The following is a 141,582-nucleotide window of genomic DNA, read 5'->3' as shown; positions in this document are numbered from 1 at the left end:
AAGCTTTCCGACGATTTGTGTGCGGCCTTCCTGTGGCCCACGGCCACGGCCGCTACCACCAAGGTAGCGCCGCCCACCACCAGGATCAGCATGGTGGCCAGCAGCGACACGCGACAGGCCGAAGAGGACGGGTGCAGGACCAGGTAGGCTTCAGCCCCTCCCAACTCCCCCAGGTGGTCCTTGCCTAGGGAGGCATAGAGGAAGGCGACGGCCATGATGAGCGAAGCAACGAAAAGGACCACGCAGGCCGCCACGGGCCAGATGCTCTTGACACGGTCGGCGAAGCAGCCGCAGAGGCGTAGGGCGTTCTCGCCGCAAAAGGAGGCGATTCAGGACGGCGATGCCGGCCACGAGGAAGATGTAGATGGCGAAGGTTGCCACCCCGAAGTCCAGCGTGGGATTGACGCGGGTGTAATGGAAGGAGAGCAGGTGCACGACCTCCATCGGCACCCACAGCAGGTCCAAGCCGCAACACAGGAAGAAGAAGACGAGGACGAGGGTGTAGCTGTACTTGCGCACCTGCCGGCTTTGGAGGATTGCGAAGAGTACCGTGATGCTGCCGCCGCCGCCCAGCAGCGTGGACAGGGTCAAGGCTGTCACAGACAGTACCACCGAGTATGCCTCCATCGCCAGGGGCCCGCCGTCCGGGGTGGGAACCATCATGCCCCCTCCTCCGTGGTGCGACGAGTTGCCGCTAGCTGTGTTGATCGCCATGGGGAGGGAGCGGGGGAAGCTTTGCGAGCTTGAACTGCAGAAAGGAGTTTCTGGGTAAGTTTCTAGCAGCGCGCTCACAAGATGCTTTTGGAAAACGCCACAGAGGATGTTGCTGTCGCGCCTCTCTGTGCCCCTAGTGTTCTCATGCTTGAGAGACCGGGCTTGCGAAATTGTTGGCGTGCCGGTGGGAGTTTGACACTTGCCGCGCGGATCGATTTTTGTCTGGCGCGTCTCGTGGGTAAACAGTGTTGAAGAGGACCAGCTACAAACGGTGACCTTACCTCAACTTGTTGCTCTTTGTCATTGCAAGTCTTCAAACTTCACAGAACCATCACTTGACAGCGGCCGACGTTATTATCACGTGACTAGCCGGTGTGACTCCACACGGGGGAGGGCTTGTTTCATTACACATTACAACACGTCACACACTAATGCCCCCGTCACCTCGCGTCACACGCGAGCACTACGTCACGTGTCAAATCCTTAGCAGGAAATCTCGCAGACCGCCACACACTGGGCTTCACATCCAAACAAGTTGCATGGAAAAGGTGGCGGAGCGCTGCTGAAGTGCGCATGCGCGACAGTCTTCGGTCATCGTAGTTGACACGTGACTAAAAATAACAACACATATACTGAGCGAGTCGTATCAGAGGTGCGCCTGATCGCGTCGTGTACTTAACGCTTCTCCTTGTTATTATTTCTTACCTTTTCTGTTAAAGGTGACAAGATTTCCCTCCCCCTCCTCCTCCACGCGAGGGCGTGAGAGAAATCCCGATTCGCTTGATCGTAGGTTGGCTTGCACAGGTCAAAATTTTAAAGACACCCTTTCGCACGGCACGTACATCATAAAACCTGTTAGCCGGCGGTTGGAAGAGGTTTCATCTACCTCTCGCCCGTGCATACGATTGGTCGGGGGATGTGAACGGAGGGGTAGACTGCGTGCTCCAGTCTCTGCCGTGTCTGACTACACCTTCTCACGCACGCACGCAGTCTCCGAGGACGTGCGTAATGCCTACTTCGTTCTCTTGTTCAGTGACAGCGTGTGTTGTAGTACATACGACAGCAGGTGCAGATCTTTCTGAACCATTTATTTATTCCTGTCTACCTCCTTTGCCGTTGGTCTCTCGTGACAATGTTAAAATCCCGTCCGCTGTGTGGGCGCTTTTTGTTTTGTTTTTCGTTGGCCTCGTTAGGCGCAAGGCAGTGGAGGTGACACACTAGCGACAATTAGCTTACTTTCTTATCCACTCGCGCTGCCAGCTTCCTCTGAAACCTCGTTTTACTGCGTTATTACTTTTCTCTGTTTTCTTTCACTCCTCTCTTTCTTTCATGGATACCATTTGACAGATGGTCCCGCGGGCGTTTGCGAACATCTGCTGCCAGGACACGTCGAGTGGAAACGGACGAAGAGGGGGAGGTGGGGTAGACTCCCCCTTACTTCCTTCCAGTAACAGGTTGTGCGCTGTCCCGCTGTTGCAACACAACTCTCGGCCGCGCTTGTCACCATCGGTGTTGCGCAACGGTTTGACTGCTTCTGGAACTCGGTCGCCTCGCAGTATGCTGAAATACTCGTAGACATACTTCATATTCACGACCTTCCACCTTCCTTCGACTTTTGCACGTCCTCTCCGCCATCGTACAGCACGCCGTGTGTATCGCTTTATTTTCGTTCCTTACAGGAACAACCGTACAACACTCGTCTTCACGGTATCTCGTTTGATAAAAAATGACGATAACCTTTAATTTGAAAGAATTTTTTTAAAGTTATGTTGAACATGAAAGAGGGAGGTGAATAAAATTGTGGTGGGTTTTGTTGCTCATCTTATCACTCGCCGTTTGCTGTAATCAGAGTTTTAACACTCTCGAGTCACAGTAGGTGCAGAAGCGTGGTGTGTTCGCAGTGCGAGGAAGGATCGATTGCTTGCAAACACTGTCCGGTGGTTAGTTCTTATCGCAACCGGCAGTGGCCCACTGGGTGATAAAACCTGAACGAGTTAAATGACATTACTGATTATCCAGCTTGTCAAGCTGTGCAGGTCGAGACCAGGTCCCAGCACAATCACTTGTCAACCTCATTTTCGTGTTTCAACTGTAATAGAATGAAACCATATGATGGCTCGAATCAGTTCCGTGTTTCTTTTTACCCAATGCAAGAAACGTTCACTCCCTTATTGCAGAATAACGAAGCACTACGGGCTGTTTACTCTGAGGTTTTGTCCTCCACAGCCGTCAAGATTTGTTTCCCATAGAAACAGTTTCGGCTTCACCTAGTGACAGTCACTCAGCTGACCACTTGGCTCCCCTTCTGTTTTCGTGCGACCAAGAAAACTTGGCGTTGTAATCCACACACAAAAACTTGTCTGGTAGAAGAAAGCAATGAAGATGAAAGTATAAGCCAGTGAACACAGCCAACTTCTCGATGCCAGAGCAGTGCCTAGTGCGTAGAGGAGGTGGTGCTGGTGGTCAGCTTGTCAGGAAAGGTTCCATGGAATGCAGTGCACGTCAAAACCGTGCTGTGACCGCTGCACGAGAATCTGTTCAGAATCAGCACGAGAATCTGGCCGACAACCACCGCGTGACGTGATGAGAAGAGACGTGGCGTCCAGTCTGACTGGAGCCCACAACATGCAGCTTCTCGGCGGAGGGACAGAAGCATGTGGGTGACAGCGCTGACTTGTTGTCTTGCTACTGGAGTCTTTCCCCACAACCCTCTCTCCTTCCGCTTTTCCCGGGTTTTTTTTTTTTCTTCCAGTTCGCTGTTTCCCTAGTTGCGCGCCGTTGCAAGTCGCGTCGCAGTTTCGTAGCTTGTCAGTCGCGTGCCGCAGGCGAACGGCGACTACGCCGACTCCCCTTGGCCACAGCCTACAGCCAGCAAGCTCTTCGCCGCAGCACGGCAACCAACGCTTTTCCGACCAAACGCTTTGGCAGCAGCGGCTCCAGCAGCAGAAGCCGCGGCCGAGAGTTAGCTGAAACGGTCGTCGCTGTCGCAGCAACGCGCGGGCAGAGGGGTGGGGGAGGAGTGGGAACCGCAATCATTTGCCTCGTTTAAGTCTTCTTGCTCCTCTCCCGATTGTAGGGGCAATTCGACGATGGCGCGTTCCCGGTCAAGGTCCTTAGCAGCCCCCCTCCTTTTCTCTCACGAGACACTGTCACGAACTCTCGGAGAAGACTGCTGCGTTCTTCAAGCCACACTTCGCCAACCCAGGCTCTTCTCATGTCACGACGGGCATGTTGAAGACATGAGCGTTACTCTTACCATTTGCTGTTACGCCATCAACTCTTCTTTTTAGCTGTCCGAGGCGAACTATCGTGGCCAATTATTGCGTCATCAAACCGCCTTGCTTACTGCACACATCACGAGAAGCAGTTTGTCTCATTGATTCTTCTTGCTGACCGGCCCTCGAGCGGCATGTCTGGTCACGTAGGCTTTAGAGCTCATCTCCATGCGCTGGTTATGCTGTATCGCATCTCCCCTTCCTTTTTATACTTCTTTTTCCTCTCTGTCATTGCATTCATCGATTTTTCTCCATCTCCTCTAGAAAAGTTCCCTGAGTCAGTTTTGGAAGAAGAGCGCGTTTTTATTAGGTCCGATCTTAATGGTCCGACTGACGAGCGTTGGCCGAGAAAGCACGAGAGTGTATAAGGGCACGAGTCTGCTTGTGGTGGGGATGGGAAGGGGACGCTGAAACCAGCAGCAGCATCAAGCTACGGCCTGCGTTTTGATGCAGTAGTATGCGAACAGAGTACAACTCGAAGAGGTGAATAAAATTAAATACTTTGGCGCCACTCTCTCCGAAGTTGGCAGCTGCACGGTTGAAATCCTTATCATGGCAGCAGCAATGGCCAGGCTGGACAGGATTTGGCGTAGCACCACCATCATGTTTGCTGCCAAATTACAGTGCAGCCTCTTTAATTACCATCCTGCTCTAAGGATTCGAGTTGTGAACTCTGCTGATAAAGGGGGGGAAGGGGATACAAGCATTTAAGACCAAGCGTAAAAGAAGAAGACGGCTTCAGAACATAAGACAGAGAACTTGTACGGAAAACCATCGGAATCCTCCATGTATCAGTTATCGGATTAATGATGATAATTATGAACCCGTTTATTTATTTTGCATACCTATCTTTCCATTTGTTGGGCTGATCAGCTATAGGTCTATCAAATTGCAGAGGCAGTCTCGCGCCAGTATTGGTTCTTGTTGGCTTAGGTGACCATAGCTACCGGTCCAGACAAAAACTGATCACGAGAGGTTTTCCTTTATTTTTCGCTATTCTCTCGACACTGTAGCAGAGCACTTTATTTTCTTGAAAGGAACTTACGCACTTGATCTTTATTAACTTCACATCAGTAGGAACATATGTACTATACCCAGATTTTCTTTATGAGGGATCTTAAAGAATTCAATTTTAGGACGATCCAACCGAGAGTACTTTGTCCGAAATTTACTGGTGTTTGCTTACGACAAAATACTCATTTTAAAGTACCTGTTACGAAACATGAACGGCAAATATACATTCGACAGTGGTCGAACCACTTCTGTACGCGATTTTCCGTTTTAATCTTGTTGCTGTTCATCCACAGTCGACAATGCGCATGAGCATGTATGAATGTGTGTGTGTGTGTCAGTGATAGGAAGAGAAAGAGATGCACTGTCTCCTATTCTTTTGTTGAATATACACAGGTGTACTAAGTCATCTCTTGACATTTGCATTCACCAGCATCAAGAAGCCGTTACTTTCCTTTTTTCGCTAGGAAGTCTTTCCTTTTATAAATCGCATAATTGTAGTTTTATTTTTGGACACTTTCCCCATCTATTTATCGTCGACGCCTGGAAGCACTGCTAAATTTTGATGTCCTTGCTTACCGCCATCTCACTTGTTTTCCAGCTGCTATGCGGTTGCATTGATCGGACGTCCTTTGTATCCTTGTGTGAAGTGCAGTTGTAGGAACACCTCAGTCTAGTTCAGCAACTTTCGTTTCCCATCACTGCTTCGTGGCCTCCAAACATAAAAGGTGCTTTATCGTCCTTTCAATCAACCACTATCCTTTCCCAATAAAAAAAGTTACATACCTTACTGAGGCCATGATGTTTAAAAGACACGTGTTTGTTTATAATCTTGTAGTACGGGACTGGGAGCTCTAAAACAATCTCTTTCTCACTGTTGTTTGTTTGTGTGGTGAGTGTGTATGTGCGTGCGCTGATCATCAATATGTCAAAGATATATGCTAAGAGTCGGGGGACTGGGAATTTTGTAATAATCTTTATACAAGATACGGTCAAAGTAAATAACAGAAAATTCGGAACCCAGTTTTCTGTCATCTAAAAGCGTTTTAATAGCGGGTGTCTGGTGTAAAAACTAGGATTTCGGCATTGACCAGGTGAGCAACACATGGCGAGCAACCACCAGCAATTGAGGACATGATGTTGTGCACATTGTCACCGTCTGTCAGTGAACACAAGAGAATGCCCCCCCCCTGCTCATTGTGACTTGCGTCTGTGTGTGTGTGTGTGTGCATGTGCGCGCGCACGCAAATAATATATAACACTCCAAGGGCCGTAGTAACGAAATGAGGGTCAATCGTTGCCTTCTCCCCTTCGGGCAACACTAGGACATCAGGGGCACGCATCTCGTCTCCATAGTTATAAAGCGATGTCGGAACTCCGCGGCTGTAGATTTACCCCAGAGGCCGTTGCTATAAAACAGGGGCAAGAATCCCCTCACGTTAAAGTAAGCTAAAAGCAATGTCTGCGGGAGTGTAGAAACCGCTGTAGAACTATGGAGGCACTACACTTGTCCATGTTCTCTCCGTGTTGCGCTCGGGATAACGACTTATTCTCATGCCGTTATAGAACCCCTTGGTATCGTAGTTGCTGGGTTGCCAGCAAGAAAACAAGCACAGTCTACTCGTCAAGTACACGGTGTCACTGTTTAGTATGGAGCGTCAGATGCGGGACATCAAGTACACGGTGTCATCACTCACGCTTGGATGGATGGCTGGTCGCTTTGGTTGGCGTATCATTGGTGGATCATGGACGTCAGATTTGTTATAGGCGATTGATGACAAGACGCACTAGAGGGATGGAAACTTCTGACAACAGTCAGTTAATTGCTTATAAAATATTAACAGGGTAGCCATCGAGACCTGGCCCTAGATTTTTTTCTTCGCAACCTTGTTTCATGTTATGATTATTCTTATGTAGCAAATAGTGTGATACTCAAGAAGTTAATTACAGTCAACACAATGGCGCCTGCATGGAGTAGGCATTCCAGTTTACGAAAACAGGCCTTTATAATTTATGCTGCGGGGTGTTTAAAAGCCACGCGTTTCCAGAAACTATTACACCTGCTGTTACAGCAACTATTTTCATTGCTGGAGCAATTATAGCTAATCACGCCGCGCGCTAAATGAATTTCTCATTGACGAGGTGGCGTGCGGTTAAACATCAGTATTAAATTGCTCCATTTTTGCAAACAGGTATTTCCATAATGTGTTAATGGTGCGTTATGAAAGAATTTGACGTTTCCGAAAAAGACAGATGGAGTGAGGGAGGAATGTGTGTTGACTATATATCCGTGCAGTTCACGTTACATGTGAAAGGGGTGTGCGGATACCATCAGCCCACAGGTGCAAACATAGATCGTTATTCATGTGGAACGGTAGGAAGTGCGAGACATGGACAACATACGAGAGACAAAAGAACAAACAAACAACATATGAACGACGGAAGGATAAACAACAGTACCGATGACAAATGAAAGACAAATGTAGAAAATGCAAAGAGTAACCAAGTAACAAGGACTGGGAGCATTATGATTTTGCAAAGGAAGTAGCAATAAGCGGAAAGTGGTAGAAGGGTGTGAAAAGGTACACCACACGATTCCAGATACTTTATTCTTTCAACTCTAGGGTAAAGAAGAAAATATGCATGTGCATGAAACAAAGAATTGAATTAGAAGCAGTCCACCATATATACACTTAGGTGCTCTGCAGTAGATGCCTTCTTCTTACGCTCTGGTCAGTTGACGCCGCACACAACCTTGTTTCTAATAAATCCTTCCCAAGATTTTAATGAATGGCATAGAATAGAACCGTCTTGGAGCCACAAGCTGACGAGTGCCCTAGCCAAAGACTGTTGACAAATGGCTTTAATTAGCTGTCACCTAGAGGTCTAAGAGAGAAGAGAACATAAGGGGGAGGTGAATGAAGCTATGGCGTGGTTGGCTGGAGATGACAGCGCCTCACACTTTCTTTTCCCTACAAAATGTCTCTTTAAACGGGATGTCAGTTTTCTTAAGTTCCAATTTCATTTAAAAGAAAATTGACTGTTCTTCCTCCTCCTCCTCCTCCTTCATATTATTATTAAACATCTTTTACACCTATGTCATAGCTGTGTGGATTTGAAAGGCCAACAGCGGTGAGGCAGCGCTGGACAGACACGGCCAGAGATTCGGCCATATAAGGCGTCCTTTGGTGCTGTCGAGTGGCGGGAACCAGGTTGCTGTTGACTGTTGAATCCCGTGATTCGGTCAAAGTCGGGAACCAGGAAGGGGTATGTGTGAACGTGGACATCGAAAGGTCGCCTCTTGGTGCTGACATCTGTGCACTAACATGATGGTCGATGCTATTCAAGAAGCTGGACTCAGTATTATTTGTTGCGTGTACCATTCTTGATTTTAATCGCTGCTGCTCTCGAACAAGCTGCAGATCCTCTCCTGTAGATAGGAAATCTCGCAAGCAGTGAGTACTGCTCTTCCCAGACCCTCCTGTAGTTCACAAACTCGTCAGAAACAGGTCGTCGATAACGTATGTGCCGTCTTGAGGACATCAGTCATTATCTCAGGCGGCGGGAGCGCACAGCCTCCCTGAGTCGATGGGCCATATGTCCCAAGGGACTGGGTTTGCCGAATTTCTGCCGGTGTCACGATCTGAACCTTCGTCTGTGCGCATGGCACGCGCCGGCCTTCAAGGGTTAGGCATGCGCAGACGATGACGAATCGCTATCTTGATATACGGTGAGATGAGGACTATCTTGAGACGAGGATTCATCCATACGTTAGTAATTGACAGTATCTGTCTAGAATTTAACGATGTGATCCTCTGAGACGACCGTTCGCTCATATGCTAGGAGACACATTGTACGGATGTGACCCTTTGCATTGCGGAAATGACCCGTTGACTCCTGCACATGCGCGCTGTGTGGGGCGAATGGCTGTCGCGGGTGAAGGTTTAGATCAGCGGTTCTCAACCTGTGGGGCGCGACCCTCTGGGGGGTCGCGACGTGCCTACAAGGGGGTCGCGAAGGTGGTCATTTTTTATTAAAGTTTCTTATACTGGTATTAGTGAAATTAGTTTACATTGTGTAACCGAGTGGTTAGGGCGATCAAACTCCAAATCTCTTCTCCCTATTCAAGTACACTGTCTCGGCATGCAGTGACTTCTCACTTCCAAAACTCAAAACACAATCCCCCTCTCAACAATTAAGCCTCCAATCTCCCTCCTCTCACCTTTTGCCCTCTCTCTCCCCCAATCTCTCATCGCTGACTCCCCTCTCCCTCTCCAGCAATGAAAGTTCTGCTGCCATTTTCAACTTCGTATGTGTGTGAGCAAGGATTTTCAGCATTGGCAGCACTGAAGTCTCAATACAGAAATCGTGTGGACGCAGAGGCTGAGCTGCGATTAGCAGTGGGTACGAACACCGCAACTAGGTTTGCTTCTCTATGCAACAGCAAGCAGGCTCAACCTTCTCATTAATCAAAGTGAGTGTCCAATAAAATAATATTTATTAGCACCACAGAATTTGCTTTAGTAAAATTTCATTAACAGTTATACTTCTTGCAGATACGAACTTTGTTCTTCCGTTGTTGAATTGCATTGATTTCCTCGACGCGGCGTTCGAGGTTAGCTAAGGCTCCCCCCCCCGCTCTTCCACCGACCTAGCTGGCTAAGGGGGGTCGCGGACGTACCGGTGTTCGTCAGGGGGGTCGTCACATGTAAAAGGTTGAGAACCGCTGGTTTAGATCGTGGCACCGGCTTTTACCTTATAAACCTCCCAGTCAGGCTCTTTGGGAAACTCTTTTTTAAAGCTGCTCGGCAATTCTAAAATTAGAACATTGCTGGAGGATAATTTACAAGCGTTTATAACCTCGACATAGTCGGTCCGAAGTGAAAAGCTGGAATTACTATGTGTAAGATTTCAGTGCTTGCTCCGACTGCAATATCATCTTGCGTGTGTGTGTGTGCTTGCATTATGCATCTATGGTGTGTGCGCGTTCTTTGTGTGTGTTCGTGGGTGTGCTTGCGTTGTACATGCATAATGTGTGTGTTTGTGTGTGAGTGATATTTCTGTTGGGCATCTTTTCAAACCATTATCGCGAGACGCGTCTGTTTGAGTTGTGTGCTGCAGAGTTTTGTATCAAGTTACTTACTTGTTAAGATAGCGTTAATCTCTGTCATGATCGTGCATGTTTAACGCTTGAAGAATTTTGTAAAAACAACAGCATGTGGGACACGTGTACCTATGGCCGTTGCACTAGTTTTGAAATATCTGGAACCCGTTTACTAACATTTCGAGGTTTTGTTGAGTTTCTGAAGAAAAGACTTTCACTCCTGTTAAGTACAATGGTAAGAAATCGTCGTGTTTTGGACGCAAATGGACACGCGCGCGCGCACACACTCACTCACACACATCACGCACGCACAGTGCGTAACTATACAGGAGCTTTGTACAGAGGCTGACTTGCTGAATATTCCATGGTCTTCAGGCCACGCGATCTGTAAACTGTGACTACCTACCGCCGCCTCCCGTCTTCTGCAGCCCCCTTCCCCATCAATCACATCCTCTCGGTCAACCCAAACCCAGCGAGACCATGCCGCAGATGTTGCAGTGTTGCTTGGATACTTCAGGTCACTTTCCGAGAGCGACGACCTCGTAGCGTAGGCAGCACTTGACGGGTAGTCAGATATGCGGCATGTTCTAGCGAGCTTTGTCGCATTTTATTGATTGTGGTGACCACGCATGTAAGTGTTTAAAAGAAATTTCACGTCATGGGGAAGTTTTAAATACGCATGTGTATATCTACAGCTAACGGTACACAAGCATAATTAGTAAATTTTAAATATATTAATTTTTCTGGAGCCATTGGTGGAGTTGTAAGGCGAGGTCTAGGAGTGGAATGGAATCACTTAGATCCCTAATTTGCATATTGACAGGTAGCTTTCGCCATCATCATAATCGCATAGTCGTCGTCGCCGTTACCACCACCACCACGACATGACTACCACCATCATCGTCATCATTTGGACTTCTGCGCAGAGATCTATCTTGGTCGGGATGCTGCGCGTTATGTTCCCCTTATTATTATTAATTCAAGACTATAGCAGGTCACACGTTTGTTGGAGAAGTGAGGTACTTCTCCAACCGAATCACGTGCTTGCCTGGGGCACGCAGACGGGCTACCCACCCGACAGTCTGGTGTGGGCCACGATGCCTGCTGAGTGAACATCTGGCCGACAATACATGGCAAGGCAAGGACTAATTCTTTCAAATTATTTTTGTCATTTTGCACCACATGGCGGACCACAAACGTGTTATGGGGAAAGTAGACTGAGCGGGGTTGGTGGTGGTGGTGGTGGTGGTGGTGGTGGTGGCAGAAAATGAAAAAAATGAAATTGAAATGAGTAGTTGGGGGTTCTTTTGAGGCTGAGACATATAAGCAGGCTATGTAAACTGTTGTATCGACAGAAGTGGCTAAGGGATTGGAGCCAGGACAAACGTGTAGTCGGAGAAGCCTGCTTGTCACGAGTGCGATCTGCATGTTCATCTCGGCTTTCAAATCTTTACGACTCGCGCAGATTAATGGCTGCCACTTCTGGTTGTCATTGGAAACATGCTGATTGGGAACATCGAGTTTTTACATTATATCTTTTTGGAGTGTTTTTCTTATTACAAATTTGATGACAGCAAAAGTGAAAGCGCCAGTGACTAAGACCACAGCATAATCGCCACCAGGAAACCCCACGCACCCTGGGTAGGTTATCAAAACCCGGCAAGTCGAGGTGTGCTTACCTACGGTGTAGTTAATGGCTATTGAGGCTGGCGTCGTCGTCGGGCTGGCACTGGATCGAAGGGTTAAAAGGCGAGGAGAAAGCGCATTTGCTGCGACAAGCGATAGCCTGCTGTTGTGTTGGTCTAATGCCTTTATCAAGAAATTCTCTCTTTTAACCCAATCACTAGAAGTGCCAACTACTTAGGAAACGCTCTGGAACAACTGTATTGTTATATATATAAGATTGTTATTTGGCAGTTGCAGTTCATAATTCAAAACATTCTCTGCCCTACTCCTTATTCTGCTCACTCGCTGTCACTTCCTCCACCAGTTCCTTTCTCCCTCTCCCTGCTCTCTTCCAAACGCCAATCTCTCGCGCTCTCTCGCACTTTCTCGCACTTGCTCGCACTCTCTCGCACTTGCTAACACTCTCGTTGCGCATGGGGCACCGGAGTGAAAGAATCGATTGCCCGAACAAGACATACGAACCGAAGACACAATGGCGAAGAGTTAACGGCTTTCATAGTAGTGCGCGATAGTGCCTTCAAACTTTGACCTTTCCAGGACTTTCAAAAAGATGTTGCGAGTAGAAAAAAACAAACAAAACAATTAAAAGAAGATTTTAATTTGGGATGCTTTGTCAAATTTTTGTAAAGCGTAGCACGTTTGTTATCTGACGATTGTATGCGCATAGTATAAATGAAGAAAATCGAAGGGTGCTTATCACGAGGGAGCCCCACTTGGGTAGTGACTTGAACACAGCCTCGAGTACCAGACTGGTGGCCCAAGGCGAGACGGCAACTGACGTTTCATTAGTCAGAATCCCGATTTCCTGCGGAATCCTCAGTCTTAATTATTCTTCTCCCCTCCTCCCACATCCATGATGATGAGGATGATAAGTATTTTACCTTTTCGGTATCTACACACACGTTTCAGGATGTTCAAGACCTTTAATGACCCGTTCCACCTTCGACATATCCTCCCTTAATAATAGTTTATATAGTTTAATGAGGGCTAGCAGAAGGGTCCAGCCGCGAGAAATAAAGCAGTTGCCATTGGAAAAAAAAACCAAATCAGACAATATAACCAAGAAGCATGTAAAAGGGGTGTGTGTGTGTGTGTGGAAGTGGCGTTAACCACCTGTTCCTGAGAAGGTATATAGGCTTTCGTGGTCAGGGACCGGCAGCACACACTTCTGCTAGCAGCTATAGTTCATAAGCATTTTAGCTCTGTGCTAGGCCTTAGTTTCTTTCTTTAGTTGGCGCAGCTGTCCACTCGGCCCAAGGACGCTATCCCCAGTGACAAAGACGCCAGCCCGTTGCTGCTATCGATACTTCGAGCAGCGCGAGGACTCGGTCGTCGCCTCGAAAACACGTGCGTCTATCTTGATTTGACATCGCTAGGTGGAAGCACTTTCACAGTCAGTGACTCGTCCAGCCAGGGATGCTGAGTCATAATCTATTACGTGTGAGTCTCAGACAGAAGTTCTGCTTTGCTTATGCCGCACATATACACCGCTTTCATTTCAAAACGGAAATAAGTGTTTAATCTCACTGGCTGCCTCGTCTAGTGGTCTGGAAGACAGACTTTGCAGTAGTAGTATAAATGTTGATTAAGTCTGTTTATCTGTTCGCGGGTAGTCGCCTCATCTAAGGGAGGAAAATGTCAGAAAAAGTTATTTTGGTTTCCATAAATACGGCAGCTATTAGTAGTGATCACACCGTCTGACACCGGTGGCTTTGATGGCGGCATCTGTATGGCCAGGAAAAAAACCCAGCAGTACTGTGTATCCAGTAATGGCGGTCACGAAGTTGCTATTTGGGAGCTGGAGTCAAGGTCACGCTTGCCTTTAATTTCTCATGTAGTGCAGAACAAGCACGTGACACATGCGACCTATGTTCTGTTGATAAGCAGTATTTGCGCGAGACGAGCCGTCTTCTGTGACCTACCGAGTTCGCAAAACGACTGGCGGGAGAGAAAATAGAACATCATTAGCCGACCGATCGTTGGCAACGGTATTCTTGTATTGCAAGTGTTGCATTCTTGTCAGCTTGTAGAAGCGCAAAGTCCTCTTTAGAACATGTCAACTGAAGGCACAATGTGACATAATAGTCTTTAGGTTGGAGAAGCTGTTCGTCTTTGTGGAGGTGAGGAGGTGTTTTCTCGGGGTCGCGGTCAGGCATAGAGGGCGCTTAATTTGCGCGCGTGAGTGTACACAGTGGACGTGCTGATCGAAAGTTCTGAGACAGCATTAACACAAATTTACCGGTGAAGGTCGGCCTGCAGCGTCGTCAACACTTGACGCCCTCCTTGTTTTCAGCTGCCGTCTGGCTTCTGGTGGGGCTGGTCGGATGATGATGACCACGTTTTCCTCGGTTTTCGAAAGGTTCCATTCGAACCATCAGTAGTCATTAAGATCATTCGTTTCACCAATTATAGAGAACAATATCATGTTACTTATGTACTATGCAGAGGTAAGTCGCCTTGGAAATAACATTTTTGTAACCTGCTTACCAGAAGAAAAATTTCTGGAAAACAACTGGCGGTATAACACGGGATGTACCAAACGACACCTTAGAGCTGACCTTTCCGTCCTTTCCGTCCTTTCAGCACTTCTCACATTCTTTCTCCTTCCTCCATTGCATTCGTTCTCTTCTTTCACGTCCTTGACCTTGGAATGGATGAGAATCTATGGAGACTGTCGCCGGAAGTGTTCAGGTGTCGTGTTGTTTACCTAAGCCTACAAGGGGAGTCTGCACTGCGTCGACATGATTTCAAATGGTTTCGTGTGGGTCAGGAAAACGTGATAAGTCAGTATATGTGGAAAAATGATTTGCAATCCTGAAGGAGTCAGTATTTGAAGAAATTCATTAAAAGTAAGGAAAAAGTCAATTTATTTCAGAATGTTATTTTGAAATTTGTCGTGATAGCGCAGTTGCTGGAAACAATGATATAAAGGCTCGTTACACTCTAGTCCACAGTGTCGCTCCTTACTTCCTTCAAAACGTAGACGACAGGTCAAGAATGATCACTTTATTTCCGCTGTTTGACGAAAGCTAGGAAGACAGGAAACTTGTCATTTAACTCAGTTGATAACTGTATTTTTGGACAAATAAACTTTTGCATAGATTACTTCTGAAAGTTCCAAAATGTGCTTGCGGTCTCAGTATAAGGACTGGACGAAGGAAGAAAAAGTCTTTTAAAAAAAGTCAGGTACAGGTCAGGATATAGTCAGTATTTTGATTTTTTCAAAGTAGCATGGGCCTAAACCATTTAGCTTATGCGTAGTAATTGCTAAAAATAATCGATATTTTGTTTTTGATTCTAAAACAGGCTCACGGGTCTTTGGTGATCGATAGCGCTCAGATATGGCCGACATTTTCGAGACCCTGAAATCCAGTTGTTTGCAACAGGCGGCGTCTGTACTTGTTGCCAAATTGTAATTGACTGAATAAAGATTGTGAGAAGTAGGTACCATGTCGGTCGTGTGAAAAGGAGGTGATATTTATTCAAGGATCTTTCAGAGTGCCGGGGCTGTGAAGTAGGATCCTACAGCATACTGTAGTGTGACGGTTTTGGAAGGAGGAATATGCTGGGAAAGAATAAAAGAAGCATAGCTGCTTCTCTGCTGGACAGGAAAAGCTTAATTAGTTCCCGTCCTTCGCTTCTGTGACGGATTCTGTGTCACCGGCCACCGTAATGAGAGGGGTCGAATGTCCCACATTGTCCTAGCACCAGTTTAGTCCCGTCGTTCGTGGCCAAGGCGGGCCAGGCTGGCTCTGCTCGCAATGCGTTCTGTCTGCGAGCCATCGCCGGCTTAAGGATGGTTTTCGAGGGCCAAAATATACCATCTTGGGTCCTGAAGCCTCCATTAAGAATGGTCCTTTGCGGGAATAGACAGGAAAATAGACTATTGAGCCCAGCTGTCGCTGGCAGCCAATCAACGTTTTCGCAGCAACTTGTAGCTTAAGGAGTCTGGGCAAGGAGACGTGACAGGTTTCTGTCTTTCAGTCCCTGTGGTTCTCGCATCCATCAGGAGGATCTCACTTCATCGATGGTGTGGGGAATGTTGGCACGGTAGATGTTGCGCATTACTGATGTTCATTGATTTTCAAACAAAACTGAACGACTGTGGAGGCCTTTTTAGCATTCCTCTTATGTAGAGATCACATAAGGTTACATTAATATTTACAGGCCTTTCCTTTTTTAAAGAGATTGTTTATTATGCTTATGAGACTTATGAGACTTTTCTGAAGAAGCACAGTCATGATTCATTTCAGAAGTCATACTTAAGTGGAACCGTTCGTGACACTGTCAGAAATCGAGATTAATTATGTCCATGACAGCATGCTTCATTCTGAGCGATCACGCAGTGGTTATATAAGTGCAAATATTAAAGCCAGTGATTTTAAAAGCAATAGTCATATCAACATTGATACACATTGAGAGAGTTTTAAACGATACCAGAAAAACACTTCGGTTAGAGCATACCGGTGTTCTGTGGCCATGCGCACAGTACAACGATAGATGGAGAAAAGAATTAGTCAAATAAAATGCTTACGAAATTTAAAAAATTATTCTTTTAAAAAGTTTCTCCCGACAGTATGCAAACCAAAAAGCTTAGCATATTTAAGTAGAACCTCGTCTGGTCTGGTGTCCGGTCACTTAATCGCCAGACACTTCATCCCCGACACTTAATCCCCTAGACTTTTAATCCCCAGACACTTAATCCCCGACACTTAATCCCCAGGCACTTAATCCTTTATAAAGCATTATGTAATGCTTCTGTCAAAGCATTGAATTAGAATACGTCATCCCCACACATTTACTCCTGGCAACATTGTAGAGAGATATGAGTCAATGGATCGTCTTCTGTACCTCCGATCATTAGCTTACTTTCATATTGATTAACAGCAATTACCTCGCGAACACTCAAGAACAATTTTCATATCATATTGTTGAAGAACATTAAATTTACTAACTTATATGAACTTTAACTAATGTTGTAGATGTTCAAATGACGTTGAAGTTAATAGCATGGTTTGAATTTGAATTATTTAAATTTCAATTAAATTTTTCGCTGACTTCATAATTTTTATAGTTAAGGATTTAGTTTAGGGATTAAGTGTCTGGGGATGAAGTGCTTAGGGATTAAAAGTCTAGGGGATTAAGTGACTGGGAACCGTCTGGTCTATGACCTTTGAGCGGTCATCAGACGTTTAGGTCTAAAATTACTGAATTAGTAGACAGTTATTCAGACGATTCTTCTAATATATGCTTCTGTTAAGCAGGGGACAGGAGAAATAAGAGCTGTTTGGCATTTGTCATTAAACTGGGCACGGATTGGACTGTTTTAAAGAGCGAATGGGAGGTGGATTGACGTTGAAGGTTACATCACGACGGACTAGCCGGCCTTGAAAACAGGCGCAGAGAAAGAGCAGTCTGCCGTAGACGATTTCTGAACTCAGGACAACCGACTATCCCTGCATTAGTTACAAAGTACCCTGCCGCCAGAGAGAGATGCCTTTAGGTTGTTAATAGTCCTGTCAACCACGGTGGATCATAGTAAGACCTCGGGGATAGTTGCCACTGATTTCTTTCGTCATTGAATGCTTTCGTTAAATCATCATCATCATCATCATCGTCATCGTCGTCGAACAAGAGAGTTATAGAAAGTCTGTGTGTGGGTGGGGGAGAGAGGGAAGAGGGACAACTAGAGCGCTGAGGGCCAGACCAGCATGACTGCAGCTGCTGCAAAAACTGAAATTGAACGCCTCGAGGCGACGTCATTAGCAGGGCGGGATCCGGGGCGCAGGCGTCAACTGACGGAAGAGACGGTGACAGGGAGCGTTCTTCCTCGAGCCAACTAGACCGTTGTGTAATCAGTTGAGCAATCTATGTCATTGTTTAATCAGTCAAGCCAACTTGACCGTTGTGTAATCAGTCGAGCCAGCTAGGCTGTTGTGCAATCAGTTGAGCCAGCTAGGCTGTTGTGGTATCTGTTTACAGGGCTGGCTGCTTTGCCGTGGTATAGCCAGCCCAGCCAACAAATGTCACATGCAGAGAAAGAATGGCGTGCCCGAGACGAGAGCTGAACCCTTTGACAACCAACCTTCACTGTATTGGTGTGACAGGCGGTACCAGTTGCGCTACCGGGCCTCCCTAGTCCAGTGGCAGCACACTGAAAAACTTCTTCATTCGAGAACAGGATCATTGCACCCGCATTATACACCCACCCCACTCAGGAAGCGCGTGCAGCAGGAGAGAATAGCCTATACCCGCCATACCGATATCACTTCCCAACCTGAAACTAAGGAGTCTACCTGACTGCATCCGCTGTACAACAGTCGTTAAAAGCAAGTGTTTTCCGCTGTCATGATCACTGTGGCACGAGTTCGCATGGCAGGAGTTGATGGAACTCTTTCTTATTGAAGACTCGGAGGTTGCGTTGTCTGTGTTATGTCACCTTACGCCTTAGCTTCCCAAAGGAGCCACTGAAAGACAGTCTTGAGCGTCTGTGCGCTAGCGAGATAGCTGAGTAGAGTGAGCAGGACTCACGAAGCACGCTTTCCTAAGCAGGGTAAATCTACAGATAGCATCTTAATGCCGTATTTGTGGCCTTTCAGTAGGCGTGTCCATATCATTTCACCATCTGCTATTTTATCCTGCATGGGGGCGAGGATGTCGATCACTTTCTCTCATTTATGGTAAATATGGCAGAAATCGTGACTGACCTATTTCAACAACAGTGACAAACTTTTTTTCGCGACCTAATAAGAAAATGAGGCCAGTATGATGGTACAGAACTTTATGTTCTTATTGAATTAGTTATTTGAGAAACCATTAAAAAAATAACAATACCGCAGTCGACATTGTGTCATCCAGGTTTCTGAATGACAGTAACAGTAGTGATTTTGACATATAATATCTGTTTAAGAAGCAAAGAAGTTGGTTAAAGTGAATAATTCTGACTTTCCGCAGTTTGGTGATTGGTTTTGTCATCTCGATGTTTCTCGCTTTGATTATAGGCGGGACTCTCGCGACCTTAACCGAACAGCGCATGCGCAGTTTCGCTTTTGTTTTTTGGTGTGAATTTCCGCTTAGCTGGTCGGTCGTGCAACTTCAACCACTCGTAGCTCCTGAATCGGTAGTTAAGTTGTCTTTCAGGCTACAACAAAGAACAGATTGTTAGAAACCCGCTAGTTTCTTACCCAAGTTATGGCAAGTTTACCATTTGTAATTACAAGTTAGCCCTGAGCTACTACCTACGTAGGCTTAACTGGTCTTTGCGATGTCAAGAGTTTGCATAATGCTTACCTAAGCGGTCGTACCTATAAATCTAGTCGGGGTTCAGGTGCCGCACTCACTGGCTGACACATGTGACAATGGAGTGGGGTGGTGAGAAAAGACACCTACATTAAGAAGGCCGCAATCCATATATAATAAGTTAATTTCTGTTAGATTGGATACACTTTTTTCCCCGTTGTAGTCCACAAAGATCAAATCGCCTTTACCGATATTTCCTCGCCGTTCCATTGTCAGTCACTTTTTCCCCATCTCACACTCCTTTTCCAAACACCGCCTGTTCTCTGCTATGTGAAATATGATGACATCGATGTTGATGAAAGTAGTGGCGCGACATTAATTATACAGTCTCTCATCGCTTTCAAACCTTTACACCAAGAATCGTGTCCCCATCTTGAAACCCCTTCACTTCGAAACAGAACAAAAGTGCAATCTTTCGCTGTTATTCAATCCCGCGTAAAGAAAGTAGACGCAACAGGTTTGCGGGTTCATGGAGGTTGGCAAGAGGCACTTTGGAAAAAATATGTGCATTTTTTTTTTTTAAGGGGGCGTTTATTTTAAATGTTTTGCCGTGTGCCCGAATTTCCGAACAAACGAGTCGAAAATTGAGTTAAGGCAAACGCTTGACACCTTAAACAAAGGATTTTAGCATTAAAGTGCGCGGAAAGTAATATTCTTACCAGCTGTTTTTATTGGTTGTAAAGGTTTGCCTGACAGCAGCTTTTAAGTTCGCAGGAAAGAGTGCGCTCGCGCCTGTGTGTGTATAAAAGAGAGTGCTTCGATTGTTTTTACACACGCAAATCCCTTCTTTTACTGCATTCCTCACCATCTGCACGCAAGCAATTTCACTGTCCGTCTGCTCTCAGGTTTTTGTGAAAATGACTGTTTCTACTGTTTGCTTCGGACTCAGATTGCAGGCAGAATCACAGTACGACCTGATACCCGATTATGTCACCTTTTATGTGTATTTTGTGCAGCATGGAAGTAGCATCGTTTTTTTTTTTTTTTTTAAACTGAAGAAACCGACAAATATTTCAAAGAACGATAATTATGGTTACTTTTTTTAAAAGTTTTTTTTTTTCAAACTGGTGTCCTGTTCGTCTAAAACTGTACAAAATCTCTTTTTACTCCCTATAATATGTCCTGGACGTTATTAGACGATTTTGTCGGATGATTCCATCGTCCAGAATTCGATTTTTTACGAGTTCTTACAAAAGGACTGAGCGGATAGCTTCAAATGTCATGTTTTCAACCAAAGTCATTCCAGTATTACTGCATACCTGCGCTAAACTGTTCCCTTTTTCTCAAAAATAACGCAACTCTGAAAACGTTTAACGGATGAAGAATCGGGCCTTATGGTAAGTGTATTTTCTATATTGTATGTATTTCCATCTTCTTCAATCGGAATTGTGCGACGTTCTAATGGATAAAAACCAAGTCAGAGACTGCATAGCTGTGTTTGTCCTTTCTGTTCGCTGCATCAGTGCAATGTTTTTTATGGTTCGGTAATGGCAGCTGTTGGGATGTGTGGAAAGTGTAGGTGAGGGGGCTAGAGCAGAGGTGGGTGGGGGTGGAGAAAAGGGAAGTGTGATGACGGATAGAGCTGGCATCCCGTTCACTTCGCATGTGGAAATGTTATCAAGAGATAGCAGAGGGCGTGACTTGCCAAGTTATGGTAGTATACACCACGTAGAAAGTGCTCGGCAGCCCTTTACGACCTTGTTATACAGCCATTGTCCGGAAGGCATTTCTCCGAACGCCCCCATCCCGTCTCTTGCAGTTGGGGCAAAACGGTTTTGGCGGCGCCACGGGCAGAACTTAGCGGCAATAACAAGGTCGCCTGTTGCGACTGGTACGAAAACGAGGCATTAAAATGCTGCCTTGCCTTACACGAGAAACAATATTTAAAACTAATGAGAGCGAGGGAAGTTGGTTGATGTAGTAGGAGGGGACACGCTGCTCTCTGCAATCGACTTGCAGCATTCTGAAATTGTTTGTTCGGCGGTTGTTGTTTGTTTCTGTAACCAAAAATATATACTAGAAGACTGCTGGTAGCTGGAATGCATAAGCTTTTGCTTTCTCTGTCTCTCCGCTTTTCCTTTCCTTCCGTCGCTTTTTTTTTCTTCTGGCGGTGCAGTATGTGCCTGCACGTGTTGTTACTGTTGACCAGACAGTAGTATATTTACATACATGCGCACAGAGAAAAGATTTTGCTCTAAAGTGTATTTATCCTCCCTGTTGGTTGCATCAATTAAATGCTTTATGGTTCGGTAATGGTAGCTGTTGGGATGTGTGGAAAGTGCAGGGGAGAGCGCAAAGTGGCTTGGTGTGGGGGTAGGGAGGCGGAAATCATCAAAACTGATTAGAAAAATGCTGCAGGCTTTGGTTTAAAAATACTTTTGGAATTATTAATGTATTTATAGAACCTGGGTATGGAGGCCGTGAAAAGAGGAACGCGAAGACATTACAGATTTTGATAAGTGAGATAACTTTTGCTTCCCTCGTGTAAACAGCTAGAAGAGTTTGTTTCTAGTTTAGCCAGAAACATTGCTTACGAAATAAAAAATGTGAAAGGAAGCTGAAAATAGACCAGCGAGAGTTAAAACGGGTCGCCAAAAGATGTGGAAGTCAGAGATCATGTTAACAAGCATTTGCAGTCTTAAAAACTTTAAAAACTTTTAGTGGTGTTTTTATTTTATTTTATTTTTTTAATGTAGAAAATTTCTTACGAAGGCTCCTGAGGTGTCAGCATGAGTGTTCATGCGAGAAAGTCGCTACCATGACACACCACGTGATTAAGATCCCTGTGCTAAAACTCTATGCGTCTTACGACCTGATCCTGATGTCAACACTTTTTAACAAGTGAATTACTATGAGAAAGAATAGAAACGTTTCATATCTAACTACCACTACCGTCTTGGAGCTTTTGTTGGCAAAGAACAGAAGAAAACTGGTAAGTCACGAATGATTTGTGCGGAAATGGAGAGACCGTTCGAGTCTCTCTCTCTCTTTTTTTTTCTTTTTTTTTTTTTTTTTGAGGCGGTACGATGTAGGCAGATGGCGGCGCGTTAAGGTTTCCGCGAGGTGGGGGTAATGACGGAGAAGGACGGATGTCTGGTTTTATGTGAGGCGGCCTGTTCGGACGCAAGCGGTTAGATCTCGATTTGATAGTTGGCCGAGCTCTTGTGCCCAGCCAGCGCTTCGTTTTTCCCCCTGAAGATTTTGCCTGATGGAAGCTGGTCACGTGATTTGATCTCCCACCCCCTTTATTTTATTTATTTTTTTACACTGCCTCATCTGCATACCTTACATCTCACTGCCTTTCAGCAAGCAGTGAAAGGAATTTTGACGATGATGTTTTTTGTGTGTGTGCGCGCGTGTGTGTAAAACATAAGGGATGTAAGGAGGCTTACATAAATATATATTATAATCATTGAATTTGTAATGCACATTTTCCCGCGTCGGCGCGCTGCACACGAAAGACTATAAATGAATCGACAATCATACAAAGAAACAAACGATATCATGACAAGCATACACGCACACACAATCATGAATGTTTAGTTTACGCGTGATAGAATAATATACATATATTAAGTAATCCAATTAGGATAACTGCTGTTAACACGATAAATGAACGATTGAAGCTATTGACGAAACTCTAGTTCCTTAGGTAGACAATATTTTCTGTTTACCTATGACCACTGTGGATCGCCTCTTGATGTAGGTCCTCATTCGCAGCCCTGTATTATATTGGCTTCGTTTGATTTATATTGGAATATGGTGGAATAAGGCTCTTGACTCTGGTTTGAATGAGACAAAAATGTGTCCGACTCTAGTGGGTAATATGGCTAAATAATGCCTGTGTCAAGGATTAACCCTTTGCTCTCGCTTCATTCCTGTTTCCTGCTTGCGTTGAGCCCACCAGCAGCTTCATGCGCAGTTGAGGGCTGGCCCGATCACAGATCAGGGCAGTTCGCACTGCACAAGCAGGCACGCAACACTGTGCAGCAGGCAGCAACGATGGTTTGTAGGACTAGAATGTTCCTGCACATCTCAGAGCTCTGTATGTGTGGATGCTTGTCCACGGTGAAATACAGACGATGTGTGGCGCGTTGGGTGACACTCTTGTTATGTGTGATCCCCCCGAGACCGGCTTTAGGGCGAGAGGACCTCTCTCCCCTCCCCTCCCTACACCTACTCCACGCCTTCTCCTTAGGGATTCCTTCAAGTTGCGGGAAGCAGTAATGCCCATTAAAGAGATGGACGATAAAATTGACATAAAAAAACTAGCAACGACCGTGACGGTAATAAACACCGCAACAAAAAGGTATTTTTATCCCACACGTTTACACAAGTACACCGAACTTTAAAGAAAAACCACAGTATGCATTTCAAAATAGGCGAGATTCAAGTGGTTCCCACTCTTTACAAGATTCTAAGCAGTTTTATTTTGCCTTTACAATCCTTTTAAGCGTATCTAATATGTAAAAAATAGAGAATCTATGCAGTGCACTGGTAGTGAGAGTGTAGGAGAGGCTTACCTATGGCGTTTGTAATGTCACAAGTGTGTGAAGAGGTAGGAGTGCCGAGAGGCGGGTGGCCGAGTACGAGTATTAGCTAGGTGACGCCAGGCCCCGTATGGTGGCGACCATAGTGAGTCAGACCGTCAGATACTTATACCAAGCACTGTTCTTAGTGGAATCCGATTATTGTGGACGAATTTATGGCTTCGTTTATTGTCTTTGGGGGATGGGGGAAATGAACTGTCCTCCGCAAGAGCTGGAATAAGCACCTGACCAAAAGAGTCGGTAATAGGATCAGACCTTTGGAGCGTTCGAATGCCTGGCGCGATTGGTCCGTAAACGCTCTGTCATCTCTTTATGCCTCTTTTTCCCCCTTCGTCTGTCAGCTTCTTCCTTCTCTCACTATTCTTTGCTATGCGCGCGCGCACCAAGAGCAACTACGGACTTGTTAGGCAACCTCCACTAGCGGACGTGCATCAACTAAACTCGGCTACAAGCAGAAGGCGACATGGTGTGTGTGTGTTCACGCCTGTGCGTCGTTCAAGTTGCTAAAGACCCACGTAAAGCGATTATTGCGCCACCATGAAGGCTCATGTAACAATTGGCTTACGGTTCAGGAAATCAGCTTTAAAATAATAAGGGGGGGGGGGGGATGTATTATTATCACGGATCGCGCCAATTCTATCGAGAGAAGGGGAAGGGCAATATTATTCTCCCCCCATCCCCAACCTCTTAAAAAGTGAGCTGGAACACGAAAAGCATTTCTCGCTTTGTCGGGTGTCAAAGTAAGCGGATGGAAGGCGTTATCTGTGATCGCTACTGCAGGCACCGGTGTTATTTTGATTTACTTAGAGATCCCTTTATAGCTTCGGGGATGTCAGTCCCTGATTGGCTAAAACAAGTGCGTGTGCGTGCGTACGTGTGATTCGATAGAGGCAGCCTTATGTATTACAATAACAGTTTTTATGAACTTCTGCCTTATTCATACGGTGGCTGTCTGCTTGTAGTAAATCGGATATCAGATTCTTCAACAGTTTTAACCTTTCTTACAGTACAAGGAAAAGGACATTAGTGCAGAAGTGGCAATAAAGCGTTTAGTAAAGGTGAAGGAAAGTTGAAGATGTAACTGCCACGTGGAAGATAGCAATTGGTCGCGTTCACAGAGACCGATCAGTTTTTTTTCAATTTGTGTGACAAGCATGTGTAATTTGTTGCAAAAAGTAGACAAAATCCTCCAGATATATGGATTTGTTAAGGTGGAGAAATAATTACGTCCTTCTCTGATCATAATGATGAATATTTAATGTTTAACGACTAAATTGTCATGTGACTGATCTTGCTTAGTATCAACTTTAATTACACATTGCTTCACCACTTGTTTAAGCTTACAGAGAAAAAAACTCAGTATTCAATTTTTATTAACTTTATCCTTTTACATACTTCATTTCTTCAAGTCTGTAATGATTGTTGTCAAGCCTATGCAAATTTTGTCATGTATTATAATCATCTTACTTGAGTCACTGTTGATAAGGATATGGATGGAAAGGGGAGTTCAATTGCCATGTTAAAAAAAAACCCCAAAGAATCCTGAATAATTTCTTTATTACAACCATTTTCTATCACATCAACTGGCTGTCACAAAACCTACCTATATGTACATGCCTTTATAACACAGAGGCTCATGGGAATTAAAGGTCAAAATGTCATTACCATACCATGACAGTTATCACTTACACATAACTAATGTTTTCAATATGGGTGTACATGCAAACTGGTCTGTTTCTTTACTTAAATTTTGTGTACATAGAATTACAGCAAAATATTCAGACTGGCTATGTTCATATACTTTCTTACAGGTACTTGTGTGTTTAAGATTTAATATTATCACTATATTAAACTACTATGACCTTCACAAATATTCTTTAGGCCCATGTTTTAAATATATAATGACACAAACGAGGACTGTTATACATCACCACTAAACAGTTTAATCTGCACAATTCCCGGCGACTTATTTGGTTCGAGAAAATTTTTATGGGAACCTTTTTCACAGTACTAACAGTATTCTTACATACTTTTTTTTTTTTTTTGGCGATGCTGCGTATAATTTTCGACCACGAAAACGTCTTCCAGCTCCTTGACTCTATCTCAGTGAACTATACACTTTCTAGGAGACTAGTATTCCTTCAGAATGTTTCCAGTAAGCCATCATGAAGAACTTCAATGCTTTTAAAACGCCGAGAGCGACTACAAGGTGAAGCAGACAACCGGAAACAGTCTTTAAAATTTACAACGGCGGCCTTTACCAGAACTTCGTTAACATGGTCACGAAACTCTTTTATACCTTCGCTGCAGATAAGTAGAATAGAGTGGTGGTTGATGCCGAGAAAACGAAGGTGGGAGGCTTCCGACTCGGGGTATTGACCTAAGCTCACAGATCGTTGAGTTCTGTCTGTGAGCGTCAGAAGGACGCCATCACCTGACGTGCTGCATGTGCGTGTCACTGAGGTGAAAAAGTTCATAGCGCTACGGCGTCGACAGCTGCCTGTCTGACCTCTTCTTGACCTTTATTTCTTTCATTCATTCTTCCTTCTTTTCTTTCCTCGGGTGAATGGAGGATAGAAAATATGAAATCTAACGACCCTGATCAACTGCTTTAACTGTAACCGGCCTTAGACTCGAGTAGTGAAGTGTGTGTGTGTGTGACGGAGATAAAAAGATATGGTGTTTTTGGTTGGGTTTGGGACAGGGTTGAGAAAGGGTTTCATCTGTAATGTTAGGGTTTGCAGCTTATGACGCTGGCAGGTTGATATGTGCCTTATCAACATCTGGGATGGAAACTGGGCAAAGCCAGAAATAAATGTGCAGGAAGCATGGCATTTTTTTCAAAAAACTGTCGTACAGTTTGCACAGCCTACCCAATACATTGTGGCGCAACCCCTAAACTTTTGCATCCAGACCAGTCGTAGACCTGGGATGTCAGAAAGATAAACTGTTTGCTGCAAATTGTTTTAGGACAGTGGAAAAAAGGGAGCTTGAGGAAGTAAAAGCTATGGCGGACCACCAAGGCCTAAGAAAAAGACGACATGGAGAAAGTCATTTGTTTTCAAACAATTTTCCCTGCGTACCACGTACTCTTTTACCTCGTACATTTTGCCCACCGTACCCAATATATTGTGCGCAACCTACCTATAACTTTTGCATGGCTTACTCACTTCTGGGACCATCACAGGCACACCTTACTGGCATGTCAGAAAAGATAAACTGTTTGCTGGCAAATTGTCTTTTAGGAAAAGGAGGGAGTCGTTTAGGATACCCAGGGTGTAAAGACTCATTCGACTGTCATAATGTCTCTACAGAATGCTCTCTACCGTCTTCGTCTTTACTGCACATTGGAAGACGTCCTAGATTTACTTATTGCTTCGTGTTAGACGCCTTTTAGTTCTTGTTCGGGTTTGAGTTCCACATTTACTCCCTTTTTTTCTGTAGTACCACGAGTCCTTATCTGGTGTCTAGTCTTTATTTCTTCCTGTCGCTAATCAGGCGCCGCTTGCTCCTGTGTGTGTCAGCACGCCATCTTAACCACTGGTTTACTGTTACTGTGGAAAACAAGGGAGTCTAATGATTGACAGAGTAGAGAGATAGGTCATTAACGAATCTGACAGACAGAGAGTTCTCCCCTAGCACTACAACGACTTCAGGGACGTTTCACTAAAGAAAGTTAGTCCTACCCACTCCCCTGAGCTCTCGATTTGACCATTCTTCTTAGGTCTTAAAAACAGAGAAACAGCGACCCGCGCCCTGAAGTTCTGGGTGCACCTTGCAGTAAAGACCTCGCGTGCAGCACCAATGGGGAAGAGATGGACAGTCAGGAAGTCTTGAATTATCTGCTCTTGTCGGAAAGGTCAGCGGTGGAAATGGCATTCATTTGCAAGGGGAGGCACAGAGCCACAGAAGGAAATAATGTTGTGATTGACGCTAACTGTGGTCTAGTTGGATTCATTGGCTTTCTCTCACTCCTGTCATTTTCTCTCACTCACTCCCCTCTTCTCTCGCTCCTCCCACCCCGCTGCGTGTCTTACAGAATCAAGAGTTATCTCCACCTACCCACGCAGAGCGCTGTGTCGGCAAAAGGATTCTCTTCGGTCTGGCTTTTGTTTTCCACACGAGAAAGACACTAAGACCCTAAGCAGACTGCATCTGATTGAGTGCCTCAGTACTGATAGCGTAAGCAGATTACATTCTGTTTGAGAGCAACGGTTCTGATAAGCAGATTACATCCGATTGGAGGTACTATAGATCCGATCAGTATTGATACCCTAACACGCGTAGATGGGCCGTAAACATTAGGGTGTCAGCAATGTTGTAAGACAGGTCCTGAGCATCAGGTTGTCTTAAAAGGGCCGGTAACTTGCATTAATATTGGCTGTAGTTCTGGATAAACTTTAGGGGGCACAACTCTAGAAGGCTAAAGAGTACTTATGATCGGTGCAATTTCTGTATAAGTTAGCCCATCTCTTTCCTATCTCTTCCCTGCTCTCACTCACATAATCCCGTTTTTCTCAACGGAAACACGCGTGTGCTTGGGGGAATAGTTGAGCGCATTTCACTTGAAACATTGTAAAGAAACCTCATGGAGAGTTCGTTCAAGTTCTTTTTATTAATAACCGACCCACACCCCACCCCACCCCACCCCCTTTGGTTTTGTTGGTGGGGTAAGGGCGGGGTGGTAGGAGGAACCTATCGACCATCATTGAATAAAACTTTCTCTACAAAACGTGTTTTAAGTCACGTGATGATCCGTTTCGGTAGTCAGTTGACGCTTGTGATGCTCACGTAGCAAAGACTTGCCGTGGGATGGCCTCGAGGAACCCTGCAGCACAGGATAAGGTTTCTTGCTTCCACTCAGCTTTAGGAGAAGGAGAGAAAAAAACCCAAGAACAGTCTGGCGGGCACGCATTGGCCCTCCAAGTGCATGCTGTGGCTGTTTCATTTGCTGGTTGAAGAATGTCCTTGCGGTTCTCTTCAGAGATTCGGAAACGTGGGTGTTCTACGGGGCCTGCTTTCGAAATATGTGCGTGACAGGGTCACAACCCAGCTTGTGACTGCACGTGGTCGCGCCACGAACCAGTGTTTGCACGCAGAGAATCGTTTTCGATCGCACGCGACAGTGTCACGAATCAATAGTACTCTTCCCGTCGTGCTCTTTTACTTAGTCTCGCCAACCTTGTAGAATCGTGGTTGTTTTTTTTTTTCAAACTGTTTCTAGCTGGCAGCAAGCCAAAAACGTTTTAAGCTATTCATCTGGAGATGGCCTTTATGTCTTTTAAGACAGACGTGAATGTCTGTGTCTTATGGTTCACGGGCTGTTTTCGTAGCGAGATCGCCGTCTTCCGGTAAACGGGGATGACTGTATCCACACACACCTGACAGGTGCGTCTCAGTGCACGAGTGTTTTTCTGTGATTGTTTCCCTGCGCTCTTATCCGACAGATGGTCTCGTCTTAACCCCTGGCGTACGTCACTGCACAGAGCTCAGTCGCCGCTCGCAGCGTGGACCAAAGGCTACGTTTCCAGCCGCAGGACATGGAAAAAATGTTTCGTGTTACCAGCCTCTGGGTTCATTTCCGCGGCTTTTAATAAATGGTCGCGATAAACCCTGGCCGTTGTTTACGTAACGACTTCAGAGAGACAAGCGGTTACCCTTGATTCGTCCTTGATCGTGCCATGAACCGGGTACATGTACTTCGTTCCGAATGTCACTCATCAATCGTAGTGGGGGTGGGTGGGGCTCTTACACCCTGTCAAGTCGGCTTTTGCTGGCAGTTCTCACATAGCGCTGATGTCCGGTTAGTGCAGTGGTTTTTAACCGGGGTTCTATCGAACCCTAGGGGTTCGGTGAGTCGGTCCCAGGGGTTCGGCGGAGCCTCCGCCACGGAGGTCAAGACACACCCGACTGATTATGTAAATTAGTGATGACACTAAAGAAGGGTTCGGTGAATGTGCATATGAAACTGGTGAGTTCGGTACCTCAAACAAGGTTAAGAACCACTGGGTTAGTGGAAAGGGGTCTAGTATGCGTCAACTAAAAGTGTATAGTTATAGAAGAATTTTATAAACTTAATATAAAAGTAGATGTAAAGGGCATTCTGTGGTGGACACATATATGGCTTTATATGAAATCTATAGATTGTGGCACAGTTTCACATAATACTAACGTAGGAATCAAATGTCTTTCTGGGGGTTAGGGGCTGCGGATTTGTGTAGGTGCACGGAACTGTGAAGCTGTTGCCAGTCAAGAAGTTCCCATAAAGATGAAAAGATCAAATGTTCTTGTAAGTCGTTCCAGATAAAAGTGTCACAGCTGACAGCAGTACACTTCCCTGTTTCTTGGCATATCCGCGGCCATGCCAGATGTCACCAGTTTGACTTCTATCCATGCACGGTGATGATTGTAGGACAGAGAAAAGAAGAGGTGCTTCACGCACATTTTGGCAAATAATATATTGCACTGATTCGACCTCAGCTAATTGAAAAAATAAATTTTAAGTCTGATAGAACATTAACCTCCCCGCTCTGATTTAAGCAGTGTAGCAATAAACATGGTAGTTGGCTGTGTGTGCGCGCGCACACACACACACAAACAAACACAAAAGAGATATGGATGAAAATTTAATAAGATTGTGAATACCTTCATCATTTTAGCGACTGTGAGAAGGAAATGGAGGGTCTTTGCCAGAAGCCTTGCACACGGACTAGTGAGCGATGCGGTATGTTGTAAACAGGCGAGAGGGTTTGCGTGGCATTGACCTCTCAGGGGTGGACAGATTGTCATTCCCAGGAGGGCGTTAGTGACACGCCTTAAGAAAATCGACCGGCTGGGGAGCAGGGAATCTGAACGGCATTTAATCGTAAAATACAGCTCTTTAGGAAAAGCAAGAATTGGATTTTTCTTTCCACTGTGCATTCATAACCACCACCACCACCGAGCATCTTTGATTGTCTGCTGTAAATATGGTGCCATTGTCAAAATGCGCTTTACTTGATTAAAGAAACTCTCCAGGGAAATGCCCGCTTTTTCTTTTAATAGTCTGCGGACTGTGAGGGCAGCAGCCAGTCAGGAGGTTGTTTTTCATGTGGCAGAGATCGCAGCAGTGCACGCGTTGCAGATAGAAGATGAGTAAATCACCGACCGTGAGCCAGTAACGAAGCTCTATTATCAGGCGCAAACTTGAATGACAAAAGTTAATAGCATCCACACAAAATCGCGATGTTCGTGGTCTTAATTCGCATGGAGAAAATCGGCATCCCCCTTATTGTTTGTCGAGGCCGATCGGCTGTTTTCTGTCCAATCGTTGACAGTGATTTTTTTCTTTAATTTTTTTTAAAGCGTTATTTTCAAACTGAACTTATCCGCAAGAACTGTTTGATGCACTGTTTTCTGACCTCTGAAGGTTCACGCAGCGCAGGTCGACTTGGTCACATTCACTGCCCAGCCCGGCCAGCATTCAGACCTCCCCGAGGTCAGGTCCGCCTTTAACTGATAATGAAAAGTGAGAAAGGCTTATCGACCGTCGGTCACAACACGATTCCACAGACAAAGCCTTCGACTTTTTGAAACGAAAAGGGGATTGGAGGGGCCCGCTAGTTAATATGGGAGAGTAGTAAGGTTGAACAGGTCGTGGAGGTCGAGTGGAAGGCACACACCGGAAATAAAAGGAGTTCGTGCGAAGGTCATGCAACTCTTGCTTCAGTCAACAGACCTAGTGACTGTGGACAAAAATTGACATCATTAACAGTATCTGTGTAAAAAGCGCAAGAAAAAAACACGACTAATTCAAAACCCAGAATTTAGAATGGCAAGTTTTTTTTTAAAAAAGGGAGAAAATGCAAGGAGCCCGTGCTTCCTGGTTTAGCGTGCGATGTAAGGCACGACGACGATTATTGAAATGTTTGCTTAAAATAAAACTGAACGATTAAAACTCCTAAACTCATACACGGAAAAGGATAGAATGGTAAATAATACGAAAAACGAGTAGGGAGAGAATTTGATAATATATATCATACTCTGGTTTAATGTAAAGATACGTGATCCCAAGGGTCTTCTGGAAATAACTGACTATATGTGAGCTTTAGTTATTATTTTCTGTCTTGGAGATGGTATTTTTGCATTTTATATGCGCTGCTATGTGCATGTTTTTATTAACCTGTATATATATTATTTTATTACTTTGTTTATTTTATTTTTGTGAGGCGAGGACATTTTATGTACGCTTTCATGTCTGTCGCCGTATACTATAGAGAGATCATAGCAAGAGTGCCGATGGGAAAATGTGACTGTAAGAAGGCGGCAGTGTTTGAGACTGATGTCTCTCCTTCCACCTCCCTCCCCTTGCCTTTCCCTCCTCGCTGTCTCGTCTCGCTGGCATCGACCAGGGCGGAGGTCAGACGAAAGTCTTGTCTTGTTTTTGACGAAGAATGTTTCGAGACCAAACCCACCTTCAGGCCCGACAAGCCAACAAATATGGACGAAGACGACCAATTTTTCACTTGGCGGCTGTATAAAACCTTGCCAAGCCGTCTTTGTTCATGTCTGGTTTAGAAGGGTCTTCATAGAAATTTGGAGTGTTATTCGACGCGACAGTTTAATCCGCTAGTTGCTTCGCAATTTTTCCGCTAGTTGTGTCGTGGGAAGCTGCAGCGAGTTTTTTTTTTTTTAATAGTTGTGTCTCGGCAGCTGCTGTGAGATTTGAGAAAACTGTGTCGTGGCAGCTGCACACAGATCGAGGACAAGCATCTTGTTGCCGCTGCTGCGTTCGCAGACTTGGTAAGCAGGGGGACAAGTTTATGAGACGAACGCAATAGGAGGAGGCCTATATAGATAACTCGCTTGGTTTGCTGCACTTTGTCTTTCGGGTCCGTGAGCTTTGGTCTCGGACATTTTGTCTTATGCTATCTCTTTCACTCTCTTTCTCTCTCACAATGCGTTAAGAATTTAGAACTCCGTATGGTTATTCTGCAGCCTTTTCTCTTTCGGAGTCGCTGATTTTTTTTTTTTTTTTTTTTGGGGAAGACTTGGGGTGAGGAAGGTATCTTTTCTGCGTATATATATATACACACACAGTTCATTGTTTTCTTCCAGTGTAGTGTGGTGAATGTTAAAATGGCTTCCATCGCTATTTCACTGAACGCTTTTTCATCGACCATGGGGGGAATGAGTATATCGGCCGGTATGAGTCTTTCGCACACTTGCTTGTGGTGTCGCATGACGTGGTGCGTGCAGCTATGCGCTTGACGTTAACAATTACGGTAACGTAGAACGCTTCGTCGCTTATTTTTATATCGGCTGTCATGCACGAGCGCGTGCGTATGTCTATGCTATAATTTTACATTTTAAAAATGAATATTATATTTAAACTCTTTGACGTCGGTATGCTTACCAGAGCTCAAACCGAAACACGCTCTTTTGTTTCTATTGAAGTTCTGTTACCGCTACAGGGATTTTCAGAGATGTTGTAGACCTTTGTCTGCCTGTGTACAGGGAGCTGTGTCCCATTGCCTCTCCAGTTGGTTTATGCCTGCTTGCTGTGTTTATCGCGACTTTCGTCTATTTCGCCGGCAGGGCTGCGTCGCCGTTACTCTTTACTTGACTTTGATGAAGACCAGTGCAGTATAACATCCAGGCTCTGTGGCATCCTTAAAAAAGAAAGAGTAAAGAAGGAATTTATAAACAGTAGCATTATTTCTTTCTATTCTTCTCCTACCTTCCCGAAGTTTTGCGTTTTACTGAAACGCATAGGGAATTATATCCAAGATTTTGCGCACGCATCTTAAAATGTACTGTTCATGCATTTGTTTTAAATTGAAGCTTATCCCTTTGTTTTATTTAAGATTGAAAGATATTTCTGCCAAGCCACAGTGTGTCTGTCGAATTGCTTTTTCTGGTTTCACTTTTTTTTTAAATTTTGCTTCAGTCTTTTTAAGGGAGGGTTCTCTATTGTTTTTTTTTTTTAAGATTTAAAGTTTTTTGCGCACTCACAGTAAGTCTCTACCATATATATTTTCTGCTTGTAAATCAGTTACCTACTGATAGTTAAGTGGAGCCATAGCGCTGGGGTGTGTGTGTAGCTTGCTAGTGACAGGAATTTTCCTGGAAGGTTACTTGAGGTGTTATTAGGAAACACCACGCGCTTCCGCGCACACAACAACAACAACAACAACAACAACATTATAAGCCGAAGCTTAACGGTACCTTCAGCTTTGATTTCACGGTCCAGTTAGTAGAATCTTCTGACTGGTATGCGATAGAATTCTTTTGAAAAGTTGAAGAGAAATATTAAGACCGTTCCATTCCTTCTCATTTTTGGGTATGCTGTTTTGTTTCCTCTTCAAATTACGAAAGTTTTATTGTTCTAACAAACCCAGGAAGAGAACCCACGAACGGAGACACAAAGAGCACTGGCATGGAAACAAATTTAAATACTTTAACTAGATTGCTTCACGGCAAGCTTTACAGGCGCGGTGAAGGATGCCAGCTGCCCGACAGAGCGGAAAGCAAGAGACGACACAGATTGGGAGGTCTTCATAAGACCCGAGTCACCCGAGGGATACCAGAACTCTGTGTCTTTGTCCCCACTTCTACAAAATAAAATTAGCAAATAAACTAGTAAATAAACCAACGAAACGACATGTGAATCTTTTCATAGCATTCCACGGATAGTACCAGGTCTTTGTGTAGTTGGCCGTCAGGCCGTCAGACGCAGAAATTTCAAAACAATTGTCACCCACATTCGATTTCAAGCAACACTGAAAACTGTGAAAATACCCTTCGGAAGCGGTTTTGGTCGTGTGGGCCACGTGGAAGACTGGCTGGCGGAGAAGATTGAAAGGTTGGGTGAACAGCTAACAGTCTGCATGTGGACACAAATCACAAACAATGTGCACAAAACACACAGGTTTTGTATCGATGGTCTGGCTTCTGCTTTAATCTCACGTAGTTTGGCGAACCCGTGACGCCGTATTTACTCTCCTTCGTGATTATTCCTCTCCTCACGTTCCCTAGCCGGCAGGGCACAGCCACATAATATCTGTTATGTACAGCGCGGCTTGCGGTGAGGCGGGATGGCAACCGATGTTCCGACAAGCGTAAGAAGAGAAGAATAGGGGCGTGGAATGGTGTTGCACCTGCTGATTAATTGCATCTGCACGTGCGCTGCAAGTGTTGCGAGGGAGCGTGAGAATTTTGTGGGGAAAATTAATCAGACAAAATATGTAAATTGTCACACGCTTAGGTTACGCGCGAAAAGTCTGTAATAACAGGCGTCTGGGCTGCGGTGCGGTTCGGCGAAATGTGGGTTCTTTTATTCTCTTCCAAATAAACTTCTATCCCTTTCTGTCCCCTTTCGGCTCATTTTTTCTCTCATTCCTATTTATTTCTTTTTTTTTCTTTATTACTTTCTCTTCCTTCCGTCCTTTTCTTTCATTTATTCGTGTTCGATGTTACTGGAAAATAAAATTTGTGGGCCCCCTAGATGATAACAGTGGAGGACGCTTTGGTTGCATTATGAACGTCTGATGAAGTATGCATCAGGACAGTTGAATATTTAGACAACATCGAAAAGCATTAGCTTTATAAAGAACTCAGTCGCCGACATTTACGGCCAGCATCACGCGTGTTGCCTCGAACGAAATGGAAAGACATGACGTTGATTTCGCGTGTTGCCTCTGACTTCTGGCAGGAATGACGTTGATTTCGCGTGTTTCCCCTGACGTAAGGCATGAATGACGTTTCATTCCCATGTTGCCTCTGACTTCAGGCAGGAATGACGTTGTATGCCGTACTCTGTGGAGCCAAACCTCGAGACTGTTCTCCTGTTAAGTGCTGCTGTCCCCCGTCCTCCAGGCCCCAATGGCGGCTATGTTTATGGCGCTACAGGGTCCGTGGTATCGATGCCGCAGTTTTACGGCGAGATGCGGTGTCTGCTGCAGGTCTACAGACATGGCAGACCACTGCATGATGTCAAGTCCAAGATGCCCATGCCCGATAATCAGATCTAGCAATGGCTGTAGGGATTACCTGCCCCGTCATATCAACCACGAGGTGCAAACTGGTACTTTTCACTACGACAGTAAGTGTGGGATCTGGCATCTGTCTATAGGCTTGCGTGATATAGGCTTGAATGCTGATTCGATGTAAATCACCAGTAAAACGCCAGCCACAGACCAGTTCATAATGGCGAGTTTTCTTCTCCCCTTTATGTGTGCGGTCCGGTGGCGCAACGGTTAGCGCTGTTAGCGCCTGTCACCAATACAGTGAAGGTTGGCTACCCTGAGTTCATTTCTCGTCTCGGGCATGCTGATCCTTCTCTGAACGTGGCATCTGTTTACAGGGCTGGCTGCTTGCCGTAATATAGCCTTAGCTGCTGACACGGCGTAAAACACCAATGCTCCCCCCTCTCCCCTTTATGCCCCAAGTACATTCATTCACGCGCACACATACACGGGCGCACACGTACTCGTGAGCCTAATTGTACACACAGTGGCGTCGTATCATTTTTTGGCTGAAAATGCCGACTGATATGAGAATTTTTATTTTTATCTCTGTACTTTCTTTGTTCAAATTGCCTGACCTCTTAACTTTGCCTAAACTCAATCCAGCGTATTGAAGGGGAACTGTGAAACGTTCTCGGCAAGCGCTCGACAGGAATCTAGTGGGGAAACGCACTCGTCACAGACTGTCCTGCGCTGAAACGTTTTCTGTGCCGAGGGAACGTCAATGTGCTCTAAACAGAAATGGCTTGTGCTGAGACCTGTCCCCAGCGGTGAACTGAAGCTCCCCTTGTTTTTCTCGTAAATGTCGCTCGACATTCTTGATGGAGGTTGATGGCGAGTGGAGAGACAGAGAACACAAGCGGGTAGAGTGTAGAAGGTCTGAGAGTTAAAATGATGGAAGAACAAGTTGGGCAAGACCTGAGAGACCCTTGCTGGTGAGGGTGAAGTTGTGTATGTGGGGGTGGGGGTGTGCGGGGTGAAGGAGGCACTGGGTGGTTGGCAGCAGAAGACACGTAGCATGTCCTGGAGGACGGCCCAGGAATCTGTGCTGTATCGATCTGGCGGCCGTTCTTGCCGTGGAGACCATGGAGTCGCGGTGTGTGACACAGAAACATGTCACTGACCTTATTGGCTCCTTCCAGAAGTCCTGGTGTGACAGGGAAATCATGATTTTGCTGACAGTTTATTGTTGAAATAGTAATTGTGGAGCTGCATTGTGTTGAATGTGAAAGGCTTTTGTGGATACCGTAAACTTTATTTGATGATTACCTAAGCAAAAAAAAAAAAAAAAAGATTTCCGATAGCACAATGTAATTACGTAAAAGGGAAATGTTTGAAACCCTCCACGACCATCGAGGGAAGGCCTATTTGCAACCGTCGCTTTGAAAACGACATTGATCTGATCTCCGACAATAACAAAGAGCTGCAAAATCTTAACAACAGTCTGACAGTTCGAATGCATATGAAAGGAAAACTAACACTCATGTACATGGTCTTTAGTACAGTAAAGCAGAGACCTTCGAGGCACGATTCGTTTTAAACAGTTTTAAGTGCTTGGGCGACACACTCTCCAAACACTCGAGCATAACGACAGATATTCGCATCAGGATCACGACAGTCACGGCAACAGTAACAGTCAAGCGGTGTAAGCTGGTCTGGTTTGGCCATGTGACCAGGCACGACACTTTGTCGAAGCTACCTTGCAGTGTGTTTGACGTGTATGTGTGTGCATGCATAGTGTGTGTGAGAGAGAGACAAAACTGTTTTCGTTCTTAACCCGAAAGAACTAGGTGTTTGCCAGTCCTGTAATTTCGTTTTGGCTTAGAGACTTGCCAGGTCATTACGTGTAGAGAAAATGGAGTGAGACAAGGGGATGACAGTGCAATTAATGAAGACCTGATAACAAGAGAAAGCCGCCTTTTTTTCTTGAAAGGTATTCTTTTCAAAGAAACGGCTACATCCTTCATTGGATGCCATGTTTTCCTGATTAACTTCCCCCACCCCCAAGTTGTGTCGGAGAGAACCGTGACAGTAAAGAATGGATAGACTTCACAGAAACACGTGGAGGGGCAAAGACTCTCCCAATAGGCTGAGCTGTCTCCCTTAGAAATTTTTAGGTCGAATATCTTCCATTCATCTGGTGGGAATTGTAGGAGGGAGAAGCTTTGTCCAGCGATTTAGCGTTTTCTTGGCACGTTGCCAACATTTGCATATCACTTGCCGCTGTTATCTACTATGTTTAATGGCAGTATCTGAAGGCAGAGATAGGAAGAGTTCAAAGGTCTTGCGGAAACAAGCGCTTATTCTGGCATTATCCCCCGCGAGCGAGCAACATGTGGTTTGCAAGTGCAACTGCGTTATTGTAACGATACCCTAGTGGCCTGATGACAGTGCCTTTGCCGTGAAGTAGACATAGTTGCTGGCTCGGTGTAATACACTCCCATTCCTCCCCATGACAATTCTACTTTAACTGTACGATCGCTATTCCTTTCCTTTCAAAATTAAAACAAAACAAAAAAAAACCCTCTTCAAAAATATGGTAGTGCAAATAGATTGCCTTTTCCCTACTGCTTACTGTTATGTGCACACCTTTGCTGTGTTTTTCTCACCTGCTGTACCTCCTTCTGTCACTTGTTACATGTACATCTTTGCTGTGTTTCCTGCACCGAGTGTATTACCGTACCTCTCTGACACCTGTTACTCTTGCCGTGTTGCAGGAAGAAGTTCAAGACGCGGTCTGGCGAGACGGTCCGGCTGGTGGACTTGCTGGACGAGGGCGTGCGCCGTGCGGAGGCCAAGCTGAAGGAGAAGGAGCGAGACAAGGTCAGTTGGAGGGTTTTGTACTTCTGCCAACGACTTTAAATATTATTGTTGCACACGTTTATTCAACGCACTATGCCTGTCTGTCTGGTTGGAATTTTGTTATAGGCTTTTCACCCACTTTCCGTTGTCCAGGAGATCTCAAAGTTTCACACGTTGCTCATTTCCGATGGCAGTGCAGTATTAAATCATTTTCATCAATAAAATAGTTCTCAAATTTTCAGATTTTTTTTTTATAGAACTTAAAGGCTGAATTAGGGAATTTAACTGTAAGTTACTAGTCCCAGAGCAGCAGTTACCTAAGCAGACGGCACAAATAACCTAAATGGAAGAAGAGGAAAAGAAACAGAAGAAGACTAAGAAAATTATTTTCTTCCTGTTACATTTTAGATTTAAGATTCATACTTTATATACAGTTTATATTGAATTAAATAATGGAATACACTAAATAAAACGAAACATATCAATAACAAAATTCAAAAAGACTAAAATGTTTTAATAAAATAAGTAAACAATTTTTTAAACCACTTTTATTTGTACGTTGTACTAACAAGGGTAAAATAACTTTTTCCTTAGGTCTTGAAATAAAACATAAAATATTTCCAGGAGTTCCTCTCACACTTTTATCCTTAAAGCAGAAAATTCCGAGTCCTAAGGTACGGTCCGGTGTCACAACGGGTAGCGCCTATCACCAGTACAGTGAGGGTTGGCTGTTTGTCCTCCACCTACAACTGAATCCTAATCTGCACTGAAAACGCACTTCTTCCTTGGGAATTGCTCCTAGTGCAGTCCACACGATGCCAGTCCTTTTCACCCTTCCCCTTTTCCGCTTTTGATACTTTCCTACTCGTCTTCCTCTACAGATGCACGATTTTCTCAGTTCTTGTTACTCTTTGCCTCGGTGTGTTTTCTGTATTTGTCTTCTACTCATCGTCAGTACTGTTCTTTATTCTTCCGTTCCTCGTATGCTGTCCATGTTGTCCATGTCTCATTCCTATTGTAAGCGATGAGCGTGGTCTGTCGGAGTGTAAATATGTACTATATAAATCTTTATTTATTATTATTATTTTATTTAGTTATATGTGCTGTCTGCTCTCGTCACGGGCACGCTGTTCTTTCTCTGCATGTGGCATCTGTTTAAGCGCTGACTGCCTTGCCGGGATAAAAGCCTTAGTTGCTGACTCGGCGTAAAAGACCAGTCCCTTTCACCACCCCACTCCCGAGACTTAAGAAAAAATATTTTATCATTTTTAGTACATATCAAATGTTTACTTTTAAAACTATTTTTGTTCTTAGATCATAGTCAGACCGACAGAGCTAAGACAGTTAAGTCTCGACACGTGGCTTTGCTGGCTTCATGGCCAGGAAGTGCGTTGACTTATTTCTCTCAGACGACTGAGGATTTTTCCGGATTGGATAGTCTCCTCTTGATTTAGTGTCTTTGGGGTGGGGAAGTGTTCGCAGTGGCAGCTTCTTGGAATTACCATTATGACATCATCGACTGACACCACAACCACTCCTCGACTTGATTCATAGGAACCGGCAAGACGATTCCGCCTTTTTTTTATATTGAAATCGCCAAAACAACTGATTTAAAAAGCCAGAGGGTTAGAAGTCTCTGTTTTTGCTGCTCTTTTTCTCGTTAGCTCACTTTTCTTATTGTTCTCGTTTTCGCACTCACTCTCCTCCCCCTCCGTTTTCTTTTTCTTTCCCACTCTCTTCCTTTCATTCTCTCCCCCCCCCCCTCACTTTCTCGCTCATTATTATTTTCTTTCATTCCCCTCTCTAACTCCTCACATGTTTTCCTTCCTCACATTTTTTTCTCCCTCTCTATTTCTCTCCCTACTTTCTGTCTCCCTTCCTTATTCTCATCTTTCTTCTTCCTCACCTATCTCTCTCTCGCTCACTTGTCATTACATTATTTTAAGCATTTAAAAATCAGTCTTCTTGGTATAGATTGACTTCAATATTTGGTTATACATATATGTATGATAACTGCACTTTTATGCCTGTGCCCAATTATTGTAGAGTATCGTTATTTTTTTTTTTATTGTAATATTGGTTTTTTCCAATGTTTTATGTCCCCCATCCATGGCCCTAGAATAAATTGATCAATCTCACTTTTCCGCTCTCTTTTACTTTTTCTTTCCCTCTGCCTCTGCGCTGCCATGTAATCTCTCTTTCTTGCCCAACCCATGCGTCTCTCGTTTCTCTACCTCCCCTCGGTTAGACAGTCTACTTGATGCATCGTCACATCCCCTGTCTGTTCAGCGGCAGCAGTCACACCCCCTCCCCACCCCTGGGTGTGTATCGACTGCTGGCTCTTTGACCCTCCAGTCTCGGACTTTGAGGAGCTGGAAGACGTCGAACACGAGAGCGAGATTAGAAGGTGATGGCGGCCGTGTCTGGCTTTCACAAAAAGAGACTTAGCAGAGGGTCGTGTATGACTTGATGGCGGCAGAGGAGCGCACGGGCTAGAGTGTTAGTGTAACAGAACGTCACCAGGTAGCACCGGAGGTGTGTATAACAGAGGCGTGAGACCAGTGCTTTGAACGCATGACAAGTCCCGCTGACTAGCAGAAATGACGGCTGTATCCGTCCTCTGGCGCGTCACGCCGCTAATCGTGCTTGATTAACCGTAACTGTCACGTTAAACAAACTACTCCAGCATCGGCAACAGCAAAGGCTGCAACAGAGGCCAGAGTTGCCAAGGCGCGCCATCATTGTTTTCCCGTTACTATCGAGTTCTTGAGCGACAGCAATGGCTTGTATAACCTAGATTTTTCTGTGTTTGTGTGTGGTGTAGTCGTAGTCGAGTGGGATATCAGACCAGGTGGAGTAAAGACAATCTGAATGACAGAGGAAAGCAGTAGGAAGTAGGACAGGTTGCCTCGGTAGAAACTGAGTTAAAAGGGAGCAGAGTTACGATGCAGACCGCCCATATATATCACTACCACCACCACCTCTCCAACCCCCACCCCACCCACTCCACAGAAAAGGTAACATTTGAGAACGCAGTAAAAAAAAAATATGAAAGAGGAAGTTTATTCTCACATCCGAGCAGAAAAAGTACATCGGTCATTTCCCCTTACCCTGTAGTAGCGTCTCGCACCCCTCAACCTCCAGCGGGCTTGTCCCGCAGATACTGTGGTTGCTTTAGTTATGTAGGTAGCAAAATGTCTTATGGTTCTAAAGGCGAAATGCTGGCCTTTGTGCTGCGGAAAGGTGAGGTGTAGGCAAAGGCGAGCGGAGATGTAAAATGATGACAAATGTTTTGAGGAATAGAAGAGGCGGGTAGTGTGGGGCAATGACGTGCGAAGTGGGAGTGACAGTGATGTGACCATTGTTAGCATGTGGAGTCGGCATTTTCATAGCACGGGAACGAGGGCAGACGTTGAGTGAAAATTGTTAAAGAGACCGCTTGTTGCAGGATTTGTTACAGCTGCACACGCACCACTGTGCACCCGCTCTTCTCCCCATCCCTACACCACCCCTCATCCACAAACTCCCATCCCATATTTTTTTCGCTCACTGAAGCCGAAACGCGCGGGCATACGCATTGAAAAAAAAACCCCCATAGATACAGAGACCTGAAATAATATCTTCCAGCGAACGCTGACAGCAACAGAACATGAAAAAATCCCGGTTATTTGCAAAATCGGAGGAGACGAACTTAATCACGCTTAGAAGGGAAACGGGGGCTTCTGTTGGATGGATCGAGATTTTGTGCGAGACCCAGGAATTTTTTTTTAATGTCACGTGGTGTAAGCACACAAAGACTGAAGATGCAGTTGTCCAGTATTCTGATCTCCATGTTTCACGAGCGTGCGTTGAGCATGAGAGACTGGAGAAGAAGAGGTTGGGTGGGGTTAGAGCCTCACATCTGGGACTGAGAAGTGAAGTCGCAAAGTCTGGACTATACGTGAAGCAGTTGCCATGTCTGCCGTCTTCTTCTACCTATGTCTCTCCACCGCCACTTCCAGCAACTAAAAACATCTCGCAGATTAGATTGCAAACCCCTCACATCCAAAGAAGAGTAAAACTGGGTTGAAAAGCTATCTTTTCTTCTTACTCTCCGTCTGTGTGTGTGTGTGTGTGTGCTTAATTGGAATTCAGTCGACATCTATCACATCTTCGGGCGATGATTTATGACTGTGATCCATTGTGACCGTGATCTCGTGATCAGTTTCTGTTGACACGATATATTGACACGAATACCCTTCATTTTATGCTAAAAGAAGAATGATTGCGCTGTTTTTGCTAGTCAGAGATAACTACGTCGTTAATGAGTTAGATTCACGTGCATTCCCCCTTTTTTTCGGCGACTTACGTCTTTTAACGCCAGACTGTCCGAACCGAAATCGTCTGTTGTGCGATGGATGTTAATGATTCTGTTGATTTGCTTAACCCTCGACGCGAATTCATCGTCAGCACTGGACTGACCATCAGTCACTAGTCACAGCTTAATACATCTGATGTGAGGGGCTGGGCAGGTTAGTCGTCAGCGCTCTATTCAATCAATGTGTCACACCAAAAATTGCGCTGAACTTCAACTTACACCTGAGATTCATTTTGAAGGATGCCTCTCCCCCCCCCCCAAAAAAAAAAAAAAAATCCCAACCTAAAAAAGTTTTATCGCCTTTTTCATTGAAGGCTGTTCATTAACGTCACACAAATCCAAACCCCACTACCCTCCGTTCAGTCTGCTCAGCTCCTTCTCCTGTTCAGTGGGATTGTACCCGATGCCTAATTTGTGTAAATCGTCTTTTTTTTTTTTTTGCAATATCATGTCAATGCCACACACATCACACCTCGTAATCAATAAGCAGTCGCGAAAGAACTCGGAATACGTGCTCCATAACGGCGAGAACGAATGATCTCGTCTCGCTTTCATCCAAAATAAATCTCTTAGGGGATAACACACCAGTCAACAAGTTCACTTTCTCCTTGAAGTGCACTACAGCGTCTGTGCTCTTTATCATCTCCATAAGTAAAAGACTTTATATTATCCGCCTGAAATAAAACACACACAAAACGTAACGTATTAAACCGTGGTTATAAGATGAGAAAGATCACGTGACTTCTGCAGTACAAATGTTATCACTTTCCTAGCCCCGCCCACCATTGCTATCGCGGTGTCGGCCGAATGCCTCCTCTGCTTGCTTGCCCTGTTCCTACCCCAATATCAGATGTGGGGCTGCAGCTGGTTACCGACTTCTGACGCAGTGGACCGGGGTCACGATGCATGGCGGGTATCGGCCTCCAAACGAGGACTGGTTGGGGTCATGAATATGCCGAATATCAGACTCGAGTGCAGGCCTGGGCCACATGCACCCTGAACATCGCATTTCCAGGCGACATTGAGGGCGCAGACAAGTCTGCTGACAGGCGTCTGCTGCCGTCTCCTTGCAAAGATGATGTTGGTTATCTCTGATTAGTTTGATGTTTTGTAGTATTTGAACACAAGACTGTGGTTTTACCTAGCTGGATATCTTGTACAATTTAAACACAAGACTGTAATCCTCCCCAGATGAATATCTTGTATCATTTTAACACAAAAATATAGACTTCTTGTAGTATTTTGAAAAGGGAACATAGACTTGATTATCTTAAAGTCATTAAGAAAGACTGTAGTTGGATGTCATGTGGTCACAATAAAAAGCCCTAGCATTGTAAATTAATAGGTATGTAATTTATTTTTTAAGCTTTGTTTCATATTTGTCTTAAAATAGACTTTGCTAACGTTTAAGTTTTTATAGTAAAAGTCTTTCCTTCCTGTTATTTCTCACATTTGCAAGCGCTAACTTTCTGTGTTAAGACCAGTTTTAAAGGTAACACCATCTGAATCCTTCTATCGCCAATCGCTTGTTCTCCTGTCGCTGCACCCTTCCCTTCAGTTTACACCTTTCACTCATTTTTCTCCCATTTTATAGAGTTACTGCCAGGTAAAATTACAGTTATCATATTACATGTATTTCTAGTATTGACTTTTCTTGCCGTGATGCAACCTTTGTTGTTAAGCACCAACCAAACGAATTTACGCTTTTCTTTCTTTAAATTGAAGTATTGAAGTTACAATCATGTGAAGAGAGTCGTTTATATTCAAAGGGCAGACGTGAGGGTCATGACACTCAGAAACACCACGAGAAAGTCGACGCCATGACTGTTTAGGTGACAGACAAAGTCCTTGCACTCTTTCACCGCTGACGGCAGGCCACTGGATTAGGAGAAAGGATGCTAATGGACTGATGGATGGCTGCACCCTTCGCTGCGTACTACTCGAAAAGGACAGGCGGATGGGAGAGCTCTCCCTTGTTAATTAGACCACCCCTCTCTCCACTTCACACACCCACCCCGCTCTCTCTCCGTCTCCCCGACTCCCAACCCCATCCAATTGGCAGCGTTTGTTTTGTGAGAAGCGGTGTTCTGCTGCTCGCAGGATGAGAATGTCAAACGCGGCTTGCTTAATGTCCATTGATTTCCTTTGCCTCGCTGCTCGGGGTGCACAGGCAAGCAGAGGGTGGGGGTAGGGAAACAGGAGCTTTAACCTGACGTAAGTTAATGGATTGACACGATATGCGCGCTCGCCCAAGTGATGGATTTCCTGGGCGTTTGCTACGATACTCGAGGTTTTGGGGCTTTGGGAATGAGGTAAGGGCAATCGAGTTTGAGATTTATGCAAGAGTGGTATGCAGGGAGTCACGAAACCATTGACGTGTACAGAATGGAGGCGGGTAGAAGGCGATTAAAGGGATATAAAACAAAGGAAAACAAAGTGGAGACCTTGGCTTGTCCCTTTTTGTAAAAAAAAATATATATATTGTCTTACCTCCCTCCCGTCGCACCCGACCACCCTTGTCAAGCTGGTTACGCCGCTGACGCTGAACGGCAAACATAAATAGCTCACGCTGTGCGGTTATATTACAACGTCTGGCAAGCTGTTGTCTGACCTGATACTGCAGATAGAATTTAATGAAAGGCTGTTATTTCATGCACGGAGTGCTATCTCCAACCTCCATCATTTCCAAGCTTTAGGTCGAACCGTTAAGCTGCGCTTTTTGTTTTTCAAACATCGAGAAGGCAGTTACAATGCTGTGATTTGGGTTACGAAAAAAAGTTAATGCATGAATTTTATTGGTGTTGAGTTATAAAAGCATGTATTTAGTGGTGTTGATTTATGAAAGATGTGTTTTATCGGTGTCGAGTTATTAGCAGTCCTGCTGTTGTTTGGGCAGTTTGTCCGTTTCATAAAGTTTTCCTGCATTGAGCGCGCGATTTGGTTGGGTGGGTAGGGAAAGGATACAGTTTGACGAAGCAGTGAGCCTGCTAGCAGTAAGTTTCCACTGATGATTCAATATTTTTTATTCTTTCACCCTCTCATAGGTATTGAGATATTCAACATTTAGTCTTTAACATTACACAGTATATTGCAAAAATTATGTCTATATTTTCCTATCTTTATATGCAGTCTCTCTCACACACACATTCACTGGTCAGTTTGTAGCAGCTTATACGATTAAACAATACATGGAAGGCTCCTGTAGCATTTAGTATTTATGCAGCGGATGTTTGATTACCTAAAGGTTGTGAGTCATTCCTCATGGCTTGCCTGAGAAACATTTGAGAGGGGGAGGGAAACCAATCGATTCCCCTTGATGCATGCCAGCATTCCCTTAACTTGCAGTATTGCAACAGACTGCACGCCTTGTGCATAGATCCCCGACTTCGGGGTGCACCCCGAGTAGTTGTGTTTATATCTTGCTTTATCTCGCTAATAAGGTTAGAAAAGAAGAAAATACAAATGGTTTTTAATTGTGATGGGCTGTAGAGATGCTACTTTTAAAACTGACGAAATATGTGTGTGCGTGTGGTTCTCTCTCAGTTGTGATGTAACTGTTGTTGGTCTGTGTGCAGGTTCTGTCGACTGAAGAGATGGACCGCGCCATGAAGGCGGTAGCGTACGGCTGTGTCAAGTACGCCGACCTGTCACACAATCGCACCAAAGACTACGTCTTCTCCTTCGATAAAGTACGGTTCCTGTAGGACATACAAGCCTTCAGCCATTCTAGCAGGGCACATATAGACGATTGTTTGAGCAAGCCTGGCAAAGGCTTGACATGACTGTTATTGTTTTTTGTTTTTGTTTTTGTTTTAAAAAAAACCCTTTTGCCAAACTTGCCAAAAACATTCGTCCATTTTTATCCGATTATGAGCGATCTATATTTTGGTCGTGTTCTAGTGTTCATGTTACTAACATTGTTCGTGTTCCGGTCGATTATCCCCTCCCACCCATGCCTATCCCAGTGTCTTTATTCTGTTTTTCCTTTCATCTCCTGACGCTATTATATCTTGTTACCGCTTATTTGCTGACTCGTATGTACAGGCTGGTGGATGGGAAGTTAAGTGAGAGGGAGGGATGTGACGACGGACAGCTCGGTCCATGAGTGCTTGTCACAATTCCTCCCTCTAATGGAGGTTGACCAAGCGACAGCGCGGCTCCAGTGCCAGGAAGCATGCCCACACATGTTTTCATGCCCCACCCATTCCCTCGCCCTCAGAGGAAAACAATGTCAGGGAAACTGCATCCTCCAACGCACCCCGTACCCCAGCTGTTCCTGCTGAGAGGTCAGCTTCATGGTTTTGCTGAAAGATGGTCGGTAGGGGAACGGGGCGATAAGGTCAGTTTGCGGCCAGTGGGAAGCCAAGCTGCGGTGCTGTGTTCCCTGTTTTCGGTTGCTTTCATCACCATCCACCCAATTTTAAAACGCGTCAGATTCTTGCTGATCTTTCGTCAAGACGGGGAAGGTGTCGTGTGCAAATTGAAGCAGGCACGGTAGCGTGCAGATCGCCGCACGTGTTTCACATCCTGTTGTCTTCATCTTCCTTCCTTCACCCCTTCCTCGTGCTCATCCCTTCATGTTTAGTGGGTTTTCTGTCGCAGTGGACTAAGTAGCGTCGTCCATATAGATGATCGAACCTAGTGGACTGAGGAGGGAGGACCACGATGTTGCCCTACGGTCTTGTGACATGGCTGTAGTGTCATCGGAAGACAAAGATGCTAAGAAACTGCACATTCAGACTTTCACGGCCACAGGGCTGTAAATAAAATGCCGGATGTCGCCGCAGCTGTGAAAACAGCCGGCTCGATTTGGAAAGAAAAAGTTCATTTTGCACGCAGCTTGTCTGGGGCCGGGGCGACCTGTTCTGGGTTCACCTGCACCAAGAAGTGATGGTAGGCGATGAAAGACGACAACGGCCGGTATGCGCTCTCAAGAGGCCGTCACTCACTAGGGCAGATGTAGCGGAGGTAGGGGTGGGGGAGGTGAAGACCTGCTCAGAAGCATGAACCAAGAGAATTAGCCAATCGCGAGGATGAGGAACAGTTTCCTCCTTTACTTTCTTTCCAGGGAGCAGAATCTCTTGTGCTCTCGCCCAGGAAACCCATGACGACGTCTGGTAGTAAGCGTTCAGTTCGATCAAGTGTTTCCGTCCCTGGGAATCCATGGGAAACGGGATGGGGGGTGGGATAGAAATATGTCCCATGGACAACCCTGGATAATATATGAAATCTTTGATCAGTCAGGTACCAGTTAGGGCAATACAGAGCTAATGATTGATTCGGTTGGCTCGTTTGGCAGTAAAGTTCTCACGCCGAGCAATGATTTCCTGCTATGGTAGGAATGGGTACATAGAGAAGGACCTCGGTGTGGTATCACGCCTAGAGAGAAGCAGGTGTGCTGATGAAAAATATTATACAAGGCCTTAACGATCTTCGCTGGAGTGGTGACAGGGGCCATCGGTACTGATGTGTGGTGGCCTTGGTGACAGGGCACCTTGCATGATGTGCCTTAGTCTTAATAGCGAAACTAGAGTGTCTTGTGCATGACTTGTGTCATGTGGGAATTTGACTAATCTGAGCTTTACCTTCAGACAAAGACAGGCATTTTGTGAGCTGAAGCTAATTTACAGAACTGCTCTCTATTTGATTACACAATATTAAACTACAGATAAGGCTGATTTATGGAGTTACTTTATACTCTGTCACACAAGGTTACACTACAGTCGACTTTATGGACTTAAATACTTCAGACTCCATTTTCTGAAGGGTAGGAGAATCAGGAAAGGGGGGGGGTGGGTGGGTGGGAACTTCCTTCAAATGTTCAAGATTTTTAACTGAGCCGGTGATGTCGACAGCGATGTATTTTTGTCACCACAAATTAACATTACTCCAAATTCAGATGGAAAAATAATTATCAGCCATTGCTCCTCTACTAAACACCAATATTACTTTTCACGAAGAGTTGCTGCAAATTGCGAGTCACCGTCGAATAGGCACCAAGAACTGTTTAAATAAAAGTCCAGACTTTGTCGAACAATTTTACAGTTTTAATACTTAACAAAATATATTGTAATTTGCTTAAAACTCAGATCCATACAATATTCAAGTGATTTTAAGAGGGGGCGTTCAATACTCTGAGGCCTAGGCAGACGATAGCCACTCCCAAACTACTACTACTCTTATATTTGGTTAGCTTCGTTAGACTGCATAGCAGCGTGTCGGAGAAGGTTCATAGTGTTGGTATATCTGGTCAGCTTAGGATAAGCTTGTCCGGTTTGTATTTTTTTCTGTTATCCATCCTACTTACCCCGTCTCCTTCTCTTCCTCCCACACTCCCTCCCCTGCGGGGACCACGAGACTAGGAGAATATTAAGGTGGTCGACAATGTGTAAGCAGAGGAAGCGAAGCATAAAGTTGGGTTGTACAAGTGGAGGGCGGGGAGGGAGATCTTGCTTGACATCAGACGATGATCGACCCGTTCAGTCGGCTTCTTGTCGCTAATGGCGGGAAAATGTACCGGCAACCAGCTCCTTGTCCACCACCAGTGGCCGTCATACTACGTGTACCGTCCTCGCTGATGCATCGACCCCTTCTGCCATAACGGTCATCGCAAGAGACTACACTGTCGTTTTGAATAGAATGTTAGGAGAAACTTGCATGGCCACACTAAAGCGAAATCGCGATCGTATCACGTTTGAGAGAGAAAGAGTGTGTGGGTCTTCAGTCAGCCCAATGGAGGAGGCTCCTTAGCCCGGAGGCAGTCCGACGAGTTTTGGCTGTCCAGGGCTGGGATCTGGCATCGGGCACGTTGTTTGTTTTGTGTTTTTACAGGAGTATAGTAAATATACGACAATACAGCTTTCACAGAGAATGTGACATCTGTTCTTTGAATATCTCCATACCTGCAGCCCTTTCTCTATTCTATATATATATATGACGCAGATGAATGGTAGAATGGTGCATTATATGTATAGTGTGTGTCCACCTGAGCGAGTGAAGACAGCTGTCCTAACCTGCAGGCGGTGTGTTTGGGTGGCAAGCAAACGCCTGGTGCAGTATTTTCATTAACCGAGTCAGTGTGACACCAAGCAGCCGACGAGGACACTGATGAATATGTCTGCTGGTCTTCCCCTCGAGACATTGCTGGGGGTGTCAGGGCCCAGAACTCGAGAGGTTTTTTTTTTAAAGATTATGCTGAAGCTCGAATTTTACACTTCACTTGTGTTCCGATCGAGAGCTAGGCAGAATCGTCTTTCACTACTTGTACGGAAGGTAAACGAGGAGCCGAGTGGTTAAGAGCACAAGTCTGTTCGCTTTGACCTGTAAAGGGGAATGCAGCGAGGGAGACATGGGTACCGTCTCCACACACACACAAGTAAAATACTGGGCCTAGGAAAAGTGCGCTGTCATAATTTCTCAATCCCCAAGGACCGAAAGGTTAGGAAAGCACCTTTACCCCACGGAAGACAGATTGGATCAACTGTTGAGGGTTCAGAACACGTCTTTGGGTCTCTTTATTTCTCTATCTCTGAATTTCAATTTCTCCACTGGGCAGCTCTAGCTTGCCTTAAAATAACCAACTGACCTATCAGCTAGCAAACCACAAATCTGCCGAGGTATTTTATTTTATTACTTCGTCGGCCAGAATCTGCCCTCATCTGCCTCTTCCTCCGGCGGTCATGTGATGTTGCACGTCCACCAACTTTCCAGCGGAGGCTGGACAGCTGTCTGGCGGGACCACGGCCATGCCACGCCCACGCTGGACGTCCTTCGTCTGTGCACGGGAGATAAGACGAGATCTTTGTCACCAGCCCTGTCAGCTTGGTCAGGGAGAGGTGGTGGTGGTGGCGGCGGCGGTGTTGAGTAGGACTGCGGGGTGTGGGGTAGGATGGGGGTTAATCAACTTTGTCTCTCGGTTCCTTTTGTGCCGCCGGTTGCTAACTGGTTGATAGGAAATGTAAGAATTGAATTGGATGGAAGAGGTGGTGTTATCAAAACATTCTAAACACAGCATCCATGTCAGGATTAAAGGAATCCTCCTTACCCACCCCGGAATCGCAGTAGAAATGGGTAGCTGAAGAGGTTGACGCTGTTGTTGTTGAAGAGTTGATGGTGGTATTTGTCGGTGGCGGATAACGATGATGACGGCAGGACTGAGCTTCTGTTTACGTCTGGCCGGCACGATGCACACGGCTTTCACACTTTGATGTCTTCTACCGCTATTACGGCCTGTGTGCCTCCAGAGCTCTTGTCGCAGCTACTTCCGTCCTCTCCTAGTTCGTGATGTCGTACTCTGTGTGTGTAAATCACGCGCAAAGCCCGAGAGCGGGGGGATGCGCGAGAAAGGAGTGGACCCATCAGACACGTGCCGCTGTCCGTACTAAGGGAGGCCAGTATTTGTCGCCGCTCATCATCCCACCTATGAAATAAGAGCTGTCTAGACAGGTGACGTCACCTGTGGCCGGAAATCTTCCATTGTTCGGAAGTGTCACCTGTCTCAGACTTGCTTCCTTCCTGAGCAAACTTACTGATGCACGTTATAGCCGTTGACTGGATTGCTGTTTATTGGTACTGCCACCGCCATCTTTATCATCATGTCCCGAGGGCATAATTATATGATATATAGTGAAGATCGCTTTCATTTGCTTTTTCCTCTATATAATTCAGAATATATATATATATCACACATATATTATATTGCAGATGCTGGATGACAGAGGGAACACCGCGGCCTATTTGCTGTATGCCTACACACGTATCAGGTAGGACGAGACACCTTAGCAGCCTAGCAACTGTTTTGAGGAACCACAGCAGGTGCCGGAAGCATCCACCGCTGCTAATGCTCGACTGAGATTCTGTCGCCTCGTTGCTGTCAAATATTTTACGCGACACAGAACAGATCGATGTGATAGTCGGCACAGGGACAGTAGAACTGTGTTACATGTATTTAGATGGGGAAAAGTGTCGCTGAAGATGGTAGAAGACGTGAAAGGATTTATCGGTTTTATTTGTGTGTGTGTGTGAGGGGTGGGGAAATCCTTATGCATGGCTGGCATAGTGTTTTTGCATCACTGCTTGTTATATCAAAGTTTTCCTTCGTCGCCCCTGTGGCTGAATAACTCATTTAGTTATCTTTTTTTTTTCTTTTTACAGATCAATTTCTCGCCTGGCCAACGTCACACCAGAACAGTTGAAACAGTCAGCATACACAAAGCCTTTGGAACTGACCCACAACGCTGAGTGGAAGCTGGCCAAATGTGTTTTGCAGTTCTCAGATGTTGTGGTTCGAATCCTCAACGACCTGTACATGCATACATTATGCGAATACCTGTATGAACTTACCACAGTCTTCACCGATTTCTACGAAAACTGCTACTGCGTTGAGAAGGATAAGACAACAGGTCTGATTTCTGTTTGTGTGATTGCAAGAGAGTGCATATTTACACTAATGTACATGGCTGACATGTGCACAGTCAGGTTCTGTTGTAAGATGTACTTATCTAAATAGTCGAAAGTTTCTTCCTAAAAATCTTTCACCTAATTAAGGAAATAGCTGGAATGTACGAGACACATTCATGGAGCCATGGATGAAGAGTAGCATATTATTTTTGTACAAAATTTTTATTTCGTTCATTATATATACAGGAACTTCTTTTAATGCAATGAAAAACTAAATTGATCGCTGGAAGAAATGTTTTTAAAGTGTTTCTTCTATCTAATTCTAATGCGACGCCAGCAGCGATAGGGTGACTGATTAGCTACAAGTAACGAGTAACGTGCGGATAAATGAAGGGAGGCAATCCCGATATTACATTTGCATGTGGTATGTAGTTATTGGCCCTTGGGTGCAGGCGCATTTGCTTCAGTTGAAGTGGCTGCATTCTATTTTTGTTATGTGGTTTAAAGCTGTTATGAATTATTAATATCTCGTAAATATTATTGTATTACTATGTATGAAATAGTTCTGTGCAATTAATCTTTAGAAAAACTTTTATCAAATTTGTTTTCTTCTGTACAGGGGAAATAATAAAAGTAAACATGAGTCGTCTGCTTTTGTGTGAGGCCACAGCCAGTACCATCAACACAGCTTTCCACATCCTTGGTGTGTCTCCTGTTGACAAGATGTAACAGCCTGTGTAATTCTGACCACCTTTGACAGTATTGTTAGGATCAATCTTTGGTGCAGTCTTGCAATCCCTATCAAATTAAAAATATCTTTTAAGGCTTTTTTTCTTGTCTCATTTACATATGCAGACATTTATTTCATGTACAATACCTGGTGCTATTCTTTGACTTCGATGGCTGCCTACGAAAGTATTCAGTTAATGTTAATTTGTCAAAGTAAAATGACTTGAAAATCACAACTGAAGTACTACAATTATAAATCAGGACATCAGTAAGCTTTGTGAAGTTTTTGTTGTTGTTGTTGTCTTAAAGTACCATTTTTTTTATATACTCACTTTTACATTAGTAGCGTTCTTTTCTATCATTTGACTCTCTATCATGAAAAGTCCAGTTTTTATCCATCCACAAAGTGACACCAACAGAATATTGCTTTATGAGTACAGTTTATTTACCAACAGAAAATTGGCAGAAAATTATGTAAGGGAAAAGAAAATAAAGCAGTTACTTGCTAGCACAAAGTATATTATTTCTTGTGCAAAAGGAAATAGAATGATAACTCATGAGTCACTGCAGATTGATTATATTTTCTTTGCTTTAAAGAACACTAGGAATTTTACTTTCACTATGCGCCCAGTTGATAAAATCCTCATGTGAGATTATATCTTTAGCACAGGATGCTTGATAGTGCAGTGGATAAAACATTTGCTCTGGCACCACTGCAGTGAGATGCTGTGGGCTTAGATCTTGTCTTGGGAGGGTCTTTGTACATGACACTTGTTTGCAACACCAGCCATTGGTGTTTTCTCTGGTTATTCTGGCTTCTTCCCCATCCCATTCCTCTCAAAGTGCAAAATCACGACTAGGTGGAACACTTTTCTTGCCAGTTTAACCAACCAGCTACTTTTAGCAGTGCATAAAGAAGTGCAGCTTTTGTTCTTAAATGTCCAGAATTAAGTCTATTATGTTTGTTTCCGAGTTTTACTTATTCTCTCCCTCATAATAATCCTGTCATTGTTATGATGAGGTCTAAGAAGAACGCTTTACTACTAAAGCAAAAGACATTATCACAAACATCAAGAGCATTTATAAGTGCTTGAGCATTGTCGTTGAACAAACTACCAATATGTTCCGTGAACTGTGATCTCTACTGGCGAAGGTACAGGGCTACACTTAGTAACTGGCAAAGGTATAGTACTGACACTCTGGCGCTGTCAAGGGTCGGGTACAAGCTGTGCAGCAACAGCAAGCTTTTTAATTTAAGAACAATGAAATAAAGCAAAGTCCAGGGACACCGCTGTCACGTGCATGTTATTTTCACCAACACCTTCACTCTCTCACATGTCCATTCACACACAAATGTGCAGGATTTAAACTCTGTTTTTTTCTCTCATCCTCTTCTTGTGTGAAAGTGAGTTGTTTTACCATTTTAACACTTTCCATTTTTTTAAATGATCAGGATTAGATATTAATTTTCCTTCCATGAAAATGATCATTATTCAGTTCAGAAATGGTTTATTTGCTACATTAAGATCATGGAGCAGAGGCACAAAATGGAATGTTAAAAAAAAATTTCATTTAGGCTATTGATCCATCTAGACAGAAAATGATGTTGAACCAATGAGCTTGGCTTGATAATAACCTGGAAATATGTTGGTGATGGCGTGTGGCTGATTAAGTGCCTAGAAATATCAATTTTATTAATGCATTATGGACATTACCATCCAGACTGTGCATGGCTCAAATTAGAACAGTAGCAAAAATGCTTATTTTATGTCAGCAGGCTGACACACTGCAATGACAGTCGCACACACGCATCCTACCCAGAAGTTTGTGCTTTGTCCTAAAAGTAACAGAAAAGTAACAGAAGTAAAAGTAACAGAACTCATTTTTCCTGAAATGGGTTTTTTGGTAAGTGGTTGAGCAATACTTGAAAATGTTTATGGTTGTGGTTTTTGGACAAGGACACTGAATAGAAATAGTTGTGACAAGTCAGTAGTGGAAGTCATCAGTGCTGGGGAAACTCAGACGATGAGATCAGGTTTGACACCCATCATGCTTGTGCTGCGAGTGAGAAACTGTCACCCTTTCTCTGTCATCTAGGAGTGGTGTGTATAAAGGGTCATGTGCTTTCCCAGAAGCCTCCTTGTCATGAGTTTTCCTACAACTTTATCCAGCACATTTCCCAAGAGTCTTTATCCTGTCCACTTCTACATCTATATCCTGGCCATTACCCAAACATCTTTATCCTGTCCACTTTATCAGTACATCTGTAGCTTGCCCATTCCTTCCCCCCACACCCAACATCCTTATCCTGCACATTTCTACATCTGTATCCTGCCCACAGTGCTATATCTTTATTCTAGATATAAATCTATTGGCCCTCTATCTCTACATTTCTTGCCCTGTTCCCCTACATCTTTTTACTGTTCATGCTATTTATCCTCTTCTTGATATTTATCCTGCCACGCCTCTACATCAATATTCTGCTCACGTTCACTTTATTTTGCTATTCTCTACATCGGAGGTGGGGAACCTTTCTGCTGCCAAGGGCCATTTTGATATTTTTAAATCATTTGCATGCCAAACAAAATTATCAACTTAATAATTAGCCTACTATATTTGGTCAAGCCGGACATTGTCGCCACTTTAGCAACGCCTACTCTCCCAGTCTGCCTGGCGCTGACTTGTGAGTCAATGCAGTGAAGGCAGACGGACCGAGGGAAGCCGGCGAGGAGCATGTCTGTCTCGTCATGTACTGTGTCCTGAACATCCCGTAATAAACGCCCCTTGTTTGTCCCTCAAACATCATGTTATTATTATGATTCAATTATTATAAGATTATGTTGCTGCAGTAAAGCTGCGAGATTTATTGAATTTTGAATCCCGCCTGCGGTTGCCGTGGCCAGGGCCGGATCAAAGGATTTCCCGGGTTTTATACGACCTCCGGGCCGGACATTCTCCCCACCCCGTTACTCTCCATCTTCATCCTGCCTGCATTCTCTCTTACCACCCTGCCCACATTCCCTGCATACTATCCTGCCCTCTTCTAATGCATTTTGTCGTTCCAACACCTCCACTCCAGCTTCTCCCCTACCTTTCCCAAAAGCGTTTCCACCATGTTTACCCTCCTCGACTAGGGGGGTATTTTGCTGATATTGCTGGAGCTTGCGGAATCGATGTCGTGGCATAAAAGTTAATGAATCACACAGTAATGGCGCCGAGTGGTCAGTGTGAGATGGGCTCAGGCCTTGCACAATCCTGCAGCATGGTCCCCACCCCATACCCCGCTCATGCTGTGGGTGGCGTGTGGGTACACGCACGCACTGAACAAGTTTGTCTCAAGTCCAGACAGTTAGTTGGGTTGCTTGTGAGGTTCTGCAAACAAGGCTTAAATCACCGGTCTCCACTGGCTAGTCGATATTCCGACCACCAGCAAAGTCGACTTGCACTTGATAATAAAAATAAAGGACACTTATATGGCACCATGACCCACTCAACCTTATCACCAAGCTCGTGGGCCTTTACGAATAATAAAACTTTAATTAGCCTGCAAATGTTCCTGTCCACACCACTGATCCAGTCAGAGAACAGATCACATAAGTGATTTTTTGTTCGTTTTTTGTCACCATAGGGATAATCTGTTAAAGGCCTCACTGAAAACATAGACCATAGGAAGAGAAGCTGCGCAAATCCGCTGATATAATACTTCCGATACTTTCAACCTATCATCATCCTTCATGCCTTACATAATCCATTTGCTTGCAGAGACCTTCCATTCAACGTAAACATCCATTACTGACAATGAAAATTGTACATGCATCCTACTTACTTATTCACTAGTCAAGAATCTCTGTCGAATTAGATAACAACCCTGAACTTCGTATATATCCTAATTTTCTCTTTAATGCCTTTTTTTATAGTTAAGTAATGTCTCAGTTTCTTTTCCTTTGATCGAGGGCTAGATGTAAAAATAATAATAATTTTGCTTATCTTATACCACCCTTCTATTGCCCATATGCTTACTGATATGCAAAAAGCAGAATCACAAAAATCAAACTCTTCCTTGCGTGAGAAACAAATCAATTCCAAAATAGCAAATGCATTGGTGTAACATATTTTCACATCTGTTGAAAGGAGAAGATCAGTTAATAAGCAGAGCAGCTCTGTCCATCGATCACATCATTCGTAAATGCCTGGATGGTGATACAGACACCGTGTGACCTCACCAGTTATACGAAGAAACCATTATGACAGTTGATAATGGAGGTTGGCAGTCGATGGAACTGTAATAAAAACCGAAAGGTTGCAAACAAGTAAATAATTCCATGTGTCTAAAAATGGGCATGACACTTACAATCACAGCCAGCCCCATACCCAGTAAGGCAAGGTACCCATCCTATGTACGGCTGTATTTTCACCAAAATCGCTGGAAATAGAGAATAAAGTATCACAAAAACATACTCCAGGTGCATTTTATGACGAAGAGGTAGGAGAAATATTACATTAATGTTGTTCTCCCAATCACACCTGGATTTGTTGACGAAGTTTAAACAAAACATAGATATACATATATCTGAACAAAGTTCAACCACTGGCGGTCGTTGTCATTATCTTTAGGATTTGCTAAATGAGTACAAACTCCATCTGAGTGTCAAAAAGAACATTCAGCAACAGCACACTGTCCTGGTCTGTTTTCTTTTAAGGAAGAGTGAATCTTTCCTCTTCGAATTCAGTTTCTGAAGACAATGCTATTTTTAGAAATATTACCCTTTCATCATTTCCTGTTTTCTCGAGAACTCCAGGTGCGATTAAGAGGAAAACATTAATATAATATTTCTCGTCCATCTTCGTCATACAATACCACTAGAGTATGTTTTTGTGATGCTTTATTCTCTATTTCCAGCGATTTTCGCTGAGCGCTTGTATTGTCCTTTAAGTTTAAAGTTATGTCTGACTCAAGGCATTACAACTAAGCCCAGTTGTTTGGTAATGAGTCGTCGCTGATGATTTACCTCAACCCGTTAATGACATGGTCACTTAATATGAATATGAACATTAAAATGAACATTTACATCTGTGGTCCATCTCTTGTCGTTATTTCCCAGCTTACACGCATCTTTCGTGACCTTTATCAGCCTACACTTGACACTGAACGTGCAATGGATGCATTAGAAATGTAACGGAGGCCATATTTACACACTCGTTCTACGTATCACGTGACTGTGGGAGTCGAGCAGAAGGCTTGTTTATTGCTCACCCTTCACCACCCACTCCTGTCAACTATCGTATCGTGTTCTGAGAACATGGGGAATGCCCAGTCTACCTCCCACTCCCCGTCAAGCATCACATCGTGTTGAGAACATGGGGAATGCCCAGGCCAGTGCTCCTCCATGTGTGGAGTGGAGAAGGGCGCTGACGACAGTGGAGTGGTTCAACTTCTCTTGACAGGTCAGCAAAGGCGCGGCTGTACTGTAGTTGATTCTGAAACAAGGAAAAACAACATCAGATAAGAGGTACATAAAACTCAAATAACGGTCGATTACAAAGACAGCAGTACTTGAGAATTCAGGCTAATATTTAACGGAAAGTGAAGAGGGATCGTTCGCTGGCGAGACTGGGAATTTGAGACCCGACATCTAGCTTCAAATCTTGGCGCAGGCTGCAAATTTTTTTTATAAGTTTGATCTTCCATCTTTCGCCGCTTTCAGCCACGCCTCGCATAACCATCCGTCACTGCCGCCCGTTGTTAAAAAAAAACAAACAAAAAAACAAACAAAAAAAAAAAACCAAACCGGTAAACGTTACTGTTCTTTGAGGCCTTGTCCATTAAACACATACACACAATCGTGAAATCTTTCACAGCAGCAGCCGGTCCCTAACACCTTACGTGCTCCTGGTCTGCGTGTTTGGCTGAACAGCTGCGCCACCTAGCGGTACCAGACGACAGGAAGAAGAAAATGAAGCAGCAGGCCGTTGACAGGAAACAGAAGCTTTGCCGCCAATTATTTGTCAGCCAACATCAAGCGTTTCACAAGATCGCAGGCCTTCGAGTTCTCTCTCTCCTTACTTCCCCAACCTTTCCCATGTCGCCACAGGTCCGTGCTGTGACAAGTCGAGGTGAGATGTTCAAAAGAATCTCTTAATGGAGGGCTTAGGAGAGTTTGACGGACGAGGGCTTGTGGGCGAGGGTAGGTTGTGACGTCAGCTAGGACCCTGAAGTCGTTGAGACCTTTCCTAACGAGGCGCAGGCTGCTGTGAGATGTGGAGCCAGGTGCACGACAGGTCGCTAGGTGCTGGCTGCGGGGCTCACGCCAACAGTTCAAGTCTGTGCGCAGCCTGGTCCCTTAGTCACACCGAGAAAACAGTCCACCTGACGTAGTCACGTGTTCACATTCACGACATAAACTTGCTTAGCTATTTATTTTTATCGTTCGCTATTTCCGCTTGCGTGAGTTTAAAAAAAGCTGAATGGAAACAGAACAAAAAGGTCACTAGAATCCTTCGTTCGTTGATCCCTATTTTTACATAAGTTATTCGTCGTTGGGCGAACGAATGGACAGACGTGGCAGTCGACAACGGCCGCCACTCGCACCTGTCTTGGGCGACATTGAGCAGGGTCCTGCACAGGATGGCTCCTCCATACTTCAAGCTGTTTACCTTTCCCAGCCTTTGTGTTCATGGATTCCCTATTCATCTACTTTGCCGTCGTCCATGGCCGTGACTTTACTCTCGTTAGTGCTGGTGTCTTGTTGACATGCTTTTATGTGGATTTTTATTTATTTATTTATTTATTTTTTGGGGGGGAGTGGTCTTTAGACTTTGGTATGTCTTTTTGCATGTCTACTCGATCTTTGTCATTTGGTGACGAGTCATAGCTTGATACTGTTGTGATATAGAAAATGCACGGATATATAATTTTATATAAGCAAGTGTTAGTATTATCGTCACCTACATCGCAGTTTGAAGACGATATTGTGAAATGTTAAAAAGCAGATAATCGACCGACTTGAAGATCTCCACATCAGCGTCTGAGCATGCGCACTGCGTGTTGATGGTCGTATTGAACGCATCCCTTAATATCTCCTCCCGCCTTCGTAGTGGAGTCATCAGTGATCGATGATGAACGACAACACGTGTGCACGTGCTAGGGGAGGGTTTGCACGTCGCTGGGTAGAAGTCTCTGGTGATGAGGAGGGAAGGGAATTAGTGATGGTATCAGGATGAATATGAGTAGCAAAATGTTTTATTTTCAGGCGAGTGAAAAGTAATTTGATGCTTTCTACCGTTTAAAGGAATTTCGTTATGTTAGCGCAGGTAAAGGTAACAATACAATGGCGTGGGGACCAGGGAGTCAACCTCCCCCCTACAAAATGTTGAGTGTTGCTTTTTACAATTTCTTACAAGTACTATTTTCTTATCTTTTTATAGAAAGAGAAGAGAGAGAGAGGGTGTAAATGAGGGAACTATGATAATAAGTTAAACAATCACCAATTCAAAAATCTGAGTGAACCTTTTGCGATGCTGGGAGATGCAGAATCATACAAACTCGTGTAACTGGGGGAAGCACTTAGTCACCCGAAGCTATCATCTATGGGTATCTATAACCTAGAAACTCATTGAATTGCCTTCCTTGAATGAATAAAAAGAAGGGCGTCACAAATTCCACAACAAAACTTAAATCAAATTTAAAAAAACAGTTGGGTGGAACAGGAAAGAGGAGATGCCACAAAAGTTATCAAAGGGAAATAAATACTTGTCTCCCCGTGCATGCAATGAACCTTGACCTTTCACTACAAATTACCCGGATGCAATGACCTTTGCGATTTGACGGTCAGATCGCAGCTCACCCACGAGCTCAGTGAAGCTGTTACTGAGGAAACAGTCGCCAGGGAACAGCAGAGGGAACCTGTGCACGATGCCACGTGAAATGTGGTGTTTCCGGTTGTGTGGTGTTTGATAAGCGCCTTACAGCGAGCATCCAGAAAGTAGATCCTCACGGTATCAAGTCTGAAGTAAACAGGAAACTCCATCCTCGTGTGGAGCCTGTGGTGGTGGTGGTGGTGGGGCTGACTGCTAGGACATCACTAATAACAACACAAGTGTCAACAAGTCCAAGTCGCACTTACACTCGTGAGATGACAACAACTGCTCGGTGGTCTGCGTAGTCGCTTTCTGTTGAGTGTGAGAACAGCCAGCAAGATGGACTGAAAGTGCCAGAAGAGGTGAAAAACAACTCGTATTGCAGTTGACTCCTCCTCAGATGTAGCATAAACTATGTAACTAGGGTCTGTGTGGGTGTGTGTGTCGCTATAGCGTAGCTATGACAAATTATCTGAAACGACATCAGGGTGATCGTCTGCTACTTTCCTTTCATTAGTGAAGTAGTCCTTTCTCACCCATTTTCAGATGTAGGTACCACGTTTCCTCGAACAAGTGACTTGGTCTTATATTAAATTTGGTCCAAAAGAGGTCTTTCTTTCATGTACACAATTCTACATTTATTCCAATACAGTCATGTCATCTGAAACATCGTTCTAACCTCCAAACCCTGAATTCGGGTCTGATTTTCTTGCGACTCTAGTCCAAAGGAGCTCCATTTGGAATTTACAAATAAATATAATTTGTGATCATTTATTGTAAGCATCGATGTAATAATATTATTTATTTATATATTAATATCCTCCCTGTATAATTCAAGAGGTCTGTCGCGTGTTTCAACGGACTACCCAAATCCCTCTGGTTGATGATCTTAACTAAGACTTATATTTGTGGTAGGGCTTATATCACGAGTGTCCTGAAAAATTATTCTAGGGATTATTTTCAAGGAAATACGGTATTTTTTAAAATTTCTGACAATAGAAAGTCCTTTACGACAAATATATTTACCGATGCTCCTTCAAGGATTTTACTACATGTACATACGAGAAGTAGATATTTTATTACGAGCTTATGATGCTTTATTAAGCTCAGATAGTTCCCACTCATAACTTTAAGCCTTTGGCGCACTTTTTTTAAAAAGTAAAAGTTTGTAACCCACGTGCATGTGAAGCTCACTTTGTTTGGCTGTTTCTGAGTAAATGTTTACCAATTTTAGAAAATAATCTCTTAAAAAAAAACACTCTGCAAGATGAACCACCTTTTATGCGGGGAAAAAAAAGCACTTGAGAGGAAAGCAACATGTTCTGGTTGCTGATTAGACGAAGGCGTTGCTGAGATGCATATCGCTCTCGCCCATTATTTCGACACCAGAGTTTGGGCGAGTTTCGCTCGACGACGAGAGGGCGAGGACAGGAAAAGGAAGGAAATCTGTTGTTGCCTCGATGCTGAACACAAGTCTTCCGAGAACAGACGACTTTATGTCCCGCGCCTGGCACAGTTCCGGAGACATGATTTATATCTGTGCGCAATGTAAATCGGTCGTCTGCTGCAGTTTGTGTGGTCTACACCGATGGACTTACAGCAAGACCACAGCCAAGCGCAACCTTTCTTCTGTGTTGGGTATTGCCCATGCACCCGGTTGCTTCAGGGTAGTCTCTCTCTCTCTTTTTTTTTTTTCGCCGGCAATGTTCCTTGTGTCAGACCGGAACCTCTTCCCCTCAAGCCGCACTGCCTGCAGGTTTCTAAACATGCTGGTGTCAGGTATTGCTGGGGCGGCTGAAGTCCCACGCACGCACCCATCCATACACACACACAGACGTGCTCACGCCGCTTTACTGGAAGTTTTTTCTTGTAAAAATAGCGATGTCCTTGACACAGTTCCTGAAGCCACACAGCTTTTTACTGGGATGAGCCGCAGTAGAGCTGTAAGGGCTTTGATATACAGTGCTGGTGTTGCTAATTATTAGCTACTAATATCAAAGAACACGTCCGTCTTCGGAAAGCACCAATCAATCTGCAATGTGCGTGCAAAAAAAAAAAATCGCGAAAACTGTGGTGTGTTCTGTAAAACGCTCGCATACGCGCACGCACGTGCACACACATACATAAGTTTGCAGTCATTTTCTCTCCATTCTCCATCTCTTTCTTTCTTTCTTTCTCTCTCTCTCTCACACACAGAACCTAAATGCTGTGCTAGCAAGAAATGTTTGAAAAAAGTTACGTATTTTCAGAGTGAACTTCAGACCTCAGATGCAAAACGCACCCGGTGTCTGGGCAGACGCCCTCGTGACAGACAACACCAGGCTATAAACCACACACTTTCTCTCACTAGCATCAGTAGAACCACTGAAGCTACAATTCTTGCTGCAGAAATATTTTATCCACTCATATCAGTGATATTGCAACCTTGTGCTCTATTCAAGGCGCCCTAAATGTTTCATTTCAATTCCAGGCAAAGATTGTGTTTCAGCCCCTAAAACACCAGCTTGTGGAAACATTTGTGGATGCTTGTAACATGTAAGCATTGTGCATTTTCTTGTATCTTGAAATAGTTTTTGTGATGATGAGTTGTGATTATTTCATTATTGTACAGGAAATCAAATGGCTTGAAACAGTTAAAACGGGTGCGGATGTGTTATGTGCAAAAAAAAAAAATCGTTGTTTTATTCTTATAATTTCCTTTGTCTGTCTCTCTGTATGTCTGTCCCGTTTCCTCCTTCTCATAGCATATCAGGAAAAACTAAATTCACTGGCTCCTCAGACATTACTTTGCAAGAAACTGCCTAATCTAGAGAGAAGCCACCTCAGTAATGTACTCGAGAAACTGTAATAAAGGCGATAATCAGCCTCGTCTGCACTATAAACAACCCAGTCTACACCAGACGATAGCTAATCGAGAAACTACTCGGCCTGCACAAGTCTAGGACCGCGATGCTTCATGTTGATCGCTCCTTCGCTCACAGGAGACGATCCCAAGGGCTGTAACTTTGCCAGGTATCCTTGGGAAGGGGAGGCTACCGAGTGGCGAGTGACCGCAGAAAAAACCTTGGCACGAGCGACCACGTTTGGAGACCTTGGCACTAAAATGTCGGCTGGATGTTAAGTCGACTTTACACGAGACTTAAATCTCACATGAACACTGGCACCTTTGAGAATGAGAATTATTTCCCTTTGTGCATTACCTCCCCACGCGATTTTCGAGTCCTGGTTGTCATCTCTGTGTAAATGCATAGCAGCAGGTAAATTGTCACCAAATCACATCGAGATACAGATTCTGATCGTTTTTAATTTCACCGAGGCTGGTGATTAGTAATTCATGTGTCAAGTGCTCTTTTTTTTTTTTTTGCTTTTACATGCAATACATTCTCAAACTATTCCGCTCAGCTGATCCATCATTACATGTTGCTGGAAGATTCATCCTTGTGTGTCACAACAAAATGAATAGCGAGGTGCCATCCATACCTTCGTTTGACTCCCAGTGGCATCTGCACATTCTTGACTACCAGCCATTCCTTCTGGCGAACAGCGCCTGTCACATTCTGTTGCTGGTGATGGAATGGGGCTAGCCCCTGTACAAATCAAGACATCTATCTCACAAGCACTTGCAAAAAGAAAGCATCTGACCTCCAGTTCACGATTTTTAAAAAAAAAAACCTGGTGTAGCATATCGTTGCCTGAGCAAAAAGTGTGGCAAGAGTTCCTAGACGTGTAAGCCTGACAGAAACGGTCACGTGGGTTATGTCAGAAACTGTACATACTTGTAGGTTATTTAAAAAACTGTATATGCGGGTTATATGAGAAACTGTAAAGACCTACGGCTATATCAGAAGCTGTATGACTTGTGAGTCACATCAGATATTATTTCCTTGTGCTCTTCTCAGCTTCGCACAAACTAGTTTTTATTGAGACACAGCTACACGAGATGCTATTAAAGGACAGACATTAAAGGACCAGAAATAAAGTCGCGAGCTCTGTATGTCAACCTGCCCTCGGACCTGCAGTAACACAACAACATCAACTGGTAGTAGTGGGTTGAGGATGGATGGTTGAGGATGGGTTGAGGATGGATGTAAGTCGTCTTTGTGCGTGTGTGTGTGTGTAGTACATGTGTGTGTGCTCATGTATAGCAACCTGCTGCTAAAGGTCTTGTGTCACAGCAGCAGCCGACCTCTTCCTGTCCGCATGGCTGGCTGGCCACGTTTTGCACACAGACCAGTCTTCCCTACTTTCCCTGGTCCGCTCCTGTGGAGAGAACTTCTCGATGTAAAGGCACGCGCACACTGTATGAGGTGTTCAGTTAGTTGCCTGACGTCAGCAGCTGTGCGTTGTGCGTGCGTTAGTGTGAACATTTGCTCTACGCTAGCGAGTCTGCACGTGTAGTCTTCTCCGTTATGTCACAGTAAGATGTCATCTAAACCGACACTACTGCTCTTGACCTGGAGCCGAGGTTTCGTTTTAATAAAAACAGGACAGAACAGGACACTGTTTTCAGAACAGTGGCAGCAAGAATAATAACAACAGATTGATGATGATGATTGATTGATGACTGATTGATTGATTGATGACTGATTGATTGATGATTGATGATGATGATGATCTTTTAACGAAGGAAACGATGATAAGCGAATAACTTCAATGTTTTTGTCAAAACTACGTGTTTGGCAAGAGTTCATGAACTTCACTGAGCACTTATGTCTCCAGAAAAGCATGCTGGGACACCCTTCCAGAGTACAGGAACCAAACGCGGATTTGAAGAAGCATGCGGTTTGCTTGCTTTTAAAAAGATAAAGTAATGCCTTGTTCACGTGAAAGTAAAGGTGTTTGTTGAATATTTGCCAAGCCGGAGTTGCTGGCCGATTTTTGTCCTGGCAGCAGCATTCGGTGCAGACAAAAATCAGCGAAAGCCAGACTTGAACACAGAATTTTATTGTGTGGATTGTGCCAAGCTTCATCGCCTCCCTGGCTATACAAGTACACGTAGCCTGTCTTTCTCCATTGTCATGCTTATCTTATAGAATAGTCACCATCAGCTTATAGTTATAACCTAAGAAATTGGCAATTCTCTTCACATTTTCATTACACACACACACACACACACGATATATATATATTTTTTTGGCTGGGTTTTCTGACTGGCCGGGTAGTCACTGGAGCGAGAACAGCAGGTGTCGAGCGGATGGACCCCAACAGGAGTGAGAAATATTGTGCGGCGAGAGTGTGTTGGAGGTCCACACCCTGGCGTCTGTACACGTGCTCCAAGATTCTCTCCCCGCTCCCCACAACTGCTGAGAGCACATGTTCACACACGCACGCAGCATGGCAGGGTCTCCACCACAAACATGTGTTAACATGCAACACTTCTCCCCTCAGTGACTGTTAACATAGGACTGGGTTGTCTATTAAACCAATTTCAGCAACGCCAAGTGACAGAACCTTGTGTAATTCCAGTTTTCCTTTGTGCCCTCTTTTTTTTAAATTACTTATTTTGTGGCGAAAAGAACGAACTGGAGTGGTTGTCTTGGTGTGCAAGCTACGTGTTAGTAAACATAGACACTTTAGAAGAAAACACACATCATTCGTGCGGCATGTTTAGTCTGGCTGCTGGCTGTCCCGGGTTCAGATCTCGTCTCTAACACAATGTTCTTTCTCTGCATGCGGCACTTGTTTACAAGCCTGGCTGCTGTGTACAACGGTCACATCCACAGATCATCGGCCGACGATACAAAGTCCTGCAACCGCTGGCTTCTCTAATTATTATCTCTATTTTCTATGTCATGTTCAGTCAGTGGCTGTCACTGTTGAAATGTCAGAAGCAGGTCTGTCCGCCCCTGGCTCCGAGGGCACGTGCCAACACACACAGCGTGTAATTAGCTCAAATGAGGCTCACTTCCGCACTGTCCCACTCGGAGACGAGCCGATGGAGGCGCACAGTCATCACAGTCATCCTTGTTGAGCCGTTACAGGAAACACAGTGACATCAAAGGGTTTCCGCCTCATCTACCAGCGTCGGCCTGCAGTAGACTTTCGCTCGGCAGTGGCTGCATGGATGACCACTGAGCGGTCACGGATGCTGACAGTTATATTTGTGTATACTTTGGAGGGATTGTGTCCTGTTTGCTGAGCACGTGCGCCCAGGAGGACTCGCTAGTAACAGACGCGGTCCTTCAAAAGATGGATGTGCTCCTTTGTCTGATGGACGATCGCCGAGGGATGGAGTGGGATGGGACGTCAGTGCATAACGTGTACCCAAAACTCGAGAGCGTTTCTGTTACAGACATGTGATTACGAATTTCAGGATTCAACTTCTAGTAAGTAAATCTTAACCCTCTCGTCTTCTTGTTTCAGACAATTTTAGCTTCTTAATTTAAATATATAAATGTTATTGTTTCTCTTGACACGTAAAACCTCGTGCACAGTCTAAAGTTTTAAAAGATGTAGTAGAACACTACACAAAGTTCATTGACCTTGTGCGGGTCATGACCCTCGACCCCTAAACCTAACCAAAATCCCATGAGGGAAATGATCCGAGCTGCATGAGCGCCCAGTGTTTACTGGAATTTTTGAAAACAAATGCAGGGTTTTTTTAAGGACAGGTTTTGCTGTTTGTGGAGTGTGGCAACTTGTGAGATGCTTGCTGCTGCTGCACGCGCTGTTGTGGCAGGGTGACCGTCTCGTGAAGCCTGCGACTTTGCTGCTGTTGTTTGGCGAGGATTTCTGCCCTGCTTTTATCTACACATTTTTGTCCGTGCCATTACATGTTTGGATGTTTGTCAACCCTGTTGTTTATTTAGGGTTGGCCGGGTTTGCGGACTTGCCTTTCACACTAACAAAAAGCTCGGTTTGCTGCAAATGTCCACGACTGCTAATATCATTGGCTGCTATATAATACTATCCGGTTTGTTGCTGTAATCGCGAATATTAACATCAACTTGTTTACTAAGTTTCGTGGATACTGACATAAGCAAGTTTATCTCGTTTTCACAGATGCTAACACCGGTGGTCACACTTGAAATCGTCGAATGAACTCCCTAAGCCAGATCGCTTTTGACTAAAAATATTCTCTCCTTAATAATCTCGCCCACTTGTTTTTGTTTTAAATATAAAGTCGCTCTCTGTAGAGGGAAGAAAATCATGCTTTATCTTGAACAAGCATTTGTCTGGATTTCCGTTTCACAAGATTAAAATTTGGACACTCAAATTTTTGAAATAGGACACTAGTCTCTCTCTCTCTAGCTTCCCCATCTCTTGTTTGCTATAGGGCAGTCTGGACAGCTCGCCCCTTCTCTGTTTCAGCGCCACACTGAGCCACTTCCTTCTCATTGAGAGAGCGGCACTACATTGTTTCTCTTATCTCAGGGTGCGAGCTGCTTTCCCTTGAACTGAGGGGAATACTGGGAACACGCAGACATCAGGTTAGAACGTGGTGAGTCAGTCTTGCAGCTGCCAAGGCAAGTGTCTGGCGTAGCAGACAGACAGCAGGAGAGAGAAGGAGGGAGAGAAAAAGGGAGTCGGAGCCAGTGGTTGAGGGAGCGGATACACAAACAAAGCGTCTGCGAGGGTGGCTTCCCTTTAAACCTCTGTTGGATTACTTTTTTAATTATTATTGTAAATGCGAAGATAATCTGGCTGACGGAGAGCAGCGATCGTACGGGTGAACACAAGTTTCTGATGTTGAATGAAGTTTGGAGACAGGGAAGAAAACTCTGCCGGTGGCCGGTGCCAGGTAACCTTCAAACTCTTGGAACATCCTCGCCGTGATCCTGCCAGGCAAGTCTTTAATGCATTTTTTTCTTTTCAATTACTAGGAGAATTTCTTCATCAGCACGAGTTTAGGATGCTTGGTAACACGTTACTAGCAAAGCCTGCCCCTCTCGTCCATGAAGAATTACGGTGTTGTATGAGGCTCGTCCCCCCCTACATCGTACTATCAGTACCCGCATCTCCCTCTGCAGCCGACTGTTTTGTCCCAGTTCACACGAGAACATAAACTGAAACATGTGGCCATGCTTATCGGCCGGCTCGTCAGGAACGTGCGAGGGCTACCCAGGGTGCACAGCGGCATCGGACCAAGGCGCGTGAGTGGCTGGACGTGCAACACAGCTCTCGAGGACTTTGAAGTGCGCACACGTGGTCACGAGGTCTCCGCGGGGCTTTACTGTGAGGCATGGTCTTCCAGGAACATCGACGAAACCCTCTTCGATTCTACCACAGTTTCGCTTTGAGAAACGACTGGATGTTGACGCTGTTGTCGAGTGACTCTAGTGGCTTCTGATGTTGACTGAACTTTGTCAGGTGGCCTAACCTTTAATTACCAACAGCTTTCTGCCAAAGTAAGCAAATAAATGTCGATGACTCTTCGCTGGCGGTAGCGCGCTAACAGTAAACAAACAAAAGATCTGCCTAGAGGTGTTTACACGGTGTGTACATAGCTAAGCTACTCACACGACAGACTAACAATAAAAAAATTTGAAGTGAATGTGCTTGTCACCAAGATCCAGTAACAAGTAGGCGGCAACGGGAGAAAGCACACAACCTCTAGACGCCATGGCCACAACAGAAAGTACAGAGAAACTTGAAGCAAGCACCACTGAGTTGTCTTATATCACTGGCGCCCCCTACTCCACTACTGTCGTGAGTGTGATGTCTAATGGCCCTCCATTGAGTGTCACGGAGGTCGGGGGGTCGGCTTCCGCCTCTGATCAACTTCCGGTAGCAGTTTCTGACATCCTAGCCTCTCGCGACATGGAGGGAGGGAAGCACACAGTCCCCGTCGCCTGTTCCCAGCGACAGCATTAGCACGAGTGACACGCCGCCAGTCACGACGGTCAGTGGGGCTGCTTCTGATGACGATGCTTCGACAACGCCAGTGATCGCAGCGACACCCGTCACATCAGGATCCCCCACAACTGCTGGTGTCGCAACATCTTCAACATCAGACTTGGTCGCAACATCTTCAACGCCAGACTCAATCACAACATCAACGTCAGTATTAGAAGACTCGGCAATAACCTGGTGTCGTTGTGACATCTCCAACGCCAGACTCAGTCCCAACATCGACTTCAATATTAGACTCGATAACAACTGATATCGTACCAACGCCTTCAACACACGACTACATCATAATTGGTGTCGCAACCACAAGTTCTACCCCAGACGCCGTCACATACAGCACAGCAGCGGCAGCTTCAACTTCAGAAACATTTGCAACCGACGTCGCAACAACAGTGTCGGCAACAACAACAGCAATCACCGTTTCGCCTTCGACGTCAGAGCAGACCCCATTGATCACCGACAGCGAGGCCGTCTTGACGGACATTCCCCTTCACGGAGCTTGAGTTCGGGCTGGGAGGGGGTGAGCACGTCCTACGCGGTGACTGCGACAGCCGGTTGGCCCCCGACGAACCACGTCACAGGGTCGGGGGACGGGGTCACAGGTGTGGGTGTGAGCAGCACAGATGCTGTTCCGGGGATAACACCACCAGACGACAGCGAGACAGCTACAGCTACAACTGTCGAAGCGATCCTTCCTTCGACCACCGAGCTTGCTGCGTCCGGCACGTTTGGAGATGCTGCGACGGAGGCCGCGACTTTAGTGACCCCCAGCGACCTTTTCCCAGCGGCAAGCACGTCCTCGGACAGCCTGGCCACACCTCTCCTCCCAGACATGTCAACCCGCACGGTGTGGGACAGCGCAAACGACAGCGCGTCACACGTCTTCACGACCTCCACCTTCGACATCACGACGACCTCCGTCACTTCCACCACCACTATTGACATCGCCACCGCCGCTGCGGCTGCGGCTGCTGATGCGGTTACAACCAAGGACGAGACTTTATCGCCACCTGCCCACGTGACAGGATATTCTGAGGTGCAAACCACGGTGACACCGAGTGTCCTGAGTTCTACGGACACAAGCGGAGCCGCTACACCTGACCTGTCGGCGGATCCCTCCAAGCCGGGAACAACAGATGGCTCCGGCGACATGGAGTCGTCTGGGGGCGTCATCACTGACAAGCCCACGACGCCGCTCGACAGATGGACATCCTTTGTGCCGTCATCGTCGTCGGCGGCCGGAAAACCGACCATGACGTCACTTGACAATGGCACGAGTAACGGAACAGTGGCGACATCTCACGGTAAGTGCATTTGATTGATAATTTACAGGATGAAAGCGACCTCTATCACACCATGATCATTCTCATCATCTATGCTACTACTTTAGTTGACACACACACGAGTCACGTGCTAGGTAGTAGCAGACATTTCTTTGGTGTTTGTAGATGAAATACGCAGATACACTCATCAATCATGCATATGTAAGTATATGTAAACATACTCGTGTATAAGCTTAGCTGTCGGACTGAGACAGGCGCAGGTCACTGTTTTACAGAGACGTAGGTATTAATATTGAGAAGCCTTGTAGGCAATAATAATATTGTTTAATGAAAGACTGTTCACCAATGTGGTTTTATAGTCGTATACAGGACTCGTCAGACAAATCTGGATGAACAATTTTTATATAATATATTATATGTATTTTGCCAGGAAATTCTGCATTTAAAGTGCAGGTAAATATCAAACCTTCTATAAGCGGTTCAGGCAAAATTTAATGTTCCGTATAGTCCCTTGACCTTAGGATCGTAGTGTAGGTTGGAGGGTGTGGGGGTCAGTTGTCTCGGGGTCAGCTTATTGTGAGCGGTGCTCATCTCCTTACCTTCACTGCCATATCCCAAATCTTTGAGGAAACAGTTACCCATTGGGTCAAGGCTGGGGATACAAGTATATATGCTGCATCACAGTCACACGGGTACTAAACGGGGTAGCATGCGGCTTCTTCTTGTTGACAGGCTCTAACCGTAAGCTATCCGCTCACCACCTTCCCCACACACTCGAGTATTTTGTGTGTGTGTGTGTGAGAGAGAGATTCCATTAATGATTAAACCTAATTTTGATCCCATTATAAATGTATTAAACTGCAGAGGAACAATCCCGAAGTTTTTACCATCTGTAGTCAGACATTACAGAAAATAAATGAAGCGGACACGTAGGAAGTTGCACATATTCAGTGATATAAGTTGGGCCTACGTTTTGACCTCTTGTTATAAACATTTTAAGAACATACACACATACCAATGTGCACATCCTTGGATTTTAAGTGTTTGGTCCTAAGAATGACTTTTTCTGATGTTGACACAAGAGCAGAGACAGCACTCGTCGTCTCTCATATCCGACACCCGCTGCGAGAAAGATTTTATTTCGGTTCGAGAAGGTTAAATTGCTCTGGCAGACACCAGCAGCACATGAGGTCTCTCTGGCAGTGGCACTTGCTTACAAGACTTCACTTGATGCCGCATCAGCTGCTGATGGTGTCAGGCATCCACAGAACTCAGCTCGGTGTCAGCGGAGGAATATGAGCCGAATGACTGCCGGCAATCAGATAAGAACCTCAAGAATTCCTGCTAGTCGTAAGTCGCCTCCGTTCCCATTCCCATATCCTGGATGCATAAACAGTTACAATTTCCTTAGAACTGGCTCCTTTATGTGTTTGCCGAGTATCTCAGAATGCTCTCTTCTGCGGACTACCTTCGTGGGTCTCCCACGTTGAGACTGGAGTCTCGGTTAAACTAAAAGTTACCCCTCCCCACCCAAACAAAAACCAACCTTCTATTATGCGGATTATAAAACTGCAGTCTTTCGAAATCTCGAGATCGAGTCCATAAAAAATTGTTTTTTGCACAGGTGTTGTCGATCAGTTGTGTGCAGCAAAGCTTACAAAACTTTGTCTTTGTTCTGTATGGTGATGGAATCGATACGATGTTCTCGTCGTTTCTCGTTCGCGTCTCGCACAGTTCTGAGAGATGTTGATCTTCAGTCACAGATCGTGTATGTTTGTGTGGATGTCTGTCTGGCTTCTGAAACATGCACGCACAATTTAAAGTGTGTCATCAGATGCTTGGTTCTTGCAGTCACGCTAAAGTTAAACTAATATGTACTTTGTAGCTAGACACTAGGTCTGAGGTACGCGCTGCCCTAAGCAATTAAGCGTTTCCCGCGACATTGAACTAAAATTTTTTAATCTCTTTTCACACTAATACTTCAATAGCATCCGTGCATCAGCATTAGTGATCGCCTTAATTAAGAGTTAGCTGAAGAAGGGAAGTGGGAATTTCCACTTCTTAAAAAGATTGTCCTCGTTGCCACGGCACGTGCGCAAAGGCTTTTGCAGGTGCCTGTTAACGACTAGAGTTGTGTTCGCTGGCCTGCTGATGTTTTTCGAAATGTTCACTGTCCGAACCCTGCGTTTGTCATATGAACGGATGTTTACAGAAGTGTATATTTGTGGCTAGATCATCCGATCCTAGCAGTTAATCCATTTTTTGAAAAACGGCTCGGGATCGTTTTCCCGTTGATAGCAAACTAAACTCTTTGTCGTGTACGCTTTGACTTTAAAAAACCGAATTTATTGAAGATAAGTTTCTTTTGGTTGATAGTCTGTATCGGTTGTCATTATAGATTTGTTTCTAGGGTCGAAGGTTGTAGCAAGTCAAAATCATCAGTTAGTCCGGTTACGGGTGAGAACTGGATAGACCAAGTTTCTTTTGTGTGTGTGTGTCATTGGAGGGTAATTCCCTTCAAACTATATTACTATAGTCGACAACCGTCAACAATTCCCATATTTACTGGAGCAGCCTATATAGACCTAGCAGTTGCATCATGCAGAGAGACGAAGCGCGCATTTTTCGCGCAAGTAAACACGACTGACATTTTCCACAGAACTCTAAAATAACAGGTTACATCCCACCCTCTCCCAACAGTCACAGCTGACAGAACTTTCATCCTCCTATCGAGCTGATCGACAGTCATTTTGAAAATGTCCTGAACTTATAGTTCATTTACCATACATGATTCAGGAGGTGGGTGGGCGGTGTTCCTGTGGGGGGTCAACCACTAATTATTGATCACAGCTCACGATGCTATACCTATGAATCATCGGGAACACCATGACGTAAGCCGACATGCACGCGGCGCTCTCATGGGACACGGTGGGCACGGGGTTAAGGGGGGCAGGGAAAGGGTCATCTGTGTAATATGCCTGGCATTTTGTTGGGTACTGACGCCAGCTGTGATAAAATGCCGTACAGGAAATGAGCTGCCCAGACGAGTGGAACAAGAAGGCAACCAGGACTTATACTCGAATGCAGCCTTCAGAAGTGTGTTAGTTTGCTTCCAGCCATAAAGCCCCTCTCCACTACTATACCTTGCATTGAAAGTGTTGTGGCTGGTTGTAAATGATAACTATCAAGGTTCTGTACTTACCAGTCCTTTCACAGTTACTCTTACTGACTTCTCATTTTGTTTCAAGCCGCCCGTTATGACCGATAGTGTTTCAGTGGCGTATGAAGATGTTTCGGCTTTTTTTTTTTTAAGTGGAGATGGGGACAAACTCCTTGCTGACAGTGAACACCGTTCACATTCTTGTCCCTTCAATATCTTTTTTTGAGGGAACAGCTGCCCCGCTTGCCCTCCCCTCTTAGTTCCTGCGCCACCAGTAGGTACCTAACTCTTGTGTCAGCTTGAGCCGAGTTAATGCGTTGCAGCGGAAATATGAGAAATTGTGTAATCATCCTTTGTTTTTTTTTTTAATAAAGCCCTCTCAGTAGAGAGGTTATAAAGTTTTAAAAGAAAGAATTTAATTTAGTGTGGTGCATGAAAGCTGTACAAATTCTTTTGTAACCTTATTCTAATGGTGGCCTACAAGGAATAACCTGTTGTCATTGGACACTTTCTTGAGCAAAAATGCCATTTTTCTTGAATCTTTGTTGGGCTTCAGAAGCGCTAAAATATATTGTTAAAGCAAGTGTTGCAAAATCCATATCTGTGTTTGAAGAAGATTTATGCATGCATATGAGTGGGTACATGTGTTTGTGTGAGTGAGAAAGAGAAAGACAGAGATCAGAGGCCCTATGCAAGGTGATCCTATTCAATATATCAATCAATGAATTGCACATGACAACAGCGTATAGCCTCAAGAATGAGATTAATCTTCAATTTTGCTCCAGTCCATAAAAGTGCTGCCATCTGTTGCCAAAGGAATGAAAGCTGGAGCTCTTGAGGGAGTTATAAATAGAAGAAAGTTTTTTTTAAAGGAATGAAGCCTGTTTACTGTCCAGGCCAGGTTTTCCATCATCACACACAGGCTGCTATTCATCTTCTTAGCTTGAGCAGATTATAGATTTTTTTTTTAAAGGCAGGCTATCAAAACTGGTAACCGATAACTTCTGCTTCCAAAGTAACTTTGCTACTAACTAGTGAAAAAAGGGTAATGTTTATAAAACCATCTTCATCCTATATTATGCTTGTTATTTTTTTTATGCAAGTGCTCAGTAAATGAATATGGAACTGGGGCTAAAAAATGTCGCACAGAGGAACAGCACTTGCATCCAGTCTGGTTTTTATTTCCATATTGCTAATAATAAGGATAAGGTTATTGTACAGTTTGGCATTTATTAATTGTGAACAAAGGAAAAAGTTTAAACAAACAGCATTAAGTACTTCTCATCTACCCATGAATAAACCAACTGCTTGGCCTACAATCTACAGACATCAGAGTGAACAACTCGCCTTAAAGTAATACTTTGTCTTGCCGGCAGAAAAAAAATTTACATAAAAAGTGTACGTTGGCTTGTCAGATTGATGACATATTGAGAATACAAATGTAAGTAATGACAAAAAAAAAAAAAAAGCAAAAAATATTGATGTTTCAGCACCGGAACATTCTAGACAAAACTTTTCCTTGACAGTTCCAAGCGCAACAAGGTACCAATAACTCAGTTACTTTTAAGTACATGTTGATGATACAAATGCAGTTCTTCACAGACTCACAGCTGAATGGAAGTCACCTTCAGTATCCAGACCCTTTGCCACATCTCAGACTGTTACACCCATTTACATTGGGCTCGAGATATCTTTCCTCTCTTAATTCCTACTGTGACTTAGAGAGCTCTTCCTTGTCATTCTTTCTTCCTACCTTATGGATGCTTCAAATAATAATGATAATAAAAAGAAACAAGTGATTTATGTAGCAGATAATCACACTCATGAAGAGTATGCTCTCAGTGCTTAAGACTTAAGAAAACATGGAGAAGTGCGAAGGACATAGAGAGAAGCAACACTATAAGTTACTTATTTTTTATTGTTATTTCCCTGCCTTTCAGGGATTTTTTTTTAGTTTATTTTTTTTAATAAATGTACTGCAATTGAACTTTAATCTGAGGTACCGATACATTCTTAATGATTAGCTTAAGTTTTAAAATGATCTATATCTACATAGGCCACATGACTTGTTTCATTTACATTTACATAAGACTATTTTGTGCCACAGGTTTCAACAGATCTGACTCGTATTGTTTTTGTGTCACAGGTGTCAGCCAATCTGATTCTCTAATCATTGTCCTTCCCATCTGCCTTGCCCTTTTTTTCTTTATTGTTGTCATCATTGCCTTGGCACTCTACTGCTATCGACGCAAACGAAAGAAACAGGTGAATTTTATCCCTTGAAAAGTTTCTAATCATAAATTTTTGTTACGTTAATGAAAATATCATATTTCTCCACATCGCTTAGTAAAATAAATAGGATGTTAAATGATAATCTAAATGTCAAATTATTTTCAAATTAAAGAACTTATTTGCCTTGACAAGATATGTTTTAGAACATAAGATCTTTCTTTTCTTCCACAGGCTGAACATCACAGTAATGAAGACTTGTGGGTAAAACCACCAACAGATTCACTGGCACCTTTATCTATTTCTAGTGCTGAGCCCAGTGTTCCTGACCAATTGCCAGAAAAATCAGGTACATGTCACAGGCAGTTAAGATTTTTTTCCAGCACAATGAGGATCAATTGTTCAATGTGATCATGGCCAGAACAGTTGTAGAAATAGTTTATCTCTTAGCCATCATGATTTTTCCATTAGTTGATTTTTACTATTGTGATGAGTTGTTATATAAAGTTATTATTGTTATAAATTATCCAGGCATTTCATTATTTACTGAACAAATTTGTTTCTAAAATTTCAATTGGAGATTTTATGTAAATGTTTGCACAAGTTTTGAAAAGCCAAATACATTTTCATTTCTTCTCTAAATGCATGCTAATGGGGTGTGAGGCCCTTTTGCTTCATTGACATAAGACCACACAGAACAAAATTATTAAAAGGCAGTAAAGTACTATCAACCCTGGTCCAACTATTAGTGGTTCACTCCTCTCTCTTACATTCTCTAATCAATAGAACTTGCATGGTTACCCAAGACATTAAATATGAGCAGTTTATCACAAAGAGGTTAAGATTGATAAGAGAAGTTGTAGCTTGTATTCAGGGTTGTTTGTATAAAGGAAACAAATTTTAGCTGTGGAATTTTCATGATCTAGAGAGCAAATCAACTGGTTTTGCAGATTGATGCAAATACAGAGAGTATTACACTTAAAGACTAAGTCTGAGGTTTCGTGCTGATGTAATTTTTCTAATTAAATTTACCTTTTTTCTGATAGTTCCAGCTCCAGAAAGACCTCTGTATAAAGTTGTACATGAGTTCCCAGCACCACAAGACACTCAGCTGCCATTGGCTATTGGTGACCTTCTGGCGGTGGATGAAAAAGCTGACAATGGATGGTGGCGTGGATATGTCCTGGGAAAATCTGAGCTCAGTGGATGGTTTCCATCCAGTTTTGTGGAAGAAATAAAAGATAGTAAGGCATAGTCCCTTTAAATTTATCATTTTATTCTGTCACACCTTTAATGATTTATAATTGGTGCAAATACTTTAGTGATGACGTCATGCACATCCATACACGTGTACACAGGTACACCAGAGGCATCAGAACTAAATGTACAGTGAGAAACTTTTTTTTGTTTTTATCCTGTTTTTCTTGCCAAAATTGCAAGTAGGTGACAGTATTTTCCCAAAAAGTGATTCATTTTGCAGAGAAAAACACCCCAAACGGAAAAAAACATGCTGATGAATCCCCTCATTACCCTGATGCAATACACAGTGCTTTCAGTACCTTAACCATCCTTCTAAACCTAATCCAACCTTACCTTTAACTCCAACATTAACTCCTCCCTACCCTTTGCAGTAAAGCACATGAACACACACAATACACCTGCTACATGCCAACATTTAAATCAATATTTTAAAACTATGTATTAAGATATAATGATGGACAAAAAGGACTGAAACAAGAAAGATGTTTTAGCTATTTAACTATTTAGATATTTAACTGCTGCATGAAAATTACTTTTATTTGTCATAGAAAATACTTCAACAAATCAAAGCAGTTTGGCTGCGGTGGATATGGAGGTTGAGTCAGGCCCCTCTAGACATGCAAGCATAAGCTCCTTTCTTATACGTAAAAAGCATGATGACAATTTATTACGAGAAAACAGCTTCAGCCTCGGAACATTGTCAACACAGGTAACCTTAAAGACATTGATGCAAAATAGTTTTTCCTCTCTCTCAATCACTCTTGCGATCATTTCGCACTTTGTACCTGTATTATTTTTGTGTGTTCAGTTATTGTTAAAAGTTTCACCTCACAAGTGTACATTCTTAAAACTTGGGCCTATTTTTACTTCCTCTTAATTTTTCTCTTCTTTTAGAACAAAGCTTCTTACTCTAATTTTTGTTTTTATGATGTGATACAGAACAAAGCTGCAGCTCTCCAAGGCAAAACTAACCCTATTCTTCAGTCATCAAGCCCTGGAACCCATAGGTACCACAGCTGACGACTTGACTAACGCTGTTCAAGGTCAGAACATGAATTAAAGCCATAAAACGTCTGATAGTGTCTTCATGTTTGCATAGACTTTTGTTTCCATGAGAAATCCTTTTGCAAAGGTTCAAGAATGCTAACATATGCTCAAATGCCACATATAAAATTCATCATGAACCACGATACAAAGTAGCAAAAGGTCAGCAGGTCTCAATATCAACCAGAAGAGGAAAATTTGTGTGCAATGTTTACATGTACAATGTATACAATGTGTACATTCATGCAGACACAGAAATGTCTACATGTACAAACTCAATGAGAGTGCAAGAGTAAATTCTTGTTTTGGGCACTCATTTTCAGGGAAGCACTTTAAAGTGCTCTTTGCATACAAGGCAGCTTTCCGAGGGGAGCTAAATCTCAGAGAAGGGGAGATCATTATTGGCAAGGAACGAGATCGAAATGGTTGGATGCTTGGGACCAAACTTAAGGCCAAGGAGGAAGGCTGGTTTCCTGCTGTGTATGTGGATCAGGTTTGTGTCATGTTTTATGTTACTGTTAAAAAATTACTTCCTTTTTCAAGAAAAGCAACCGTAATGATGTTTGATACATACTTAAACTGTCCTCTTAGCCAAGAAGCAGGCCATCTTTATAAACTGCTCATTCAAGATATTCTTCATCTTTTTTTCATCATTTTTTCTTAACACTTAAATTTGCATAAACCAGTAGTCACGGTACATAGTTCATGGTGATAAGAACACACGTGAAGTAAACCAGTGCTGTGGTGGACAGGTTGTGGGTGAGCTGCCCAAAGAAGAGATGCCTGATTTGCACACAGAAAAAATGGAACTGGATCAGGAAGTGTATGGTCAGCTTGCAGTAAACAGAAATAAGTCTCCAGACCAGGCATGGCTTGGCATAGGTATGCAACATTTATATCTCTAGCCTTAGAGTTTATTATTCATCCACAAGCAATTGTGGTTTTATGACCATAGGCATTCCAAACCACTGTTTGAGGTTTATTTATTTCATTTAAAAAGTTAAAGATAAAGGTAGCCCAGAATGTTTTGGTCATTCTATACTCCACTGGGGGTGGAAAGGAATAATAAAAATGTTTTGGTTGCTGAGGAGTGATATGTTAAAGATGGCAGCATAACTGTGATTTATGAAAAAACTATTCACATGCAGGACTTGTGTAACCATGTTAAGATTATTATTAATCTGAAGTTTGTTTCTCTTTCTTACCCCTTCAAGAGCATATAGCTAATTATGCTTACAAAGGAACCTCAGAGATAGAACTCAAATTTAAGAAGGGGGACATCCTGGTCATTTTTGAAGCACAGGAGAGCGGTTGGTGGCTTGGTTGCCATGGTGATAATGTGGGATGGTTTCCAGGTGCCTTTGTAGAGGTTGGTTCAGTGTTCTGTTTACATAAAATTAAAATGCTTCATTTTTGGTTATCTAAAATGATTTGCTAGAAAATTTTTTGATTGCTTCAGAAAAGAAAAATTATTTTGCCATGTGAAACATTGAGCAAAATTAAATTCTTTCCCGTTTTTAAAAATTTGACCTGGCAAAAATTTTAATCTCATGGATTAAAATCACAGATTTTATTGAAAAGTTAGACAAGTCTTTCTCCATATACTAATCTTTGATTCTTGAAATGCTTCATGTCCATTTGTAAGCCCTGACGGCTCTTCTATAGTTTAATAATTTTTGAGACACTTTGCTACTAAAAACTAAGAAAGTGATTGATTCCATTGTTTTTTTGTCTTCCATCATTCCCAGCTTCTTGAGCAAAAGTCAGACAGCGATGGCATTGCCTTGGAGCTTCTGTCACCTCAGCTGAGAAACAAGGATGGTAGCAGCAAAGATACCCAGTCCCAGCGCTCCAGCACCGCAAGTAACAGCAGTGACACCCCTAAAGACTTGGCTGATGTCAAATCATCAGTAAGTGTCAGCTCAGAGTCCATCATTGGAGATAAACCAAAGCCATCACGAAAAGCACCCCAGCCGCCTGGTGCAGACAAAAGTTCAGGCAATGGAGCCACTGTGGTGGTTTCTGGGACAGGAACATTATCAAGAAACCTGAGGCCTGTTCGTCCAGCACCTGCTCCTCCTGTCCACAAAGTAAGACCAGAGAGTGTGTCCAGCATGGACAAACTTGGGGTCAGAATGAACCAAGACACCGACGAAACCAGCAGTACTAAACTGAAGCCTTTGAAAAAGACTAGAAAACCTATAATTGTCAGAATCCCAAAAGAGAAAGTTGGGCTAGACAAGATTTCTTCTTGTGCTATGCCCAAAAGGCCAGTTCCATCAATCCATGAACAGGACGAACAACAGAAAAATAAAGATGATTGTGCAAAACAAGATAAAGATGATCACACAAAAAGCGACAGTGATCTCAGTGGAGACAGCGAGATTGAGAAAGGAGTGTTCTTTGTTGGCAGAATGCATGACAAAGCTTGCTTCTAATGATTTAGATATTCATTGTTTTGCTCCCCAGGTTAATGATACTGAAGCAGCAAATAAAACTGACATTTTGGACCATGCTTCAGCCACAAAAGATGACCCCAGTGAAACAGTAGTGAAAGGTGAAAAATCATTACCACTGTCAGATGATACCGCATTAAACCTTTTAAATGATAAAGATCATAGTTCACCATTCATTTTAAACCAAGATCACGGGGAGAAACAAAACAATATTTCTCATGCTGAGACTGTGTTACCATACAACCCTTCAGAATCCAGTGTGAAGAAGGAGGAGATTCTGGATCAGCACTGGCTGTCTAATGCTTCAGAGAGTAAATCCAACTCTCCTTTGACCAGGAATCTCTGAAGGAATCCAAGCAGGAAGATGATGGTTTCCTTAAATCTGACTCTACTGCTAATGCTAGTAAAAACATATCCTCTGTGGCCCCTTTGAATGAAGAGTTGGAGAGGACCAGCAGGAAAGCTTCCTCTTCAGAGGATAATTATCCAAATGAACTGCATTCAAATCATAATGGTGATTGTAATCAGAAACTATCAGCAACAGCCCTAGATAACCATGCTGCCTCTGAGCTTCCTTCTAGCCAAAGATATTCTGGTCACTGGAAATTCCACAGGGACAAGGACCAAGGACAAAAGCATTTACGACTAACAAAAGTGTCGCCACCAGTGGTCCCAATGCCTGTAATTAAAACGGACAACACAGATGGTGATGAAACAACGACTATTCCTCCACCCGGTGTGAGTGGACATGTTTCTATGATCGTCCACCAGATCAACCAGCGAATCTCCAAAGATTTGAGAAATCCTGATCATAAACTTCAAAGGCAGCATTCCACCAGTTCTGGTGCACAATCTTCTGACAACAATATGCAGTTACACACACAGGAAACCAGTTCAGCACATGAGACTTCAGGTAGCAGTAAATCTGACAGTTTACCTTCATACCATCAAACAAACCACTGCTCAGAAGCTTCAGGGGAGATTGCTCAAGCCACTGTAGTGAATGGATTCCATGTGAATGATTCTGTCTCCTCAAGTTCTTTGGCAGGATCAGATCATACTGTGCAGTCACAGGCTAGTAAGAATGATGACATTGCTTTTGATTCCACCAACCGTCCTGACCTGCCAACCAATTATGACAATCATGATGGTGATATTCACGAAACTGAGCCTGTGATAACAAAACGACCTCCCCCACCCAAATCACCACCCCCATCATTGTCCAACAAGCTCAGCAGGTAGGTGCTATTTACAGAAGCAGTTTTTATATGTCTGGGAAGAAATTTGCATTAAATCTGAGAATTATGTTGTTTTGTTTAACTGTTGCAAACAAATTTGTTTATTTTTCAAGAATACATCTTAAGCAACATTTGATTTATCAAATACATTGGGGTTTGTGTTTCTGCCACAAAACTGAACAGATTATGAAAAAAGATGATTGTACCTTTAAAAAAAATCTACACATTTTAAGTGATGAATATACAGTGTAGAAGCAGGAATTACAGCCTGTCGAATGTTAATAAAACATAGCTAACTTTCTGAGTAACTTAAACATTTACACAATTGTTTACATTCACACACACTCAACTCCTAACATGGAAATACATTGGATTTCTTTCAGACTGCGAACCCCTAGACTGTGGCGCACATTGAAGAATTATTCAGCACAGAGAGATGATGAGCTCTCATTTGATGCTGGTGTCTTTATTCGAGAACTAAATGAAGTAAGTGCAGGGCGAACTATGTGGTTTAATTTCTGCAGAGTGGAACACTCTACACATGAAAATGTCACAATTTTATTCATAACGTTGAGGAGCATGTGGTGCATAGTATACTGGTATCAGATAATCTTTGGAATTTAATTTTATTTACTTGTCCACTATCACTCAATGCTGTTGGTGATTCATGTTGCAGAGTGCTGAGCGACCAGGTTGGATCTATGGAATGCTGGCTGATGGCTTCTCAGGATTTTTCCCAGTCATCTGTGCTGAAATATCCTCATCAGACATTGAAACAGAACTTTGAACTTCTGATTCTGCTGAACTGGACTAATGGGATCTACTAACACGAGTTGGTTGGATCACATGTATCAGCAGTGAGACCTAATATACTTGGTTAATATTTTTTGTCACTATGTTAGAGCTGCCTTTATAAACTCTAGCAAAAGATAATATCCTAATTTTGTTAAAAACTGCACAGGAGAAAGGCATTTCACACCATTCCCCCACTCCAGTTATTCATTAATCGCTCAATGGACTGCAGTGCTGTGTTAGCATGCAGTGACCGAAGGCCACATGATGTCTTAATGTTAATAGTGTTAAACAAAACTATCCCTCTGCTCATAAAACAGAAGGGAAGAAACCCAAATTCAGTTGCCTCTATAAAATAATTTGGGTATTGTGTAATAATTTTAATTAAGACGTAAAAGCAATTAATTTTTTATACGCAATGGTCTATTTAATATGCATGTACTTTTATTGGCATGTTAAATTTTGTTTTCTTGCCTCCTTATGCATTTACTTAATCTCTTATCCACTCTTTTTCATGCAAGGGTGTATACTGCATGCCAATGCATGCACAAGCACAATTTTACTTACACATTGTTAATAAACATTGTTTTTATTGTGAGAAGCACAATTGTTTTTAAGTGCCTACTGATAAGAAATATTAATAAAATTATATTTTTATTGACAGCAGCATCAGACCACTTTGCAGAGGCTGTGCTGCATTATAAATTATACTGTGATGTGTTGGTCTTTAATTCCATTAATCAAAATTCACTTAAAATGCAACTTTGGAACTTCCCACATTCATGGTTTTTCTGCCATAATATTCTGAAGTACCAAATTAAACTGTGCAATCAATTTTTGAAAATTGTGTTGCTCTTTGAACAGAGTTGTGCAAAAAGCCAACCATTGTTTAGGAAGTGAGGGGGTACAAGATTTATTACAGTGACCTAAGCTTCAAATACACCTTTACACTCTGTTCATTTTGAAAATAAAAAACTTGATGGGCACTTCTTCCTGACCATATGATTTATGAAAGGATGAAGATAATAAAACAATGAAAACTGATAAAACAATGACAACTTGTCTTTAATCAGCTAAAGAAAATTGAAGAAGTATGCCACTGCCTACGACCTTGGGTGTCAATACAACTTCTTATTATGACAGTGATTCTCTCTTTCTCTCGGGCAAACACACACATGCAAACACACTTTCTTTTAAGTACTGGTCAACGTGTTGCATAAAATCACAGTCGTTCTGTACTATGAATCCTCGCAAACTTTGTCTTTTATCCCATTAAGAAAAAAATATGTCAGCTAGTTACGGGCTCAAATACCGAAGTGAAAAAGTTCAACTGCTTTCTCAAAAGAGACACTTCACTGGAATAGCCTCAAAAGCCTCTCCATCAATGCTGTACCATTTGGGTGATGACTGCAAAAAAGGTTGGAAAAAACCCAAGGTGTTTAAAATCAACAGCATCAACTTCATGTTTACATCCATTTAAATCTTCTACAAGAATTATTTATTCATTAAATAATGATTATATGGTGTCCTGGTATTTACATCTCCATTAATTAGTCATGCATTACACAGGATAAAGATTGATGGTTGCTGTTAAAAAAAAAAAGTTAAATTTTTATGTTCAACATATAGCATGAGTAAAAACAAGAGAAAAAAGATGTGTTCCACACAACCATGCGTTCAGCCAAATATGCTGCATTAAAGAAGCCAGAATTGACCATTTCAATTATCATCCATGTCTTTTGTAGAAGACAACTTGGTTTCACAAGAATGTTGGTGCAAGTGCACCCATCCCACTTAATGCTACTCAGAGTTTGTGCTTTGCATACTATCTTAAGCAATCGTAACCCCATTGTCTTATTTCAATGAGTCTCTTTTCCCTACCAAAAAAGAAGAGATAAAACTATAAAGTAATTATGAAAACGGCAAAGGAAAACTTCAACCAACCTCATTATTTTCATCCAATACAATACTAACACTCTTAACCAGAAGCTTTTCATTGCTGTCAGTCCCATATGCAAAGCTCTTTCCTATTAATTCTTCGCCACCTGAAACAGATATATAAGAATAATAATTCAAGTGTTCATGTGTTTAAAATGGGACTTGATCCTTCCAGCTATTTTTAGTTCACTGGTGGTGCAGTGTCTACAGTTCCTGCTCTAGTTTTGCATCTCTGGACATATGTGCATGCGCAAGTTTATGTACTTTGTGAAGCTAAAAATATTTGAAACACCATTCCTTGTTACATTCAGCCTACACCATACTCAGCCCAAGCGTTGACCCTCATACCCTACTGGAGATAGGTGAACTGGACAAAACAAATCACAGTTTGCTTTTTAATCCGTGTCAGTGCGCCCTCCTAATTCAAAAGGAAAGAAGAAAGACCCAAACCTTGTCTATGGTTTATCATCAAACTGATGCTTCTTTCTATGAAAATTATTACTATCTTTGGTACGTTTGAAAATCAAATAATGAGAACTATTTCCTCCCCATGCTGGCCAATAAATATTAAGTAGAATGTTGTAATGCTCACCCTTCTGAAATAAACTCATTTCGTGTAGGAGACACAGGACCAATTCCAACTTCAATGCCAGGAACAGTCTGCACACAAATTTCTGAAACATTATCTTCCAAGAAGCAAAGGAAAATCAAATTTGGAATGGAGTCATGATTGACAAAAGGCTTGAAATGGAAGTTTCCAGTTCACAAAATATCAGAAAGAAATATGCTATGCATATGACTTTATTTTCTTGACAGAAAAGATGCAGAAATCAATGTGAGAATCACAGAAAATTATTCAACTGTTAATCATAGCACAGGTAAAAATATGATTATTATGTAAGAAAATGAAGGCTCTTAAAGCTGAAGAATAAGTGGTAGTAAGAAACAGACCTGTTCTGACAGCATGTTTGGAGACAAGCAGAGTAAGCTCAACAGTGGATGTAGAACGCATAATTTTCTTTTCTTCCTCACTCTCCTCCTCTGGTTCTTTAAGTACCTCTTCTATAATCAACATGTCACAAGTATCAACTGTACATTTATTCATGTGCATGACTGTATACAGGTTGCTACATTATGCACATTCAGACACATATACTCACATCTAAAACAATAACCAGAAAGTCAAGTTTGCAAACTTTACAGTCACTTATTACTTTTACTTTTATTGAAGATAATGTAAATAATACAACATAGCTCTTGGATGTTATTTATTTTAAATGCTAAGAGAACTAGCCAGAGAATAAATACCAATGGTTGTCTGTTGGTTCCGTCGAAAGAGAAAATTAAAAAAGTTCCAGTTTTTTGAGCTGCTTGGCACAGCTGGTTCTGGAAGCCTCATGTTATCCTCTGTAGCCTCTACATAGCTAATGTCCACTTTAAACGCTGGAGGCCAGTTCTTCACAGCTGTCCATAAGTATGTCCATCGTGACTTCAAGGGACCAAAGTACCAGTACCTGGTAAATACAGCTTGATGTCACACACAGCAGCAAGTCGCAATATATTTCATCAATAAGGATGCTTAAAAATCATACATTGTTTCATCACTGTTGCAGAAAATGTGCACAACATAAACATTTAGCAATGAAATATGAGGAAATGCCCTGCCTAAATGTATATAATAAGCGACTGGCTGCAGATCAAGTATGTAACCTTTTAAACACAACATTATCAGGCTTTTATCTTTGTTGAATTAAGTAATATATACATATAATCCATGCTACAATGACCCTTTAATGTTAGAGCTTAACTTTTTGTTGCATCACAATATACAGGGTATTCTTGAACAAAGATAAAGAGACAAAGAAACCCAACTGTTACACAATGTGAGACACCATAAAAGTTTCAGACTGCAGTATTGACAAGGCTTACTTCTTTTTTCTTTCCTCAGCATCCCTATATGCTCCAATCTCCATACCGCACAATGCAAAGGTGGTCTTGCCCTCACCACCCTACTTAGTTTGTAGATGCAAAACAGATTTAAATTATTTGTCAATTTATTCACTTTAAATAAGAGTGGTGCTTAAAAAATAAGAAAATAATTACAAAACCTTATGCAATTTTAAGGTTAAAAATATATGATTTGTTGCAAGAAATAATCAAAAAGTGAATAACAATAAAATCCTGTATTGTTAATACACAGTGTATTTATGTTAATGCAATCCAGTTTAATTAAAAAAAAACAAAACAGAAATGAAATAAGAAAAATATGAACTCACATCAATTTTCAAGACATCCACTTTCTTCGTCACCTCTTTCACAACAGCCATAGCTGCATCCGCAATAATTCTGCATGTCAACAAAAACAGTTTAAATATCATCAACAAAACTAAATGATGATGTAGATACTGATGCTATACTGTCTAATTTCTGCCTTATTCTGCACTACTAAAATATAAATACTGCAGCAGTAAGCTGACAAGTCATTATGGTGTTATAATGTGTCAGGTTTTTTTAAATTGTTATGTCTCTAACATGATGGATTAAGACTGCAGGTATGTACACCGCATGCACTAACTACAAAAAAGGTTTCGCATAACTTTTCCATACCTAACAGTCTCCTTGTCAGGTCCATAGAAAATTCTGGCAAATGTGTTGGTGTAGCCAAGGGGAATAACACCCATAGGGATGCCATAAAAATTCTGATGAAACCAAAATAAGTTTATTAAGCATGCAACAAATTCAAAAAGATAGAAAAAAAATCCCCCAAGCCCCCAAAAGATGTCATATCAGCTGAAGATACTGGCCATAAAAAAAAGTTGACTTCACACTCTTTCTGTGAAATGAAAGATAAATAACAATACTGGAACAATAAAACCAGCCCACATATGCACAAAACAACACAAAAATAAGGTTAAAGTCAAGATTGCACACATTATCAAATTGAAGTCACTTCTTCTTCTTACAATGTCCTCATAAAAAGTACTTCTATTTAAAAGCACTGTTAAATGTCTATAAGCACAAATAAGTCGGCATAAATTTCAGCAACTGCAAGCTAAAAATCTCATTCAGCTACGGAGTCTTACCTTATCCTCTTTGCGCATTATTCCTGTGACAGTCTGAAAGAAAACAAAAAACATTAAGAACAAAGCAGTTACCTAAGATTTGGACACTAATAGTAACTATTATAGTAGTTGTCTTAATGATGATAATCTAATATTATATAACATCCAGCTCATACAAATGAAGACATGTCTTTAATGACACAACTGGACTTCCTCATAAAACGAAGCACATAAAAAATATCCTCTGATCTCCAACTGTTAACTGCAAAATCAGTTTATGCTTCTTAATTAAATAATATGAAATAGTTTCAATATGACTGAATTTATATTCTTATGCCGGATTATTGCCAGAATGCATTATTTATACTGAGAGACTGTGCAGTGAAGTGGTATAGAAAACCTTTGGGTATCACAGCAAAAACATGATCTTACCTCCAAGACAGCTCCATCTCCACCGGCTACAACAATGGCATCTGTGTCATCTCTCTCTAGCACGCCAAGGAACTTTTTCACCTGACCATCATACTCTGTCTGCAGGCGACAGAGACCATACAAAATATTATTAGTTAATTTGTTTTATGCTTCTGTTCGTGCTCTCTGTTTAAAAATTATCCAGTTCTAAAACTATATTTCTAATCCTTCACAGATTTACACACTGAAATATTCCCATGCTCTTTAGCCTACAGACGAACTCTCTTAAATCTGTGTTTGTACTCAACACTCTCCCACCCACCGAACACAGACTACATCCCACAAAACTAGTCTTTACCTTAACAACATTCACTTCAATTCCAGCAAGGTACAAAATAGGAGCTGCATTTTTTTCAAACAGCTTTGTGGCTTTCCTGTAACAGGTGTCAAGTAATTATTTGTGTACTGATCTACTGATAACATGCAAACACATCACAACTTTATATAATAAATACAAACTAGTGCCAAAGTAAATTTAAAAATCTACTAAACAGATTTCAGCAAGATGACATCAAAAATATACAAGAGCTATTTGTAATCAACACTGCAATAAAGTATAATTATATTAGCATTTATTTTTAAAGAAAAAAGTGTAAGTTCATTAATTAAAAAAAGCATACAAGCACAAAGGAGTATGCAAAAAGAAAATTTTGTTATTTACAGCAATTTGTCATCTCTTAGCAAGTACCTTCTTGACTTCTTGAAATCAATATTCTTCACTTCATTATGTGCTTTATGAAATTTCTATGAACTGCAAGGTAGCTTCTTCTTGTTCCTAATCACCCCCAGTGGAGCATAAGGCCGCAACAGCAAGGTAGCTAACATTAGCTAAAATCTAGCTGATGGCAACTTTTTTCAAGACGTTCATTTAGAGTGCAATGATTATTTTCCCCATTCTTTCATTGACATACCCTCCATGAGCTGCTGGATTGAGAAAGACAGTCACCCTTCGTGGCCTCTCTGATAATGTTATTTTCTCATCACCATATTTCTGCAGGATATAACAATATTACCATTTGTTTTAAGTGTGAGTATAGTAATTGTATGAGTGTGTGGGATGTAACTTTACGTTGTTTAGTTGATTTCTTATAAGAACTCCCAACAAAGGAAAATTTCTACCTCTGTTGTAATAAACAGAAGTAGATAGTAAAAATGTATTGTATAGTCACTGGAACTCAGTTAACCATTACCAATAATCATAATTTTATTTCAAAAGGAATTATTACATACTAATCAGTAAGCATACACATGCTTTATATCGCTCATAATTATATAAATAAATTTCAACGAATTCACACTAATAGCTCAATCTTATTAGGATATGCAACAAGATGTTCGGAATAACCCTAGCATTTACCAAGTGTTTTGCATGATGATTATAGACCTTAACCATTTGCAAAAATCAAAGACAACAAGTTGTGCTGTTACCTTTGCTTCATCGCAGTACAGTCGCCTGAGTAGGATTTCTCTGTACACACGCAATAAGTATATGTTAAAATTACGTACACAAGTGAGCAAGTATCTCACATCTATACTCTATAAGTATTTAGTGTGTGCAACTCTTTCAGCGAAATACTGCATGGGTACACATTACTACATACATAAAATAAACGGCCTCTGGATAACAATATCAATAATCAGCGGCTGTCTGCCAGTAAGTCCGTTTAGGTTACGAAGCAAGGGCATGTCATGTAAAACAATAATCTACTAATAGAAGATATGACTGTAAGTAAATGCCAGGAGACCACTTACTCATAACGATCATGTGCATATTTAATACCATAAGTTACGGCACAAAAGCCAAAGATAGATTTTTTCCAGTGTGTTCTAAGCGTTTTCCCGATTCTGACTACCAACGCCATTGTAAACACACAGATGAATCGAGACGCATGTGGTATTCAAATGGTCCGGATGCTAACATTTTCTGATTAATAAACGAGCCATTTAAAAATAATAAACGAAATAGGAATGCGGTTGGAAGTAAGAAATAATAAATATTATTGTTTGCTAGTACAGTGTCTTATGGAATGCATATCCTTACTCTTTTATCAGTTTTGTAAAACATCATAGTTTGTTTTTCCTCTCCCCATCCCTAACGTGTATTTGTATGGGTTCTGTCGAGATCGAAAGCTGACTACTGACGGCGGCACCAGGGAGCAAACGAAAGCTGACTTGGAACTGTTAGACGGGCTTAATGACCAAATATTCTTCTTGTATAAGCAGCCAGGACATGGCAGAAATGATTTTTTTTTACCACGTAATCACGAAGTAATATCCTTATATACGTCCGTTGTGTAATCACTCATTTATTTATTTATCTCTTGACTGATCCCAGTTGACAAACGGTTCTGCTGTTTGGCAGGAACTGGTCGTCAAGAGAAACAAACGGATCTCGGACTACGGAGTTGCATTACACCGTGACCGGATAGACCGGCAGGGGTTGACAAGTTAGGCTTGTCTAGGCAGTTAAATTGTGAGCAGATCCTAGAAATACTACTATACAATCCTTAGAAATTTACGTTGGCAATCCAGTTCTTTCTGGACAAGGAATTAACTTCGGCCCAGACCAAGATCTATCTTGCAAGACGGGTATCATGCGGGATCACAGGGCCAAACCAGTCTGTCCCATTTTACTGTTGCGTATTAGAGTTTCCAAAATCTCACGAGGGCGCGGCGAACATATATCTTCCTGCACTATTTTTATGTTCCCAGTCCGAGCACGAACCAATATACACGTCGTTGCTCCGAGATAAAGAGCAGCCTCCTCGATCAGTCACTTGTTCCATACCTGAATTCTTCTCTCCGTATTGGCAAGCAGAATTCACGTTTCACATTTGTATAGCAGATTCGTATAGCTTCTCACTCACTTTCACTTTTCCTGTCTGCCCACTCTCTTCTCATGTTTGTTTTGTTTTGTTTTGTTTTGTTTTTTTAAATCAATCGACCTCCTTTCTCTTTCTTCCTTTCTTACCCGCTCTCTCGGCGATTTACTTTATCCGTCATAAAAATTTACGACATAATCACAAGGAGAGAAAAGAGAAAATTACGACCTATTAGCCACTTTCATTTTCATGTCGTGGTACACACGTCTGTGACACCACTATGCAGTCTACACTGCCCCCCAGACAATCTGGTCTTACCCAAGGACACGATCGTGGCCTCAATCATGAGGTGACCTCTTTCTCTAAGTGACGATGTTTGCACACGTATGGCTCGAGAACAGACAGGGACTATTCCACACAGAGTTTGGGAAATAGACTGAGGCCATCTCAGGGATTAAACAGATGTTTAGCCGTACACCATTATTGCTAATAAGCGATACAATATGGAAAATATAAATTATTATAATTAAATACATCATTGTATCTGGTGTAAACGTAACTTCATCTTTCAACAGAAAACTGTTAGAATAAAAAGGGAAAGATTAGGAAGACTTTAATGAACAGAAAAACTCAACTGGTGCATGCTTCACTTTCCTGTGTGATTTACTTGCAAACTTGCCATCATTTGCCATCATCTGCCAACTTTGTTTTAATGTATGATTTTGTTTAAATAAAATTAATAACAAAGAGTTTAGTTTTCTACTGTTCAATAAAACGTTATCGGACTTAAATAATAACATTCGGCCCTCAACCTTGTGTATGATGTGAGATTTGGCCCCCTGTGTGATTGAGTTTGACACCCCTGGTTAAGCGCTTACCCAGCCTGCAAAACTAGTGGGGTAGTGGGCCCACTTCTTCTTGTCCTATTCGCCCCCAGTGGAGAATAGGGCCGTAAGTGGGGCCCAACTACTATCCCACTAGTTTTATAGGCTGGATGTAGACCTTGTTTAGGCACGTTTTAAATGACCACGCACATTCAATTTTTTGTTAATTCAATTCAGTTAAGCCTGCTTAGTAATGTACTTTATAATGGCCTCTTTCAATATTTAAACAATTACAAATGTCCTGGATACACACGACTTGTGCTTCTTTTGTATCAGTATACAGCTTCACCGGTCTACACGTCAATGTCCACAAGGCTGAAAAGGCATGAATTAATGACCTCCTGCTGATGTAAAGTGGAACACAAAAACTGTGACAGGTAGCTGAAGCTGCTTCGTACTGGTGCCTGAGCCACTGGGTGCACGGGAAGAAAACCAGCCAAAGAACTAGCTTTTGTTTCCTCAGCACAGGGAGGAAATGATCAGCGGCGCATTATCTACGCATTATCTACGCATTATCTACGCATAATATCGGTGTTGCCCTGCAACCCGTTCCTTCCTCTCTTGCGAGAGGAGTATTGTCCAGTCCCGTTGCACGGTTTCCGCATTAAGCCTTTCAACCATGCTTGAGCGGGTTGTCTTTACCTTTTTTTTTTTAATTAATATTTTTAATGTAAGAGCGGATATTCCACGAAGCAGTATTCAATGTTATTGATTCCGGATTCTGGAATCCTCGAGGACGCAAGCGTAACGTGGCTGCCTTTTGAGGCAATTGGACTCTTTCTAGATCGTCAAATCGCGCATGCGCACTGTGCTACTCAAACTACTGTTTTCAATGAAAAACGTGCTTTAATCTGTATCTTTTTAAGCGTTCAGTAATTTTTTAATGTGGTAGAAGAAGATGCTAAAGGGTCGAGAAGCCAGCAGAGATTCAAAAGTAGCACTTCTTGAAAATATATAAATTGATTTAGTTAACGTTGCAACGACCAGTTCTGGCAATATTTTTTTTAAGAGATATGCTTTTATAACTATAAATTACTGTATAATCAGTAAAGAAAGGGTTACAGTAAAAACCTAATTAAAGTTGTTTGGGCGTTAGAGTTTTGTAGCACACACCAATCTAACGGGTGATACTATCGTGGGATGGGGTTTCTATCCATTTAAGTTTTCCAGGTTGACTCCAACGGCAACAGCAAAGCTAATATTAATTATAATAAGTTGTTCACCTTCAGCTGTATTCCGTTCTTGTTAATATCTGTTTTATACTTGGAATCCACCTTTTCCAAAGAAAGCAGCTGTTTTGACCTATTAGTGCACAGTCTCCTGTCCTTTCATAAACTTGATGGAATCGTTTTTGTTGAACTGAAATTTATTGACCTATTTGTGACAGAAAATGGATGAATCACATTGATAGTTTTATTCAACACTTTAATGCACGTGCATCATAAGGCGTATATCTGTGCTTATTAAATACCATCAAATGCAACTGTATGTACATTACAGCCACTTAGACATTTTGTGACTGTTCCTTCGTCCCTACATTGTTTATATTCACTGAAAGTATCAACATCTATTGTCGATCTGCTATGTTTCCTATGAAACCGCACGTTTAGTTTGAAAAATGCAATCACGTTTTAAGATCTTAAGAGCTCAAATAACTTTCATTTCTTCATTATAAAATCTTATGTTCCCACAGATTAATGACTGTAATACAACGTAAAACTGGAAATAAATCGACCTTGATATTAATAAACCCCAATATTCCCAACAACCTGCATGTGTCCCACAGCAATGGCAGTTCTCGGTGATCACGTTCGCTTTATGTCTAAGATATTTGCTAAAGATCTTATTTGAAAAGGCTTTCATGCTTTTTTTTCTCAACGCTGAGATAAAGCACGCTCAAAATGTCATCTTGGTGCTTTTTAAAAAGTAAGGAAAAAAGAAATGTTCCAGCAAGAGTTTGAGTCCAGGGTGAAGCCGCCATTAACCGTGGTCAATAGGTTCGCTCTGCGATGAAGACGATACGAGGCTGGACCCTTTCTCGCGGAAAGTCGAGATCTCTCAAAACATGCCGACTGCGTTTGTTGTAGAAGACTGGATCGAAAGTAATAATCGATACTTAAGTATTCATAATCTATTGTGTGCAGCCTATTTCTAATCACATTCGTTTGTGTGTGCGTCTCTCTCTGATGACATATCATCATCTATATGTCTTACCTCGATCACTCACAAAAATCCAGAGTTGGACTGGATCGTTGAATATAGAAGTACAAGGGCATCATCATCCATCATCCATCATCCATCATCCATCATCCATCCAGTCCTCCATCCATCATCTGTATCTGTAAGCACACACCTTTGACACGGAAGCGTATGGCATTAAAAAAAAAGCAACCTCATTACACCAAAATATCTCTGCTCACATGTTCAGATACAATAAACGCAAAATTTGTTTAGCACATACTCACACACCTATGGAGCATGTTTAAGAACAAGAACGAGGCATGGGCAATGTGTCCTAGCCATGCTAACCCCCACTCTCCAAGTTTGATGCGTTTGCTTTGCTTATGTACATAGAAACGGCGACTCGTTCTCACAAACCGATGGTGGGTGGTCCGGTGACGCAGTGGCTAATATCTTTTTTAATACAGTGAAAACTGGCTGTCCTGACAGCAAATCTCATCTCAAAGATATAATGTTCTTTCACCTTTTTACCTGGCTGGCTGCTTTGTCTTGCCGTGGCATAGCTTTAGTTGCTGGCACAGCCTAAAACTCAACCGACCACCCAACTGGCTGCTCCGCCGTGTAGAACGTGTCTGGCTCGGCGTCAAGTCATAGCACGAACTTTAATTACTGGACTGCTGGCAGATTATTTTTTTGACCAGTTAACTACTAAGACGAGGCAGGAGTGTACAACATTTTCGGTTTATACACATTTCAGATTAACTACTAAAACGAGTCATGATACTACAAAGCATCCGGTTAAGTCACATTCTTTGTTCAGGCTCGCCGAGACTAAGCGGAGAACTTCGCAAGAGGCTAAAAGTTGGTCTCGGCAGACAGCAATCCATCTATACATGTCCGTGGTACTGGTTTGCGACCTCAAGAGCCGATGATGAGACGATGTTCATCAGATCTTTAAGGCTGTATTATTTACGTTACCAGTTTGAATCCGTTGACACTAAATCATCTGTAAAATCATGCTGCAGATCTACACGGTGTACTAACACTTCCGACTATCACACAACAAAATAAACATCATCACAACAAACAACCATATCTACACCAAGTTGCCATTCGTGTCCAGAGCCATCTTGTGAGTATATTCATTATATTAGACGATGAATCGAAAGTATACACAATTTTAAATCATTCAAAAACATAAACAGATCAACCAAAACCAGAACGACGAGAAATAGATCTCCAGTCTACCAAACAGCTCAGGAAAGCAACTGAAAACTGCACAAGCAAGGAAAAGGCAAAGTTAAAGATGAAACAGATTATAAAATGCTGTCAAAAGTAATAAACGCATGTGAAAGCCGCTGAGACAGACAATAAAAGAAAAGAGTTCGATGAAGAACAAAGCGATTCAGTCGTCCTAGACTGCTGTCTTTCCATCGCGCTGATTGATTTATTTCCGAAAACAATTGCAAGATTCTTTTGAAATTTTGTTTTCTTTTTACAGAGCGGATTTCAACACGAGTCCTGCTCACATAAATCACCTGATTGCTTCCTGCAAGACCTGTATGGCTGTAGACCTGCTGCACTTTTTTTGTGTGGAATTTTTATGCACGTGACCCCAGGGTCAGCACCGACAAGACTTGGATGCAGCCAATCAGCGGCCAGGTTGTTTGTATCCTCTCGCGCCTGTGGTCGAGCGATTTGATGGCGGAGATAACCACAGCTTCTCGCGTTCTCTCCCCTGTCGCGTCGTCTGCAGCGAGTGGAGATGATAAGTGACCTCGGCGGTGCTTCAGCATCATTCCCTTCGCGTTGCTAACGAAAACAGTACAGGTAAGCTATAAACAAACATGGGAAAACTTGACAATCTACTGTCGTATATCCGAGACTAAGTATCAAACATACTCTGTGTGTGTGAATGACTGTAGTTTATAAAATGTGTACCTATAGTCTAACTTTATATTAAGTCTTCTCTTTTTTATCACCAAAGTCTTGGTTGAACTATTTTAACGTGTTAAGGGCGCGAATAATATTCATCTGCCAGGAGATATAAATAATTTCAGAGTTGTGGAGCCAGGAAAGAAGATGAAGCGACGGGCGGTGCTGGTGTTGATACTGTTGACACAGACAGGTAAGCTTGTAGACAAGGACTGCTTACAAACTGAATTTCCTTTATGTTTCTGGAATTATTGCGTTTGCTTTAGTGTTGGTAATATAGTGGCTGAGCTCTTGCAGTGACAGAATGCAAAAAAAGCTTTGGGGACAGTGTTGGGGGTTTTTAGCCTTGTAGGAGCAGACAAAGCTGTGGTGATCGAGGTGGTGGCTGTGGTAATGGTGATTATGATAACGACGATATTGATGACAATAAAGCATGCATACTGCGTGCATACTTACAAGAATCACTAGATATCTTAACGCCAGTCACAAAAAGAACATACACAGCTAATTATCAGCAAGGAATGAAAGAAAAGCCATCATCTCAATGTTAAATTAACACGAAAACTTTTGGCACGACAAACACTGATCCTAAATCTTATGACATCCAAAATAAAATCTCTATCAGTAACTTTAAAAATACATTAAAAATTATAAGCTTGTCAAGCCTTTTTTTCAAGACGTATAACACGCGTTAAAATAATTATTTTATCTGATGCTGATATTAATTTCATGGAGACAATAAAATAAAAATGATATAGTTTCCGTGGTTTCCATCCTTAGGTTAGTTCGGTTAACCGAAAGAGAGAGATATGGCAGTTCTGGTCCACCATGACAGAATCTGCCATTCGCATTTGCACGCGCCCCTCCCTCTCCCCCCATTCCCCGAATCCTTACCTTAAACATTGGCATACGAAGTTTTCCCGACAAAGAATCCTGGTTTTTGTTAATGACCCACCAAGTAACTTCCATCATGATAGACTTTGTAATACCGGCCCACTGAATAGGGCTTAGGATTAATCATGTTTAGAACATGTCGTTTGGCAAGAAGTCCAGCTTCCGATGTAAACTGGTATTTAAATAATGACGGTGCCTTTAGTTTTAGTTTATTTTTAATAATATTTTTGCATAAGACAAACGAGAGTATAGGAAAAAAAGCATCCCGAAGAGGTGAAGGATGTAGCGAGAAAAAAATCCTACAATCAAGTATTGATTCTAGAAAGAAAACTATGGACGCGAAGCACTTTACACAAATGCTTTGAATGTTGTCACCCGACAGACCGCCTTTGATATTGCCACACAATAAAGCTGTTGAGATTGCTTTGTTGTACACATTGCAGTAACAGCAAAATAGCTCCACGGAAAGCTGTGCAGGCTCCACACAATGGGTCTCAATAACAAAGCGTTCGCGGAGACTGACTTGTAATAAACATTAGAAGAGCTCCAGCCCACAATAGTAGTATTGTAGTTTTCCAGGTAACTTCAAGTGTCCGAGGGTCCGCTGAGGCTATGGAGAGTCCTCAAGAAGACCAGAATTTTAACATTTACGAAAATATCACAAAATGAATATCGAAATGTTGCTTCTAATAGACCGACTTCTGTACTTTTGAAGCCAAAAAAAAAAAAAAAAAAAAGATATGAAAGGTATTGAGGAAAATCTGTTATCTCTGCCTTGTGTTGTTTCGGAAAATGGACAGCACTTAAGATGTTGGAATTTCCATGACTTGTTTACCCTACTCACCCCACCCTAAGTCAAACAGCTAAGTACAACACAACGGGGCGGTCTTTTTTTTTCCTTCTTTAAATCATTCTTTTCGTCCATTTTAAGAACGGCACAGGAAAATTTATTACAAAAGTCTTACTCTAATGAACCATTGCACAGGCGTGATTAAAATTTAAAATTATAGTACATGATGTGTGCAGCACAAATATGGCTGTAGAGAGTCAACTCTAGCTTCATAGTCAACCCTTTAGCTTTCATTGTCTCGCACACACAAGCACACATACACACAAGCACACACACATACACACAAGCACACAGCCAAAATTCTAGTCATAAGATGGCCCATTGTTGTCTGCAGAATATTTTCCTTTCAATGGTAATTTTCAACGATGATTCGCCTAGATCAGCTTTATTGTCGTTGTTATCTGTTGTTCAGTTTCTGTGGTTAGTGCGCTGAACAAGACTGTGTACACGTACTATGGCGACCAAGCGAAGATGTCATGGCAGTCCGCTGTAGCGTTTTGCCAAGAGCAAGGCCAAAACATGATCAGCCCCTCCACACAACTACATACCGACATTCTCAACACCATAGCAACGCAGGCAGATGGGAAACCGTGGTTCAATAAAATGTAAGTAAATAGCAACAAATAAACATACAAACATTACATATTCTTTCACTTTGTTATTTCCTTTTTTTATCTTTGCCATATCTTTTTCACTTTCTCTCCGGCATTCCATACCAACACTCTGTGATGTAGACAAAGCGACTTTCCCTGTCTTTGTCCGTCACGTGCCTCACAAGGAGACTGAGGGAACAACGTCACTCTTACGAGTGTACTTCAGGGATCAAATATCTCCAGTGGCTTTTCCTCCTCCACCTTCTGTACTTGATACTCTCTTCTTCATAACACACACGTCTCTTGTATGTTTGTATATTCTATATTTGCACATATGCTTTTCTTTGCATTGTTTGTTTTATTATGAAATGTGATGCAGCCAGGATACCTGGATAAGTCTGCACGATCCGAACGTCACAAACCCTGGTGTTGGCTACCACTGGCTTATGCGGGCCAACAACACGTGCGCTCCCTTAGGGGTGTGGAGCAACTGGTATCAAGGCTCACCTCAGAATAAAGTGGTCAACCACTGCGTGAAGGCCACGTGGACCAGCACTGGGCTCCAATGGGTCACAGAGCAATGCTCCGTCACTCTGAGAGTCATGTGCGTGTCGTCGGCAGGTGAGTTGGAACATCGTTGGACACCTACTGAAATTCTTGTTAGTGTTCATTGACAGTCGAGTATTTCGTGTGTGTGTGTTGGGTTTTTTTGTTTGTTCTTTTTTTTTTTTTTTTTGTCGTCAAGTGCTTTGAGCTAACTTTTAATTGAGGAATAAAGGTAACCATCAAGTAACTTTATCCTCTTTATGATTATTATTATTTTAAAATATGCTTCCATGGGGAAAGGCTTCTACTGTGGGTAAGTGGCGAGGTAGGGGGAGGTCTAAGGGTATTCGTGCCTTGTTATATTGGCGGTGGTCTGGCATGTGAGCAGGCCCGTGCTTGTTTTCTGATGGCTGGGCCAACTCCACCATCAACACGGACTCTCTGGCTGTCGTGATGAGTGCCAGGACATCTGTAGCCTGCATGGATCTGTGTCACAGCACCGCGGCCTTTGGTCTGGACTGCTGGGCGGCCGAGTGGACTGCCGCATCCAGCAACTGCACTCTGCGCATGTCCGATCGTCCATTTAATAACTCGAGCTTGAACTTTTCCATGGGGACTACGGTGTTCCTTGCAACTTGTCATGTTGGTGAGGGGAGTGATAGTTCTTCCTGCAGTTTAAAGGTGGATTCATCGTTAATCTCACTACATTTTAAGAGTAAAAGGCATTTTAATTTTGAACTAATCATTAACCACAATACATTTTGAGAACAAACTTTTTAAAGGCAGTCTCATCAATACCCACACTTGTGTTCAACATAAGCAAAGAGTTTGCCTGCCTACTATTTCAGCAGTGTTTATGATTGTTTTCCAGGTGTTTACGACGAGACCACAAAGCCTTTGGTCTCCACAAGCTTGATGTATGACCCCCCGTGTACCGAGGGCTCGGGTATTTCATCCTTCCACAAGTTTGCTCATTCCAGTTCCTTCCCTCTGTTCTCTTTCTATATATTAACAGGAAAGCACAGACACGACACAGACTTCTCCCTATAGATGAAAAGAAAACTTTATTTTTAACGTGGCTTTTATTAATGCTAGTTTATTTCAGATAAGTCGTCATTTTCTTTTCGCAATTTTTTTCTTGCCCTTTGATAATCATTTCTGCATTCTCCATAAATAATACTCCTTCACTCAACACTCAACTGTGAATGCCTCCTTTGGCACGGGTATTCCTGCATTTACTAAGCTGGTAAATCTTGGACAGTGTTGTAATTTCGTCTCTCTAACATTTCCTTTGCGCGCGATCTGCTTGTGTATCTGACGGTTAACCTTTCGTAATCTGAATAATAAGGTCCTCGTTATTAGAATTAGAAAAATCTTTAGGAATTATTAGGAATATATATGTATATTCGTAGAAGAAATCGTAGTGGTGCATGGTGTCTTTAGCGCCTTCAGAAGCAAGCGCTACGGACTCAGAGAGTTCAGGTGCGTCACGTGGCTTGCTAAGCATGACGTATTTTCCGGTGAGGGTGACGTGGAGTGTGGCTAGTGACGTCTGCCAGGCTCTGAGCACTCCAGGAAGCCAGGTGAACCTTGTCATGCCAACGAACGACGCCATCGCAGATACTGTGATCACCTTGCTGCAAAATTCTACGATCCCAAAGTGAGATTATTCTCTTTCTCTTCTTTCTTCTTCCATCTCTCTCTCTCCCCTTCATTGGTGTGTGTGTGTGTGCGCGCGCACTTGTTTTGGTAGATGTGATAGTTTTGTCTTAATGGTGATTATAACAATACCGATATCGACTGTATATGCAGATGGTTCAAATATTTTGCCTCTGTGGACATCATCGATGACTGAATACGATTTATATGTATAAATACTTATCAGATGGATGGACGTACCACACAAACAAAACAACAGCTACATTGCTAGACAAGGAAATAAAGTCGACGAACAAATTTTGCTTGATCTTTGTGTGAAGGGTGTGGTTAGGTGATCTTTTGTCGGCGAACCAGGACAATGCCCTCTGGCTTAACGGATCTGCTAATGTCTCCCCATCCTGTGTCAGCGTTACATACCACGTGACCAGCGGTCTGCAAAGGGAATCGGAATCTTGTCTACTCCCGCAGGCGGCTGTTCTGTGTCAAAAGCTCGAGAAAAGTAGGTCTGAATCTCACAAATCCAAATATAAACCAGATAAAATACTTTATAACGAGGGAGGAGTATCTTCCCAATAAACTATTTTATCAACATTTCAGATAAAGAAAGCGATAGATAGATATTGAAACTCCTTTCGATCGTAGTACATCTTAGGGGGAAGTGGATAACCAAGTTGATAGAGCACTGGCGTTGAAACCCGTGGACAAGCCGGTTCGATACCAGTGTGGTGCAGCAAACTTTCCGAACCCAGCTGTCGGGAATCTGACTCCTGCTTGGTTGGGAAAGGTAAGTCAGTGAGGAAGGGGAGATAGGCACCGCCCTCACGTAAAGCTCCCTAAAAATCGAAAAGGACAACTTTGACCTGCCTTATGGTGTAGGTATATATAATCGTCCACATTTCTTGCTTTTAGACAACTGCACCTTTCGGAACTTGTCTGGAATGGCCATCTCTTCGGACTGGGTTCTGGGGCAAGTGAGGAGCGTCAACGAGTGTCTAGACCATTGCAACAGCTTCTACTATAAAGGTCTGGAGTGCTGGGCCGTCACCGTCAACAACAGAACCAGGACGTGCTACCTCTACTACGCTAGAACCCCAGTGGCAGACGATCACAGCCAAATTCTTAAAGTGGGGGCGAATTATTTTGTCCTCTACATTCGCACCTGCTTCCGCAGTAAGAAAACGCCAGCTACGTCCATCCTGTTCTATAGCCTCTCGTGTGTTCTGAAGGCCACCCTGTTCTTCTAGTCTTCCTGTTTGTATGTGGATTTATCTGCCGGACTTTATATATATATATATATGTCTGCGCTTCTCTCTCTCTCCTTATTGTGTCCCCGATGTACGCGCGTGCAATGACTCTTTATTTTATCCTCTTTGCAGCGTCAGTCTACGACTTCTCATCAACCCTGATAAACAGCCTGCTGTATCCGGACAACAGTTCTGTGATGTTCCTGCTGCCCTCAACAGACTCAATGGAGGTGATATCGGAAGTTGAGTTGAGTGCTACTCCGCTGCAGATTATGGTCAGCGTTGTGGAGGAGTATGTGGTCACGGTACAAGTCGACGTTGAAACGAAGGTGGCTATCTTGGCGACGTCGGTGTTTGATCTCGGGATAACGGAGGCACTGCCATTCGAAGCGATAAAAGATACAACAAGGCTTCAAACCACGACGAACAATCCGACAATTGTGGCCAAGACGACATGGAATAGCCTCCCAGCAGTGAGCGAAACAACATCCGTGACGCCAGCGGCAACAACAACATTAACGGCAAAAAACATTTTGACATTGTATTTGAGAAATGCCAACACGACAACGCAGGCAGCAAACGCGTCAATAACAAACGGAACAACGCTGACGTCATCGAGCAGTGTGACGAAAGCCATGAATAGCGCAACAGTGACGTCCGCAAGTGGCGTGACGCAGGCTGCGACGTATGATTACACGAACGCGAGCCCAGGGCAGACGTCAACGAATACGAGCGCATCATCTGACGTCAAGGCATCAGCAGCCGTCTCGACCGCGATCACTGAAGCGTCAGCCAAAGTGACGTATGTGGCGACGAAGACGACTACACAAACCCTCGACATTGCGACAACGACACAAGTCGACCTGCTGCCAAGCACGGGAATGTTTGCTGAGTCAGCCGCATCGACGTCGGCGTTTGCAGCGACGAAACCATTTCAGACCGTCGGTTTCAACCTCCTGATACCTTCCTACCAGAACGTTCAGCAGGGTCAGACCAAAACTGTGACGTCACTGTATGTTCAGGAAACGACTGGGAGCAAGCAGACAGACCAACTGACCTCTATTTTGCAGCTGTTGGGGCCAACAACGTCGCTGCCACCCTCTTCAAGGGAGACGACAGCAGGCGGTGGAATGCAACAGGGTGCTGGTCAGACAACCCTCCCGTTTTCCAGTTTGGCCTACTTCGACCAAACATCATCGTCTGAGGTCGATCATTCAACTGCTGGATATGGGAACGAGGCAGTCACTCGAGAACTTTCCGCAACGCCAGCGATGAGTACGGAGTCTTCTAGCTCTACCGGTGAGATTGAATACGCGCGTGTGTGTGTGTGAGAGAGAGAGAGAAAGAAAGATTGTGATAAGAGAGAAAGTAAGAGACAGACTGACCCGATAGACTGGATCAGGAGACAGGTGAAAGATAGGTGAACATAATCGGATTTATTAATAGGCCAGACACAAACACACATTTTCTTGCCTTAGACGCAACATAATAGCTCTAATAATTCACGACACGCAAATTTCTAACCGATCGAGAAACAAAATCACCATAATTTCTGTCATTAAAGACTAACCCGAGGCATTCATCAAATCAAGTTGACTGACGAGATAAAATGAATAGCAAGCAATAGGAAAATAGTTATTTTAAAAAAGCTTACGTGCATGGACTTTGCCTCTAACTCCTCAAATTATTTATGTTTGTATGTTGTTGTTTTTTGTTTTTTCTTTTTGTGCAACATCTTCAGCCTACTTTACAGTAGGGAAGGTGCTATACTACTACTACTACTACTTCTTCTTCTTCTTATTATTATTAAAAGCAAGAGCTTTAAGCTAATCAGGTATTGTCCAATCAGTTTGCCTGATTTTTGTGACATCGAGGGAAGTGACGTCTTGACCGTCAAAGCCTTGTACCTCCCGAATGGAACGCAGGTTTCCTTTCACACTTTGGGAACTAATGCCTTATAAAGAATCAACACCGCTTATAAAATAATATTTCTTTTTCAGCTAGCCTTATAGCCTATCTCCTTGTTTTGCTGGCAGGGGATGCTGCTACGCTGTGTGCTTGCTACGCCCTCTGCGTCCCCACCGAAACCTCCCCCGAGTTCAACAATTCCAGTCTCCAGGACTTGCTGGAGGACATGTTGGTGGACTACAAGTCCACGTCTCGAAGCAGAAGAAAACTCGTCTCTGTTCAAGACGATCGCCCCAGCGCACGGATGCTCGGCTCCATGGGAACAGCCATTCTCCTGTCAGTTGCCTCCCTTGTGCTCGCTCTGGACCTGTGCAGCCTCGGGCGCTGGCTTGCAAATCGGAAGTGACGCAAGATGGCAGACCGAACATTTTTCATGACTAGAACTATTTTATTTACGTTCTTGCAGATATGTTCTTTGGGGAGACTTCTCTCAACATTTATCTTCTAGCTGGCAGTTCCTTCCCCTTCCAACTGATGCCATCCCTCGCATAATTTACTTACCTGAGGAACAACATACCACTGGTTGTACTAGTGACGCCTAACATTTTAAAATAGAATTTCAATTAATTTAAACTTTCAAACAAACTTTCAGTTATTGCTGGGAATTAGCTGCATAAAGCAACGAAGGATGGTGCTCTGACGCATATGTACGTAGCGTTCAGTCGACAATATTTTCTTATACAACAGGAAATTTTGAAGTAGGTTACACAACACTTGTGGACTATTGTACCAGTTATTGTTATGTAATTTTCCCTCTTCATTGCTTGATGTTAACTGCGACTTTTTTTCTTTTCATCCTCTCTTGCTGTTCTTGTCGAGATGCTAGATGTCACCGTAACAGAACAGGCGTTTGTGTTAAGATTCCTTTGCAGCTAACGTTGACATCTTTGATATTATACGTGATCTAATTAAATTAGTAGACGATTATATTGCTGTTGGTGTCAGACTGATCTTTGCGTTAATGTAAAGACTAAGTCGAGAAATTGTTTAATGCGTGGGTTGTTTTCAGAATCTCAATCTAAGCATCATTAACTTCTCGTACAAAGTTTACCGCACAGTCCTGTATACATTGCTTTTCTACTGATATGTTTTTACACCTCTTAGTAGTTCTCTCTGTTGCAACGATCACATGTTTCACGTCAAACACAGCTTTCAATTTCTGCTTCACAGCTATCCCTGTCTGGCTATGCCATCTTCTCACTTGATGGCCCTGATGCTCTAGGCTGGAATTTAATCCACAAGCCGTCCTTGCTGACTTTGGTCCCTTGATAAAAGTTCGTGGGCGGGTACTGTCACAGAAAATGATAAACATAAACGCACAAATGGCGTGCCAAATTTGTGAGTGCGATAATGTTTGATTACTTTTCTCCCCTTCCTTCCATCAACATTGATTGTACGTATGGTGAATTATGCGATCAATTTTAAACATCGGTAATTCATCATCATTCTTGGCGTCATGTGGTTTATCTCTCACGCAGACAACATCGTCATCATCTGAATTCCCTGACAAGGGTGTGCAAGGGTTCTGTTCCAAACACTTACCACTGACTTCTCACACAGGACAGGTGTGAAACGTTGCAGAACAGCTGCCAGAGCCATCCGGATCTCCAGCTGCGCCAGCCTCATGCCAATACAGTTGCGGGGGCCTAGTCCGAAGGGCATAAAGCTGAACGGGTGCCGGGTAGCACGTGCTTCCGGTGTGTGTCTGGAAGAGAGTGCTTAATGAAACTCTTTAAGTAAAAAAGTGGAGAGCCATTCATTACGAAAAATAAGAGAGTGAAGAATGTTTTTAATGTCAGTTGAATTTTAAAGTAACTATAGCTTTCTTTTCAACACAATTGTAACAGAAAACAACTTCCGTTAAAGAACGTTACGGAATTCGATGAACATTAGGCAGATCAGCCACTGCGCGAACGAAAGTGGTTTTTCATTTCTCTTCAAATATGCTATTTTGTTGAGTCACGTGACTATCGTCAACAATCTACTACAAGTAAATCCAAGCTACGTGTAAATTGTCTAAGCCGTTCTCTTACCTCTCCGGGTCATATTTAGAGGGGTCGGGCCAGATGTCGGGGTCGTTGTGAATGACCTCAATTGGAATGAGAATGCGCATGTTCTTGAGCACCTTGTATCCTCCCAACTCCGTATCCTCCACACACTCACGGTCCAGCCTACAGGAAGTAAACAACACGTCCAACCTGCTTTACCTGCTTCATCATTACCTGTAATACAGGTTCTCGTTTCTTGCCATAAATCATAGAAGAGTTATGGTGATTTTGACTTTTAAAGCTCTAAAAGCGAAGTTGAATCTCTAAATTCAAAGTATGGACATTTAAGTGATTCTGAGTGCTTTGTCTGAAGGTCTGTAAATTAGACTACCATGTAGAATTACTGTTAGAGGAAAGTAAGAAGGCTGTTTGTCACACGCAGTTTGAATGAACTGTGTTCTGGAGTTTGGATGCTTGGTAAATACTCAGATACATTTCTTAAAATGCATGGATGGGATCTGTAGATAAATACATACATGTGATCTGTACTGCGCATGATTACTTCTCGAGTAGATAATGATTTCAGAATTACTGACTCCTGGATAATTAATTAACTCTTGCCGTTGACGAGTCACTTACGCGACGATAGGTCCCAGGAGTCGCATGGCCTCGTTCATGCACATGTCCAGGTACTGCAGCTCGCTGATGGACTGGTAGTCTGGTGGCCTCTGATTTGTAAAGCAGTCGATCGAGATCAAACATGAAACATAAAAATTACATAATGTAGCTGGATAGTTGTTGACCCTTTCACCACCAAAAAACGAATGCAGATATTTCAAACTCCTTCTTGTTCCTAGTTTTTGTATTTTATTTATTTTTGCTGTTGTTGTCTTGCTGCTGTGAAAATCAAATAACCCATGAATGTCGCCCAACCTTATAGCAAAAATAAAATGTTTTTATGCACGTAGTATTCATTCTATTAGTGTCATATTTGTGTAGAATATGTATATACGTAGTGATGTTTGTGTAGAAGTAAAGGATGAATGCAAAATATGTACTGTGTGTGATGGTGGGCTTCTATTCACGGGGACTGGCGTCTTCGTGTGACAGGAGAAGGTAACTCAATTTCCATATTGGTACTCGTGGTTAACCCTGCCCGTATTCGTACTCGTATTTAACCCTGCCCAAGCTATCATCTGATCCAGTCTTCGTGCCCATTCTCCCCTTGTGATCACGTGATTCTCGTCTTCCTCTGCAGGTTTATGACACTCTCCATCCTTACTGTTTGTTCCCTGATTCATCTGTGTGTCCTCTACGTTTGTCTTTTATTGTTTGTCTGCATAATTGTTTCTCTTTCCCTCGTTTGTATTCTTGTCTTAAGCGCTGAGAGCATCTTCGTGAGCGTGATTACGCGCTATATAAACCCCACGTTGTTGTTATAAATATTATTGGTGTTGTAGTAGTTGTTGTTATTATTACCTGTCCTAGTTTCTTGTCCACTTCTTGCTGAGCTTTGCTCAGACACTCGGGGTTGGCAGCAAGGCAGAACAAAGTGGTCGACATGGCACTGGACACGGTGTCATGACCGGCCAGAAAAAATAACAACACATTCCCGTGCATTTCATCCAGAGTCAGGCCTGCACAGAAACCAACTCAGTTCTTACAGCCTGGCCTATATATCTGTCTGTATGTCTCCAACCCTTAGTTTTCTAAAATTTACACAATGCATCACACAAATAATAAACTCTCTCTCATTCACTTGTTCTCACAAAGAAGCAAACACCTAAAAAAATGTACTTGCATTCCAGACGTTGATGAAGTTTTGTTGCCTGAAAATGCATCTTTCCTCTGTTCTTTTTTTTTTCAGAAAGAACAAGTGGAGTGCAAAGTTTTTCTAATGCTGTTCTGTGCAGGATACCTTTTTCCCAAATCTGTTTTATGAAAGCCTATAAACATCCCCACTGCGTTTTCTGTTGCAAAATCCTAAGAGTAGTGAAAATGTGATGGACGACGCCTGCTTTTGATGTTTCGTCGATAGCTTAAGACACGTTTTTACATAATCCATGACTTATGACTTCTTAGTACAATAGACCTAAGATAAACAACAAGATAAACAACAAGATTAACAGCGACCTCTAGGCAACACCTAACACACCTTTGCGTGTCCAGTGCGTGGACATGCTCAGGTAACTTCTGTGGTCGATCTCGGCGTCCACCTCCTCGTCTTTGTCCGTCTCTGCCTCCAGGAGGAGCTGAAGGAAGTCGTGGAACTTCTGGAACGAAGCAGAAGCTCATTTGTTGGTGCTGAACACAGTTTTACAAGTGAATATTCACGTGCTGACCATCAAGATTCCAAACTATTGTTAGGGATAAAATTTGCATTAAGTGTACAGGATAGTTTGTAGCCTAATCAAATCAAAGGTTATTAAGTGCATGGTACCCTCGGATCTCACCTGATGATCTAGGAAGGGTAGTAATCGTTACAATCGGGAAAGACTATCTCTCCTAAAGTTGTTTAAGAGTCCCTGCAAAGACTTTTGAAAAAAAATGTTGTAACCTTCAAACATTTCATTTTGCCGTCTCAAAGCAGAAAAATTGTCAAACAAGTGTTTTGGTTTGTTACACGTGTGCCGGAATGTAGCTGTAACATTCATGAGCTGTTTATACCGGCGCCTCATTAGCCATTATCTACATAATTATCTCTCCAGTTTCTGTTCAACATCTCCGGTCTCTCGAAAAATCGTTTTTATTATGCGCACAAGCACTTTCTTTTTTTTTTTTTTTTTTTTTGCAAAGACATGTCTGTTGTATTTAGAGCTGAGACTGTAGATACTTTCCCACCTTCGAGTAATGCGCTGACACGCGTTCATCTGTGAATTATGCGTGTGCTTTGTTCGCATGATATGTTGTTTTCCACATGGTATGTTTGTTATTTATGTAACTGCTTGCCATCGTGTTTACAAACATGTTTGTCTTTAATGACACACCTTGTCTTGGTGTCGACGCCGTTCCTCCAATGCTCTGTCGATAACACGAGTAAAGAATTGTGAGGACGCTGGAGGGAAAAAGGTCAGGCCAAACCTGTTCAGGACGGGTATCAACCATGGGACGAACGCTGGCAAGACAAACACACGGTGGAAAATAGTTACCATCGGAGTTCAAGCTGAAGAAAATGTCTGTAGCTGTGCTATACTAAGTTAAATAAGTAATTTTTTCTAACTCCCTTTGACTTGAAATGTATTAAAAAGGGTAAAAATATTTTTTCCTTAGGTCTCGGAATTTTCTTTAATACATAAAATTTTTATATAAAAGTCTGAGGGTTCTCTTGGAAGTATTTCATAATATAGTAATATTTTATTTCAATGTTTCTAAGGACATACGTAACTGAACAGATACGCACCCGACAACCTCAGCACCCATCGTCGGCCGAACATGAGGTTGTGGCCGTGGTAGACGAACTGGTCCTGTGGATTTTTCACAGAATCTACCTGCAGGCCAAATGCTGCGCCAGCGATGACGTCCATCGTGAAGCATGCGCAGAACCTGAACACGAGGTCAGGGTTATAGGTTATCAAAACTTCTATCAAGCCCTGTCTCCACTTTCCTCCATAGAGAAGTAGATTCTTTCCCGATTTATATGTTTAATAATGTGGTGAATATAATTTTAAAATATTCCTAGGTCACGGAAGTGCACCAGACGGAGATGACAATGAAACTCCTCATAAATCACTTTCTAGTAATGTTTCTCTTTTTGTTAACACATTCCGAAAGTATTTATTTGCTAAAAGAATTTCTTGATATTCTACTTTCGTGGATGTCGTCTTTGGTCAGTCAGGTTCAAGGGAGACCCACACTTACTTTTTTAGCTCCACGGCTTCATTGTTTCTAGCTTTTTCTTGCACGTTGTCCACGAGGTTATGGACAACCCGTTCTATGGCAGGCATCATCTAAAAAAGAAGAAAACTTTTAGTATTAGCATCATCATCACTGCATTCAAAGCCAGCGTCGAACTCTCAAAATCACTTTGATGGGTTTTACAGGACTGACAATCTGCTTCATAGAATAAACAATACGAGTGCACAAAGCCTTGGTAGTTTACAGGGGAAGAAAGGTGTGGCCCTAAGGTCATTGTAAACACCTGCTTGATAACTCCTTACAGTCTTCAGCTGATATCATTCGAGACTTGTATTTCTTTATGAACTCTTTAAATAGAAATGGGACAAATTGAGAACAATTTTCTGGCATAGCTTTTCATGTGCTAGAAGAATACCCTATAGTGTTTAGGGGTTAGCCCAGATGGCCGTCACACACCTTCTTTAGTTTGACGGAACTGAAAGTCGGCGAAAGGGTTCCTCGCACATGCTTCCAATGGTCATTTTTCAGTCCCAGCAAAGAAAGATTCCACGGCTTGTAGTTGATAACTGACTGAGTCTGGTAAAGTGATCAACATATATCATTCAGAGAATAAAGAAAATATTTCAACATGGGAAAGCTTTGGAAGACATTAACAGAAGCTAGACAGCTCTGTTCTTCGCCTCTACCCTTCCCTTCTTTAAACATTTTGCTTTTAATTGAACGCTTACTGCTTTTATGGTAAAAATTATAGGTTGAAAAAGATTTAACTGAAAAGATGCATGATAAAATTGCGAGTTAAACGTATTCTTATCGAACAGCAGAATCTTACGGGACATTTCATCCTAATAAATAGCTAAGTATATAAAAAGTTATACTAACCCCTCGATTGGCAAATGATGAGAACCTCTTGACCATCACTTCTCGTAACAAGTCAAGATCGTGTACTACCACCACGCAGCTCGATGGTGACATGATACTGCAACCCAACAAATTGTATTCTGACCAAATAAGATAGTCAATACGTTGACTGTAGTTGTCGCCGGTCCTTTTTCCTAGATTTTATTTTTCAAACTGAATTGCATGCCAGCACTGGAAATATAATGCTTGTCTTTTATGAATGCATTTTTACAGTTTCAAATATTCTTCTGAAACGTACCCAAAGACTTTTCCGTACTGCTTTTTCCACAGAGGAAACATTTCTTTCTGCCCCTGAAAATCCAAATCAAAAGCTTTTATCAACAAAAAAGCTGTTTCACTCACAGTTTCACACGAGACCATCGAAGCCATCCTTACGAAGCTACTGATACTCTGTCATAGTAAAATGTTTAGTAAAAGACTAACGAACCTAGTCTTTGTTGCGGATTTTTTAGAGTTACGTCTCCTTGTCTTCATGACTAAAAAGGGGCAAGGAGCAGACTACTCGCCTTTCTAATCAGTGTTAACGAATTGCCCCAGATAGGAAGAGGGTCGGGACCAGGTATGCCCAGTCTTTTAAATGTCCACATCTTCTGCAACGACTGCCTAAAAAAATGTATAGAACAACAAATTTGGTTAGAATTGAAGTTGGTCACGTGTCTGCGATTACACATCCACCGGCAGTTCACAACACCTTGAAGCTTTTTAACCAGCAACATCTCTAGATAAAGGAGCTTTTACGATCTCTGGCAAAACAATAAAACACAATACATGAAGAATCTCATTGGTTTCAAAGAATAGGTAATAGATTCCTTAGTCATGTGGAGGTCTCGTCTAGTATGGTTTGCATGCACCCCGTGAAATCAGCAATAAAACTGAACTAGTATGCCATGTACATACTTACCAGATAAAGACACAGACAAGTGTGAGCAAACTCAACCACAGCCAGCTGGTCAGCGAGCCTGAAGATGCTTCTGTGTCATTCATTTTGTCCTCACTTTCTGGATCGGCTCTTTCTTATGCCTTAAAACACTTCAACACAAAAAAAGAAACAGGTACAGCAACTAAAACTCAGAAGTGGCGGATTTGGATAGTGGTTAGTCCTTTTAAGTTATCTTTAATTTGTCTTCTACAAAACAGTGATCATTTTAACTGACCAATAACGCATTTTGGTTATTTTCTCTTGGCGCCATGGTTAGTCCAATGAAGTGACTTTTATAGTAAAGACACTGAAGGTCTTTCTTTCTTGTGCTTTCATCCTTTAGTAGATGCATAGTATTTGTATCTTCGAAAAAATATAACCATCTTCGAAGCATCGATTTCTAACCACATCACTAAAGAAACAGCCATCTGCAAATGATGAGCGAACAAGAAAGATCTTAAAATGTTTAAACACACGCAATAAGTGAAACTGATGTTAGTGTACAAGGCTACCATAGTAATGAAGAAAAGAAATAAGAATTTTCCAAATACCTTTATTTGAGTGCTGTCTATCGAATCGTTATATATATATATCTTCTGATGTGACAAATGGAAAGAAACTCTCCGTCATTTTATAGTGTCACCTTATTATTGTGCGACTCGTTGTTATGAACTCGTGTGAGGTCACTGAAAAGGTGTCATGGTGTGGTAACGGACTAACGGTGTGTGCGTGCGTGCGGGCGCGTGTATGACAGTGGAGTTATACCCGCCATCAATACAATTAGTGGCATTTCAGATCATTTAGTAATTTGTGCAGACCACACAATGTCACCATGATCCAAATCTGGTATCCAACCTCCACACACAAAGAAAAGAAAAATGAGGATTTTTACCATCAGCCGCAAAATGTTATAACGGAAGCAACGAGGAAGAATATTCTAGTCTTATCTGATGACAGGAAGGTCCCTGCAAGACCCAAGCGTTGCGGAAATTTTTAAGTCCAAAGTTGGAGGTATATTTGCCGCCCCGAACACAGCTGGACTGTGACCCTCGCTGGAAACATCGAAGATATGTAACTGTCAACAGTCCAATAAGTGCTAGGCCGATGAAGGAAGAAGAAACAACCCTTGGTCATAAAAGGGGTCCTAAATCTCGGTAACCATCACATTTTTACTGATCAACAACAACAGGAGGCAACGGGGGGACCCCAACAAATTCATTACTGGAGAGAACGCGTGAAACACGTGGAAGAACGCTGGCCCATGACTTGCCCATGCTGCTAAATGCTCCAGAATATCAACATACTGAAGTAGTCTGTCAAAATCACGCGGACCCTTCGGCCTTATCATCGGCCACTTAATAGCGTGAATGTCGACATACAGCTGCAATGTAAGCGGTTTCAGTACCACCACCACCAGTAAGCTACCCCTAATGTTTTGTCAACAGACAGCTTTACCTTCTGCCACCCGACTTATCGGATCAGACGTTGAGCACCTGAAAAACAGTTTTGGCTGCTTCAAGATCTTATGTTCCTAACTTTGCACACAGTGAAGGTGAGAGAACACCATAACGTATTTAGCCTTTGTCAAAACAACCATTGCTAATTCTAACCATAGATGGATACACTATTTATACCAAAGGCATGAGCACATTCTCCAGATGCAGATGCGACATGGCCGAGACATCCCACTCCAAAGAAAACTGATTTGGGGGGGGGGGTATTTTGTGTGTGTGGTTTGTTTTTCTCCCACTAATACCGAAAGATTGCCCTCTGTGTGTGTGTGTCTCCTCCTTCCCCCCACTGGCGGACACAGAAAACTCCAGAATAAAAGATCACCTAGTGGCCAGTTCTCTATGCTCCCATGTGGTGAAAAGGAATAAGAAGTGGACAGTTGGCCTGGACAGTTGGCCACCCTGGAAGCTCAGGAATGTTCGAATGGAGGTGTATGCGGACAGAGGCAACCTTAGGTATGTGCAAACTGTGCACCTGCACAAGGCCGCCACGCCAGAGTACATGGAATATAAAACAGAAAGAGAAAGTCACGACACAGCTGACGATAATGAGGCCGAAAAACAAAGAATTATTGCGATAATTCAAGTTCTTAATTCACGCGAACTTAAAATGTGTTTTTCTATAAATGACAAACTTGTTATCATACCCTTTAATGAGAGATTTGTATTGTAGTGTGACCGATCAAGTACCTGCTTACCTAAAGTCTTGCGATATCTGGCCTTTGGGTAACGGTCGACCTCACTCCGTCCTAACGGTACTTTAGGTTACCATCGTACCTATACCCGCCCCAGTCTCACACAGCAGTCCCTGTCGACGATTTCTGTCACACCTAATAAGGTTTGTAAAGGTGAAGGTCTCATATAAGTCCTATATAATTATCTATATGACTGAGGCTCGCAGTTCAAACAGACTTGCACGCCATCAGAAAGACATTTTTAACGCAGATTACTGCGACCTGAACTTGCTAGACGACCGATAGAGAGACCCCCTGTGCACAGACCTACCAGGTAAGTGTATGTACATAATATATACTCACTTTTTAAGAAGTAGCTGCTGTGAACCAGTAGATTGCAGACAGAAAGAAACAGTTGTGCGTAAATCATAGAGTGCATTGTTGTGTACATCCCGTGACACGGAGTAAGCACGGCCTCACGAAGAAATTACTTTCTGGTATACTAAACAAAATTGTTGAACATTATGGATGAATTGTAAATAGGTAAATACATAAAATGTTGTATAAGCATGGCGTACTAGAAGGGTTGTAAAAAGTGATGATTGCGACTTAAAGGCAAGAACCTGGGGCTGGGTACACAATGATGCCAGGTGGATACTACACGTCTATAATGATATATAATTATGTATTATGATAATACATCTATCTCAACCGAAGATAACTAATAGTATCTAGCTAAAGGTACGGTCTTGCCCCAACAGTGTGTGGGCCTCTAACATCATTATTTATTGGCACATGTGTACGTAAATTGTATGTCAAGGGTTGCTGCATGTGACTGACCTTTACAGCCCTGAGTCAATTTGTGTTTCCCATGCGAAGTTTAGTAGTGAGCTTTTCATGGCGGGGCTGCTGATGCTGTTGTTTTCAATGTCAGAAAACTATTAAACTTGAAAAAAAAAGTGTGTACACGTGTCCTCCCCTTGATGTGTTGTGTCTTTTTGTCTGAATGAATATACCGGGAACGATTTCTTGGAGAGAAGTCACTTTGCTATTTCCAAAGCATCCTTACTGTACTGCTCAAAACAATGGAATGGTCAGCTGTATAGTCAATCACTGTTTCCAGCCAATAAACGTTGGAACACTCACAGCAATCTGATTTGGTAAGTACTGCTGCTGAGTAGGCCAGAAACATTTATTAATCTGCTTTGGTGAGATAAGTTCTCTCTGTGCCGGTTGAGAACCATCTGGTCACTGACAGGTTGGCGGCTGCTTGCAACTGTCTCCGAGGTGTCTTCAGTAGCTGGTCTCTGTCCTGCTGTCTGGTATTCTGGGGGTCCTCACTCTGCAACTCTTGGTTGCATTGTAGCTGTCTTGTAAAGTTTGAACGACAGAATGAGGAATTCTCAATTGCCTTCCAATTTCTTGAAAGGCAGTAAATACCCTCCCACGACTGTAACATTACCAAGTTGTGTTTACAATAGACAGGACTTGTATGTGCATGTTTTATACTGTTCAAGTTCATTTTGTCATATTATAGATATGATTGAACCGTTCTCCTGTTCCTTTCCGTTACTGATCCAAGAAGTACTTGTTGTTCTCCCAGCTGTAGATACCAAGCTCCTGCTACAGTCTGGAGCACACACTATGGAGAATACAGAAGCAGGATGGCTGTCACTGACCACTTATCTGGTTGTTGGTGTTGGAACACTCACAGTAATCTGGCTTTGGTAAGTACTGCTGCTGAGTAGGCCAGAAACTTTTATTAATCTGCTTTGGTGAGTACCTGTAGACTGAATCAGAAACCTATACACTTTTTTGTTTTGGATAGATGCACAGAGACCTCTGTTGAAAATTATATTATGTTAACTGGAAGCAGTTGGGAGTGAATTAATGTTTTACGTTGACCACATTAACATCTTGAACAGATGTGCTAAAAGTCGATAAATGTGTATATTAGTTTCACCCTGGATCAATTAATCATCTTTTATGTATTATGATCATTATGTCTTATTAGTTGTGCATTTGAGTGCATCAAACAGTGTGTGTATGCATGCAGGATCAAACAACAGCGATATAATTATATCTTAGAAGTAATTTTGTATCATTTAACAAGCTCCACACTTATGTATTGCTTTTACTCAGGCGCTCTTGTCAAGAGCTGATGACTTTTAAACGGATGGGTGTTCCTGGTCCGACGCCTATTCCCGTTTTTGGAAACATGTTGACCATATTCAGAAAGGTATGTGAGCATGATGACCTGCACATCACAGTGTGTAATATCAGCAGGATATTAACTAAACTGACAAAGGTGTCCTATCTAGTTCATGTGTTGAACATGGGAGGAAATGGTTGAAGGTGTTTGATTTTAGAGAAGAAGTTGATGTCCTTATTCACTGTTCTACTGTAAAGAGAAGTGTCAAGCTTTTGGCTTCAATATGCAAAAAGCTCTTGTTAAATGTGAAAAGTGAAATTACTTGTTACACTGATTATAAAAAAGCATAAAAAATGAAAAGATACGGACTGTATTGATAATATCTTTGTGTTCATCATTTATCATTTGTAGTTTTTATTAAGCAGTTTGAAGTTCATGATGCATAACACACTAGTGCTTATTCAGATAAATGTATCATGCATACTAAAGATATGAATAACTGACTTTGAACACAGGCTATCTGTGAACTATTACATGCTTATTTTTTTATTCTGCAGGGAATTATTCACATCTTTCCACATTGGAACAAACAGTATGACAAAATATACGGGTATGTATTAATATTTATTTATTTTATGTAGCTTAATATAGCTTATAAAACTGAGGTATTAATAAAATTGTTAGGAGATTTGTTTGTTTGCTCTCGTCAATGTTGGTCTCCATTTCATACAAGTTTCAACTGTCTGTCAGTCTATTGGTTAGGATTTGCAGTTCTCTGTTGGTAGGAAGATATTGGTAGTAAACATAATTAACATACTATAGCTTACCTGAGATTGCATTATAGTGTCAACAGTCATCAGGTTTGTTATCTGACCTGAGCGCATGAGAAGAATTCAACTCTGTGACATGCTTGTTTCAGTATCTTCATGCCCGCACCAGCTCTAGTAATTAACGACCTTGATCTGATCAAAGATATTGCAATCAAACAGTTCCAGTCGTTTCCCAACAGAAAGGTAGAGTTATTATTTCAGTTTTGTTGAGGACATTGCTTAATTTTATTTATATTGCTGCTGTAGTTGTTAGACGGTATTTTTGCTTGGTTTTGGTGGTGAAGTAGTATCTGGTTGGTGAGGTTAGACTAGCATTTCTGGGAAAAATGATGCTAGGATTCTGCTTGGAAAACCGTCATATTTACGTATCTATCATCATAATCACCACCACAACCACCACCACCACCACCACAACCTACTAATCTTTAATCCCAGCAAAGGTGGTAAAAACTGGCGTAGTCACTAGCAAATGTCCAACAACAATGTAGCAACAGTATATTTCAGCATAGTGCAATTATATCCTTTCCTTTGATGGCATTTTGGTAACAAAAATATAATAATAATTAATGTGTGTTTCTTTAGCACTCTACTCCAAATTAAATATGATGCTCTGAGCATTCATCAAATACACAAGCAATATGAATGGCAGAAATTTTACAACAAATGAAAACAGTGAAAGCTACAGATGATAAAGAGCAATAGCCAGAATGAAACTTGTGACCTAAAGCTCCAGGTGTTTCTTAAACACATGAGTTCAAAGGGCACGTTTGAAAGCCTCTATTGTCTGCTGATGGCATATTACATAAGGGAGGGAGTTCCAAAGCGTTGATACTGAAGGGGCAGGTATGTGTTCACCATATGCTTTTTTTAGGTGCCAACACTCTTCAAGTTCAAGCCATGGAATGCCAATTTGCTTTCTGTAAGAGATGACCAGTGGAAGCATGTGCGCGGAATACTTTCTCCAACCTTCAGTTCAGGCAAACTCAAAAAGGTATATAGCCTCCTGGTAAATTTGGTCTGTATTTCAGACACAAACATTCAATGTAAATGTTTTCTTTCACTCTTTGTATTTGTTGTCACCTGTTCGACAAATACAGAATGTTATTTTTTCAAAAACCATATGTAGAAAATAAAACATACTCTTATTATCATATTAATCAGTATTTTCAAGGTCGAGAAAGTTGAAAACGTGCAAAGTTACTTCCTACCATCTTTATCAAAGGCACACACTGAAGTACTAAACACTACCCAACTAGATAGAATGCAACTGGTTTAAAGATTTATATTTAACTATTGAAATCCAGATTATCAGATAGTAACAATAATCAGTCAAATAATCAGCTGATTGTCTGTAGCCTGGGCCACAAAATTCATGAAGCTGTCAACACTTCCATAATGGTCAATAACATTCATTGTGCAATAAATAATATTCACCGCTGTCGCACACATATTTTAAGATAAAACGAACTGTTGCTAAAAGCTGAAATTATTTAATCATGGCTGTAATTTGGTTCTCTTTTCAGATGGTACCTGCAATAGAAAGAGTGGTATCTAACCTCGTTAGCAATGTAACAGAAAAGGCCAAGACTGGCAACATGATTGAACTGAAAGAGTGAGTCTGATACAAAAACAAAAAAAAATTGTGTGCAGGGGGAAAGCAGACATTTGCTTAGTTTGTTGCAAACATCCTATACCATTTTTAAAGAAAGGGCCAGTTATTTTGCTCTAAAGCCATATTCATTTGTTACAGAATATAAGTGATTGAATGTGATAAGAACAATCAACTTAATAAAACCTCAAAGAGGTACAGCACTTTTTCTTCTCTGTTCTGATGTGTAGTCTTAGCTTTTGTTGCACACATGAGCGCACACTCACACACCAAAACAAATTTACATACAGGTCTTACCCTCACTACATGAAACAAACAGACAAGTAGGTAGATTTACTCTGTGCTTGATTTACTTGCAGATTTTGTGGATGTTACGCCATGGATGTCATTGCTGGTGCAGCGTTTGGACTCCAGGTGGATTCAGTGAAGAACCCTAAAGATCCATTTGTTTACCATGCATTCAATGCTCTATTTGGGAGACAATGGCTGATGCCAGTATATGGTTGGCAGCACTTTGTGTCATAACTATTAGAAACAATAAAAATGTACAAATATATAATGTCTATATTTTATTATCATTTAAATTATTATTTTGAATCATGTAGATAAAAACACCTAAATTAACTCCTACAGGTGAACTGAGTTTTTCACATGGTTGCGATAATATTATATGATGGCAATATTTTAAATGAACTTAAGATTTCAGGCATTCAAATGAAAATATTTTATCAAGAAAAACTAAAACAGGAGTCTTTTACAAAGAATACTATCAGTGCATTGAACTGTAATACTAAGAAAATTGTGACTGATTTTTTCCAGTAAGTATGCCATTTCTGACAAGACTGCTACACAAGATTGGGCTAACATTCTCTCCAAAAGAGTCTACAGACTTTTTCTACAATGTCACGGAGGGCGCTCTGAAGGAAAGACGCCAAGAGAAAAAGGTTTGTATGTCAACTGGTGAGGGGAGAAGGTTATAAACTGCTGTGCAAAAGATTAAAAGTGTCTGTATCTTTATTTCCCTGAAGTGGAGAGAATTGAAGGTTTGAGGTAATTGAAATCATTTTTTATGAACTCTTTACAAAAAGTTGAGGATTAGACATATTTCCAGACATCTTTTGTTGGTTTAATGTCTTTTTGGATGTTTTAGTGATATTTTATTGTCATCAGAGTTTGTTTTTGTATGGGTGATGGTTATATATTTCCTGTGTATTCTACTTTCAAAGTATTTTGTTTGACTCATGCCATAAAGTGTCTATTCTGAGATGAGCTAAACTGATGTCAAGGTATCATGGGGTAGGGGGGCAGGTGTGTTCTGTGTGTCCTAGCTCATAGTGTCATTGACAACAATGTGAGATTGAACTTTTTCCCCAGAAATTCAGTGACTTTCTTCAGCTGCTTGTAGAAGCAGAGAAAGAACAAGAGACACAACAAGACGTTGATGCTGAGATTGACCACAGATCACAGCTACACACGTCTTCCCAGTGGACTCGTAAAGGTAATACTCACATTGCAGGCCTTACAAATAAAGAACATCAGAAGCTAAGGTAATCCTCACTTTACAGGCTTTACAACTGACGAATTAAGAACGTTGAGTGATGTTACGACTATAAGAACTTTTTATTCAGAGAAGAAAACTTCATAATAATTGTCCTTATTTACGGCCAAAGATTGGTTGTGAAATGGGTGTGATATGATAATGTTACTTCAGGAATTTTATGACAGGTCTGGTGCGAGATGAAATCCACAGCAATGCCCTACTCTTTCTTGCTGCTGGTTATGATACAGTCTCTACGGCAATGTCCTACACCTTGTTTAGCCTGGCAGCCAATCCAGCATGTCTTCACAAGGCACAACAGGAAGTCGATGAAAAGCTTGGGAAGGTGACAGAGATCTTGTCCATTAAGGAAAATGCTCAATTCTCAATTAGTTTTTTTAAAGATAGTCAGAGATTTGTGTGTTAGAAAGTATAAAATATTTTTAAATCCTTTGAACACCAAAAACAAGATAATTCCGGCATGATTTTGTAATGATGTGCTATGAATTTGAAATGTTGGTGTACTTAATTTTGAAACATTTCCTTCATAAAGTGCTATACAGTGTTAAAAATTATTACATAAACAATATAATTTGACCACTTACAATGTTCATTTCAGAAACCTGCTGATTACTCTACTGTAAATGAGCTGGTGTACCTCGACATGTGCATGAATGAAGCATTAAGAATGTTTACTCCAGGATTTGCGTAAGTAAGCCAAAACAGACAATTAACGAGACTTCATTTAAAAGGCAGTAGTCTATGTTTTGTTCTTTTGATGACATTCCTTTAGATTTTCTTATGACTTAGGCACTAAAAAAAATCCCTGCACCCTTCTCTTCTACTATCTGTCATATATAGACAGGCTAAATAGATGAGAAAGGAAGATAAATAAGATTTGGAAGGGAGACCTCTAAGATGCATTTGCTTTCAGATTACTTGATTGTCACAAATTTTTAACAGCATAGACATTTAAGTTTTCATTATTGTGTGACCAAATCTTTTTTGTCTGAGGTGTGTAGTATTTTTACTTTATTTTCTAGGGAAGGCATAAAAACTGTATGCTTGATCTTGGTGGACATAAACAAGATCCCTATACGATTTGTGCCAGCCTATGAGAGAATAACGATGATCGTGTTTAAATTGTTTTTACTAATATTCTCATGTTTTATCAGCTCAGACAGAGAATGCATTGAGGATACTGAAGTAGGAGGTTACAAGGTGCCTAAAGGAATGCAAGTTGTATTTCCCTTTTATGCCATCCATAATGATCCCAAGATCTGGCCTAACCCCTCCAAGTATGACCCAGAAAGGTCAGTTGCATCAAAAAAAGAAACATTTGCATTAAAGGAGTTTGTACCTGTCAGATCTGTCTCCCCACTCACCATTTCTTGTGGAAAGTGGACTTGGTTCCTTCTCGCTCTCTGGCTCAGTTTTGTTGTAGTTGTTTACTTTATTGTTTTTGTTTTCTTTTGATTATTGTTTTTCTTTCGTTTTTTGTCAGATTTTTATTTCAGATCATATAAGTATGATTGATGACATCTTTTGCCCACATTATTTGGCAGACACACACCTGAGGCACGTGCAGCCCGGCATCCATGCAGCTTCTTGCCTTTTGGCATTGGCCCCCGCAACTGTATTGGCATGAGACTGGCACAGCTGGAGCTCCGCATGGCTCTGGCAGCTGTCTTACAAAGAGTCACTCCAGTGCTGTGTGAGAAGTCAGTGGTAAGTAATAAGTTCACTAAGGGAGTGATTGAAAAGTCATTTTTTCCTAGGTCATTCTGCAAATTTCCAGACAATGAAACAGCAAGTAATTCTAATATTCTTCAACGTAACATTACATCTGGGTTTAAGTCAATCGGGAAGATGTTTATCACGACCGTTTAGATATTAATTTAAATTCGAGAAAAGTATGGTGATTAACTCACTGGACAAACACGTAATGCTCGTGCATGCTTTCACTGAATACATGCATTTTTTAAAAATAAAGGATAATTGCTTTCTTTCAAAATTTATGTTTTTTTTTCTTATAACTCTTCCAAACTTTCTGTGTTTTCAGTCAATATTTTATTTTTTGTTGCAGTATCCTCCCAGCAATTTTCAATTTGGTCGCATCACTTCCAGTGATGGTCTCTGGGTAAAATTCCAGCTTCGTGAATGAGGCAATGGGATTATCCTGTATAAACACCATCATCAAAAGAGACATTACAAGGGACCACACCCAAGTATATAGACAAAATATAAATAGCTGATATTTGTGTCATTAAAGAGTATTAATGAGTACCTAGCTCTAGTAAGTAATCATGTTGGTGTTCCTTTTGATTGTTCATTCTCTTTGATGTCAGGGAATTACTTTTTCATGTAATTGTGAGATTGTCAATGAATCTTTCAGGCTTTTTTAGCCTGCTGCATGATTATCTTATTGTGTATCACAATTGTATCATCTTCCATATTGTCCATGATCATACATCAATTAAACTTTCACTATAGTCTGTGATATTGTTGTACTTCTACTTCTGTTCATGCAGCACACAAAAGCTGAATTCTTCATGATCAACCTTTTCTTAAACATCAAAATTACAATGACAGTTGCTGTCAATAAAATAATACGAAAAGCTTAAACGTTTTAAAGACTTTTTTTAAAAACTTGTTGATGAATTGTATATGGACCTCATTAGTAGGCAAAGTTTGCAAAAAGCTTATATGCTGCTCAAAACAATGGAACGGGAACAGCAAGTTGTATAATCAATCATTGTTTTGTGCCGATAAACACACAGACAATGACATTGAATCAAAGCAATTCTTTAGTCATAAAATGAAACACTGTCAGTTATTTTTATCGAAAAAGATTATTTCTAAACAACAAAAATTCAAGCTTGGACTGACACAGCCCATGTTTTCAAAATTATGAAAAGTGATATCATAGAAAAAAGAAAGTCTATATCGTGTGGTAATGTTTTTCCACGTCACTGACGTCCAGGTCATCTTAAAGTGTGGCCTGTGAGAGGAAGAGAGAAAGATGCTGAACCATCAGCAGTACATTCTTGGAACAAGTGTTTTACTATTTTGCTACTCTAACGCCAGTTACTGAACTGAATAAGCTTGGCTGAAATATATGGTTTGTCTAAAGGTGACAAAAACAAAGACGATATCATTTGTAACCCCTCTCCCTCCTCACCACCCGCAAAAGAAAAAGAGCGAAACTGACATCCCCTTAACCAAAGTAGCACGAAATGGATATATCCGAGTATGTTAAGCGCATATATACACACCTTTAAGAATGTTCTTTAAGTATGACCGTACATCCATTTGGTTTTTTCCCCCACTCCTTTAAGTACAGAGAGTTACCATCGCGCAAACTTATCAGTCTATAGATCGTACAAGTCTGTGGTCACCATTATTCCCATCATTACATTTCCTTCATTTCTCAACTCCTTCCATCCCCTTAAAAACGGGCCTGTATATATATATATCCAGCAAATTCTTTTAATACATGAAACATTTGCTGCGATAGTTCAAGTTATCGGTTCATGCGAACTTGTGGAGCGTTTTTCTACAGAGGACCTGATAGACCTGTAAGCTACCCCTAAAGTTTTGTCAACAGACAGCTTTACCTTCTGCCACCCGACTTATCGGATCAGACGTCGCGCACCTGAAAAACAGTTTTGGCTGCTTCAAGATCTTATGTTCCTAAACTTGCAGGTACACAGTGAAGGTGAGAGAACTCCATAACGTATTTTGCCTTTGTCAAAATAACCATTGCTAATTCTAACCATAGATGGATAGGTGTTACACCAAAGGCATGAGCACATTCTCCAGAAGGTAGATGGAGATGCGACATGGCCGAAGAATCCCACTCCAACGAAAAACTCTGATAGTGGGGGGGGGGGGGGGCGCTATTTTGTGCGTGTCCTCGCAAGATGAGTCTCTACTACTGAAAGGTTTCCCTCTGTGTGTGTCCTCCTTCCCCCTACCTCTGCTGGACATAGAAAACCCCAAAATAAAAGGTCACCTAGTGGCCAGTTCCCTATGCTCCCCTGTGAGAAAAGGAATAAGAAGAAGTGGACAGTTGGCCACCCTGGAAGCTCAGGATTCTTCGAATGGAGGTGTATGCGGCCAGAGGCGACCTTAGGTATGTGCAAACTGTGCACCTGCACAGGGCCGCCAAGCCAGAGTACATGGAATATAAAACAGAAAGAGAAAGTCACGACACAGCTGTCGATAATGAGGCCGAAAAACAAAGAATTATTGCGATAATTCAAGTTCTTAATTCACGCGAACTTAAAATGTGTTTTTCTATAAATTACAAACTTGTTATCATATCCTTTTAATGAGAGATTTGTATTGTAGTGTGACCGATCAAGTACCTGCTTACCTAAAGTCTTGCGATATCTGGCCTTTGGGTAACGGTCGACCTCACTCCGTCCTAACGGTACTTTAGGTTACCATCGTACCTATACCCGCCCCAATCTCCCTGTCGACGATTTGTGTCACACCTAATAAGGCTTGTAAAGGTGAAGGTCTCATGCAAGTCCTATATATACATATGACCGAGGCTCGCAGTTCAAACAGCTTTCCACGCCATCAGAAAGACTTTTTTTTAACGCAAATTACTGCAACCTGATCTTGTTGGACGACCGATAGAGAGATCACCTGTGCACAGACCTAACAGGTAAGTGTGTGTGTGATAAATATAAACTCACTTTTTAAGATGTAAAAACACCTAAAATGAAGTTACCCAAACTTTTCTCAAAACTAACTCAAATAGACATGATATTCATCACCCCGTCACTCATCAATATCATCCCACAGTACATTTCTAGCTCAACCAGTCTTGCACCAAGAAACGGAGCGCCGCTCTGGAACTCGGTCCAGAATACGAATGGCCTCCCTGATAATTTGTAGAAAAAAGTTTAAAAACACTTACTGTTACTGTCCACCAGTGTCACTGAGACGCACGAAGACAGTCAGACATAATCTCTGCGTCAGGAACGCTCCCACTCAATCCTCGACGAGCGTACAGGTTCACTTACTCACTTTCTAAACACACTAAGATACACATTCCACCAGGATCTCCGTAGCTGGCACGTACACACTCTAAACTCTAGGCCTTGCCGTCGTTAGGGACTTCACTTGCACACTTCGTTCACCTTAGTGGGTCCCTCAGAAGTTCCTAGGCAAACAACTTACTTCACATATTCTCGTTCTCTGTAACCACACGCACAGCAAGACCATCCGTCTCGGCGGTTTAGTTGGGAATCCTCACTCCCCGTTCACTTAGCTAGAGCGTGAGGTCAACTGTCGTCTGCTCCCTTCCTTTTTCTTTTCTCCCCACAACGTAAAATAAAATCCAAAACTGCGTCAGATTATGACGTCAAATCATGACGTCAGACCACGACGCAGCAACCTCGCTCACACACGGGTAAGGGTGATAATCCCTGCTTACCTATTCCTAACCACCTGTTCCTAACAATTACTAAAAAAAATTTTTTTTTTGAAAATTCTGGCAGACGAGTAAATAGGTAAATACATGAAGTGCTCGATATATACATTGCGTACTAGAAGGGTTATAAAAGTGTTGATTCCGAGTTATTTAGGCAAGAACCTGGGGCTGGGTACACAATGATGCCAGCTGGACACTAAACGTCTATATATAAACATCTACATGTATATCTCAACCGAAGATAACTAATAGTATCTAGCTAATGGTACGGTCTTACAGTGTGTGGGCCTCTAACATCATTATTTATTGGCACATGTCAGGGCTTCTGCTTACGCAAAAAATTGCGTACAGTACGCATTAAAAGTTCGGAGGACACCTTCAAATTTGGGCGAAGAACAGATACAAAATTGGGTAACTGTCGTGTCCGACATCGTTGCCCAATCTATTGTCGTCTGCTACAAGGTAACAGTTACTTCCCTTGCACTGAGTTTTATTCCCTTACCGGGAAGAGTTCCATTAACTTATTTCCAAGATGTTGACAGCATGGTTAAAATCATCGTCTCAGAAACGGAAAGAAAAGGAGCCCCCCAAGTATAGTGAGCATAAGCTCATCACAGATGCTTGCACATACTTCATGGCACAGAAATCTCGCCGTTTCTGACTAGTACTTTGTGTGCCTGAAAGGCAGTTGAACAAAGTATGTTGATTTGTTAATTTTTTTTTCACATTATAAAGGGACCCCTTAGAGCAGACCTGGGCAAACGCCGGCCCGCGGGCCGGATCCGGCCCGCCTCCTGTCTCTGACCGGCCCGCCCGCTGGCCGCCCACCAGTAAATATACTATATATATACAGTATTGGGTAACACTGAGTTAACTATATTAGTCCGGCCCTCTAGAACCATTCCAGTTTCTCATCCGGCCCCTTGGGAAAATTAATTGCCCACCCCTGCCTTAAAGTTACCCTTAGAAATCTGAAGAAGGGGTCCTTAGGACCCCAAAGAATTTCGCCTTAGCAGAAGCCCTGCATGTGTACTTAAAATTGTATGCCAAGGGTTGCTGCATGTGACTGACCTTTACAGCCTTAAGTGAATTTGTGTTTTCCCAGTAGTTTAGTAGCGAGCTTTTCATGGCAGGGCTGCTGATACTGTTTGGTTTTTTTTTTTCAATGTTAGAAAGCTATTAAACTTGAAAAAATAAACGCACAGACAATAACACTGAATTACACAATTTCGTTATTCATTAAATCAAACATTGTCAGTCAATTACATCAAAACAAATGATTTAAACATAAAGAATTTTAGCTTGGACTGACATAACCTCTGTTTTCAAAATTCAGAAAAGTGATGTCAGAGAAAAAGATAGCATGTCCACCATTATCCTGAATGCAGGCAAGGTGTCACTGTCTCGTTGACTGAACCAATGTTCTCAGAATCCTTTGAGGAATTCCTGCCACTCTTGCTAAAGAAACTGGTCCAGCTGATTGAGATCAACTACATAGAGTGGTTGGCTCTAAGTCACTGGCCAAGGACATCCCACTGATGATCAATGGTATTCACATCTGGGCAACAGGCCGGCCAGTCCATTTGTTGACTTGGTGCTGCTGCAGAAAGTTACTGACGACCCTGGTCCTGTGCGGTTGGTGTTGTCGTCCTGTAAACCGGCGCCTGGTCCAATGGCCTACAGTGGTGGCAGTACCAGAGGATCTAAAATGTTATCACTGTATGCTATGCCTTTTAGGCTGCCTTCCACCAAGCAGGGGGAGTTCTGTAGAGTGTAGAGCGTCATCATCCCACCCACACCATGGTGAATCCACCACCATAGCGATCACTTTCCACCACTGTCGTCTCCAGACGAGGACTCGACCATAGTTGAAGCGATATTCATCACAGGGCTTCTGCTTACGCAAAACATTGCGTACAGTACGCATTAAAAGTTCGGAGGACCCCTTCAATTTTCGTTAATGGGGTCCCCTTCAAATATGGGCGAAGAACAGGGACCCCTTAAAAATCTGAAGAAGGGGTCCCTGGGACCCCAAAGAATTTAGCCTTAGCAGAAGCCCTGCATCAGTGAAGAGGACTGCGGCTCACTGTTGCCTTGTCTATGTCAGATGGCGTAGTTCACATGTAAGATGAGCAGCCCGGTGTGCAGGTGTCACGACAGGCCACACAGCAGGTTGACTTGACCGAGATAAGTTATCTCTGTGCCGGTTCAGAACCATCTGGGCTTGTATTCATGGACGTCGGTTAAATCATCGACGTTAAAGTTAACGACCGTTGGTTAGGGAACCAACGGTTAAATCCTAACCGACGTTAGAACTAGCGGCATATTCATGGGCAAGAAAGCATGCTGGGTTACCAAACCGACGGTCTATTTTAGGCACTCAGGGTATCCCCGTCACTGCGCATGCGTTAACAGGGCGAGTACGTAGAAACCAATATGGCGTCAAACCAAGCTACAAAAATACGGAAGGCAAATTGTTCTCACAACAAGGTGGTGATGCTGGAGAACACTCTAAAAATAGAAAAATAAGTATGTAGAACCTATGTTCAGATTTGTGTCGTCGCTGGCAGCCGCAACACGTACCAGCGATGAAGTGCGGGGTAAAGTTTTCACTTTGAAACGGGGACATCGAGCGCGAGCATCAGCAACGAACAAAACGAGAAAGTGAGGGGCTGCCACAAAACCCTATGACGACGTACATCCTCGATGCCATTGTTGGGAAAGACAAAGCTAATCATGGGGTGAAAGGTGAGTAAACTTGCAAATGTAGACACAGAGTAGCAAACAAAGTACAATATAGAATGAACTAGCTGGTGACTGAGAAGGCTAAAGAGTAAAGCATCTTTTATCTTTATAATGGGCTGTTTTTTCTTTTGCAAATCCTTTTTCCAAATGATTGTGCATCAAGTGTCTTCACCAATGCTGCCAAATCACAAATGTCATAAACTTTCTTGTCAACACAGAAGTGACACATGTTAAAGATGATGGTATCTCCAATTCAATAAATTACTGATCAAGTAACCTTATGAATTTATCTCCTTATGCATATTCATAAGTTTAAATTATTAAAAAAAACAAGGCTTGATATACTAATGTTTGCATCATGCAGTGAAATTTTAGATGCATTTACAGTATTTTTTCTGGTTCAATTAGGTGGTGGGCATATTTAAGGGAAGCCAGACTGCTGCATGTAGTGAATCAGGTGGGTTTTTTTTAATGAAATAAATGGATCCTAGGACTATGTGCTATCAATATTAGTTAAACTTACTCTGAGCTGTTTCCTTTGCTTGCTGTTTCATACATGCACCTCCAGAATGAATATTATGCTGACTGTAGTCCTAGACTGCAATTTTTGTGACAACTGTACAGCTTGTACAAACTGGGGTTATGGGGGAAGATGGGAAATAGTTTTTTACAAAATTCCTTTTGAGCCTGGGGGAGTGGTTTGAAATTTTGGTGAGAGTAAGGATTGGAGGTGATAGTTTAAAATTATTTTTTGTGATTTTTATCTTTCACGTCATGTTTCTCTTGTAGATACTTTGAATATAACCACATCTTTAAGTACACATCACTGTGCATGTAAACATTTCTACTCTGTAGCTGTGCTGTGGTTGGAAGAAAATCACTTAGGACCGCTTGTCAAAGATAAAAAAAGAAAGTATCTATTTACCCAATTATTTCATAGAAGGCATAAACTAGTAAACAACAATAATTACAAACATTTTGTGACAAAATCCCCTTATTCACTTTAATCAACAAGGCATTCAAATGTTACAAACAAGAAAATGTTGATCTTGCTCATGATATACATGTACACATTTATTGCAGTCCTTGACACAGCTGCGTAGCAAGGATGGTATGGTTGATACAGGCCGCATCAGGCATTGGCAAAATTTTGGGGTAAGGGCATCAAATTTATAATTTTTATTTTTAATCTACAGTCCATTTGGCAAGAAAGAGTGCAGAACATATTACATTAAGTTCATCTTATCACTACTAATATCAATACAGATTTTATGGAACAGTATTATGCCTATTTTAATTGTAACTCTTAAGTAACCAGATACTACATTTATCTGCATGCCTATCTTTTGCTCCCCAAACATTGTCTTTTCTTACATTTTCAGAGTTTACAGAACTACATTTGTCATTGTGACTATCTTCTTGCAGAGTCTTCAGAAGCATATCAAACAGTTGAGGTGCAGACCCAACACACAACCACCGACAATATCTGAGCGGCCACTGAATGATATTGATGAAATACAGATCCCACACATCAGACACCAGTGGAACCAAAGCAAAAGACAAAAGCAAAGCTGGAAAGACCTAAATAAACAAATGCCACTCCAGAGAAAGCTGAAGAAAAGGCAGAGTACAGGAACTAGAGAAACCACTTTGTGGTCTGCATATTGAACACACTAAACAGACACAAGACTGAACTTATAAAGCTGAAAAATAATGAAACTGAAAAATTAGTCACGCAGCAGATGCATGTACACCTGCAAAATAAAAATTACTGCAAACTATTCTTGTTTCAATTTGTCCGTATACTGCATTTGTGTGAGTACCTTAAAAGTGCATGTTGATCACTCTCTGTCTCTTGTACATGTTGATCACTCTGTCTTTTTTTCCTGCGGCTATGTACGTGCCTGTTCAAATGCAGGTTGAGCCACTGAGCACTGTTGTGCAATATAAAACATACTGTGATCACATCACAGGCTTTTGCAGAGGATGACCAAAGCTTTGTACGGCAGCTCCATCTCCTCTTGCACACTCCAATGGCATGCTTCACAGGAAAGGTGTGGAGGTATGACTAAAGGTGTATTGCTCTTCTGACCTGGTCATAGGGTTAGGATTAAGTGTTAGCAGCCAAGTTTTCAGCCTGTAGCTGGAATCACTACGGAGGCATCCTCTGACAGGCGATTTGCTTGCTCCATGGTATCGAAGATCCCGGATTCCCTTAGTACCCTGGCATCATGCAGAATGCCAGGCAACTTTGCAACAAATCAATAAGTATCATGTCACATCACAGATTGCCTGCAAAATAGCAAAAAAAATTCTGTTACAAATCTCCACACTAAAATCTAGCTGCTTATTTTATGTTTTGATATGTTTACAATTTTGTTTGTAAAAAACAAGTGCTGCTATGCTACTGTACAGCTTTGTCACTACCTCAGAGTCTCAATGTGGATGTTTACCCAATAAATTTACATTGACATTTTATGTGGTATTTTAAAAGTTTTAATTGACATTTCACAGTTTGTATGTAACTGTATATTTCATAATTTTTATTTACTCAGTTCTCATCTATGATGGTGGGTGATCAGATAAGTGTCAGAAACCAAGTAAAAATGCTCATAACTGGAATATGAAATACATCATATGAAAATCCTGACAAAGTGGTGGCTAAAAATATAAGGACTACAAGAATTTTCCACAAAGTTGTTACCTGTTGGCACAACAACAACAACAACAAAAAATAATAAATGTGCTGGCAACAGCTTAAAGTCAAAGAAATTTTAAGGAAAAGAAATTTCACTCACCTGCATATTAATTGAATGTACATTTTTCCTATTGATGTATTTATGTTCGTTTTCTGATGGATTTTTTTTTTTGTAATTGGAATGTGAGTTCCATCCACACAGCCAAAGACGCCTTTGAATCGTGCTATTTTATAGAATTTCCTCTCTCTGCAGCTCTGCCTCATCGTGATCCGGAAAACTAATCCACTGTGTCATAAGACTGAGTAGATAGAGTTCGTGTCACAGCACTTATGGTCCTTGGTGTTGTTGGCTGGCTCACATTTAACAATTGCCAGCAAACATCTTGAAAGCTGTGGATTAAAACTCAATGCTAAGCACGTACACTTGCAGCACTGTAGGTAGTGCGCCAACGCGGTTCGAATTTACGAGTTGGTTTTCAAAACATCTGTAAGGCTGAGAATGTGATGTCGGCTATATCTTAAATTTGCACAACAGTACAGCATTGTTGTATTTATAAATCGGATTAATCCATCGCGAAAAACGCTCTTTTTCCTCAAAACAAGCTCTGAGCACAACAAACGCCGCCATCCTTTAATCGTCGGTTTCGCGATTTAACGGTGGGGACCTCCACCGTTAAAGTTAGCGTCGGTTATAGGTCATCGGTTAGCGAAATTTCGGCCCATGAATACGCCGTTGTCGCGCTAACCGACGACTAGTCACGTGACCGGTATCGGTTAAGGCTTAACCGACGTCCATGAATACAAGCCCTGGTCACTGACAGGTTGGCGAGTGCTTGCAACTGTCTCCGAGGTGTCTTCAGTAGCTGGTCTCTGTCCTGCTGTCTGGTATTCTGGGGGTCCACACTCTGCAACTCTTGGTTGCATTGTAGCGGTCTTGTAAAGTTTGAATGACAGAATGAGGAATTCTCAATTGCCTTCCAATTTCTTGAAAGGCAGTAAATACCCTCCCACGACTGTAACATTACTGAGGTGTGTTTACAATAGACAGGACTTGTATGTGCATGTTTTATGCTGTTCAAGTTCATTTTGTCATATTATAGATATGATGGAATCGTTCTCCTGTTCCTTTCCATTACTGATACAAGAAGTACTTGTTGTTCTCCCAGCTGTAGATACCAAGCTCCTGCTACAGTCTGCAGCACACACTATGGAGAATACAGAAGCAGGATATGGCTGTCACTGACCAGCTATCTGGTTGTTGGTGTTGGAACACTCACAGCAATCTGGCTTTGGTAAGTACTGCTGCTGAGTAGGTCAGAAACTTTTATTAATCTGCTTTGGTGAGTACCTGTAGACTGAATCAAAAACCTATACACTTTATTTGTTTGGGATAGATGCACAGAGAGCTCTGTTGAAAATTATATTCTGTTAATTGGAAACAGTTGGAGGTGAATGAATCACACAATGTTATCATTGCTAAGAAGATTTAAGAGTTTAAACACAAAAACTGGTTGATTTTGTCTTCTTTCTCTTGTTTTATATTGTTTCAGATAATCTAGCAAACATAAATATAGTAAGAGTTAAATAAATAATGTATTCCCTTGACCACTTTAACATCTTGAACAGATGTGCTAAAAGTCAATAAATGTGTATATTAGTTTCACCCTGGATCAATTAATCATCTTTTATGTATTATGATCATTATGTCTTATTAGTTGATCATGTGTGTGTATAAAACAGTGCATGCATGCAGGATCAAACAACAGCGATATAATTATATCTTAGAAGTAATTTTGTGTCATTTAATGAGCTCCGTACTCATGTATTGCTTTTGCTCAGGCGTTCTTGTCAAGAGCAGATGACTTTTAAACGGATGGGTGTTCCTGGTCCGACACCTATTCCCATTATTGGAAACATGTTGACCATATTAAGAAAGGTATGTGAGCTTGATGACCTGCACATCACAGTGTGCAATATTAGCAGGATATTAACTAAACTGACAAAGGTGCCCTAACTAGTTAATGTGTTGAACATGGGAGGAAATAGTTGATGGTGTTTGATTTTAGAGAAGCAGTTGATGTCCTTATTCACTGATCTACTGTAAAGAGAAGTGTCAAGCTTTGGCTCAATGTGCAAAAAGCGCTTGTGCTATTAGCACGCGGTCAAATGCGAAAAGGGAAATTACTTGTTACACTGATTATAAAAAAGCAAAAAAAATGAAAAAATACGGACTGTATTGATAATATATTTGTGTGCATCATTTATCAGTTGTAGTTTTTATTAAGCAGTTTGAAGTTCATGATGCATAACACACTAGTGCTTATTCAGATAAATGTATCATGCATACTAAAGATATGAATAACTGACTTTGAACACAAGCTATCTGTGCACTATTACATGCTTATTTTTTTATTCCACAGGGAATGGTTCACGTCTTTCCTTTTTGGAACAAACAGTATGGCAAAATATATGGGTATGTATTAATATTTATTCATTTTATGTAGCTTGATATAGCTTATAAAACTGAGGCATTAATAAAATTGTTAGGAGATTTGTATGTTTGCTCTCGTCGGTGCTTGTCTCCATTCCATAAAAGTTTCAACTGTCTGTCAGTCTATTGGTTAGGATTTGCAGTTCTCTGTTGGTGCCAGCTATTGGACAGATGTCATCTGCAAAATGTAGGCTGCATTTCGATCTTCCACCAATGGAAATAAATATGAGATGGTCACGGAGGGTTTCTAGCATGATGTTCTCCAAAAAGATGCTGGGCAGTACAGGTGATAGGGGCTGGCACCTTTGACTCCTGCTGTCATGTGAAAGAAAGCTCCCTTTTGATTATCCAGTAGTACTGTGCTTGTTAAGCTCTTAAAAATCGCTTTGATGACTTGGACTCCTTCAAGGTAAAATGTCCACATCATGTGACACAGCCCCTCATGCAGCGTATCTCAAAAGATAATCAAATAATCATGAAGTATAATTTATAGCGGGAGAGCCTGTTGGAATGGATGTAGACTTGGCAGTGTTTAGTTCCCTCATCCCTGCACCTCTCACCTCTGTTGCTGGTCGCACAGCGCAAAACATTACAAAGTGACTGACGTGGCACCCAACATTGAGAACAAATAGCAGGTAGACATTGGTTCTGCAAGGTACAAATAATTAAAACTTCAACTGCCGCAAGGGGGACAGGGTTCCCCGTCTACACAGAGCCTGACTTGCCGGAAGGTGACAGTTCATGTTTGGCAGAGCAGTATCCCCCATCTGTGGTATCGCCCCTCTGTGAGGTGATTAACCCTGACCACCCCGAGTACAGAATCTCGCATTTAAGTTTACAGGAGGATTAGGTGGTAGGTATTAGCAGGCTAGGTATAGACTTCAGCATGGACTAACTTTTGTTTAATTAGCCATGTAAAAATCAAATCAATCCGACTTCAGTTTGCTTTATTTTTATTTACATGAAATTGTTATAGTTACAATGTTAAAGTTAATGATATATTAATCCCAAAATATTTAAACGTTAGTGTATTTTAGTGTCAGATAGTAAACATAATTTACATACTGTAGCTTACTTAGATTGCATTGTAGTGTCAGTCATCAGATTTGTTATCTGACCTGAGTGCATGAGAAGCATTCAACTATCTGACATGCTTGTTTCAGTGTTTTCATGCCCTCACCAGTTCTAGTAATTAACGACCTTGATCTGATCAAAGATATTGCAATCAAACAGTTCCAGTCGTTTCCCAACAGAAAGGTAGAGTTATTACTTCAGTTTTGTTGAGGAGATTGCTTAATTTTCTTTATATTGCAAAACTTGATGTCTGCTGCTGTAGTTGGTAGATGGTATTTTTGCTTGGTTTTGAAGTGAAGTAGTATCTGGTTGGTGAGGTTAGCCTACATTACTGGGAAAAATGATGCTAGGATTCTGCTTGGAAAACAGTCATATTTACGTTATCTGATAATCACCACCACCGCCACAACCAGAACAGTATGGATACATACAGTTTAATAACAGTATATTTTTAGCATAGTGCAATTTTATTTTTTCCTTGATGGCATTTTTGGTAATAAGAATATATAATAATGAATGTATGTTGTTTATCACTCCACCACAAATTAAATAGAGGCTCTGAGCATTAATCAAATACATGAGCAGTATGAATGGTACAAATTTTTACAACAAATGAAAACAGGGAAAGCTACAGATGGTAAAGAGCAATAGCCGACTTCAACTTGTGACCTAAAAGCTCATGGCAGGTATTTCCTTAAACAAATGAGTTTTAAAGGGCACGTTTGAAAGCCTCTATTGTCTGCTGATGGCATATTACATAAGGGAGGGAGTCAAAGCATTGATACTGAAGGGGCAGGTATGTGTTCACCTTGTTTATTTTTTTTCTTTTAGGTGCCAAACACCCTTCAAGTTCAAGCCATGGAATGCCAATTGCTTCTGTAAGAGATGACCAGTGGAAGCATGTGCGCGGAAGTACTTTCACCAACCTTCAGTTCAGGGAACTCAAAAAGGTACATAGCCTCCTGGTAAATTTGGTCTGTATTCGAGACACAAACATTCAATGTAAATGTTTTCTTTCACTCTTTGTATTTGTTGTCACCTGTTCGACAAATACCGAATGTTATTTTTTCATAAACAATATGTACAATAAAACGTTCTCTTATTATCATATTAATTAGTATTTCCAGGTTGTGAAGGTGGAAAACGTTCAAAGTTACTTCCTACCTACTTTATCAAAGGCACACACTGACGTACTAAACACTACCCAGCTAGATAGAATGCAACTGGTTTAAAGATGTATATTTAACTATTGAAATATAGATTAACAGATAGCAACAATAATCAGTCAAATTATCAGCTGATTGTCTGCAGCCTGGGCCACAAAATTCATGAAGCTGTCAACACTTCCATAATGGTCAATACCATTAATTGTGCAATAAATAATATCCACCCCTGTTGAACATATTTTAAGATAAAACGAAATGTTGCTAAAAGCTGAAATTATTTGATTATGGCTGGAATTTGGTTCTCTTTTCAGATGGTACCTGCAATAGAAAGAGTGGTATCTAACCTCGTTAGCAATGCAACAGAAAAGTCCAAGACTGGCAACATGATTGAACTGAAAGAGTGAGTCTGATACAAAAAGAAAAATAGTGTGCAGGGGGAAAGCAGCAATAGCTTAGTTTGTTGCAAACATCCTATACCATTTTAAAAAAAAAGGCCAGTACGTTATTTCGCCCTAAAGCCATATTCATTTCTTACAGAGTATATGTGATTGAATGTGAAATGTGATAAGAACAGTCAACTTAATAAAACCTCACAGAGGTACAGCACTTTTTCCTATCTGTTCTGATGTGTAGTCTTAGCTTTTGTTGCACACAAGAGTGCACACACACACCAAAACAAATTTACATACAGGTCATACTCTCACTACATGAAACAAACAGACAAGTAGGTAGATTTACTCTGTGCTTGATTTACTTGCAGATTTTGTGGATGTTTTGCCATGGATGTCATTGCTTGGTGCAGCATTTGGATCCAGGTGGATTCAGTGAAAACCCTAAAGATCCATTTGCTTTACCATGCATTCAATGCAATGTTTGGAGACAATGGCTGATGCCAGTATTTCGTAGGCAGCACTTGGTGTCATAACTATTAGAAAACAATTAAAAATGTACAAATATATAACTGTCTATAATTTTTTTATTCATTTAAATTATTATTCTGAATTCATGTATATAAAGACACCTAAATTAACTCCTAAAGGTGAACTGAGTTTTTCACATGGTTGTGATAATATTATATGATGGCAATATTTTAAATGAACTTAAGATTTCAGGCATTCCAATGAAAATATTTTATCAAAAAAAACTAAAACAGGAGTCTTTTACATCGAATACATTTAGCACATTGAACTGTAATAGTAAGAAAATTGTGACTAATTTTTTCCAGTAAGTATGCCATTTCTGACAACACTGCTACACAAGATTGGTTTCTCCTTCTCTCCAAAAGAGTCTACGGACTTTTTCTACAATGTCACGGAGGGCGCTCTAAAGGAAAGACGCCAAGAGAAAAAGGTTTGTATGTCGACTGGTGAGGGGAGAAGGTTATAAACTGCTGTGCATAAGATTAAAAGTGTCTTATCTTCATTTCCCTGTACTCTGTGAAGTGGAGAGATTTGAAGGTTTGAAGTAATTGAAATCATTTTATGAACTTCTTTTAAATTAAAAGTTAATTAGACATATTTCCAGACATCTTTTGTTGGTTTAAAGTCTTTTTGGATATTTTAGTTATTTATTTCCTGTGTATTCTACTTTCAAAGTATTTTGTTTGACTCATGCCAGAAAGTGTCTATTCTGAGGTGAGCTAAACTGATGTGGTCATGGGGTAGGGGGACAGGTGTGTTCTGCACACCTAGCTCATAGTGTCATTGACAACAATGTGAGATTGAACTTTTTCCCCAGAAATTCAGTGACTTTCTTCAGCTGCTTGTAGAAGCAGAGAAAGAACAAGAGACACAACAAGAGGTTGATGCTGAGATTGATCACAGATCACAGCTACACACTTCTTCCCAGTGGACTCGTAAAGGTAATATTCACATTGCAGGCCTTACAAATAAAGAACGTCAGAAGCTAAGGTAATCCTCACTTTACAGGCTTTACATTTGAGGAATTAAGAAAGCTGAGTGATGTTACCAACTAAGAAAACTTTTTATTTAGCGAAGAAAACTTCATGATACTTGTCCTTATTTACGGCCAAAGATTGTTTGTGAAATGGCTGTGATATGATAATGTTACTTCAGGAATTTTATTACAGGTCTGGTGCGAGATGAAATTCACAGCAATGCCATACTCTTCCTTATTGCTGGTTATGATACAGTCTCTACGTCAATGGCCTACACCTTGTTTTGCCTGGCAGCCAATCCAGCATGTCTTCGCAAGGCACAACAGGAAGTCGATGAAAAGCTTGGGAAGGTGACAGAGATCTTCTCCATTAAGGAAAATGCTCATTTCTTGAGTATAAAATATTTTTAAAGGCCTTTGAACACCAAAAACAAGATACTTCTGGCATGGTTTTGTAATGATATGCTATGAATTTGAAATGTTGGTGTACTTAATTTTGAAACATTTCCTTCATAAAGTGCTATACAGTGTTAAAAGTTATTACATAAACAATATAATTTGACCACCTACAATGTTCATTTCAGAAACCTGCTGATTACTCTACTGTAAATGAGCTGGTGTACCTCGACATGTGCATCAATGAAACATTAAGAATGTTTACTCCAGGATTTGTGTAAGTCAGGCAAAACAGACAATTAATGAGACTTCATTTAAAAGGCAGTAGTCTATGTTTTGTTCTTTTGATGCCATTCTTTTAGATTTTCTTTAGACTTAAGCACTAAAAAAAAAAAAATCCCTGCAAAAAAAATCTTCTACTATCTGTCATATATAGACTGGCTAAATAGATGAAAAGGAAGAAAAAAATAACAGAGAAATAAAATTTGGAAGGGAGAGCTCTAAGCTGCATTTGCTTTCAGATTACTTGCTTGTCACAAATTTTTGACAGCATAGACATTTAAGTTTTCATTATTGTGTGACAGATCTTTTTGTCTATGGTATAGTAGTATTTTACTTATTTTCTAGGAAGGCATAAAAACTGTATGCTTGATCTGTGAACATAAACAGATCCTATACGATTTGTGCCAGCCTATGAGAGAATAACGATGATCGTATTTAAATTGTTTTAACTAATATTCTCATGTTTTATCAGCACAGACAGACACTGCATTGAGGATACTGAAGTAGGAGGTTACAAGGTGCCTAAAGGAATGCAAGTTTTATTTCCATATTATGCCTTCCATATTGACCCCAAGATCTGGCCTAACCCCTCCAAGTATGATCCAGAAAGGTAAGTTGCATTAAAGAAGTTTGTACCTGACAGAAGTGTCTCCCTACTCACCTTTTCGCCTTTGTTGATGTGGACTTGTTTCCTTCTCACTCTCTCTGTCAGTTTTTGTTTACTTTATTGTCCTTGTTTTGTTTTGATTATTGATTTTCTTTCATTTTGTGACATTTTTATTTCAGATCATATAAGTATGATTAATGACATCTTGTGTCCACATTATTATTATTTGGCAGACACACACCTGAGGCACGTGCAGCCCGGCATCCATGCAGCTTTTTGCCTTTTGGCATTGGCCCCCGCAACTGTATCGGCATGAGACTGGCACAGCTGGAGCTCCGCATGGCTCTGGCAGCTGTCTTACAAAGAGTCACTCCAGTGCTGTGTGAGAAGTCAGTGGTAAGTAATAAGTTCACTAAGGGAGTGATTGAAACGTCATTTTTTCCTAGGTCATTCTGCAAATTTCCAGACAATGAAACAGCAAGTAATTCTAATATTCTTCAATGTAACATTGCATCTTGGTTTAAGTCAATCGGGAAGATGTTTATCATGGCCGTTTAGGTACGTATAATATTAATTTAAATTCGAGAAAAGTATGGTGATTAACTCACTGGACAAACATGTAATTCTCATGCATGCTTTCACTGAATTCATGTGTATAGTAGCATCATGAACTTGTATTATACATATCCATGGTACCGTACCATGAGGTCGGATGGTTCTGAGAGACACACACAGATGCTTCCACATATATATATAGAATGGGGTGTCACAATAGCAAAAGGCATCTGATGTTCCTATGGCCTACCCAGAGAGAGAGAGTTGGATGGGCAACAGGGGTAAGGGACCTGGGCCTGGGTTACTTTCTAGTAAGAGGGATACGAGTTTGGTTGGGTTGGGAGAGGACATGGGGTCAGAGAGAGAGAGAGGTGGGAGCCTTATTCCACGGAGTAACGTAATATTGAGGAATATTTATGTTTCACCCTCGCCAGAACCATCGAACGGCACAGGATTAAAGAGCTATACCCATGCCATTGTTGTATGTTGAGTTGTAGTGAGGCCTGGGAGACTTGTCAATCCTCTGTTACATGCATTTTTTTTTAAAGTAAAAGATAATTGCTTCCTTTCAAATTTTATGGGTTTTTTTTCTTATAACTCTTCCAAATTTTCTGTGTTTTCAGTGAATAGTTTATTTCTTGTTGCAGTATCCTCCCAGCAATTTTCACTATGGTCGCATCACTACCAAAGATGGTCTCTGGGTAAAATTCCAGCTTCGTGAGTGAGGCAATGGGATTATCCTGTATAGACACCATCATCAAAAGAGACATTACAAGGGACCAGACCCAAGTATATAGACAAAATATAAATAGCTGATATTTGTGTCATTAAAGAGTATTAATGAGTACCTAGCTCTAATAAGTAATCACTTTGGTGTTCCTTTTGATCGTTCATTCTCTTTGATGTCAGGGAATTACTTTTTCATGTAATTGTGAGATTGTCAATGAATCTTTCAGGCTCTTTTAGCCTGCTGCATGATTATCTTATTGTGTATCACAGTTGTATCATCTTCCATATTGTCCATGATCATACATCAATTAAACTCTCACTATAGTCTGTGATATTGTTGTACTTCTACTTCTGTTCATGCAGCACACAAAAGCTGCATTCCACATAATCAGCCTTTTCTTAAACATCAAAATTATAATGACCATTGCTGTCAATAAAATAATACGAAAAGCTTAAACGTTTTAAAGACTTTTTTTTTAACTTGTTGATGAATTGTATATGGAACTCATTAGTAGTCAAAGTTTGCAAAAAGCTTATATGCTGCTCAAAACAATGGAACGGCAAGTTGTATAATCAATCACTGTTTTGTGCCACTAAACACACAGACAATAACATTGAATCAAAGCAATTCTTTAGTCATTAAATGAAACATTGTCAGTTATTTTTATCGAAAAAGATTATTTTAACAAGAAGAATTCAAGCTTGGACTGACACAACCCATGTTTCCAAAATTCAGAAAAGTGATAGAGAAAAAAGACAGTCTATATCGTGTGTTGTCACCATTGGCCTGATTGCAGGCAAGGTTCGCTGTCGCATGAACTGAACCAATGTTCTCAGAGTCTTTTGAGGAATTGTCTGCCACTCTTGCTGAAGAAACTGGTCCAGCTGATTGAGCTCAAATGCTGTGGGATGGGGGTGATAGGTGGCTCTAATTAAGTTGCTGTCCCAGGACATCCCACATATGTTCATTGGTATTCACATCTGGGGTACAGGCCGGCCTGTCCATGCTGTTGACTTGGTGTTGCTGTTACTGACGACCCTGGTCCTGTGCGGTTGGCGTTGTCGTCCTGTAAACCGGCGCCTGTTTCAATGGCAGTACCAGAGGCTGTAAAATGTTATCACTGTATTCCATGCCTTTCAGGCTGTCTTGTACCTAGCTTGTACCAAGTAGATGGTTCTGTAGGCCGTCCCCATCCTACCCCAAGCCATGATGGGCCCACCACCATAGCGATCACACTTCACCACAGTGGGATCGTGGTCACGCTCTCTGTCGTCGGCTTTCGTTGAAGGACCTGATGACAAGGCGAGGTTCATCAGTGAAGAGGACTGCGGCCCACTGTTGCCTTGTCCTGTGGTA

General features: G+C 42.1%; 9 protein-coding genes and 1 long non-coding RNA gene across 20 annotated transcripts in view; 6 read left to right on the top strand and 4 right to left on the bottom strand.

Annotated features, from left to right (window-relative positions):
* Positions 1-365, bottom strand: part of LOC112558850 — a 3,879-nt gene extending 3,514 nt beyond the window's left edge. The window contains exon 1 of the mRNA XM_025229562.1: positions 1-365. This exon is cut by the window's left edge and continues 3,514 nt beyond it. Within this exon, the coding sequence (XP_025085347.1) occupies positions 1-215 (215 nt within the window). The 5' untranslated portion in view covers positions 216-365.
* The window catches only part of LOC112558846 (arginine--tRNA ligase, cytoplasmic-like), an 84,815-nt gene extending 31,698 nt beyond the window's left edge, over positions 1-53,117 (top strand). Inside the window, 5 exon segments of the mRNA XM_025229554.1 lie at positions 38,362-38,467; positions 46,379-46,492; positions 51,507-51,565; positions 51,957-52,204; positions 52,822-53,117. Of these exon segments, the coding sequence (XP_025085339.1) occupies positions 38,362-38,467; positions 46,379-46,492; positions 51,507-51,565; positions 51,957-52,204; positions 52,822-52,931 (637 nt within the window). The 3' untranslated portion in view covers positions 52,932-53,117.
* A 106-nt stretch (positions 53,118-53,223) lies between these two features.
* On the bottom strand, positions 53,224-60,082 carry LOC112558853. The gene is made up of 3 exons (XR_003098241.1): positions 58,816-60,082; positions 58,186-58,409; positions 53,224-57,211 (listed from the first exon to the last, which is right to left on the bottom strand). It is a non-coding gene; the product is annotated as an uncharacterized LOC112558853 (long non-coding RNA).
* Positions 60,083-66,702: 6,620 nt separating this feature from the next.
* LOC112559176 (CD2-associated protein-like) lies at positions 66,703-83,944 on the top strand. 3 transcript variants are annotated; one of them, XM_025230183.1, is made up of 9 exons: positions 77,415-77,554; positions 78,119-78,279; positions 78,510-78,613; positions 78,938-79,107; positions 79,367-79,496; positions 79,829-79,983; positions 80,363-82,308; positions 82,692-82,794; positions 82,985-83,944. In XM_025230183.1, exons 2-7 carry the CDS (start codon positions 78,224-78,226, stop codon positions 81,050-81,052), a joined length of 1,305 nt encoding a protein of 434 aa, XP_025085968.1. In that variant the 5' UTR covers positions 77,415-77,554; positions 78,119-78,223; the 3' UTR covers positions 81,053-82,308; positions 82,692-82,794; positions 82,985-83,944. The 3 variants fall into 3 exon arrangements, with proteins under 3 accessions (XP_025085970.1, XP_025085969.1, XP_025085968.1); XM_025230185.1 differs by lacking the exons at positions 79,367-79,496; positions 79,829-79,983; positions 80,363-82,308; positions 82,692-82,794; positions 82,985-83,944 and adding exons at positions 66,703-67,114; positions 68,612-70,942; positions 76,228-76,346; positions 76,545-76,659 and having other exon boundaries at positions 77,357-77,554; positions 78,938-79,077; XM_025230184.1 differs by lacking the exons at positions 79,367-79,496; positions 79,829-79,983; positions 80,363-82,308; positions 82,692-82,794; positions 82,985-83,944 and adding exons at positions 68,100-70,942; positions 76,228-76,346; positions 76,545-76,659 and having other exon boundaries at positions 77,357-77,554; positions 78,938-79,077.
* Positions 83,945-84,146: 202 nt separating this feature from the next.
* On the bottom strand, positions 84,147-90,481 carry LOC112559177 (acylglycerol kinase, mitochondrial-like). Its single transcript, XM_025230186.1, has 14 exons — positions 90,324-90,481; positions 90,000-90,039; positions 89,483-89,562; positions 88,870-88,945; positions 88,533-88,631; positions 88,122-88,154; positions 87,646-87,737; positions 87,315-87,384; positions 86,968-87,047; positions 86,347-86,552; positions 85,990-86,100; positions 85,631-85,698; positions 85,045-85,145; positions 84,147-84,507 (listed from the first exon to the last, which is right to left on the bottom strand). Exons 1-12 carry the CDS (start codon positions 90,431-90,433, stop codon positions 85,682-85,684), a joined length of 1,014 nt encoding a protein of 337 aa, XP_025085971.1. The 5' UTR covers positions 90,434-90,481; the 3' UTR covers positions 84,147-84,507; positions 85,045-85,145; positions 85,631-85,681.
* A 6,054-nt stretch (positions 90,482-96,535) lies between these two features.
* LOC112559649 lies at positions 96,536-100,326 on the top strand. Its single transcript, XM_025230983.1, has 5 exons — positions 96,536-96,586; positions 98,550-98,742; positions 99,110-99,351; positions 99,665-99,922; positions 100,148-100,326. The coding sequence occupies exons 1-5, from the start codon at positions 96,541-96,543 to the stop codon at positions 100,324-100,326; spliced, it is 918 nt and encodes a 305-aa protein (XP_025086768.1). The 5' UTR covers positions 96,536-96,540.
* Positions 100,327-100,730: 404 nt separating this feature from the next.
* On the top strand, positions 100,731-105,075 carry LOC112560209 (uncharacterized protein YMR317W-like). Of its 2 annotated transcripts, none has more exons than XM_025231870.1 (5): positions 100,731-100,936; positions 101,256-101,434; positions 101,845-102,105; positions 102,312-103,454; positions 104,216-105,075. In XM_025231870.1, the coding sequence occupies exons 1-5, from the start codon at positions 100,782-100,784 to the stop codon at positions 104,491-104,493; spliced, it is 2,016 nt and encodes a 671-aa protein (XP_025087655.1). In that variant the 5' UTR covers positions 100,731-100,781; the 3' UTR covers positions 104,494-105,075. The 2 variants fall into 2 exon arrangements, with proteins under 2 accessions (XP_025087655.1, XP_025087654.1); XM_025231869.1 differs by having other exon boundaries at positions 102,312-103,478.
* Positions 105,076-105,205: 130 nt separating this feature from the next.
* LOC112560210 (cytochrome P450 3A29-like) lies at positions 105,206-112,490 on the bottom strand. The gene is made up of 15 exons (XM_025231871.1): positions 112,379-112,490; positions 111,810-111,937; positions 111,415-111,511; positions 111,147-111,199; positions 110,870-110,966; positions 110,447-110,566; positions 109,994-110,082; positions 109,536-109,678; positions 109,123-109,250; positions 108,291-108,408; positions 107,615-107,772; positions 106,775-106,863; positions 106,181-106,318; positions 105,690-105,852; positions 105,206-105,436 (listed from the first exon to the last, which is right to left on the bottom strand). The coding sequence occupies exons 2-15, from the start codon at positions 111,890-111,892 to the stop codon at positions 105,332-105,334; spliced, it is 1,581 nt and encodes a 526-aa protein (XP_025087656.1). The 5' UTR covers positions 111,893-111,937; positions 112,379-112,490; the 3' UTR covers positions 105,206-105,331.
* A 1,703-nt stretch (positions 112,491-114,193) lies between these two features.
* LOC112560211 (cytochrome P450 3A24-like) lies at positions 114,194-140,675 on the top strand. 3 transcript variants are annotated; one of them, XM_025231875.1, is made up of 15 exons: positions 114,194-114,346; positions 115,616-115,739; positions 116,155-116,251; positions 116,722-116,774; positions 117,084-117,177; positions 117,866-117,985; positions 118,518-118,606; positions 118,963-119,105; positions 119,423-119,547; positions 119,978-120,101; positions 120,329-120,486; positions 120,760-120,848; positions 121,316-121,453; positions 121,706-121,868; positions 122,227-122,693. In XM_025231875.1, exons 2-15 carry the CDS (start codon positions 115,657-115,659, stop codon positions 122,302-122,304), a joined length of 1,554 nt encoding a protein of 517 aa, XP_025087660.1. In that variant the 5' UTR covers positions 114,194-114,346; positions 115,616-115,656; the 3' UTR covers positions 122,305-122,693. The 3 variants fall into 3 exon arrangements, with proteins under 3 accessions (XP_025087660.1, XP_025087657.1, XP_025087659.1); XM_025231872.1 differs by lacking the exons at positions 119,423-119,547; positions 119,978-120,101; positions 120,329-120,486; ... (2 more) ...; positions 121,706-121,868; positions 122,227-122,693 and adding exons at positions 136,986-137,110; positions 137,498-137,621; positions 137,850-138,007; ... (2 more) ...; positions 139,175-139,337; positions 140,144-140,675 and having other exon boundaries at positions 114,196-114,346; XM_025231874.1 differs by lacking the exons at positions 114,194-114,346; positions 119,423-119,547; positions 119,978-120,101; ... (3 more) ...; positions 121,706-121,868; positions 122,227-122,693 and adding exons at positions 114,583-115,172; positions 136,986-137,110; positions 137,498-137,621; ... (3 more) ...; positions 139,175-139,337; positions 140,144-140,675.
* On the top strand, positions 124,111-134,836 carry LOC112560212 (cytochrome P450 3A8-like). Of its 6 annotated transcripts, none has more exons than XR_003098495.1 (5): positions 124,111-124,815; positions 132,196-132,321; positions 132,869-132,965; positions 133,450-133,502; positions 134,684-134,836. XR_003098495.1 is itself a non-coding variant. In XM_025231876.1 (5 exons), the coding sequence occupies exons 1-5, from the start codon at positions 131,437-131,439 to the stop codon at positions 134,802-134,804; spliced, it is 477 nt and encodes a 158-aa protein (XP_025087661.1). In that variant the 5' UTR covers positions 130,715-131,436; the 3' UTR covers positions 134,805-134,836. The 6 variants fall into 6 exon arrangements, 2 of the variants coding, with proteins under 2 accessions (XP_025087661.1, XP_025087662.1); XM_025231876.1 differs by lacking the exon at positions 124,111-124,815 and adding an exon at positions 130,715-131,516; XR_003098496.1 differs by lacking the exon at positions 124,111-124,815 and adding an exon at positions 131,665-131,850.
* Positions 140,676-141,582: the final 907 nt, after the last annotated feature.

This window comes from Pomacea canaliculata, linkage group LG3 (genome assembly GCF_003073045.1).
Source record: "Pomacea canaliculata isolate SZHN2017 linkage group LG3, ASM307304v1, whole genome shotgun sequence".
Classification (NCBI taxonomy): Eukaryota; Metazoa; Mollusca; class Gastropoda; order Architaenioglossa; family Ampullariidae; genus Pomacea; species Pomacea canaliculata.
Note: the sequence above shows the minus strand (reverse complement) of the source record. Positions and strands in the feature narration are given on the sequence as shown.

What these genes read in the sequence shown, in the direction of transcription:
- LOC112559176 (XM_025230183.1), top strand. Translation starts at nt 78,224, where the DNA reads ATGATGACAATTTATTACGAGAAAACAGCTTCAGCCTCGGAACATTGT. An exon ending in TCGGAACATTGTCAACACAG is followed by an intron (nt 78,280 to 78,509) that starts GTAACCTTAAAG and finishes GATGTGATACAG; the next exon opens with AACAAAGCTGCAGCTCTCCA. An exon ending in CTGCTGTGTATGTGGATCAG is followed by an intron (nt 79,108 to 79,366) that starts GTTTGTGTCATG and finishes TGTGGTGGACAG; the next exon opens with GTTGTGGGTGAGCTGCCCAA.
- LOC112560210 (XM_025231871.1), bottom strand. Translation starts at nt 111,892, where the DNA reads ATGAATGACACAGAAGCATCTTCAGGCTCGCTGACCAGCTGGCTGTGG. An exon ending in CGTTAACACTGATTAGAAAG is followed by an intron (nt 111,200 to 111,414) that starts GCGAGTAGTCTG and finishes TTGGATTTTCAG; the next exon opens with GGGCAGAAAGAAATGTTTCC. An exon ending in ATGGGTGCTGAGGTTGTCGG is followed by an intron (nt 109,251 to 109,535) that starts GTGCGTATCTGT and finishes TTGTCTTGCCAG; the next exon opens with CGTTCGTCCCATGGTTGATA.
- LOC112560212 (XM_025231876.1), top strand. Translation starts at nt 131,437, where the DNA reads ATGCTAAGCACGTACACTTGCAGCACTGTAGGTAGTGCGCCAACGCGG. An exon ending in AGTTGGTTTTCAAAACATCT is followed by an intron (nt 131,517 to 132,195) that starts GTAAGGCTGAGA and finishes TTGTTCTCCCAG; the next exon opens with CTGTAGATACCAAGCTCCTG. An exon ending in CTCACAGCAATCTGGCTTTG is followed by an intron (nt 132,322 to 132,868) that starts GTAAGTACTGCT and finishes GCTTTTGCTCAG; the next exon opens with GCGTTCTTGTCAAGAGCAGA.
- LOC112560209 (XM_025231869.1), top strand. Translation starts at nt 100,782, where the DNA reads ATGACGTATTTTCCGGTGAGGGTGACGTGGAGTGTGGCTAGTGACGTC. An exon ending in GTGTCAAAAGCTCGAGAAAA is followed by an intron (nt 101,435 to 101,844) that starts GTAGGTCTGAAT and finishes TCTTGCTTTTAG; the next exon opens with ACAACTGCACCTTTCGGAAC. An exon ending in GGAGTCTTCTAGCTCTACCG is followed by an intron (nt 103,479 to 104,215) that starts GTGAGATTGAAT and finishes TTTTGCTGGCAG; the next exon opens with GGGATGCTGCTACGCTGTGT.
- LOC112559649 (XM_025230983.1), top strand. Translation starts at nt 96,541, where the DNA reads ATGAAGCGACGGGCGGTGCTGGTGTTGATACTGTTGACACAGACAG. An exon ending in GATACTGTTGACACAGACAG is followed by an intron (nt 96,587 to 98,549) that starts GTAAGCTTGTAG and finishes TCTGTTGTTCAG; the next exon opens with TTTCTGTGGTTAGTGCGCTG. An exon ending in CCTTGCAACTTGTCATGTTG is followed by an intron (nt 99,923 to 100,147) that starts GTGAGGGGAGTG and finishes ATTGTTTTCCAG; the next exon opens with GTGTTTACGACGAGACCACA.
- LOC112559177 (XM_025230186.1), bottom strand. Translation starts at nt 90,433, where the DNA reads ATGGCGTTGGTAGTCAGAATCGGGAAAACGCTTAGAACACACTGGAAA. An exon ending in TATGCACATGATCGTTATGA is followed by an intron (nt 90,040 to 90,323) that starts GTAAGTGGTCTC and finishes GCGTGTGTACAG; the next exon opens with AGAAATCCTACTCAGGCGAC. An exon ending in AATCCAGCAGCTCATGGAGG is followed by an intron (nt 88,946 to 89,482) that starts GTATGTCAATGA and finishes CACCTGTTACAG; the next exon opens with GAAAGCCACAAAGCTGTTTG.
- LOC112560211 (XM_025231872.1), top strand. Translation starts at nt 115,657, where the DNA reads ATGGAGAATACAGAAGCAGGATGGCTGTCACTGACCACTTATCTGGTT. An exon ending in CTCACAGTAATCTGGCTTTG is followed by an intron (nt 115,740 to 116,154) that starts GTAAGTACTGCT and finishes GCTTTTACTCAG; the next exon opens with GCGCTCTTGTCAAGAGCTGA. An exon ending in AGTCGTTTCCCAACAGAAAG is followed by an intron (nt 117,178 to 117,865) that starts GTAGAGTTATTA and finishes TGCTTTTTTTAG; the next exon opens with GTGCCAACACTCTTCAAGTT.